The 110,758-nt window shown below is 41.2% G+C and overlaps 1 protein-coding gene across 1 annotated transcript; it reads left to right on the plus strand.

Moving 5' to 3' along the window:
• The first annotated feature begins 17,917 nt into the window (after nt 1–17,917).
• cacng2b (calcium channel, voltage-dependent, gamma subunit 2b) lies at nt 17,918–96,803 on the plus strand. The gene is made up of 4 exons (XM_080464623.1): nt 17,918–20,161; nt 73,019–73,102; nt 89,286–89,426; nt 96,044–96,803. The coding sequence occupies exons 1-4, from the start codon at nt 19,951–19,953 to the stop codon at nt 96,574–96,576; spliced, it is 969 nt and encodes a 322-aa protein (XP_080320749.1). The 5' UTR covers nt 17,918–19,950; the 3' UTR covers nt 96,577–96,803.
• Nucleotides 96,804–110,758: the final 13,955 nt, after the last annotated feature.

Genomic DNA, 110,758 nt, shown 5'->3' on the forward strand with positions numbered 1-110,758 from the left:
GGCGAAGGGAGGGGAGGGGAGGGGAGGGGAGGGTAGAGGAGGACGGGGCGTGGAGGAGGGGGATGCTTGTTCCCATGGAAACTGTGCAGTCAGCACATCTGTACGTGTTATGCGCTGTCCTCTCTCATTGGCATCCCGCGGCCTCTCCGCACCGCAGTTGGACATGACAGGCGCGCACTCAACCCGTAGGACACAATGTGTGTGTGTGTGTGTGTGTGTGTGTGTGTGTGTGTGTGTGTGTGTGTGTGTGTGTGTGTGTGTGTGTGTGTGTGTGTGTGTGTGTGTGTGTGTGTGTGTGTGTGTGTGTGTGTGTGTGTGTGTGTGTGTGTGTGTGTGTGTGTGTGTGTGACAGAGATCAGACAGACACAAGTTGCGACTGGCACCACACAAACTGTGTTTCCCTCTCTGGTCCTTCACCACATTTTACCACATTTTTTAATCTCCACCTCTCTCTCTCTCTCTCTCTCTCTCTCTCTCTCTCTCTCTCTCTCTCTCTCTCTGCTCCTGTCTTCCTCTCCTTCCCTCTCTTGTCTCTCGCCCCCTCTCCCTAGAAGCATGAGGAGAATCAATATGTTTTCAATTTGCAGCAGAGCCGTCCTCCTCTGCATTCTAATCAGGCTCTACTGGCCCTTTAACTTCCTCCAGAGAGAGAGAGAGAGAGAGAGAGAGAGAGAGAGAGAGAGAGAGGGAGAGGGAGAGGGAGAGATGGGGGGTGATAGGGGGAGAGAGAGAGAGCCAAGAAGAAGAAGAAGAAGAAGAAGAAGTGGGTAAAGGTGGACTTCAGCCAAAGGACATTTCAGCATGTGGCTAAGATGTCAGCTTGAGGTGCATGTACTTGGAAACATGTCTTTCCAGATTGACTCCGGGCTGCATGAGGAGGTCTCCTATAGAGAGCAGCAGATCTGATGTCACATCCGGACCATCCACAGCTAAACTGTGACTTCTACAGCAAAGCAAATGTCCCTTCTTCAGGCTTGATAGAATGAAAAAACTACTGCTCAGTCCTCATGTGTCTGTTGCGTCTTTACTAATCTTCACCTGGTGGATAAAAGTGGGTTGGTTTAATATCTCTGATGCACAATGTGTCACCATACTTATCAGATGTTGCTTTAAATGCATCAAGTAATCCTGTCAGTCGTCTATTTCATTTCCTACTATCACTACTGTTCCAAAAACTGCAAAGCCTCGGGTTGGTTCTAAATGCTGCAGTGAGAGTATTGTCAGGAACAAGCAGGAGAGGATCATTTCTCCCAAACTGGTTTAATTCCATTGGTTTCCTACAAAATGAATAACAGAATTGAAAGTTCGGCAAACACAACAATCTTCAACCTTTTCTGTACCATGGACCAGTTCTTCTGCTTCAGTATTTGATTTCCAACGTTGTTTCTATGGATGCAGTGGTCTGCCCTGTTGCCTCATCGTGAAAACGTCACAGGTTCGATCCCAGTCCACCCCTCCAGCTACTCCCACTTTCCCAAAACATGCATTTGGTGACCCTCAATTGTCAGTAATCTTGAGTGTGAGTGTGTGTGTCAGCTTTTCTCTCTCTATTTTCTCTGTAGTGAAAAGACGAACTGTCCAGGGTGGAAACCTGCTTTTTGATCATCCTTAGCTGGGATCAACCCCAATGACCTGGCTTGGGGCAGCATGGTTTGGTTGAGCGGTCATCTCCCAATCGTATGGTTGTAGGTTCGATTCCCATGTCCACTTGTCCATGTGCCTATTAAATATTCAAATTTGTGACAGCAGAGGTAGGGGTAGTAAGCAGTGTTATCTAACATAATGTCCATGGGCCAAAATCAGCCAGCAAGAGGTTCCAATCCGGCCGCCAAACCAATAAGCAAATTGTGAACATTTCGAAGAAAACACTGATTTTGCTAACAAATTTCTTAGCGGACGCAAGACAACAATGAAACCCGAGTGACGTCATTAGTAGTCGGGCGAACAACCTGCAGCTCATGCAGTAAAGCCGTGAGACTCAATTCTCAGTGAAACAGCAGAAAACATTTTCAATCTGAGCAGCAGCGCCTCGCTCCCACTGAATCTCCTCCTCTCCTGTTACTGAGAGGAGCGTCTGCAACTTGTTGGAAGACTGCAGTGCTGTGGAGCGCGTCAACATTTCTAGAAACCCAGCTAACAAAACAACCAGCGTGCGCAAAGGGGCGTATGTACACAACAATGGGAGGGTTTACGGCCGATGAGATATTCAAATATTGCTGCTTGTCCAGAGTGACGATCGTCTCTACCAATCAGCAGATGGCTGTGTTGTCGCTCATCCTTATGAGGCCCTTTCTGTAGTGCTAGGTACCTCAATGGATTGGTGACAAAAAATCATAACCGGTTGTTACGTTTTTTTCAGTGACATCCACAACTTCTGTCAGTGGGGAGACATGGAAACCCGTCCCGTCCGGTTCTATCCCAGCACAAACAGAACGGTGGGACCGCGTAAACTAGACTCAAAGCCATGCTGTCAGGTAAAAACATGAATAATGCAACAGCTAAAGGAGAACTTTCTTTGGACATTTCACTGTATTTTACATCAGAAGGTTTCATTAGAATTGGCTCTATTATGAGATTTTACCAATTTCAGTTGTAATTGTTTGTTTAAGGTGAAAGGTTATTATGCTATTTTACCAGTCCAGCCCATTTGAGTGGTGAGGTCCGCTGAGAAGATCATTGGGGTCTCATTGCCACCAATAGGGGACTTGGCAGAAAACCATGGCCTGTCAAGGGCGCTGAGGGTCACTAAGAACCCCCCTCACCCTGCCCGTGGACTGTTTTCTCTCCTCCCCTCAGGCAGGAGGCTCCGCAGCCTTAGATGTAAAACTGCCCGGTTCAAGAACAGCTTTTTTCCCCATCGCCATCCGTCTTTTAAACAGAGAACTGTAAATACTTACTTATTCTTCTGTTTGAACTTATTTCTACTTATTTATTCTTGCACTGCATTTTAGGCACCTTACTCCATGTCAACGATTTTTAAGTTATTTTATCTTTTGGGTGTTTTATCGTTGACCCTGCATCGAAATTTCATTCTGCAGTGCATCTCTGATGTAATTGTCAAAATGACAATAAAGTCGATCCATCTATCTATCAAGATGAATATGGGCTCTTTGTGGCCCTTTGAACTACAATGTGTAAAGAGAGTGTTAAGAGGCCACAAGAATGTTTATCTGTAGGGTTCTTTAAAACAGAGCCTGAAACATGCAGCTGTGGTCCAGGTGCAGTGCTGAATCACCGAAAGAACATACTGTTAACCCCAAATATGCTGTGCTGAATTTCTTGCAATTGGATCATCACAAAGGTTAATATGATTGAGTGTGTTTCCCTTGTTTCGTCCTCATAAAGCAGCTTCAGGATCTCTTTACAGTAGTTGTGACACTGCCTTTCCTTCCACCAATAGTTTCTCACAGCCCTGACTTCATTAGAAATATTGAAGCTTGTTTCAGATGCACGGGCTTGTTTGCTTGATCATATCCTAAAGTGTGTTCCTGTTATGGTGATGCTACCTTGCAGCTGACAGTTCATTATGTTGGTGGCGTCACAATCACTTGTGAAAGGGTCCCGTTGTGTATCAGTGCTGCATTAAATTGATTCCTCCACAGGGACCACCCGTCCTCTCCCTCTACTGTCCTTGCATGACAAAAGAAACGGCAGTTCATTGAGATATATTGCATCTGAATGACTTCTAATGATGCTGCAATCTGGTTCTTTCTTTTAGCACTCCGGTAGAGGTTCACAGTATTATCATCCATATGTAAAAATCTGATGATTTACATACCAGCAGGTAAAAGTGTCAAGGCGTGACCAAATGACATATTGGCCAATGAGGATAAGAGAACTGGTTTTGACAGACTATACAGAACATTTATTGAGAAATATGTTGCCTTTTAAGACTTAAAAATCCTATTATATTCCTCAGACATTATTGGAGCGAACGATTTCTGAATGAAGGCCATCTATTAGTCTGTCTTCTTTTCTATTATCATCCACTAAATTAAAAACCCAGAGAAACCCCGTGCACTAACAGACGAATCATGAAAACTCAAGAGAGAAATGCTCAGAACTGGTAACATCCCAACACTGAGCTGATCCTGGCAAGCTGACATTAGCTGTGAAGATACATTGTCATGGCCTAAATGATAATGTAGGGCAGGTTTCATTTGGGGAAAGTACAGTGGTGTAAATTGGAGCAGTGCTTTGCACTAACCTAGAGGTCTGTACCCTTTATGAACAAAAGAGCCATTTACGTAACTTTCCACCAAACTGAATTTAACTAGAGCCACAAGTTTCAAAGAACATTTTGATGGATTAACATAAACTGGGTCTGATGTTGCATTTATGAATTTTCAATTACAATATAGGATTGTAAACATGTCATTACAACTTTTTTTAACTGCTTTTTCATCGGATTTTTGGTTTTAGACAATTTACACGTGTAAGCTTTTTTAAACATTTAGTTTTTTTGGAAGTAGCTTTGTGTGTTTTTCTGTTAAATTTTTTAAGCTTTTTGTCTTTTAGAAATCCTAATCATCCTAGGGTTGAGTTTTTTGTTTTTTACAGCTGTTTTAGCAGTTTCTCCCCCCATGGTTTTGCCTACTTTTCCTCATTTTAGCCATTTTAATTGCATCTTTTTTTAAAAGCCCTATTTATCCTTTCTGAGTGGAGTTCTCCCTGTGCATCCATACGTTTCTTCTGGTGTTCTCACCATCCAAAAATGTGCATTTATGAAGTGATGACTCCAGAATGCCCGTAGATGTGAATGTGAGTGTATGGATGAACGGACAGACGGATGGACGGACCGACAGATGGTCAATACTTCATTTCTGTACTCATTTACCTCGAACAGGAGCCCCAATACTTACGTATTTTCACTGGCTAATTTGTTGTTGTCTTGTAAAATCTGTTTAAAATTTCAAATAAAATGACAGAACCGGACAAGAGTGAATACAAATATGAAATCTCAGCAAAGGGTGACAAACATTCACATAGTCTGAGTTCAATTTCAAGGAAGAAAGAAAGAAAATAGAAAAAAGAGAAGGAGGCAGAAGCAAAAACGAATCTTGATTTAGTGCCTGTCTTTCTCTCTTTCGTCCTCCTCTTTGCCCCTATTAACTCTCACTTCTAAGGAGGGAGGGTCGCCCTGGGACCCCCCTCTTCACCCAGGAGATGAGAGGAAAGAGAATTTCACCTCGGTAGCAGCAGGGTCTGCGAGACAATACCTCAGAGGACTGAAAATCCACAGCAATTAGCCCGTCTCTCCATTTTCCCTTCATCGCACTCATTCCTGCACTTATCGTTGTGTTTAAATTGAACCCACAGTTTATGGTTGGGAGCATGCATGTTGTCGGATAATTTGCTTTCTGACCCACGGCCCTGACCTTATTTATGTGGCCGTGTTTGTCAAATGATGAGTCGCTCAAGTGTAGAAATGTTGATTACAGTACACAGCAGCATTAAGCCTGTGGTTCTTTTCTCTTGAGACCCCCGAGATTTCCTCTTGGAAAGTCAGTGGATCGCCTTTCAAGATTCAACTTGCTAAAACGTCACAGTGAAGCCACCCCTGGCAAAACTTCCACTCTCATCAACATACAAATGCTTTAACATGAAACTAAAAGGCTATTTCCAAGGTTTGCTTGTGGCCCCGTTTATACAACATTTCAACTGAAAACACATAGTTTTTGCTTATTTACATCGTTGTTTTTGTTCGTCTACTCACGCATGTACAGAGGAACTATTTCCTACGGCCATGGTGTGCATGTGCAATAGAAGCGTTTCAGAAAAGTTGTGTTTTCCCCCCGTTTCCACTGAGACAGAATCGGACCATTTTCCAAAGTTATGTTTTCTTCCGTTTCAATGGAGACAGTGTTTTCAAAAAAGTTCCACCTTGGGAGTAGTTTTCAAGATGTGTTTTCAGTGGCTCTGAGCACGGTTGTAAACAAGGCCTTAGATTCTGGAAAGTATCCCCATCTCCCTGGAACAGGGGGCCCTGGACTCCAGATTGGGAACCACTGATTTGATTTTCTATCAACATGTAGAATTTGACGCCTCAAATTGAAAAAAAATCGCAACTTTTCAAAAATACTCTGACTCTATCTCGAGGGTAAATGGAACTTTTTTGAATACATTCTGGCTCAGTTACTGCATAAACAAGATAAAGCTAACTTTTTGAAAATGCGAAAACAGGGAGAAAGAACTTTAAAAAACAAACAAAAATAAAACGCAGGCCGTCTCAGTGGAAATGGGGGAAAACGAAACCTTTCGAAACAATCCAACATTGTTTCCATGTAAAAGGGCTAAACCCAACTTTTGGAAAATGCTCCGGCTCAGTCTTTGTGGAAAAGAGGAAAAATTTTAATTTTTGGAAATACTCAGTGTTTCCATGTAAACGGCGTAAAGGCAACTTTTTGAAAACGTTCTGTCTCAGCCTCCGTGGGAGAATATGGGGGAAAACTATTTTTCTGAAATGTTCCTACTGTGCATGTGCACCATGGCCATTGTAAATAGTTCTTCAGCACATATGGAATAGCAATCTAACTTTGTCGTCTGTCCAAATAAATGCCCTTATATTTGCCATTGTGTGTAAGGTTTCATCACAAAAACTACCAACTCGTGCCTTGGCATGCTAACAACATAGTTTTCAGAATCTCTGCAGTTTCTGTGTAAATACACATCAATTTAAAAATATCGCTGTGTAAACATAAAACATTTCTGACATGAAAACACAAAAAGTATTGCATGTTTACTTTAAATGTTGTCATATAAACTGAGCTTCAAAGGCAGATTGGCGAAAACACCTATCTATTTGATTTAGTGATCATAAGAAGCCCTTGAGGAATAAGCTCGAGCACATTAAAAAAAACAGCAGAGAGAAAACATGCAAACTTTTCTCAGCAAGCAGGAACAAACCTTCATTCAGTGCACAGCAAAAGCCTCCAAAAAAAAAACTAAAACAAAATGCAAAATTTACAAGATGTAAGGAAAACGGTGTTGAAATACTAGTTTTGCTTTTGAGGCTTTTCACCATTTCCAGTAACTCTGGGGCTGAGTACAACTCTACTTTTTAAACACAGCTTGATATTCCTTTTAGTTGGGGCAAGAAAACACAAAATAAAATTACATATGGAAGCTTCTACACCAATGGCTGCGAAGACAATCGGATCTTTTGTTGTGTGTATGCATAAACTTTAAAGAGCTGTGTACTTTTTAATGAACAGATTCATTTTTGAATACATGATCAAAGCTGCAGCTGAGCCACTTATGCTACTTAAAAAAACAACAAAAAAAAAAAACAGAGATGGAATAGAGTTTGCTTTGGCTTTTGTGAGTACAGTAGCAGTGAGCGTGCTGCTGTTTACCCCTCTGGTAACAACCTCTGACAACCAAAGAGGAAAATCTGACCGGGTCTCTTGATGTGAGGAAACAATTAGAATATAAAGTAGAATGAGATAAACACTGCGGCTTGTAAAATAAAACAACCGTGCCATTTTTGCCATTTTCTTCTTGCAGATTGCAGGCAAACTCTGACCCATTTTAATTCGGTAACAGACTGAATGTCGTCTCTATGATGGTCTAATTTGATGGGGGTAATTATCGTGACGTCCGAAAAGGAGTACGGAAGTCATTTATTTAAATGATTCCGCTTTAAATGTTTTTTATTGTTACACAATACAACAGAGATTTTTGCTCAAGTCCGGTTTGAAGTGAAAAGCTCAAACAAAAGAGAGCAAATGGACAAACATATATAACAAAAAAAAAAACATTTTATTCACTCTTGAGAGAGAGATTGGGCACAAGAAATAGCGAGATTTCCCCCTGCGGAGCACTGTCACATCGTGAATGTGCTCCTTTAAAACTACTCCACTTTATCCCTGAACGCTGCAGATCCACCAACCCGCTGCCTCTCTTCCTGTCTGACGGTGACTTTGCTGGTGGCGCTGGGGCAGAGCAGAGGCGGAACCTTCAAAGTAGGCCAGGTTGCAGCAGGTAACGCAGAGTCATTCATGCAAACTGGAGGGTGGTGGTGAGAGCAAGAGGAGCAGGACACCCAGGCATGCCCTTGGGCGATGAGCAGCACAGAGAAAGAAAGGAAAGCAGAAAAGGAGAAGTGTTGGCGGATGCAACAGAGAGAAATTTTGGTGGTAAAAGAAGAATGCGACAAAAGCGTGGTGACTGCTTTAGCCTGACTCGCCCGAAAAGGACTCGGGATATGTCCATGCGACTGCAAGTTCTGGTGTGCGAAATACTCATGAATCTACATAAATCACAATGGCGCTTGAAAACTAAATCACAATGGCGCTTGAAAACTAAATCGCAGTGTCGATGTACCGAGTTCCAAACAGCAGCGTTGTAGTCGCCAGTCGATAGCTGATAAATTGTGACCCACTCATCTGCACTAACAAAGGTCAACATCTTGAAGGCGTGGCCTCAAGGTTCAGTTTTAATTGTCCATGAGTGCTGCAGAACATAAGGTTTCTACATTCTAACGTCTATAGTTAGCCTTGTCTATTTAAGTTTACAAATGTTGCTTCTTGTTTGAAATACTGATATCATTATTAGTATTTTATCATACGGTAGGCAGCCACACAGAGTGATACTCGAGGGGTGCTGGTGGGGACCGAGGATCTTGCTCAGGGGCTCAAGGTGCATGTTTTTAGTCTGTGGGAGGAAGCCCACACACATGGGGAGAACATGCAAACTGTGCAGAGACCCCGGCTGGTATTTGAACCCACATCTTCTCACTGTGAGGCGAGGGTGCTCACCACTGCACCACTGTGCGGTACATGCGATTAAAATGTTCTTTATTGTATCAATTATATTGGATATTTAAACTTCAGGAAAGTGAAACAGAAGTCAAATGTCTTGTACGGTCTATGATAAATTTAGCTGACACATTATTTGCCTGCTTTCTATTGTGTTTACATGAGTATGTTCAGCCGGAAAACTGCAATGCTGCTGTGTAACTTTTTTTGTATTTACTGTGGAGTCATTGAAGCCTTACAGCAAATAAATCTGGCGTTGGAATATGGAAGATAATTGATCACAATGTGAGGTGCAACACAGAAACTATTTTAAAACAAAATTTGCCACCCAAAAGTCATGACGAGCCAGCTGAGGAAACACCTGCCACCACAATAACAGCAGCCTGAGTTTCCATATTGTTTCAAGTGAAAATGGATAGTTTTGAAAAAGATTTCCATTTACACGGAAAGAGCAGAAATGCTGAAAATGACTTAGCTGGAATGCCAGCCGACACTGTTGTGTGCAGAGGACAATACGTAATAAACATTATGGCGAGTACCCGGACATTCGTATGGACAGATGATGAAGTTGGATTGTTATTCCAAGTGACTGTCAACTATAAAAGTCCCAGGAGAATATGGACTGGCAGTCATGACACTCCAATGTTGTTATTGTCCATCTACTTGCGCATGTGCAGAAGAACTATTTACACCATGGTACACGTGGGCAGGAGAAGCGTATTTTAAAAGTTGCTCTTTTCCTTTTGACACAGAGACAAAACTGGAGTGTATTCAGAAAGTTCCACGTAAAGGGAGTCAGAGCAGTTTTGAACAGTTCCGCCTCGGGAGCCTTTTTTAAAAATTGCCAGACTGGGAGTCATGCCACTCTGGAGGCCGCCATTGTTGTTATTGCTGATGTACTCGTGCATGTGCTGAAGAACTATTTGCTGTGGCTGTGGTGCTCATGGGCAGTAACAGCATTTCAGAAAAACTGCGTTTTCCACGATTTACACAGAAACAGAGTGTTTTCAAAAACTTCCACCATGGGAGCCATTTTTAAAAAGTTGTATTTTTAGTAGTGTCGAGCACCGTTGTCGTACAGCCACCCAAAACGCAATGAAAGTTTTCCCCTTTTCATTTGAACACGGTGTGTAAACAGAGCCTACCTCAGATTTACACCCGCTTTAAATTTGCAATACAAAGCAACGAAATCATGAACGCCGCAACGGTTTTCAGATGTAGTGAATCACATTATGCATTTTATATTAATGTATTGGCATAAACTCCTCATAGTATTTTGCGCGATCTGGTAGACACGTACAATATTCCATGTTCATCAAGATAAATGCTAAATCAAAAGTGTGTGTTATTTTGTGCATCTGTCACATGCAAACTGTAAATCTATCACATTCATCAATATCTTCAGTCGATCTGGCTCTTATACTTAAATCGCATACACTTATCAAAGCCAGTTAGTTAAATATATATGCCACAAACTTGATTTTTACCTTTGTCTTTAGTAGATGTTTGTTGTAAGAGACTCACAACTTGCTCAATGAACAGTCTTGTGTTAACAAACAAAAGTATTTCATGATGAAAAAGCCAGACCACCAGAGACTAACAGGTGTCAGATATTGCTTTTGCCAAACGACTTCATATGATGCGGCAACAACAATGCGGTAACAAGGCAGTGCCGGTCATGATTAAGGGATTTTCTGTGCCTCTCCTCTCGTCTCTGGCCATCAGTAACCAGAGTGCAGCAGGGACTTGAGGCTGTGGCTGGATGAGAGGAGAGGAGGAGGAGTAGAGTAGAATGTTAAACATGTCCTCTAGACCCCAGAGGAGGAGGGAGGGAGGGCGGCCAACATGGCAGCCTGTTCTCTTTCTGTGCCTCCCTCTTTTCTTTCCATGGCTTTTCTCCATTCCTCTGGATCACTTTCTCTCAGTTTTCTTCCTCCCACACCATAATCTCTTTCTTTGGAGAGGTTTTTTTTTTGTCTCCATTTGGAAACTGTTTGTACATTCTGCATATCTCCTGAATCCTCTTGGATTTTGTTGGTGCTTTTTACTTGTGATTCACTTGCTGTACAAAATGTGATTCGACTTACAGAAACTTTAATAAAATAGAGTGATAACAGCTGTTTTAGAATGATTTGTTTTCTTAATTATCTTAATACTTTTACAAAATAGGAGCACCTCCCTTTGATCCATCCTTCCATCCATCTTCTATACTGCATTATCCAGTTCAGGGTAGCGTGACAATGGGGTCCAGCTATCAATGGATGAATGCAGGGTACACCTTGTGCATGTCACCGGACACTTACGCATGCAGGTAATTTAGAGTTATCACTTAGAATCAAATTCATGTTTTTGGACTGTCGAAAACAAACACACACACACACACACACGGGGGCAATGTACACGCAGCAGGCTCAGCCCAGAATTGTGATAACCACTGCACCACTGTGTAACTTGTACCTCCCCTCAACGTTTTAAAATGTAATTTGTACACTAAAATTCACACAATGACAATTCAAGTAAATCAATTTTGAGTTTTCCTGTTAGAACAGTTTTGTGGTACGCTGCAACATTTCGAAAACAATGACTGTTTACATGGAAACGTCAGAAATACTAAAAATGATGTAGTCAGCATGTAGGGCCACTAGTGGATGTTGCTGTTTGTTTTTGTAAAGACAAACACACACATAAGTGCAGAGACCAATACATAATAAACATTAACAATGGCGAGTACCCAGGGATTCATATGCACAGACAACCAAGTTGAATTATTATTATGGGTGACTCTCAACTAAAAAACTGCCGAGTCCCTGGAGAATATGGACCGGGAGTCATGACACTTGTTGTTATTGTCCATCTTTTCATGCTTGTGCACAAGAAATCTTTACTATTGCCATGAAGGGCATGCACAGTAGCAGCGTTTTCACTGTCTACTCCGAGCATTTTCAAAAAAGTTGCGTTTCAGTGGCCCAGAGGTGTAGACGGACACCCAAAACACAACAAACGTTTTACATCTTCATTTGAAAATGTGGCATAAAGGGGGCCTAAATATTACACTGAAATTGTTATTTTAGTCTGCCTTACTGTAAATGATTCCACTTACCTCCAGTGTGTTATCCAGGCCTGCTCCCAGCGTTGCTTGTTGTACTGGTCAACAACACCACAATTCCTGAGCATAAAGATACAACCAGCAACTGGCAACTTACTATAATGCAAGCGATAATACAAGCATCATGTATATGTTGTGCTTTAACATTTTTGAACTAAGGCCCCCATAAATGGAAGTGAAAATGCAAACTTTCATTGCATTTTGAGTCTCCGTTCACATGACAACGGTGCTCGGAGCCACTGAGAATGCTACTTTCTTAAAATGCTGCTACTGCGCATTCGCACTATGGCTGTCGTAAATAGTTCTCCAGCAAATGCGCGTGTGGATGGACAATAACAACAATAACAGAGTGACCTACTGTAACTCCCATATTGTGATGGGACTTCGGTCTATGAATTAAGCAATATCTGCTACCCACCCAGTTATAAGGTCAGAAACTTGGTGCTGTGTGACATTTTTCCTGTTTTGACCATGTAAAAGCCCAAAGTCTGATAATGCTGTGACTTTCTGAAGGAGATAACAAAGAGAATACCATGGGGAGAACAATACATGCATGAGATAGCATGCACATATCCACAGGCTTGGACACAAGCATGTACGCACATGCATGTGGACAAAAGCGAAAAAAGTACAGCACATGTCATCGCCTACAAATGGTGCAGGTAGCTGTAGGGCAATCACTGACAAGATAGAACTTCTCTCATTACGTCCAGATCTGAGTGGTGCTGCAGCGCGCATGGCCTTTCAGCATTTGACGTTTTGACATTTAATTACAATATCCCCAACAGGCAGCGAAGAATATTTTCAAAATGAAAGAACAATGTCCACATCCACCGTTGTTCAGTAGCTCGTTTCACAGACATGATGCGAAATATTTTGGATGGATGTTGAGATGAATAGACAGACCCATCAAGGTTCTAAAGTTTTTCTCGTATGATGGCCTCCCACCTGCCCAAGATGCAAATTTTCACCTAAGACTGTGTTTTGGCAAGCTACTGTGAACAATCTGAACTTTGGTCCCTAGAATTTATTAACTTTTGTGTGGGAATGGGACCTCCTCTGTAGTGTGGAGCCTGCAGCGATGGTGCGCCTTTATGTGTAGGATGTGAGCTTTTTGCATTGGAAAATGTCAGAACTTTTCTAATCTGCAAGAATTGTCCTTCCTATCAAGCGTGGCTTTATTGAAATTCAGTTTTTGCATAGAATTACCTTAATCTCAATGTTTCTACAAAAGTTAAGTCAAACGCCTGTCATGTTTGGCATACTATATTTGACGGATGAATTGCAACTCAGTTGATGGAAGAACATACGATCATATCTGGTAAAGCAGCGAGTGGATTTATAATATTGTTTTGACACTCTGTTTGTTTCTTTTTGCTTGTGTCACCCTGGACCTGAACCAGGCTACTGCCCAAACCAGGCTCTTACGTGATCCAGGGTTTGAATCCCTCCCCACAATCGGGCTATCCGTCTTATCCTTTTCTTTCATTTTATACCCAAGCTCCAACCCGAACAGCTGAAAGGCTCCTCCTATGAGTCTGGTTCTGGAAAAATGGTTCACCTCTGAACCTGGTTCTGCAGGTTTCGTTCTGTTGAAAGGCAGTTTTTGCTTTTCATAATCTCCTATTCTTGCTCTTGTGGTATTGTTGGTTTTTTTTCTCTGCAAAAGTACCTTGAAATGAGTGTTTTGTTTTAGAAACAATAGAAATAAAACGCAATTGAAATTTGAAAATTCAAATGAAGGGCCATCACATTGAAGTAAAAAATGTAGACAATAGCATCATCAGCATTATGCCTAAGACCTTTTATCATTTTCTCTTTTTGCTGTCAAAATGTATAGATCACGGGCATTAATGTATTCTGCAAGTTTTACCCTGATGCTGCTCGTTTTTATATCGGAACATCAGAACAAAGTCACGTTAGTGACTAAACATGAGGGGATGAGACCCTCCCTTACAGAGCTTGAAACACATTGCACCCATCCAGCCCCCTCAATTTCCGCCCCAAGGTTGCAAAATGTATTTCTTCTCTCCATAGAAACAAAAACAGTTGCAGTTATCTCCAGACCAGGCTGCTGCTCTGGCTGTGTGCTTCTGAGTCGGTATGCCTGGCAGTCCTCATGAAGTGAACATGTGCCTACAGCACAGCCTATCACAAGAGGGAGACAGTTGCCGTGCTTCTGGAGCTTCAGATGGAGCTGTCCAGTTCAGCACCACGGAGCGGCAGCAGCGACCAAAAACTGAGAACTGAGAAAGCATAAATGACGACATGAACAGGAACATTTTTGGGCTTTATGCTTTAAAAAAAAGAAAAGAAAATGAGATCTTCTATTCATATTTAAGGTAATGCACTATGTTCGACAGCCACGTTTACGTGCATTCCCAAATGAAATTTGAATTAATTCAATAGCACGTGCCGTAAAGGTCGAGGAAACATGTGTAACATGAAGTATATCTCAGCGGTCGTGACAGTATTAGAATCATTGTCTTTTCTGCGAGGCGAGGAGCAGTGGAGGAGGTCGGGGGAGTGAAACATATGACAGAGTCAAACATACAAGAGCACGGATCAGTGAGTTTTACAACCTAAGCCATCTATTTCTGTTGAAGCCATCCAAGCCTTTAACCCGCTCGGTCAGGTGTTTTACACCCGCTGCTCGCGCCTTTCATCATTCCATGTCTCGTATCTTCCTTGCGCGAGGAAATTAAGGCACGCAATAGACTGCTGGGAAATAATAATCTGTTGATGATAATAACGTGTCACCTTATTGATCCTTGTCGGACAACTGCCCCCCCCCCCCCCCCCCCCCCCCCCCCACTCCCCCCCACTCCCCTCCACTCCTCTGCGATGAAGAGGTCAGATGTTAAAGGTCAGATGCGGAGCACCACCCCTGGGACTTATGAGGCTGAGTGATGCTTCGCTGCAGGACTCCAGCAGAGTGCACTTGATTTGTGCACCTTTTGAAGCATCCGATGCATCCGCTGCATAATGTAATTGAGTCATCATCGCCCGTCTCGCCATGAGAACGATAAATAAATAAATATGGGCATTAAGTAGCACAATCTCACCTCACATTCCTTTGAGGTGAATGAGGGCCAGGTGGATATTATAATGTTTGATCCCTGGGTGTGCTTGTGTATGTGTCGGACCGCCCATGGGCAAAACACTTAACCCTTAGAAGTAGGTAGACCGAAACCTCAGCACAAACATCATACAACAATTCACTAATGAGATGAAAAAAATAACATGACATTACACATAAAAAACAAGTGAATGACGTTTAGACGATTTAGACATTTTTAAGTGTAAACGGAAAACTTTCATTGCGTTTTGGGTGCCCCTTCACACAACAACAGTGCTCAGGGTAACTGACAATACAGCTTTTTGAAATCAGCTACCAAGGTGAAACATTTTGAAAATGCTCTGACTGACGGGGAAAAATGCAACTTTTCTGAAACGCTGCACATGCGCACCAAAGCTGTAGTAAATATTTCTTCTGAATATGCACGAGTTGATGGACAATAACAACAATGGCGGCCTCCCGAGTGTCATGACTCAAAGTCCACATTCTCCTGGAACTTGGTGGTTTTATAGTTGAGAGTGACCTGGAATACCAATCCAACTTCGTCAGTCCACATGAATGGCTGCGTACTCGCCAATGTTAATGAGGGTATTGTTTTCTGCCTGCATGTGTTATTGGGTTCATTACAAACACAAACAAGAGCGCCAACTTGTGGCCTGCCATGCCAACAACATAATTTTCAGCATTTCTGCCGTTTCGGTGTACACAGATATCTTTTTCAAAACACTGATGTGTAAACCTGAAACCTTTCTAAAACGAAATTGCAAAAGCGATGCGTTCTCACTTGAAATGTTGTCATTTAAACAGGGTCCAAGTTTCTCCAAATATAATTTTTTTTTAAATACAAATTCTGACTCCTAATTTAATTGAATCTGTGATGTATGAAACCAGTGAAATATGAAATGTTGAAAGATATGCCTTTGAATGTAATTATTGGTGGTGATTAACCTGTTTCAGTGCTTTTTGCTTCTTTGAACCACTTCACACATTCATTTAAAAGCTTAGCATTAAGCCTTCTTTATAGGAGTCACCACAGTTCTCATACGAATGAGGCTATAGGAATAGTACAATGACTTGTGCATGCATGTGGAGTTAAGTCAAGTTGTATCAGCAATAAAATTCAAAACTTACAAAAGCATGTGTGTATTGCATGTGAATGTGTCTGTTTTCACCTCCATGTCAGACAGGCCTCTCCATACAAGTGATTTGGCTACTGCCCTGTGAAACATTGAGGGTTTTTTTCTGCCCTTTAAAAAGACTGGCAGGCTCACTGTTGTCATGCCGTGCTCTGGGTCTGCATTGAACCTCTGTAGCTGTACAGCTTTCATATCACTAACTATCACCGTGGTAGTACTCAAACTGAACGCTACAGGTCCAGAGAGCCTGCAGGGGAAAGAAAACACGGAACTGCACACACATCTATCACTTGCAGAAATCAAGATGACTGAGGCGTCTCTCTGAGGTCGAAGTGAAGACAGATACATTTACAGGTCCATGTAGGCATGCATGACCCTCAGTATACACATTCCAAGATACACATAGAACTCCCCACGAGTCATTTCACGACAAGAATAGCCCCACTCAGATATTATAGTTGGCTTTTCTCCCTGGAGAAGCAGCTTTTGGCTTTGCAGCCCAGAGTGGATAACCTGATATCAGCCTCTTTCCTCACACCAGCTGTGGGTGCAGGTGAAGCAGCAAAACTGGTCGGCACAGCAACCTGGGCTTCTAACTCCGCTGGGACTCCACCTTCATGTGGGGAAGATTTCTTCAAGAAACCAATACCAACCACTTACAAAATGTATTTTAGAAAAAAGTGTAACATTTATTGAACATAAATTACACATCAAGGCTTGTGTAATAACCCTACACAAGACTTGATAAGAGTAACTTCAAATTCAGATTAGAAAAGTTCATCTTTCTTATATTTGCATGGTGCATGGTTTTAGGCAGCAAGCTGCCCAGCCATCATTTCGACAGTCAATTTTTAGGAAAGACGGCTAAAATAAATAGCGGACGTGTTGCTCAAAGCCGTCTAAAATATGTGTATAATGGCCATCACTATTTGCCACCATCTAATTTTGTTTGAATTCATCTTTTTTTGCCGAAATATAGCGACTTATCGGCACGTGTACACAACGCCAACTGACTTCTGGTTTTGTAATACGCCCAGTAACAAGGAACGTGGTTGGTCAATTGATACCATGTGGTGTATACCTTTTGAAATTTTGGGAGCAGTTCAGGGTGTAGTGCCTTGCTCAAGGGCACTTCAACATACAGACAGTAGAAAATCAAACCTGCTACCTTCCAATTGAGAGACTACCTGCTCTACCAAGACTGCATGCAACTGAAATGAGCAATTAAACAATTAATTGTATCTATTTAAGATCAAAACATCCATGTTGAAAACACTTTGGGGTGTTTTTTTGTGAAATATGTAACTTGTAACCAACTGTTGAGTTACAAATAAGACGTTTTCTTGTTTCCTGTGACTAAATTGGCTTAAAACAGTGTTGTTGTTGTGTTTTTTTTTATTAATCTAGTTTTAAAAGTGTTGATTGTATATGGATGTTGTGTTTTAATAGTGAGATTTTCCAATTCCAATTCCAAAGATCCAGATTTCCAAGAAATATTTCATGAAGAAGCTTTACAGGAAGTTACTTTCATATCCGAGAGGAATGACTTCAATCAGGTTGATCTGAGTTTTTCCAACATAAATATATATTATTTTTACGTTGACGTGTCGTCTTTTCACGCGCTGACTTGAAAACGACATTTTTTATTTTTTTTTGCAGTGCGCTTGTTTCTGTGTAAAGTGCTGCGGCTGCTGCGCACGGAACTCTCTCCCTCTCTCTCTCTCTCTGCTTGTGTCGGTTTTTTCATCCTCTGCTCCTAACCATCATCCACCCCCTCCTCCTCCTCCTCCTCCTCCTCCTCCTCCTCCTCTTCCTCTCCTCTCTCCACTTCTATCTCAGCTCTGCGAAGAAGAAGAAAAACGGGGAAGCCAAGGATTTGATGTGTTGCTCGACTTGAACATTTTCCTCCTTTTTATTTTTTTGCGCACGCGTTTCGCCTCCCGCCCCTCTCCGCAGACACTAAAATCTTTTTTTTTTTTCCCCCTCTCAATATCATTCTTATTTTTTTTTTATGTTTTTTTTTCCTGGTGTGATGACAGTGAGGGGCTGTGCGTGTTATGTGTTTTCCGCCCGGCCGTGATCGCACCGCCTCGGATCGTGTGGATGCAGGAGGAAGAGGCGCAGACGCTCCGGGAAGCTTCGTCCGTCCTCCCGCGTCCTCCTCACTCCCGCGACCGGCTGCATGACCGGTGATGCTCGGCCTCTCCGCCCGGATGCGCCCCTCTGTCCGCGGTGTTCCGTCGGTACCGCTGCCCGTGTCCCCCTATAGCAGATTTCCACTGTTGCCGGAGAAAGGTCTAGGGACCACATATGGAAACTGGGGATCAGAATTTTAGGAAAAAGGAAAACTAAGCAGGCTGTCGTTTGATTTTCATAACATTTTTTTTTCTTTCCTCCTCTCTTTCCTCCTCTACCTCCTCCTCCTCTTCTTGGCTTGATTTTTTGTGTTTTCATTTTGATTTGGAGAGGGGGGGTGATCGTCCCTGGTTGGTTTCTGTGTTTATATTAATTTTTTTTAGAAATCTTTTCCCCATCACCTCTAAAGGAATGGCTAGTTTTCATGGCAGTCATGGTGCCGGCTCACATTTGGCAGTATTTACCATTCTGTCCTTGATTCTGCGAGTTTGACTCTCTGCTCTTTCATTTTTTTTTTTTTCCTCCCTGCACATCCAGTCCCGGTTTATTTAATTTTTTTTATTGTGATTCCTTCTATATATTTCCGGGCCCTGCCTGTCTCTTCTTGCCTTGTCTTCCATCACCCTCTTCCCCTCAGAGTCCATGTGATCGTCTGATCGTTCAGAGGAACGTCTGACATGAACCTCCATAATTCACTGGACTCCATCAGGATATAGTCGCATCTCTTTGCTGAATTTGTGTCATCATCTGTTGGAGGTCTCCGCTTTTGTTTCTTTGAGAGAGAGAGGAAGAGAGCGAAGGAAAGAGAGAAAAGGGGGGGTTATTTTTGAGAAATCAGGCCGCCAACTGTGTTAGTCTTAACCACACTCCACCCTCACCCCCCATGTTCCTTCATCCCTTTTCAGTATGAATTAATTCACACTGTGTGCATGCGGGTGCTCGTCCACATACAGGTGTGTGCGTGTGGGTGAAAGTTTGAATCTGTGAGCGAGCGAGTGTGTGTCTGTGTGTGTGTATGTGCATTAGGATGACAGTGTAGGCTGTATGTGACGCCCTATGTGGTAAAAAAAAACAAACTCAAGCGCTACATGCACATCGTTCCCTAGATCACCGTCGAAGCTGTGAGGATTGTAATACATGCCACCACTTTAGTCAGCTCCGAAAGCCAAACCCAGGGCCCCAATCAGGCGCAGAGAAGCCGAGCGAGCGAAAAAAAAACCCTCCATCTTCTCATTATCTCGGCCTTTTTCAGAGTTTGACGTTTAGAGGCCTTCCAACTCAACAAAGTAGGCCTCGATCCCAGACCAGGTCTCTTGTGGGATCTGCGAGAAGCCTGTGTTTTTAGGTCAACTTATTTTTTGTTGCCAGAGCGGGGCAACTTGCTGCCATTTGAGGACTAGAGTTTGGTAGCTGAGGGGTTCTGTCGTCAGCGCCGAAGTCTGTTTGACCCGGTCAACTCGGCTCAAACAGGCAAACTAAAGCGCTCCAGAACAGCGCCTCAAACTTCTATCTGATTTTTTCGCCTGGTAGCAGTAACCCCCCCCAAAACCAACCATACGATTTCCCCCGAGCTCCCCTAATTCCCCCGCCCCCCCAGCGGCCCCCCGCTACCGTCGTCCGCCCGACGTCGCCCACCCCCCGTTTTCCGAGCTGGCGTGGCGACGCAAACTCACAAATATTTACTTCCTATACATCAAGAGGAAAGGGGGCCCCCCTTTCGTGGAATGCGGCAACATGGGCGTGTTTGACCGCGGAGTTCAGATGCTGCTGACCACGGTGGGGGCCTTCGCCGCCTTCAGCCTCATGACCATAGCTGTGGGGACAGACTACTGGCTGTACTCGCGCGGCGTCTGCAAGATCAAGAGCACCAACGAGAACGAGACCAGCAAGAAGAACGAGGAGGTGATGACGCACTCGGGCCTCTGGAGGACCTGCTGCCTGGAAGGTGAGCCGCAGATACACCCGGGGAGCCGTATATATACACGCACCGGTACACCAACAGCAGCCCCGCACAGGCACACAAGCAGATCGATGCCTGTGTGCCCACACACACACACACACACACACACACACACACACACACACACACACACACACACACACACACACACACACACACACACACACACACACACACACACACACACACACACACACACACACACACACACACACACACACACACACACACATTTCACACAGCCTTGCATTTGCACTCACATGCCTACACATACGCTCATGTGCCCACACGATTCTGTATGTCTTCTGCATCTATTTCCTCACATCCATCAATCCATCCATCCATCCATCCATCTCCTCTCAAGAGGTCACTTGGATGACACAATCACCAAACGGTCCTTCTCCAGGATCAGGGCCCATTCAGTTCTGTCTGTCTGTCTCTCATAGCCAGCTTGCCGAATGGCCTTTTAATTGCCCCAGCAGAGAGCTGCTAGCCCCCGCTTAGCAGACTGTGGTACACTCCAGACTCTGTGGGTCACACGTGGTCCTGCCAGGTGTAGGAATCGCTCACACCCGGCGCTGGTTCGGCGACGTTGGTGCAGTTAGCTGGTTGAAAGGTTCAAGAAATCCAAAAGTGTTTTTAGTCTTGTTGGCGTTGTGGTTTAATTCTGGACCCCAAAAACAACTTGGACATGTTTTAGGACCGATCTGGGCAACTGGTGACCTGCAAGAAAGGGCAATATTTGAACCCAAAATCAATTGCAGTCATTCTTTAAATACATCAAATGGTTCAGGTTTCATTCTGCTTTGCATTTCTCTTACCTTTCTAAATAGGTTAAATAGGTAACCCTGACTTTCGCATGTGGTTAAACCATCTCTTAAAATTTGACACTCTTGTAGATGAAGGCATTTATCAGGCCGTCACTGTGATCAAAGTTGTCCATCCCTGTTTCGGAATGCATATTACACAACAGCACCACCAAAGAATAACAGTGTGTGTTGGCCTTCAAGCATCTTCATGCAGTGGTTTTTCTCGTAGGTAACAAATAAAGGCATCTGTCGCATAAATCAGCAGGCGAGGTTGCAGATCCGACGCGCGTCCTCTTCTCTTCAGAGATCTTTCGTTCGTGCTACATTGAGTGAAATTGTACTGTAACCAGTCTGATTGAGGGTCTGGCCTGGATTTGGAAGTGTGCACTCGCACCGAAGCAATCGAACCAGACTTCAGACGCGCGGTTGACGGCGAATACGAAGGTTGATAGAGGCATTTCTTCCTCAGCTTCAGTGTGGGAAGTGTTGAGTAGGCAAGGTAATCCTGCCTGCTCTTCATTCTCACCTTGAGTCCTGTGCTGTGAAACCTGTATGAGTGTGAAGGAAGTGAGGACTAAAAAAACCCCAAAAACCTCATGCCTTCTGAAAATGTCTTTCAAAATTAAAGCAGAGTGACTTTCCACCATTTCGTAATAATACAAATAAATAAATCAAAAATAATAATAACGAATTGGGCTTTTATTTAAAAAAAAAAGAAAAAAAGAAAAAAAAGACCAGATTCATCCCTTTGACTCACACCTGGATAGATATATTCTCAAAGAGCCAAAAAACTGCATTTCATGTGTGCTGAGAGGGACTGAAATCTGGTTCAACTGTGGCATTAATGTGTTTTACGATCCATATAATGAAACAAAGAACGATTGCTGATGTGCACAGAAGCACAGGAAGGGAGAGATCAAAGCATATGTGAGTTGTAGTGGGAGTTTTATTTGTGATCATGCAAAAGGGAAAAACTGTGAAATGCCTCTTTACGTGTGAAAGCAGATCTGACACATGCACACAAACGCAGCGCGGAGCTTCATATGCACCATTTGTGCTCGGGTCCGTCCTTGTGCTGATGACAGATTCATCTGGAAGGTTGTTTTTTTTTTTTTTTAGGCCTTCTTTCTTTTTTTCTTCTTCTTTGTTTTACCCTGTTGGTTTCAGAGAAGGAAAGACAAAACGTCTTCTGATCGGCGTCCTCGGACATCATGGAAGTAGTAATTATGACGCGAGACTGACAGGTTGCTGAGTTGGTATATTCACCGTAGTTTGTTGCGTGTCATAATAATAAGCACTTACCTTATTACTCATGCTGTGTGTGTGCGTGTGTCTTCCGATGCGTGGGGCTGGTTGTGTGGCCGCCGTGACGTGACTCTCCCCGCTTGTGACCTCACGTTGCCACATCGGTGGAGCCATGTAGCCTGATCCTGTCACACACACCTTGTTATTCCTCCTCACCAGGCCTCATTAGGACCTATTATAAGACAAACTATAATGAGCTTGTCACCTCGGTTCATCAGGAGTCCTAAAGCTATGCAAGCATGTGGACGGCTGCTATAAGTGCCCTTATCTTGATATATTCTCCCTCAGAAATGCAGAAAAGGGTCATGCATGGGCACTGTGAGTGTGACGAAAGAGCACAACTAAACAAAATGTAGCTCCTGGTGGCGAATTAGCATTTTTAAACTCTGATCTCATTCTGTAAACTCAGGCTTTTCTTTTCAAGGTTTCACACTTTTTTTTTTTTTTGCCAGTCCCTCTCTCAAACTGTTAGCTGTTATCACTTCTGCTTCTTGCTTGTGGATCAGAGCAGGTTAAACTATTCCTGGATCAGAGTCTTCTCAGGTTCACACAGGTGACGGCGGCAAGCATATCGCAGCATGTCATGTGGAAGGGTGAAGATGAAGTATTAACAGAGACAAAATAACAATTTAAAAGATATCACTTTCACTTTAATAACTCTTACACGTCATGTTTATTCTAACTAAAGTTAAAAAAAATAAACTGCCTACCACTAATGAACAAATGGAAACATTTATATACATTCATAATTTAATTTTGATAATAATCTTGCATTCAGTGGAATGATCGCTAATAAATTTAGCGAGTTTATTCACATATATTACATTTGTGCATGGATTTAAAACTGTGTTAAACTTATAATACTAATTTGCCTGCAAAGGTGCATAAATAGTGAAATAATTTCCTTTCTGCCTGCTTGTATTTGTATAATTACTCTCAGGATTTATCTTTACATGTATGAAAAGGAAACATCTTGGTCTAAATTTTTTGGGGAAAAGCAGACTTTTTGTTTTTATAAAAATGATGCCTCCTCCAAAATCCCCATACATGAAGGCGACACCAACATAGGATACCGGCTTTTATGTGGGGTTGATCTAAGCTATTTGGAGTCAGAGGGCTCCATAAATGGATCATGTTCCCCACAGGAATATTCAAAGCAATCCGAAACAGACAAATCAGAAAATGGAAACAAAGCAAAAGACAAAAAACCTAAATGTGACTCGGAATGATCCAAAATGTCCATAAACCTGTGGCTGCAAAACTACAATGTACTATAAAAGTTTCAAAACAGGACAAAATGTATGATTGTTCAAACATGTACAGGATATATAGATAGAGATGCAGACATGCCTGATCAGGTGTTTCAATTCACATATCTGTGTTTTTCTAATGATCCGTCCCACATGGCAAAAAGAGGAGTCATCAAATGGACTGATGTGTCCCCATGTTCGCCCTCACACTTCAATGAGACTCACATTACAAGGTAGTATGTTTTATGAAACAAAGAGACGTGCCATATTTGTGGACTGCAAATCACAACTTTTTTTTTTAGTTGTTTAGCTGCTCATGTGACAACATATACATGAAAATATACCAGTATATACCATCTGAGACCACTAGAAGGTACTATATCACAGACAAGACAAATGTCGCCTAAAGAAAAAGCCGCAGTATTTAAACTAAAAGTTCGGAGTGTGTGAGAAACTTGTGAGGGACTAGAGAAAAGCAGAGAAACTGTTACCATGGTGACGAAAACAAAGCAGGCGAAATGTCGGCCAAAAGCACAACGAAGAAATTCAGAAAGTTCTTTAGCAGCTGCTGCTGGATCAGGATTATCAACACTGCAGTTACAGCCGAAGAAAAGTAAACGCAACTTATACATCAGTAGGACTTCTGAATGTCCTCTTCATGAGGCATTATTCAACGTGTGTAATTCATAGTCTAGGGAATTTGGTACTTACGTTGTGGGTACTTGCTGATACCGAGCGCTAATCAAGTATTTGCAAAGCTTATGTCCTTAACGTGTCGGGGCAGCTGGCAAGACGGTGAAGCGACTGTCAAATTACAGTAGATGTGCAATTTGACATGATTAGTAATAAAAAGAGACATTATCCTATAGAAGGTGACCTGAGAGGCTGAAGCTAGAAACAGTCAAATATGATTTTAGTCACTATGAGCTGTAACATAATTTGTTTTGATTTCCGTGAACATAAATAGAACTCAGCGGTTCCAAGTGTGCAGTAATTATTACATTTATGCAGTAAAGTAGATCTTCTGTACGATGTGTGATCAATGCTCCCCAAAAAGGCAGAATGTGCAATAATGTGACCATTTCATGAATCATGAATGTGTGGCTGTAAGCAGCCCTTCGAAAGACATTTTACTGAAACAAGCGAGGTTTGTCTCACCAAAATGAGCAAGGTCGGTTCATAATTCCAAGTCTGCTGTAAAACGTGTGGAAATCAGTTGGAAACTCAAGGAGTTACGATAAGTTAAATTGGGTGAAGAACACCTTCTTCGATAGAAGTGAATGTATGGGAGGCGAATTGGAGACCCATCCGAGATGACGGTCATAATGACACATCAGATCTGATAGTCAATGAGACGTTGTGGGGTGAAACACTATCAAATACATACAGCCACTATATTTGACTATCAGGAAACAATAAGTATGTTTTTTGGGGTTATTTTCTCCAAAATAGGATCAATATGAATCTTGTGATACCTCAACATTGCCCACCACGAAGTTGCTGTGTGACGCCGCCACATGCATCGGACACAATACTCAATGCTATTGTTGGTATCGGTGCACCTGCAGCTGGTCCTGCTGAACAGCACCGGACTAAATTCCAGCAAATGAGCTCTGAGACGGCTGCCGCGGTTCTAAATCCTGCTGCATGCAGCATGTGCGAAAAGGCAACGACTGCTGGGTGTCACATGCTCACTCACCTCGGTTTTTTGTGCACTTTTTTTTTTTTTTTCGTCTTTGCCCCGCGGCGTGAAGGCTCTGATCACTGATAGCACAGAAACAGAGAACAACTTGTTTCACACGGCTCGTTTTGCACAGGTGCAAGAAAAAAGCGACCCGTGATGGGCATCGCGTCCACGTTATGTAACCGAGGGCAGGTCATCGAAAATGAATGCAAGGTTGTGGAGGTACTCACAAGGAAATTGTGTCAAAAAACAGACACAAAATTCGTCTACTTTGAACGCGGCCACGCCAACAGGCTCTATACTACGCGCTTGTTTCCTGTGCTAAGTGGCTTTACTTTTCACACTCAAAGCTTTGCTGAGTGTCCTTGGCACCGCAGACTCGAAATGGTTAAGAGCAGCGAGGAATCTGAGAGGGATCCAGCCTGCACTGCATGCTTCGCCTTCAGAACTACTGTTGCTTTAGAGCTGCATGGCGCAGAGAGACGAGGAACGAGAGGGAGGAAGAGAGGAGCTGGGAGGTGTTGAGAAAGAGAGAAAAAAAGAAGGGGGGAGAACAAGAGAGCGAGAGAAAGAGCAGGCAGCCCTGGTTTGCTGTCACACCCCCTCAGGCATCCTGTGCTATCTTTAACACGCAGGCCCACGTTCTATCTAACCTATCCTGCCCCGGCTTTTAACATAAAACATCACGCTGTAGGATTTTATTTGAATGCTTGGGAGATGCTGTGATTAAACCGCAGATGCTGGCGAGTGCTTGTCTCCAATTTGTTAGCAACACGTTAGCGTCGCAAAGCAGGTATATGATCAGACGTCACGCTGTCATGTCGGGCCCGGAGTTCGTTCTCGTGGATCTGATTACGCCTCTGTTGTGTACAAATGGAGGAGCGTCTGTGTGTTTGAAGCAGGCTGTCTCAGAACCGGGGTGCATTACGGCGATGGCATTAATTATGCTCATAGCCAACAGCTCCGCCAGCTTCGCCGTGTGCCGATCGTCGACACAGCCTCTTCATCTCAGCCAGTGAAACATATCCAGTGAGAGGGAGTAACTTAGTACATGGAATTAGATTAGAAAAATGATCTGCCGAACGGGAGAGAAAATGCGGACTTCCCCATTAATCTAAAGTTTATCGGTAAATGATTCTGTGTGCGCGCAGGAAAGATGTAATCTGATTACTAAAGTAATCTGATCTGGGAAAGAGGGAAAAAAAAAAGTGACCTTTGGTATCAAGCGTCCGACTGGTTTGACAAGAGGTAAATGGTGGATAATCTCACTGTAAAACACGCACACACACACACACACACACACACACACACACACACACACACACACACACACACACACACACACACACACACACACACACACACACACACACACACACACACACACACACATCCATTCAATACTTGGCTATTCTCGAGATTTCTTCGTCTCCATAGTTACTTCATTTCGTTTCTAAAATCATTATTAAAACCATCAGGGATGTAGAATTCATGCCCCTCTCTTTTGACCACAACGAACAGCTGTGACTATTTGATCAGGACATCGACTTCAGCTAAAGGCTAATTCATGTTAAACGGCACTGTTTTTTTATACTTCCAATGGCCTTGCATTGGAATAATGTCTTCTTCTTCTTCTTCTTCTTCTTCTTTTGGGTTTAATGGCAGTTTGCATCCATAAAGTCGCATTACCGCCATCTGCTGGTTTTGTCAATCAGGTGGGATATATAACATCTTGGAGAGTAATCCACCTGAGTGCACTGCTCTTATTTGACATACTGGCCAGAAGCAGTTATTTTCACAGTAAAGAAGAAAGAAAATGATCCTTGACATGATGAGTAGGTATAGCACTCCTGTTGATATTGAAGAGGAGGCCCAGTCAGAGTTACAGTTAGCAATTGTTCTGTGAGGCTGTTTAACGCGATGACGGCTAATATTCTTCGGAGACTTCCACCACTTCTGTTAATGGCTCCTCATCACAACATCATTGTGCAACATAAATATAAACAGTGAACTAATATTGACATATTATGGGAAATACTCACTTTAAATTAATCAAATCACCATTTGGAACATGGGTGTCAATGGGCCACATACAACCCATTTTCATCTTGAGTGAACCGGACCTGTAAAATAGTGTCATAATAACCTTTTGGATAAAATTGTTAAAGTTTTTCTTTCTTATGATTTAGACAATTTAGATTTTTTGGGGGAGATTGCTTCACAATTGTGTCTATCCAACACAATATTTTCACTGTCGAAGTCGCTCAAAGTCAAATTTCAAAATTTGACTTGTCACACGAGTGCCACCGTAATGATAATGTTCCTCACTGTCACCCTCAGCAGTATTAATGAGATCAGTGTCTGGCTTACTGAAGATATTTCCAGAGGTTTTTATAAAATTTTCTGAATATTTGCAAGATTATCTGCTTTTTTTGAAGACTTAGATATGAGCCTATAATATTGGATTTTAGTTTTTAATTGTTAGACATACAGATTTTACAATATATATATCTTAATAAAAAAAAAAAGCCTTTTCTCAACATTTGCTTTTTGGCCATTATATTGGTCAAGGCGCAGGTAAACATGACAGAAAAAAAAAATTATGTTAGATGCCGCAATGCAAATCTGGCCCTTTTTTACTGAAAGCAATAAGATAAAGTTTAAGGAGTGCAAAGGTCAGTTAGTGAAAATGCTAACCCACATTATGCAGTATTTTTGAAGTGTGACAGAGGAGGGCTGGTTAAGGAAACGGGAGCCATTGTTCTGCCTCTGCATGGAGGCTTTGCAAACAGCCAGCATCCAGCAGCGCTCTGTGGGCGTGCTGCTGTTGATACTGTAATAGAAGTGACTGACAGGTCAAGGCAGCTGTCAAGCCGCAGCCGTCAATGTGCTGCAGACGCTTCTGAACAAAACAACAGAGCCACTCAAACCTGCTCAGAATCTCAATCACTGTATATTCTCATCAACACAACAAAGTCTTTCAACAGTCCGTGGACTCAGAAGTACATATTCTGAAAATAAAGATGTGTTAGTTTTGACATACTATGTTTACAATCCCTGATATTGGAAATATCTTGGATTAAAAATGCTGTTTTATGTTTACACTCAGAATTAATTCTTTGAAACAGTTAGTAATTAGTGTTCTTGGCTGTGTGTAAATAGAAATAACTGAGGGACCTCACAGACTTGGGTGCATAATGTCTATCTATGCACTGCCCTATGCGCACTGTTGATTGTTGGCCGAGGGATCAAGCTTGTTGTTAATAAGTGTATCAGTCATGCTTTAATCATGTTCAACAAGTAGCATCGCTTGTGCGTGAGCCCTGAAATGCTTTGTAGCATGACTCGGTGTGAAATCCTTCTGGATCTACTGAGGAGTTAAACTAAAGAGCAACATCGGGTGAACTGCTCGTCCAAACCAAATGTCTGGTGAAGTTCGTAGTGCTGTCACAAATAATGGGTTAATTTAATTCATTGATTTAAAACATTTAACCCATTACATTTTTTTACTTAAATTAAAACCGTTTTGTTTACTTTCTGTTTTTTTAGCTCATATATATATATATATATATAGGGTTGTATGTGGCCACTGAGCTAAAATGTTTGACACCCCCGAGTTATACACAAGACACAGGTCGAGGTAATAAATTGGTCGATGTAAAAATCTATATATTCTACCCATTAGTATAATGTGGATCAACATCTCCTTCACCTGCCTGAACATGGCAGGATATGTTCCTCCTCTTTGACCCGCTCCTAATCCAACACACATGCACGATGAAACAATGTGTATTTGTGCCAGGGGCACCACCGGTCTCAGACTCCTGACATCTGTGTAGCCATTGGCCGTCCCCTCGGGCCACGCGCTCCTCCATCCAGCAGCTATCCAGTCTGCTCCGGTTGGACTGGCTCAGCGTGCCTGTCATCCTGGACGGATGGCCCCGTGTCGGTGGTCCAGCTGTGGAAGCTGGCTCCGAAGATCCGGCCTGCCGCCGGCCTCCATGATAGATCTTGCCCCGGGACAGTCGCCCGTTCCCAGGCACAGTCCGTCGCTGCCCCGGGAGCCCCATCTTTGACAGGTGGAGCTCAGCAGGCTCTAAATGCTGCTATTAATCTCCATCACGGCGGGCTTGAGAGCCAGCGAGGTGCATGTGACAGGAGATATGTTTCTGGGAATGAGGTGTGAGTGTCTGAGAGTGTATTGTACATGCGTGTTTGTGCCGTCATTCAGTTTTTTGTTTAAGCTTTTATCACACTCAAAATCACATTGTTACCAGGCCCATCTGAACCCTGTGGACCTTTGGAAACCTGCACACAGTTAATGGTTTAGAGTTTCTTCTTTGTTATGATGGGGATGAAACCCCGTTAAGGCTCACGGCAAGGCTTCACCCTCTGATCACTGTTAATTAGGTCTTGGTTCTCACAAGGTTAATTGTTTATTTTCACAGTTCAGACTTTGTATTTTCATCTTGTGCAAATTTAATTGGAAATAATTCGGGCATGCTTTTTTTTTTAAAGGAATGTAAGCTGAAAAAAAAAAGGATGAAGTGGAGTCTGTTTGACGAAGAACGTTAAATATAAGTCATCAGGACAGATTTCCTAAAATAACGTATATTCCTATATACTAACTCAATTTGATTAAATAAAACAAAAACTTTTTGTTTCCCTTTGTTTTAGTATCAAAACGTTGAATTAAGTATCTGTACAAACCTGAACAAAATTAAGAAAAACAAGTGCAATTTCAACATTATGATGATTTTACAGATGCTTTTTTTGTCAGGCATTCAATGAAACTGAGAAAATATCATGTCCCCCATCTGTGGAATACTTGATGAAAGTCTAAATATTTTAGCTAAAACCAAACAATTATTACTGAAATTGACTACGATCTCAACATAAACCAATTTCAATGAAACCTTCTGTTGCAAAATACTGTGAAATGGCCAAAAAACATCGATAACTGTTGCATTATGCATGTTTTTACAAACTCACCCTGACAACATCGCTTTAAGCAACGAAGTAGTTATTTTTCATCGCAGCATCACTGATATCTCAGCTTGGGTCCCAGTGTGGTGTTGTGTCCACTACTCTTTGAAAACGTGTTCACAAAACCAATGTTTTCTTTGACATTTGTACGATTTGCTTGTTGGTTTTGGCCGGATTAAACCCTTTTGCAGGCTGGTTTTAGCCTACGGGCCTTATGTTTGACACCCCTGCTTTAAATGATTAATCTTTACATGAAACAATGTCTTTATATGTGATCTGATTCATTTAAATAGAGTTTTTTTTCTTGCTCTTGTTCAGATCTTTTTTTAAAATGCCAAAAAGAAAAATTTCATTTGGTCGATAATGATGAACGATATCAGCAGTAGCAGAGTAGAAAAACACTTGATCTGTCTCACTTGTAGGATATTTTCACTCTCTTTTACCCCGCATCGCCCCATTAGCCATCTCCTCATTAACTGATTAATGCAGTTGTTCCACCTTCTATTTGCGGCCGCTCTCCTTGTCCTCCTTCGTGGCATTGCCGGGGCGTCTGTGACCACATGACACTGCGTAACTATGGCGATGCGGCGCTCTGTTGGCAGCACAAGGCCGCCTGTCAAACAGGCATCACGAGCTCTCAATCAAAGGGACTGTTTATGAGCGCTCACACACCACCTGGGACTGACACACACTCTGCTCCGCACCATGGGAGGGCCATCAATCACACACACACACACACACACACACACACACACACACACACACACACACACACACACACACACACACACACACACACACACACACACACACACACACACACGAACACATTCACATGCAGAACTTTAGTAGATCTACAAGGACATGTGAACATCGTGTCTTTATTTCCAGTTGTTTTGCTCCTGTTAAAAGCTGCTTACATCATTCACAGCTGAACGATTCTGATTCTTGGAATGGTTTCAATGTAGGGCTCTTTAAAACAAATGCTTTAAAGTGAAAACCCAGTCCTGTCTTGCAACCTCAATTCATCTCTCAATGCATAAACACTGAGTTTCACTTACACGATCAAGTGCCTGTAGTTCGACACCAGCCTCGTAGCATTCCTGCTGTAAGATTTTTGATCATATAAGGAAATCTCATTCAAATGAAGCATTTACATTCATAAATGTTAATATTACAATAGTCTATCTACTGATAAAAGCATTCTACTAGGTCTACTTAAAAAAAGGCAACTTTTTGCTTAATTCATTTATGTTGATTAAGCAACATTGATCTTTGTTTAAACTGCTTGTTTTTTTAAAATGAAAAAAAAATCAAGTAAAGTGAACTTTGTGTTTTTCCTGTCTCAGGATCCTTAGATCATCTGTTTAAATGAGTGAACGTCTGATAGATTGTCCGTAGTCTATCTTCAACTAATGCAGCAATATTCCCCTGCCTCTTTCTATATCTTTATTCATCCGTGGTGCTTGGGAGCGCTGATGGTTTATGGGTATTGTAGTATTTGTTGTTTCGAAATACCGAATTGAAAAACAGTAACAAAAAGATAGCAAGATCGTTTTTTTTCTTGTGTGGATGAATGTAAATAGGATTGGCTCACATTACTTAAACTATTCATGTTCTAGAATAATTTTTTTTTTTTAAAAATCAGTGTCTTGTAATTTGAGCAAATATTTTTGACTTCAGTACTAAATATATTTGTGTAAAGACACTCACTTGAATTTTTTTGTTGATTTTACAGATTTAATTAAGTGTATTTTCTCAGTCAATTTTTGTCAGTGTGCTAGGTTTGCACAACGTTTTCAAGTAAAAATGGGAAACCTTTGTTGCATTTTGGGTGTCTGTTGACACGACAATGGTGGTCAGAGCCACTGACGACGCAACTTTGTGAAATTGTTCTGACTCCATGGAAGCAGGGGAAAACACAATGCAACTTCTGAAATGCTGCGACTGCGCATGCACACCTCGGGGGATGATCTACCACAAAGTTAAAAGAAGATCAACTGATACGAGTAACAATAGATGACAAGGCCTATGATGATTTACAACTTAAAAAAAACCCCACTTGTAATTAAGTCTGCAAATAAAAGTGAAGCAATGCCAGTTGAGAAATACATCTCAGCACAATAACATTTCTGATAAGTGCTGACTCAATTTGAAAACATTTTTAGATGCTGTACATCACTTTCTGCCTCAATGCTGGCATGAAACTTCTCACAATGCTTTGCTCAGTCTGGTACACAGACATGATTTACCATATTCATGAAGATAAATGCCCTGAATGGAAAGTGCGATTAATTTTGCACATCTGCCAAATGCAATCCTGAATGCACCCTGGTAACAGATCACCCCCCACACGTGCGTGCGTGCGTTATTCTGTTTGTATACATGCAAAACCTTTAGTAGATCCATTGTTCTTTAATATGTACGGAACACCATGTGTTTTCTTTTAACAAAGACATATGATCTAACTCAAACTTGAATCACAAGGGTTTTATTAAAACCTGCTAATGGTTCCCTCCAGCTCAACGGCTGCACTAAATCCAGCCATCAGTTGAGATTTGTACATATACAAAGGTTGTTTTCACAATCAACCTTTATGGTGCTCTCTCTTGTTTTGCAAACATCTCCACATTTTTAAACGTGTTTTACAACGTTTCTTCTTGGCATCCTTGTCCTGCTACCGTTAGATCCACCACTCCATGTATCGCATCTGGTTATTGCGAGTATCAGGTTTAAAGTGAGATAACCTGCAATTTGTAATCTCTGATTTATAAAAATTTCCATCGACTGGATACGGTTGATTTCTATTTGTAAAAATAGGGATTTTTTTTTCTTGGGCAGCTGTGGCTCGGTTGGTAGAGTCTCTCAAGGTTGCAAGTTCAATTCTCCATTTCCCCCCCTGTCCAGTGTTGGCCCGATTAACTTTGCACCATATAAACACCTCGATCTGATTGTATTTGGACCATCTGATTGAAATTACAATTGGATTGTAGAGGGAGACGTAGTCCAGTTTTTGATCTGATAATTCTCCATGTAAACGGCACACGTGCTTTGCGAGCATGTCATGACGTTATGGAACATCGTCTCCTCCTGATTATGTTTTGAAACCAAGAGAATGTGTCTTTGACGTTGCAGTTTAAAAGAAAAGAAAAATTGAAAAACCCCAAAAGTATAATCACTCTCGTTACTTCCATTTTGAATACTGGTGAGCTTCCGAATAAAGCCAGATGTCGGATTCCGTTTCCATGTCACAAACAGCAAACGTCTCAACGCAAAGCATTATGGGATTGATCCACTGAAATGGATCGGGTCACATCTTGGTGCATATACACCGGCACAACATTCCGATTACTTTATTCAGCATTCATTTAAACGAATTAGAAAGAGTTCAGTCAGACTGATGAAAAAGTGACAATATTAAACACAGCTAGTAAATCCTAAATTGCTCCCAATAGATGGACGGATTGAGCGCCCTGCATGGCAGTTACCTTGGTGTGTGACAAATGCAATATAAGTGAAATCTATTTACTATTTATAATTTGCATCATTGTGTATAAATCTTTGGTGATTTTGAATCAGATCAGGTCTTTTGTTTCATATAATGTTGCTGTGTCAATATTAAGTTCAGTGTGTGTGTGTGTGTGTGTGTGTGTGTGTGTGTGTGTGTGTGTGTGTGTGTGTGTGTGTGTGTGTGTGTGTATGTGTGTGTGGTTTCAAACGCCCCTGGTGTTAATCTTGAAATTGCCTTTGAAAGCTGCTGCAGCGTGTCCAACAGTGTGTTTGTTCTGCTGCAGATGCTGGAGTGTTTCACTAACAGGGTTATGCAACAGGACAGAGCTGTTAGCAGTCTGTGGTGTGACAGGAGGCGAGTGTCCCAGAGCCGTGGAGTACATATAGCAGTCGCCTTCCGACTGGCCCGCGTCTCCTCGGTATGGTGAACACGTGGAGAGTCGGTGTGGAAACACTGCTGCTGCACTGCATTCCTCACACGGTTTATTTTCCTCTTCACTGTGATTGTGTTGTTGTGGCTGCAGCGCATCATTTAGCTTCTCTCGCTGTGTTTTCGGGAAGCTGTCTAATAGGAAATTAAGAAATGTTTGGGAATCCCACACTGAATTTGCTTCCAGTTTTTGGGAGAGTGCGGAATCTGCGACACAGCGGGGGCAACACACGGGCCAGGTGATTAAACCAGCGGAAAGGTTCCTCCGGAGTTTAGAGGTCAGGACCATGGCGAGTGATCAACTGCGCCACAATTCCAGGAATTGTTTTCCTCACATGCCTCTGTTCTGCTTTTACTGCTTTACTGACTTAGCGTTGCGTTGGGATGCTCACTTTTCAAGTGAAAAGATGCTTGTGTCTTTGGTTTTGGTAAAAGTTTTGGATTTACATGGTGATGTTTTCAATATCATTTCTATTTATAAGGAGCTGCAGAAAGGCTGAAAACGATGCCGATAGCTTGTCAGGCCATGAATTGAAGCTTTTGGCTGTTTTTGGAGTGAAACCACATACACATGTGCTATAAACATTAACAATGACGAGCACAAGGACATTTTTTTGGGCAGACGAAAGGCTGGATTGTTATAACTTATTTCCCAACTACGGCGTGCATGCACAGTAGCAGCGTCTCAGAAAAGTTCAGTTTTCCATCATTTACATAGAGACAGTGAGTGTTTTCAAAAAGTTCCACCTTGAAAGCCGTTTTCAAAAAGTTCTGTTTTCAGTGGCTCCGAGCACGAGTGTCAGTTAATGATGACTCACACTCTAAGCTTTTAAACTTGCCGTCACCCAAAAGGGCCCCAAACCCTGGCTTGGGAAGCACTGCCCTAAACAATCTTTCTGCAACAGTTCAAATAAGTACATTTTTCTCAAAGTGTTGCAATATTTAATCAAAAACTTTGACCATAGTCCAACCGCGTCCAGTCTCTCTCCACACCTTTGGCAGCATAGTAACAACATTTGAATTCATTATTATCACAGTAAACTTGCAAGTTCAAGTGTGTGTCTGGCTGTAATAGTTTAATGCCACGTGCCGCGTTTCACAGTGGAGTCCAGCATCTCGCAGTAGTAACAGTGTGCCACGTTCTTTGGTGTACAGTATAGTAGGGCTAGTGTGGTGTGGCAGAGAGGTGTTGGCACCTCCACACAGCCTGTTTAACGCCTGGTGGGAGAGGTGCTGACAGGCCGGCTGCGCTCGGATCCTACACACATCAGGAGCCAAAGGGAATGACCAGGAAGCACGGCGCACCTTCCACACCAACGCGAGCGCCGTGCAATACGCGATATGTACTGCATAACTCCAAAGTGCTTGTTAGGTAACTGAAGATACAGGAGAAACCAGGCGTCTGAATACGGATCAGATCCTGTGACTCCGCCCACCGTCACGCAGAGTGAAAGATAAGCCGAGTTACACTCAGGTCCCGTTTATGGGACGTTTAAGTGAAAGCTTTCGTTTTGGTGGTTTGTTTGGTGGTGTCAATGAGAAACCAACATTTTCAAAATGTTCCTCATTTAGTTTTTTGTTGTTTTTAATGTCCTTCTAAAGTGTATTGAAAATGTATGTGTAATATAAGAATACTGCATGTAACATACACATATGCTGATTTGAAAAAATAAATCCAAAAAAGAAAATGCGGGTAAAAAAAAGAAAAAAGAAAACGTTCCTAATCAGGGGAGAAACACAACTTTTCCAAAAATGCTGCTACTCCATGCACACTAAGGCTGGAGTAAATAGCTCTACCAAAATGTGGTGTTTTCAATTGAGACATTGTGACATTCACGGGCTCTGAAAGTGAACGCAGGGTAAAGCCTGATTGGAGTCTGTGTTTGGAGCGACATATGGCTGAAGTGATGAAGTAACAATGCTGTCATCTGCAAGCAGTGTGACTCATAAACATAGCACGCGCGTGCGTGCGCGTGTGTTGCCACCCTCAATCTCCTGTATGCAATACATTAGCCCATTGATTAAACGGTAGGCATTAAATGGGGGAGCCAGGAGGGAAAACGCACGCAACATAAGCCACAAACACATTTTAAACACGCACTCAAATTACATACAGTATATATGAGGTAATTATGCTTCTGCTTACCCGCTTTGTCAGACTTGACAACTTCTGGTAAAACAGAAAGAGTCAAAATGAATATAAAAACAGGAGCTGTTAAAAGCATGTATTCATAAATATCTTCTTATTGTGTAGTGGTCTGGAAGAAAAAATATTTTCCCTTCTTTGGACTATATATTTTTTTAAAATTTGGATTAAATCAAGCCATCATTTTCCATATTTAAATAATATGCCATTTCTAAAGCTTTCACAAACTTCAGAGGCCTCTTGAATTCTCGATCTTTAATCTTTTAAGAATTCTTCTCTATTGTAGAACTCAAACATTCTAGAACACAAACATTATTAGAACAAATTTAAAACGTATATAATCTATAAATTCTTCAAAGCTCTCGAAATGAAAAAAAAAAGTAGAACTTCTACACATTTTTGAAGTCTCACAAATTGGACAATACAGAAATGTTGAAACTAACAAATTTTAGAATAAATGTATATTCTAAAATATCTACAAATTGCAGAACCCTTACTTATTTGAGAAATTTGTGAACTCGCTAATTTTGAAACACACAAATTGTGGAGCCTTTACAAATATTGTAACACAATTTCTACAACTTCCACAAATTCTAAAACACATATTTAGAGAACTTCCAGAGACTTTGGAATTCACAAGTTCTGGAATACACAAATTCTGCAACTTTCACAAACTTTTTAGCACGTACATTCTCGGATCTTAACAAATTTAAGAAGTCGTACGAATTGGAGAATATACAAATTCTCACAAATTTAGGAATGCACGGGTTCAAATTCAAACTCACCTTTTAAATTTCTTGAAACACTATTTCGCAAACGTTCACAAATTCCAGAACTCTGACAAATTGTAGAGCTTTCAAGCATTCTAGAATTTTCGCAAATTCTAGAATTCTCAGAAAATAGAGAATACACACATTTGGGAATTAAATAATTTGAGAACTTTTACAAGTTTTCAAAACACATAATTTCACAGCTTCAAAAAGTTCTACAGCATATAATGTGACAACTTTCACAAATTGCAATTTGTTCCAATGTGCGAGAACTTTCAAAAACTGTAGAATTTTCACAAATTGGAGAATATACAAAGTCAGGCATATGCAAACTTTGGAAAGCACAAATTCTGTAATGACCACAAATTGCAGAACACATATACCTCTAGAACATTCACAAATTCTAGAATCCTCACAAAACATTGGACAACACACAAAGTTGGGAACTCGCAAATTCTGGACTGCACAAATTCTGGAACCTTTAAAATTTCTTAACACACAATGTCAAGAACTTTTACAAACTCCACAACGTTCCCAAATTGTAGAGTATTCAAACATTCCACAACTTTTCCAAATTCTGGAATTCTCACGAAATAGAGAAATCACAAATTCAGGAACTTGCAAAATTTGGAATACAAAAATTTCTGAACTTTTACAATTCCTTCAAACGAAAGTTTTCAAACTTTCAAAAATTTCCAAAAGACACAATTAAAAAATTCTACAACATATAATACCAGTATCTTGACAAATTGTAGAATTATCCAATATTCTAAAACTTTCAGAAACTCCAGAATTCTCACAAATTAGACCATGCATACATTTGGAAACTTGGAAATATTGGAACGCGGGAATTCTGGAATGCCAGACCAACATAATTCTAGAACTTCAAAAATGATACGTCACATAATAAATACGAGAACTTGTACAAATCGTCAAGCTTTGAAAGATTCTAAAACTAAAACAAAAATCTGAATCCCTGAAGCACCCATTTCGTTGTTTTGATACACCTGTTCCCTCTTGTATTTCGTGATTGTAATTAATTAAATTGGGAGAGTTTGTACAAAATAAGAAGGAATACGATCCCTTGTCCTGCCGAGAGTTATCACGACTTCATCAGCAGACCAGACAATAAAGTAGACATATTTAAAAATGTTTGAGAAGGGTTATGTGAGGATTCTGCCCTCCTGGATTCATGCAGAGATGACCACACAAGTTTAAAAAGACAAAATAACCTCCTGCAAGCTCGACAGATGAAAGTAAAAAAAAAAAAGAAAAGCCTTATTATGAAGACTTTTCTGTTTGACATTGGCTGTGCCCAGTTTGGAGAACCGGTGGGAAGCAAATAATGAGGCAACGCTACTAAAAAATGCCCAGTTTAAAAAGTGGGACATGATAGACCTTTAACAGTCGGCAGAAGAATCACAAAGAGAGAAGGGACCTACAGTATGTCCTGGACATCTTTTAATGAAAACCTACCAACAGGCAAATCAGGTTACCATGGAAACTAACTCAGTTTCATTTGTCGCTGTTCTTACAACATAGATGTCAGTTTTCCTCGTCACAGGGTTAACCAATAGTTTACAAATCTTCCCTAACAATTTCTTTGTCTTTTTTACACGGAGGCCGATTTCGGTCATCCTCATGTGGCATGGATTCATATCACTGAGATTTGAAACAGGGATTTCTAATCCAGGTTTCTGGGTTATGAAGGGAGTTTGAGAAATCTGCATTGGTATAAATTTTTTTTTTAAAAAAGCAGGTTATCAGCTTCCCGTCATGATGCAGGTCTTTTGCTCCAGGCCTGAAGGGACATGGGGCGACAGTAAGAGTCTCTGAAAAGTCCCATTAGTATCTAAAACATCAATCTGCACCCAAAGCGATTGTTTTTGAGTAAATATGTCATTTTTCTTTGAGCTGATTGGTCAGTAAGTGATCGTTTTAAATTAATTCATCTATCATCTTTACTGTGTGTTAGCATAATAACTTATTATGACAACCTAACCCAGCTGACCTGAGCCCCTCTATACTATATGTCACATAACTTGGTCTTCTGTCCATATGAATGTCCTTGTACTTGTACTTGCCATTGTTGATGTTTAAAGTGTATTGTTCTCAGTGTGCATGTGTGTGTGGTTTCATTACAAAACCAGCTTGTGGCCTGGAATGAAAACTACATTGTTTTCATCGATTTTGCTTGAAACGTGGCCGCGTAAACATGGCTTTGGTGTCTTGCTCAAGAACACTTTGACAGATGGACGTGGAATCAAACCTGCAACCTTGTCATAGAAAGATGACCTGCTTTACTAATTGAGCCTCAGGCATCCTTGAATAAACCTTGGTTTTTTTTTTAAGTATCTTGTCCTCTTTTAAGAAAATCAATGTATAATCACTCAACAGTAAAGGCCGATCGCTCCTATGCAGGTCACATTTGTTGAATCTCTCATGCTGCAGATACTCACATAATCTGTGTATTTTATGCCAGATTTTTAAAAACGTTACCACCGCCTATTGCGAAATAATAAACAACCAAACTGTGACTCTTTTTTTAGCTGCATATGCCAACATTGATTGGTTTTGCCCTGGGGATTGGTAAAATGTTGCCTGATTGTGTGTCTCTGAGTCGCCCGTGACGATGGATTCTGGTTTCTGGTTGCAGACACAGAGCCGGATCACGTTGCGGTGCGATCACTACCTCAACTTCAGGCTATGTAGGACCAACTTTAATGACAATTCTTCCAGCAGTGAGATCATTCGACCGTGATTCGGTACAGCGGTACGAGTGTGTATCCATTTGATTTGCTCAAGCAACAAACTCGCAGAAACTCCCGTCGCTGCATGTGCTCAAGACAAAACAAATCGCTCCCATAATCTGGTCGTTGGCCGCATGAGAGGCCACCCAGATGTCGCGGCACCCGTCTCGGAGCGAAACCAAGTAAGGTGTTGGGTTATGATTCATCAGATCTTTATGGTCAGTGGAATGAGTTTACAGCTACACGGCAGATGTGGCTAACTCACGTTAATGGTAATGGTGCAACATTAAGCGGGTGATGATGAACTCGGGTGTCTGCGTTTTACGAGTCGTGGTCTGCTGTAAATCCTCCTCGTGTTTATAGACCGCATGGTGTGTGTTTGTGTGTGCTTTTTAATGCGTTCACACTCTCACACTTGTATACACATGGCCATTGGGAAATTGTGTGTGCTGGATTTTCTGGGTTATTTGGAAGCAAGAAATATGGTCGAGTATGGAGTCATGTTCTCACAGGGAGTTTTTCGCTCACATCAGATTTATCTTTCGCTGAATCCAGAAAATGTATTGTTATTGTTTTTTAAACCCCAAATGATGTGATTTCCAATGCAATGCAAGCTACTAAAACCTGGATATGGATTATTATGGCAACTATACAGCAAAGTAAAAGTAACTACTGAGTTTTGGAAAGTATCTGCATTTCAATAAACTTCAACAACCAGGCCAGTCTTGATGTTGTGCAGAAAGCTGTATCATTATATTGTGTCGCTGTAGAAGGTTGAGCAGAGCTCATTTATTCAGTTAGTTCGAGAAGAATTATTCACACTTATTGGCGATGGATTAAAATGCCACTATGCAGTAAGCTGCTTGTCTTACTAAAAGTAAGATATAGTAGTTATTTAAGAGTGCCAAAGCATCATGGGTACTGTTAATGACAGACAGATGTGTTTCACAGTGTCGGATTAATTACACCGCCTTCTCCAGTAAACAGGACTTTCATGGAATAGTAACAGAACTACTCTTAAACTGAGACAGTGCTTGATAGTCAGAAAGTAGGGCGGACAGAGAAAGCAGCTCTGCAACTACTCTACTGCATTTATGTGCGACACAATTAGTAATTGTTTGGAATTGCATGATCTTCACAAGTATAGGTAGAGTAGTTACTATGCAATGTGTTCTTTAATTACTCACCTGTAAATAAGAATGTCTTATCTACTTATTTAGACAACATGCAATCAAATGCACAGAATCAATAGAGATTTAGTCGGATTGACCTCACTTGTCAACATGTACATTATATTACAATGTAAAATGAGGATACTGCCTCAATTTGTTTGGAAGTTTTTACAGTTGCTGCTGCAATATGAATAAAGGATAAAGCTGCACACGAAGCTTATTATGAGGTCATGAAATAATTTTCTGGTCTAAAGTGCATCAGTTCATGACCAACACAGAATCTACATGTAAAGTACAGAACATCTATTAATTTGAGTTCCAATTCTTCCATTAAAAAAGGGATCAGTAATTTGGTTTGTCAGATTTGCAGCATTATTATTACAAGTATTGTCATCATTGAGTTCATGGCAGTTGTTGGTGTTGTGCTTGTGTACATTATTTTCTTGATTCTCCAGCATTGATTCATGGCTAAGATTTTATTAATAGCTTGTGCAAGCACTTTTTTTGCTGCTTTACGATAGTGATGTACCTGCTGGCACCTCAATTTAATTCCAATTAAACCAATAATACCAATAAAAGTACATTGAATAAGCATTAAAAAAAACCTTGTCTTCAATGCTCCTCATCATCATCTATTAGAGTTCTTTGAATGTCAATGTGACTTCAGTGGAAATGTTCACAGATCTTGTTAATGAGCGCAAAGGTTGTGTAAAGTTCAGTGGGACCATGTCATCGCTGAGAGGGACACCACCATTTAACACCGCATCAATCTGAGATGATTTATTAAGGTCAGTTCACTTGGAGTATTAATTTGTGGAGATTTCAGTCACTCCCGTGCTGAACAGCTCGTCTGTTTCCTCGGTACTTAAACTACCACGTTAACCCTTGAAGAGCAGAGAGAAGTGTGCTGTGATTACTATAATCAGCAGGTCAGCGTTTTCGTGGACCGATCCTTCATATTTCTCAGCCTTTTCTGATTGCGGGGCTCAGTGTGTGTTGTTGTAATTTCTGTACTGGATGGGGTTCTCAATGTGATTGACCATGACCTCCCTCAATCAAGGGGCTTGAACCAGCAACCCGATTATCACAGAGGACCTGTTTTTTTCCTCACAATAAGTTAGGATTTCCTAAAGCTTTTGTGTTTTGTTTTTTAACTTCAATATATTATTGCCAATGATGTGATCAATGGGCAATAAAAAGCAGGACTCTTCTTGCGCTAATTTCTGTGAATTAGATAGATTTGAAATATGGGTTAAGATTTTAGGTCCGCAACTTTGGGATCTGTTACACTCGCGATTTTGCAGTGAAGATTGTGTGATTTCAAATTGTCTCATTACACTAATAATGTATTCTTTTTTCAACTAATTTGTTCCAGACATGTCAAAACCATGGCATGAAACTAAATACAAACAATCAAAAAAAAGTATTTACACTGATATGAATTTTAATAAATATGAAATTGTTTTGGCTTGCATTAATTAAGCTTTTTGGTGTCATTTTAGGAGACTATCTGCTGCTTTAATAGCAGTATGAATCTCATAAACCAAGAAAAAAAAAAGAGATTATTAATGGATATACTGTATCTCCAAAATAATCTTTGACGGTGCAGTTCTGATACTTTTCTGTCCTTTAAGACCGAACCGGAGAGTCGCAGCGGAGACACACAGTCGGTGGCTGTGGAGTGAATCAGTTTCAGAGACTTTTAATTGCTCATTGATCAGCTCCGGCAGCTGGAGACTGAGCCTGTACCGGGCAGGTGGTGTTGTGTGTTGGTGTGGAAATGTAACAAGGAGACAAAGTGTGTGCTGCTGACGCCGCCGCCTGTATGCTCATCCATCCCCGTTTGTCAGAGCTACTGTAGTTTCTTCACACTGTTTGCTCGGGTCCTGAGGAGCTCACACACTATTGAGCCAAGTGATCGGTTGTTAACACACTTCTGCAGGGCTCGACAAATTACCTGTTTAGTTTAATTAGATACGTGGGGGTGGAAAAGCCACAAAAATGTGACCTCTCTTACATATTTTGGGGTAAAAAAAAAAAAAACATGTATAAATTGACCAACAGATTAAATGTGACAGTCTGTCAGTTTGTTATGCAGGCTGGAAGCTATAAATCACATCTGCAACAACCAGAAGAGGCAGTGGGGATGTACCGACTGATAAATAATTGACTCATATTAGTAAATTAATGTATTTTCCAATCTATCTGATATACTTAATCACACCCAATATGTCAACCTAATGAGGCAGGTCCACTGTCATCTGTTGGTTATCAGTCTGAAGAGGCAAATCAAGCGGGAACACTGGAACCTTATGGGTTTTCTGAAGAAGATTTGTAAAAAACCAAAAAAAAAAAAAAAAGCTCTTTGAGAACCTTGAAAGAGAGAAATTGTGTATAAGCTTGAACAAAATAATGGAGAAAGAAAATTTTCATGAGTTAAGTTTTACACTTGGTCAGTTACATGCATCAAACATACTGCCTGCAATTCAAAATGTAGATTTTCATGTCAAATTGTGCTCTAACAACATCAATCGCATAAAATATAACACTCATACGGTTATAAAAAGCTTAAATGTCTTTAATGTGTTAGTACATTGTTAACCTGTCATAACATTCTGAATATTTTTCTTTCCAAAAGCTCTTTTTTTTATTAATAAATGTGAAGATATGATAATAATGTAAGGATTTTAGAAAAAAAAAATGTTTTGCATCATTATGGTCTGAATCAAGCTTATATCATTTATTATTTCACTCACGCATTCCTACAGTCCTGCTCTTTTAATTCTTTATTGGCAAGTGTCCATATTTGGTAATGTTTTGTCTTTTAACTTAAAAAAATAAAAAAAAAAGTACTTTTAATAAGCACTGGACATTAACTTATGCAGGGTTTACAGTATTTCTGACAATTATGAAAATGGATGAGACATCTGCTTCACATTTCTCAAAATAACTGAGGCTCAATTTACACGACAACGTTTCAAGTGAAAACGCATCATTTTTACATTTTCATTTCAGAAAACCTTCACCTTAACACAACAACGTTTTGAAAACAACGTCTGTTTACACAGAAACGCTGAAAACCATGTAGGTTCCAGAGGAAGTGGCATGGTTTTCTGTTTTTTTCAATGAAACCACACACACATAAAACAATTTGCTTAGAAACCTTAACGAGTGCGAGAACACCGACATGGAGTTCCGTTTTGCCCGGTTTCCACAGAGTCGAAGCATTTTCAAAAAGTTCCATCTTGGGAGCCGTTTTCAAAACATTTCATTTTCAGTGACTATGGGCATCATTGTTGTGTGAATGGACACCCAAAGCACAATGAAAGCTTTCTTTTTTCACTTGGAAACATTGTCATGGAAACAAGGGCTTGAACACCATGTTATCAACCGTAAGTTTGTCTTTTAGCAATCATTCAACCAATACGTCTAAAAATAAGTCATATTTGCAATAAAACAATGGTGAACACAAGCAGTCAGGAGTGTATCAAATGTTAAGAAGTGAAGATACAGGACAATTTTCAGGGTAAATTACTTTAGCATTTAAAATGCATACTGTACGTATAGCAGTCCTAAAACCCACCACGATAAGAAGGTTAAGGAGTGCTTCCCTGCTACATGCTGAAAGCTCACTTCCAGCTGTGATCTTGATTTTGGGGGGACGGTGGCGTTGCAGGCTGGATGTAGTTTGTTGAGGCGGTTGATGACATGGCGGAGGACGCGCTCGTGCTGTTCGGAGGGAGCGGGGAGCTTCTTCCCCGCAGCAGGTACCGGAGCACACGAGTTGAGTCAGAATAAACCGAAAACGATTCAGCGGTTTCCCGGAGCCTCCGCGAGTTCAGGTCAGTGCAGTGACAGCAGCAGCGCGTGGACACAAAATGGCCTCCAGCCACTCCGCCTGTCCGCTGCGCTTGTATCCGTGTTGCTGACCGACAGGTGACACGTGCGGAAGCAGCCCTGCTCTGTTCCCTACGAGTCTGCACAAACCCTGTTTGTGTTTCAGGACGAGTTTGTGGGTTTTTTTTCCCCCATACATTTATTCTGCAGCCTCATTGTAAATTAAGTGACTATTAAAACACATTGAGGCCATCTGCTTACAGCGCACTGAAGTGAAGTGTCATTTCCCTCGCAATCCATCCACATGTTTACAGAAGAATGCTCTCAGGCTCCAGATTGTTCACCACTTTAAAGAGGCTCACTGTTGGGCGATGACCAAAAACATACAGCACATCTTTACATGAGACATAACGAATGAAAGCCAAATGATTTCTCGGGGTGCAGTGAATTGGCCCAACATCTCATTAAAAAGTTTAAAGGTTCAGTACATGTGTGTTGTGGGACTGCAGAAGTTGTTTGTCATAACCCGATGTCATGTTTTAAAGCCACTACACACTGTGTCAGTTTCGGGCCGTCACAGACAATTGAGAGCAATCGTGGGAGAATCGGGACAAAATCTTGACCGCTGCTGCGACGTGACGGCAACTCACTTAATAGCAGGATTACTGTTGCAACAACACATCATCAGTTGGGTAAAGCGAACCTGTCTCACGACATGTCAGTTATTTAGCTAAAATAACTGATCAGATTGCCACTACAGCCTCGTGGAGTTGCAAAGTATTGTACTTGTAATTACAGCATGCATTTGTAAGAGGATATGTTACGTTTAATATTTCTATGTGTGCTCACGAGCAATGTAAGTCAAATATTTAGTCATATTATTTGAGTTAATTCATTTCTACCTGCCTTTGTTTGAGGGGAGCAGTTTGTAGGGACATGAGAGCGAATGACTTGAGGTGAGATAATGGGGATACGTTACTGTACTCTAAAAGTACGAGTTTGCTGTAGTTTTATTGGCAGTGTTGTTACAGTGTTATTGTTTACACAGATCCTCATATTCTCACTGTATCAAACTCTATCAAGCTTTTGCACATTAAACAATGAAGAAGTTACTTTGTCAGTGTTGCAGATTTTCTCTTAGAAAACAGATCTGACGCACCCATGAAAAGCACATTGCCTGATGTAAATTTGGGCAGAAATGACCGTCTAACTTGTGATCACCTAGTGCACTGCTCACTGCAGCCACTCCCTCCAAAGTCTTTGAGAGTCTCAAATGGAACCAGAGTCGATGAATTCCCGTTGCTGCAGCCAGATCCGGTCAGGTCGGAACGTTACATTACGAAACTGATATGAAACTGGGCTGTTGAGTCACTGTGCTCAATCCCGCAGATGTGAAAGAAAGATGAAGAAAAATCATCTTTGTTGTGCTTCTGGTTTCCCTCTCTTTCTCTGGCCTGACTACTCTTACTGCTTCGCTGACCTTCTTTTTCAACCCCAAATCTTCAGTGTTTAAGGTGTAAAATGTAGAGTTTGAATCCCTTTCCAATAGATTTGATGATTCTGTCTCTTCCTCATCCTTTCCAACTTCCTCTAATCATAGTTTTTGTAGTAATTCTGCACCTTTGAGGTAATCCCTTGTGGGTTGATGTACGAAGTCCGTGCATGGTATTTTAGGAATGGATCATGTAATGTCTTACCTTTAAATTAGAAATCAGTCCTGCTGGTGGGATAAACTCAGAGGTGAATTAAATACAAGAAGTCCTGAAAATGTGAAAGAAAACAGCAAACGCAGGAGTGTCAAGCTTCTTTTGAGTTCGGGGGGATACATAGCGACCAATGTCATCCTGTGAAATGTGCAAATACATTGTGAAGACACGAGCCAATTTGAAAACCTTTTATGTTATTGTGTTTTCATTTGAGAAAAGTTTCACTTTTACACAGTGTCTAACCCAGTTTGAAGTGGGCCTCACGATATTACATTAATTCTAATGTTACTTTGCTGCGTTACTGATCCCAAAACTCTATAATGTAGGCAAAAGGGGCATTTCTTACATTTTACATACTCCCATTTAAAGCCATCTGTCTCTGGGAGTCGCTTGATAAACGATTCTTATCTTTCGGGAAGAAATAGGACCGTCATAAAGTAAAGAAAAAGCCACTGAAAATGTTTCCGTTGATGTCGATTACCGTTCTAAATCCCCCATCGTTTTCCAACCTTGACTGTTACCTTTTTTTCACAATATTTTAAAGGTATTTGTCATACCTGCTGTAAAAATAAAGCTTTTATGTTAATAAACAAACCTTGATTGCTCAGTATTAGACACTACATGAAAACGCAACAACGCTTGATTAATGTCTTTAACACACTTTTTCCTCCCATTGTGTTTTTTTAAATTGGTATTCTATTTTAAAAAAAATAAACCAGAGTTCTGAGAGGAGCCGGGCGATGTTTTTGCCTTTGCCGGCGCAGAAAAAGTGCTTTAATATGCTCCTTGTGATATTAAATGAGAATTATTCTGTGAAATTCCAAAATGCTGTTGAACGAGCGTTTTTGAAGTGGCAGCGAAACACAGCTCAGGGCTTGCCTCATGGTTTTCAAGATATTTACGAAGCTAAATAGTTTATGACCTTTAGGAGGAGCAAATATTTTTTGGGGGGTTTTTGTTTTCTAAGCACTTGGCCTCCCTCCTCCTCCTTCTCCTCCTCCTACCGCCCTCGGTCCCTTCCTGCTCATCGCCATTCGCTCCGGGAGGAGGGGAGTAGGGGGGAGAAAGAAGGAGAGGGATGAAGGGAGGAGGAGGAGGAGAGGAATGGATGAAGGTGATTTGGTGGATCTAAGCTCTCTGGGCCCGTTGGCTTTTTTCTTAAATGAAGGACTGGAGGCGAGGGCCGCAGCGATGCGCTACTCAGAATACAGGATGCTCCCTCACTCTCTTTCAATCCCTCCCACATTCTCCAGGAATCAATAGTCGCAAATTAATCATTCTGCTCAGGGAGAAATAGAGAGCGAGAGAGAGAGAGAGAGAGAGAGAGAGAGAGAGAGAGAGAGAGAGAGAGAGAGAGAGAGAGAGAGAGAGAGAGAGAGAGAGAGCGATCTCACCTTCAAAACAGTCTAATTTCATGTTTTTCATCGTTGTATCGCTTGTTTGGGGATGAGCGGTCATTGTTGTCATGGCGATTGTTGTCTTGCCCCCGTCGGACGCTCTTTATATAATTTGAGAGAGGAAGCACTTCTTCTCCCTGCATCATTGTGAAGCCATTCCACACATAATGCCAGAGAACTGTTAAAACGCACTGGGAAAACTTTGGCGCTTGTTGCTGAAGACAAATACATGTTGTTCAGAGGAAATCAGACGAATACACTGCAAAAACAACCTCACTTGAACTAATCCAAATATTCAAAGAAATGTGGTAAATCAGCAAATGGGGTGAGCAAATGTTCCTTCACAAGAATTCTTAAAACTAGTCAACAAATGTAGCCACATTAAGACTGTGATATGGAGGCCAATACAATTTCGAATTTAAGTGCTTCTTGAAGACAAGGATTTCTGTCTGTTGAAAGAATAAAATGTTATTTTAAATTAGATTTTGTTGAAATGAAATGTCCTTACTCTGAGCATAATAAGGAAACATTTCAATGTCATATCACTTTCTTTAACTGGAAAATTGTGAAGTTGGCTTGACTCTTAAGATGAGAAAAAAACAACAACTTTGTTCTGCATTGGAAAATCAAACAACTTTGCGGTTTGTTATTAGAATTTTAGCTCAATATAAGCTGAAATATCTTATTAAGCAAAAGTTAGACACACATTCTTAAAATGAAATACATTTTCTCAAGCAAAAGTTCTTTTAAGGCAGAAATGGGAATCAAAAATCCTAGGATTCGCACTTTTTGTACTTTCTTTTTTTTGCATAGCCCCTATAGGGCTAGGAGTTGAAGGTTTATTACGGTCCACTCACTTCTGCAAAAATGAAGATTTCCCCCATTGTGGTACAAATAAAAGATTGTTATAGTAAAAGATCTCATCTAATCCCATCTCAACCTAAAAAACACTGATTTTGACATATGTGGGTGGATTTTAAAGTTATGATTGTAATGCAGTCAAATTTAAATGAGAAAATAAATTCTAATGTAGGATCATACATATTCTTGGAGCAATGATTGTACATATTTAACAATGCATTTACATTTAAAGGAAAAGCTATTAACTAGCACTTCTTAACATATGTCATTTATTGTTTATAGATTTGTCTTACATACCTATGTACCTGATTTACTAATAGCCTTTATAAAAGATATTTGAGTGCAATAAATCGACTGAGGTTTCATGTTTTCAGGAGTAATACTGCAAGTGACTTCACATGCAAACAGGAAATGAGCGTTTTGCATGCATTAGGTACTTTCTTTACACAGGAATTGGATGGCTTCCGTGTTGGTAATTTGTTTGGAATAGAGTGATCTTTAGACGTAGATTAACCATTTAGCATATACTCCACAGCCTGTCACATGATCTGGGAGATAGTCTATATTCCTGAAGGTAAACACACTATATGTTAGGTGTGTTATTATTCAGGCCCTAATCATTTTGATTTAAAGTCGACCATTGAAACGAAAATCACAATATTTTGTGACGCAAACTATGTATGTCATTAGTTCATTATTTGTTATTTGTGAGAAGACAGCATTGTTCAACTGTGATTTTGTTTTACATTTATTGCATGTGTCTTGCTGAAGAAGCAGTAATAACTAAAGTGAAAGGATATATTTTATTAGCACCTGCATTCAAATCATTTTTGCAGGAGGAGGCTGTTTAGGCCAGAATTGTTTAAAATGGAAAAGTGGTAAATGAAAGTGGGAGTAACTTCAAGTTGTATTAGAAGACAACCTTGGGAACTGAATGTTGCAGGTTCGATTCCCACAGCCAATTGGAGTCATCACTGTGGACCCCTGAGCCCTGCCCCTCCTCTCCTGCGGAGAATATAAGAAATTCCCTCTGGGATGAATAAATTATTTCTGTTCTATTCTAAACCTGAAGTGAAGCACGGCCTTCTCCCTGACGTATAAAAAAGCTCAAGTTTCAGATTGCTGCAGTTTGACCAAGAGCACAAATCAGTGACTCATGACTTTCTTTTTATGCACACAACAAGCTGCCAGTGAAGTAATGAGGCTGATGTCAAATGACAAGCCTAACTGCAACACAAAGGAGTTAATAGTGTCATCAAAACAAGCCTCATATTTTTTTTATGATTTATGATATAAAAATCTAGCTATTGTATCATACCGTATGACCAGTGACCATATTTGTTCATTTAGATCAGTAAGTTAGTACTTGTACAAGTACAAGAACTAACCTTTGGCTACTTGCTGATACAAAGTACCGATATGAGTACTTATGAAATGCCACTGGGCAGTGAAACGAAAGAGCGACATTGGGCTGATATCACTCGTGCTCTCTTGCGTACCGACTGGTAACATTTCTGACAAATGACATCGCATAATATTCACCGAGTTTTTATCAGAGAGCTTTCACGAGTGCGAGTGGGATCCATTTTCACGAAGGCAGACCCGCTTCTTCGACTGTGCGTGTTTCTTTGTACATTGACTCTTGGTGGAACGCCGTTATTAGATCAGCTTCCACATGTGTGCGCACGATATTGACCTTCCTTTTCCACGCAAACCTTTAGCAGATCAAAGCATGTTGGTGTGCAACCGACCCACCAAACCCAAACACAAGTACCTTTGTTTGCCCGTGGAGAATTTTCATTTCCACGCCGTGTTGCCACCGCTGAGACTGATGCTGTAAGCTCAGAACTGCGCCGAGGACGTGGGGAAAGTGGGAAAAGGAGGGGATAGGAAGGAAAGGAGAGCATGAACAGTTGGGCGTCTGCAGAGGGGGAATGAGGAAAAGAGGGACAGGACACAGGGTGGAGAGAGGAAGGAAAATTGGGGAAGAAGAGCAGATGGAGAGACGAACAGAAGTGATGCAGGAAAGAAGGCAAAGTGTGATGGGAAGAAGTTTAGAAAAAAAGCAGAAGAAGACGGGGAAGGGTAGACATGTGCCAAACAACATCTGTGAAGGAGGGAGAGGAGGTAGCTGTGTGTGTGTGTGTGTGTGTGTGTGTGTGTGTGTGTGTGTGTGTGTGTGTGTGTGTGTGTGTGTGTGTGTGTGTGTGTGTGTGTGTGTGTGTGTGTGTGTGTGTGTGTGCGGTAGAAAGCTTTCCAAACAACATCTGTACTGAGATCAACATCTGTAATGAGAGGGGGGGAGTGAGGCGAGAGGAGGAGGAGGAGGAGGAGGAGGAGGAGGAGGAGGAGGAGGAGGAGATCTATGCTGAGGTGAGCGACTGCTTTGAGTGATTCTTCGTCGCCGCTGATGTTGTTGACACAGCAAGCTAGCAGAACAAAGTGAGATGGACGCGCGGAGCTCGATCGTGTTTTATGAGCACAGAAACATTGGCTGATTGTGACTGGCGACACTTCTTTCATCTTGTTTACTCCTTTGCTGATTTGGGGTGAAAAAAAAAGGCCGTAGCTTGAGATTTTTGGGGAAACATCATCCATCACCAGCCACACTTACGACCTTCGCTATTTGTCCCATCTATCACTGTTAACACTGACGGTGCACCAGCGACACCAGCCATCAGATCGATGGTTCATACCTGGATCGCAGGAGGGCGGTTGCCATTAACTTAGTTTCCACAGAAATCACGTTTATGTACAACAACACTGTGTTATTGGGTCCTAGTAGAACTTTAAGAGAACAAAGAAGAAAGATTGAAAATAAGAGCATAATGTGTATCAGGCCTTACTCTCGCCAAGAAGTCATGTTTTGGTTTCTTGTTCACATTTTTGGATAATACTGTTGATGACTATAGTGAGTTTGGCTTGTTCAATGCATACCTGTTCTTTTCTAAATCTTTATGTATGGTTTATAACTGTTGTCACTGTTATATTTATGATTAGGGCTGAAGCTTATTCCATCATTTTAAGTAATATCTAGATCTGTATAATGAAGTTCTGCCAAATTGGATAATAAAATATATACACTGTACCAAAACAAAAAAAAAAAACATCCATAGATGTGCCGGGGAAAAACTTAAATGGTAAACTCTAAAACAGATTCATTCTGTATATATAACAGAGAATCGCTGTAAAGGAGTAACTTGGGGGAAAAATAATAGTTTTAATAGTTTTTCTCCTGAAAAAATACATTTCAATAGTCTTGCACTATTTCCTTAAGGGAAAAATGCTGTAAAATGTTAAACAGTCAACACGGTTATGTTTGCATTTATTTCTCAAAAAGAATACAACTTTCACAGTTAAACGTATGTCCTGTTGTACTGATAACAGAAAGATGCCGTAAAATTGATATCAAGTAACTCAGTGATTTTTGCACTGATGGATTGTAACTTATAGATGGATGAATGAAACTCCATGAAATGTAAAGTAAATTCAGATCTGAAAGGTTTCTTCAATTTCAATTCAATTTTTTCTTCCGATAGCGCCAAATACAGCCTCGTCATTTCAAGGCACTTTTACAAAGAACAGCCAACGCTTCCACATGAGCAACCATTTGGCGGTGGCAGAATGGAACAACTCCCTTTTAACAAGAAGAAAAGTGCAGAACCAGACTGAGAGGTGGAGACTTTCTGCTGTTCTGCTTGGTGTTAGGCGACATAATGAAAAGAATAAAACGTTAGGACAGGGACAGAGCGACAAGCAAGCAGCCATTAATCCAATTGCTGTTGACGTGATGGAGGCAGGAGGCTCAGACCACAAACTTCCAGTTCTAGTTGATTAGGTTTTAGTCAACAAATTATAGTTTTACCCTCCATTTCCTATATAAAGGAAAGAACGATGCCTGGAAAAAATATGTGTAAGTATGAATCTATATGTATTAATTGGTCAATCTTTGAACACAAGAATACCCATATTTTTTTCTTTATTGATAAAGAAGTAATGCCATCCACTTGTTAAAGTTGTTTGACTTAGAGTAATTGTACTTGGGAAGTTTTTTGGACAGGAGTCATCCCGCAGACAATGGTCTCAGACCATCAACTTAGAGGAAGGCAGGTCGATGACAGAATGACAATTAAGTCCATTAGACTACAGTACAGGGTGTGAATCCAAATGGTCCAATAAAACAAGGGTGCCTGACAGTTGAATTGTCAGCATGAAGCAGCAGGAAGGCAGGAGAGCTGGAAGCAGGATCAGTGGGTGCAGCAGTCCCCGCAATTTCAAAAGGTAACTGAGGGAAAGTGTCCGGTATATTTCAGCTCTGCAGAAGTGTGACGGAGCAGCACTCATGTACAAATGTGCATGAAAGAATGGGAGCAAGACCATACAACCACGTCATTGTTATTGTTTATAGTGTATTGTTCTCTGTGCACATATGTGTTATTTAATCACAAAAACAACCACCAGTGCCAACTCCTGGCCCGGCCAACATGGCATACTAACGATATTGTTTTCTGTTGTAGTTTCCGTATAAACTGAAATCATTTTCAAAATGTTGTCAAATGTTGTAATCACCAAACATTCCTGAAAATTAAAATACATTTTCACATGAGACTTTATAGTGTAACTGGTTCTCAGTAAAAGTTATTTCTATTTCAGTAAAGCTAATAGTAACAATCGTGGCTTCCATCAGGATTTTTTTGTTTGGAATCGATTAAAAAGGAGGCAACCTTTGTAACAAGGTAGTATGCTACAATTCCAATCACACATATGATAATTAGATGATTGCTTACAAGAACATACATTAGGTAAAGAAACAGTATAAATAACTCAGTTGTGTAGATTCATTCCACTGAACCTCCATAAATCATAGTGACAGAAAATGCAATGATGAATGGAAAATACTGACAAAACAAAAACCACAAAAGTATCCACAATAAATATTGCCAGATCTTTAAAGTATGTGGGCTTAACACCTGTAGAGCTACCATATCGTGTCTTTTCACATCGTGATATTTGTGTTGATACATTTTGAAGGCAATCACTATGCATTGAAAGATTCAGTCCCACAGAATCTTTCTCCACTGATCCAGACGTCCAACTCTCTTTCACAGTTCTTGGATAGGAACGTACAGTTGAGGAACCATTGCAACAAATGCTGTGAACGTTCATTCGTTGTCAAAAGGGTTCTCATTGCCTACTTTTGCATATTGTGAAATGATTGTAAGTTTACAATATTGTCTCTGTGCATTAAAAATACACCCATGCCCATTTGCTCCCTTACCACGAAGGAAAACTCAGCCCTATTCCTAATTCAAGACATTGGTGGGCTTGTTAGGTCACCTCAGTGCTACACCATATATTGTGTGGTTGCATTCCAATATGTTGAGTTTGAACCGGCACATGTAGATGGTCCGGTAATCAACTAAATGGGTATGGCTTATATTTTGAAGATGGGTGATGACTTCAAATCAACCTTGAACTACAAAATACTGTAGATCAGAGGTGTCAAACACACATTTTAGTTCAGGGGCCACATGCCGTCCAATATCATCTTGAGTTGGCCGGACCTGACAAATAGGGCCATAATAACCTTTAAATGTAAGCTTTAAAGTATTTTCTTTGTTGTGTCACAAATGTGATGTAAATTTCTTTAATTCTTCAAACCCAAACAAATTGTACTGAAAATGACTACAGTCTCAACATAAAACCAAGTTTAATGAAACCTTCTAATGCAAAATACAGTAAAATGTCCTGAAGACGTCTTCTATAGCTGCTGCATTCTAGATGTTTTTACAGACTTCCCTGACAGCATGGCTTTGAGGCATTTATGTAAGGTTACATTGACTTATGTAGCTTCCCTGAAAAATTTGCTAATTTATAAAAAATGTAAAGAGCGTTGCAACGCACCACAATCTTTATATTCAAATATCTGCCATCCACTAATTACTACTCACTGCCTGTCCAATTCCTACCTGTGATTGTTGATAGAGGAAATGGGTGGCGACTGAAATCTATTTTGATAAAACAGCTTTGTTTTATTAAAATCTATAGAAAATATACGATCAACATTTGAATATAATGGTCTCATCGAAGTTGTGTATTCCAAGCAATGACTACAAGTCTGTACCTTTTTTTCTGTGAAAGTGCAATTTATCTCTGTTTTGACCCTATTTTTTTTTAATTATTATGAAATCAACAATATTTTGTCCAATCATATAATGACTAAATGAGAAAGTTACAAATGTACAAACAATATTTAGCTTGCGGATCATTGTAGTCATGATTTCTCGGGTCCTTTGTGACCTGGCAATGGAGTGTTTATAGGCTTGTGCACGATCAGCACTGGTTGCTATGGACCTATATGGGCTTTTGCACAGCCGTTGCTATGCAGGGAAAGACAGCGAGCGACTGAGCGAGTGAGTAAGGGAGAGAGCCAGAGGCCCATGCAGTGGATGAGTCATAGCACCCCCCCCCCTCCCGCCCACCCTCCGACGAGCCCTCCCTCCCTCCCTCCCTCCCCTCACACTCATACCCCCTGCTTTCCTTCCACTGACTCAATGGGACCTCACACACACAAACACACATACACGACTAGGCGTATGTAACCACACAAACACACACATACACACAGCTCCTGGTGGTTTCTTACCAATCCTCTCAGTTGTAGCCAAACCTGTTAACATGTCTTCCCTGTGGATAACAAATAATGGCTCGTATTCAGATTCATTCTCACACTCAGACATCTTGGTTTTGTGTGCAGCATAAATGTGCAACTGCACACACACACACAACACCCACATTTACAGCAGACATGTGGCAACACATGCAGGCACATGCACAAATACATGGAGCTGTGTCCTCGCCTGCCCCAGTGTTTTCTGGTCAAATCTGAGGTGCTCATCTGGTTTGAGTGGCCCTCTGAGCGGCCATGACAAGCAGCCAATAGGAGGGAGGGGGAATTTGGACTTGTTTCTACAACGCGGCATTGATTTCGTTTCGTCCCTTGTAGATTTTGTGAGTTTTCATTTGCACGTGTGTCGATTCAAGACATCTGCAAAAGGAGGCATCTGGTAATTGAATCATGTCGGCACCCAGTTTTGTCATGCAAGCACCTTGGTGCGAGTAAAACACAACAAGCAGAAGAAAACGTTGGGTTGTGGGATCAGTTAAATGTTTTCTGTAGTCTGAGTTTGATGAATTTCGTCTCATAGTCCACTGAAGCATCTTGTTCGATACCTGCTTGACGAGGATAAGGTAGTATGGAGGGGGCAAAAGTTACAACTTTGAAAAGTTGTCACTGCATTGTAGGGCAATATAACACAGAGAAACTCCACATAGCCACGGGGAGAACTTAAAAACTTCCAACAGGAAAACCTTCTCAGGACTAACCACTGTACTATTTTGGCGACGCTTCACCCAGCGGTTCCCATGAGCCTGTTTGACAGCAGCTAAGCCAATGCTACGTGATTGGGTGAAAGGTAAATCACAACACAAATAAAAGATTTTTCACTCTTATTCTGAAGTATAGCACTGCCCATGCGTTCATTATTACAGTGGTGACCCTTTATTTTGGATGTTATCTAATTGAAGAAGTGCAATCTCAACAATTGTTTGCGTCAATGGAAATCCCCTTGTCATGATTGTTTACCCAATTAATATCCATCCGTCTTTCCATTTTCTTTACCGCCTATATCCTGTGCAAGGTGCCAAAGCCAATCCCAGCTAACTATGGGCGAGGGCAGGGTAAACCCTGGGCAAGTTGCCAGTCCATCACAGCCTTGTTTAGCTAAAAGTATTTTCTCTTTCTTCACTTCAGGCAAGTTGGACTTTTAGATAAATATCTTTGACGTGTTTTGACTGGATTCTCCCGTCTTTATCAGAAACATCATCTGGTGATGGTGGTGGACCAACTTGCCTGAAGAGAAGAAAGAGAAACTACTAATAAACAAACTAAAAGGCACAATCAACTTAATTGGACTGCCATTGTCGGGCTGTCCTTCGAAGGTAGTCCTAACTGAACTGATGACGACGCAAACAAAACCACTTGTGGCGCAATTGATGATGTTGACCTTACAATGCCAATCGGCAAGGATGAATTACAACATTCTGAAACGATGATTGGACAGCCTTAAAACACACTCACTTTTTGGTTCTCTACTGTATTTCTAAAAAAAATTTAAATAAAGCTAATCAAGCTCTTCATTCTGTGTTCAGGCAAAGGACCACTTCTTGTTTAAATGTCATCGTCATTTGACAAATTCAGGTTGTAAAATGAACATAAGAACCCACAAATAAAACACTTGAGATCAAATGTTTTAATCTTAATATTCAGCAGGTTTTTAGTATCCTGTGAATTAAACACTGAATAAGCGACTCACACGTGAAACAACCTAATGATCTTAATTCACAAGAAAATCCTAAACAAAAGTCAGGTGACGTTGGTCATTTTGCTGAATGCGAATGAACAAAAATATGGACGCTCAAAAATGTGAGGAATGATAAAGCGAGGGAAACGAGAAAAAGGGAAGACTAGTGTTGCTGCTAGTGTCTTGGTTATTTATAGTTTAAATGTCCTGGCTCTTTTTGCCTGAATTCATTGTCTGCCTCTCTCTCTCACTCTCTCTCTGTCTTTTTCTTCCTCTTTTCTCCCTCCCTCTGGCCTCTCTCCCTCTTTCTCTCTCATTTTATCTCCCTGCCTTCCGTGGTTTCCTCCATGCCGATCATCCACATCTCTTTTCTCTCTCTCTCTCTATCAAGTTGAATTCACCTCTGCCTCTGTCTCTCTCTCTCCCTCCATTTTTTCCTTTTTTTTCTATTTCCCTACCCTTCCTTCCCCTTCATCTCTCTGCTCTTTCATTAGATATTGGGTCAACGCTCTGCTCGACTCCCCCTCCCTCCCTCCCTCCCTCCCTCCCTCCTCCACCCTCACTGATGCTGCTCGCTGGTGTGCAGTTTCTTTAGTAATGTTATGCAACGGCCATCACAGACACACTGGGGGGCATGGGAGGGTGGTGGAGGGAAAGAGTGAGAGAGAGATTTGGTTGGGAAGGAAAGACAGCGGATGGATGGGAGGCATGATGCGAGGAGAAAGCGAGACGGGGGAGAAAGAGAGCGTTGCCACTCATTGGTCACTGACCCACTATTTCGCTGGTCTTGTGGTCCCGACAGTCGACCCTCATGAGCTAATGGCTGATTCTGACCCATTTACAAGTGTGTTTTCCACTGGAGCATGAGTGCATTTTAATGCGGTGTAATTATGATTAGAGAACAGCTTTTCCATTCAAATTTCTCAGCCCAACAGTGAGCATTTTAAAACTCATACCAAGAATAATGCAGAAATATTTGAGTCTATTGAGGTTGTGGTGTGCAACCCACTCATAATACTCGCATTTTTAATTGTGCTCCAGCAGCTGGTACAGAGTCCCTGCAAGCGCTTAAAATAAAGGCCTCTGTTTTCATCATTTATAACGCCAATAGGTCACTGCATTTCATTTGCATCAGCTTTTAAAGAAAGGGAATATTTTGGGAAGAAACCAATGATTATTCTGTCCTGAAAAAAATATTGTGCAAAGATGTGAGGATGACTCAAGACTTTGCTATAAATGTTTTTTCCCTTTTTAAATTATAGCGCTCGAGCACCATCGTTGAGAAGAGGCTACTTTAGCTTTTCTGAAGCATGTACAATCTCTTGGGGTTTATCTATGTTTTTTGATGTTCCATATTGCATTACCACAAACAACTGGTCGAGCAATTTACTTCAAGAGTAACTAAAAGAAAAAACGTTATTAATCCTTTAAGGGAAATTGTTTCTTTGCATACTACCCTATTCATAGTGAACTATAGCTACACATGCTAATAGTAATAATGCATTTTATGCATTTAGCATTAAAAAAAAAAAAAATCCCAAAGTGCTACAAAAAAAAAATGCATGCTCGCCTACTGGAGGTCCAGAGATCTACTCTCAGACTTACAGTAACCTGTTGGACTGTTTCAATAACCTCAAGACCACCACTGCCCAGCTCCACGTAACCAGGAATAGGAGCTTTCAGATTGTAACATGGGGTTATGAGACATCAAATGTAAATGATCTAAAAACAAAATAATAATTTTACAACAGTCACTCACAACACACTAGACCAGGGGTTCTCAATCTTGGTCCCAGAGGGCCGGTGTCCTGCATGTTTTAGGTTTCTCCCAGTTGCAACACAGAATGAGGTCGTCTATCTCAGAAATATGAACATCCGTTGCCTCATTCATCAATCAACTTTGCTGAAATATTGTCAAGCTTCATGAGTTTCTCAAATCTCGTCCATTCCTGACACCCCTCTGTCATCCCTCTGTCCCCACATCTTCTCCCTTCTCTTTCTCTTTGCTACTTTGTTTCACTACTTTTCTGTCCATCGCTTCCATTGGTGGCAGAGGAATTGGTAATGCGGGAGGGGGAGCAAAACACTGGAGAAAGTTTCACTAAACAAAACTAGGATAGAGCAGTAAAGGGACCAGAGGGACCGCTGAGGGATTTCTAAAAAGGGGGACAGTGCGGTTGTTTGCAGGTGGTTGATGTTACTCCCCAATTAAAGCATGAATTGTTTATTAACTTGGTCTCATTGTTTGACCCTTTTCTGAGTGCCGTCGGCAAAAGCACGCCAGTGGTTCATGTGTTTTCATCACAGTAAATGAGGGTTTGGATTTTTTTACACCTTCTTTTTTTCGACAATTTCCTGAACTCTGAATGTCAGGACTTGTTTCAGATTATAGAATCACCCGAAATCTGTACATCTGAAGAAGACACATTGTTCTTACATATGTTTCATCTGCATTGAACCAAACTGTTATTTGATGTTAATCCCACTACTGTTTGCACGAGGTTTGTCTGAGCCCACGTCACTTCCATCTACTAAAGATTTACACGCATAAAACAGGTGCACACTTGAGAGAAGTGGATCTACTAATGCAACGCTCAGTCCTATCAGTATCTCAACGTCTGACAGACCCACAAAATATCACACGATATCCATTCTGGAGGTTTAATTATTGAACATGAAATATCTGTCATGTTCCAGGTCATATAAAACAGAGGGAGGAGTTTAGGCTAATTGATTTATATACAAAATGCCATGTGGGGAACTATACATGGGAATGTTTGCAGTGTTTATGTTTATGTCTGTTTTACCGTGTTTGAAATGTCCCAGCTTGCTGCTGCCGTTTTGGTGAGAGACATTATGACTCCCCATGACTTTTGTTTCTGGAGTTTATTATAAGTTATTTTCTGTACTGCTTATCAAACTTTGACTATGTGACTGATCGTCTCCAGATTTATCTGCAGTAACTTCATCCACCAACATGTCCAACTCAATATTGTTGTGTTTATGAGGTCTCATCGCTTGATTTAATTGCTCCATGATGAATGCAAGGAAACAGTCCTGCTATATAAAGAGGACCTCGTCTCCTCAATATCCTAGTTTGAATATTTCTCTTTGTGCATGGTGTCACTCATGGTATTATTCTCAATTAATCACTTGTAGATCATCAGAAAACTGAAACTAGAATTTGTTTGTATGAGCATGCACTATTTTATTCAGTTCCTAAGTAAATCCGACCCAATGTGTCCTCTTCAGTTCCTATTATCACTGAACATTAGTTTCTGCTGTATTTGTGGGTTTCAACTACTTTTTCCTTCATGGAATCTCTGCATTTATTCAGTACTTACCTGGAAGGTAACACAGTGCCAATCTCTTTAATTTATCACACTTTGTATGTATCACAGGTTCCTCTATATGGTCAATGGCTCCAGTAGCAATTTACAAGACAATGGGGTCGGTGTCCAATTACGAACAAATTGATGATCTATGTAGGTGCACGTTTCGGCTGCTTTATATGCTGCATTCAAGTGTAATCATAATTCTGCTATCACCTCACATCAAAATAGATAAACCTGCAACATGAGCCATTTTTAGCAGTAACTTACATAAACACATTAACACTCTAATCACTGATAACGAAATGGCAGTGCTGAAATGATTCCTAAACATCTGGTCCTAATGAGACTATTTAAAATACAGCTTCTTCCAGCAAAGTGTGAATCATGTAAAGGCTACTCTAAATTATACATTAATAATATTACAATTTATACAAATAAGCATGTGTAGATTTGTTCTGTGGCATTTGATTGATCATTGACAATCAAATCTTTCACCTCAAACCCTTCAAACACGTCGGTATTGCGCTTTGATGAAATAGATGCATTAAATTTCCATGTTTCCAACTTAAAAATACATTAAATTCCAACCTCTTTAGGTGACACTGTAAATGTGTAGCAAAATCATCCCGTTTTTGAAGGTTTATGCCCTTACATTTGATTAAGATAAGACAAAGACCATGGTCAGGCTACCATAGAGTGAATATTGACCGTTTCAATACAATTCTACAACAATTTAGGACCGGTTTACCAGTGAAAATATAAACTTGCTTTGAGTGTTGGGTGTCAGTTTACACAACGGTGCTTGGAATCACTGAAAACACAACTTTTCGAAAATACTCAGATTCTATCTTTGTGGAAATGGAGGAAAACGCTAGACCGTCTTGGGTGAGGTTAGTTTTACCCTACTGATGATGTGTGGTTGCAATAGTAATGCTCCTGCACCTGTCCCACAGGAAAACAACATTGTTTTTACAACGCCGTGTATTCGCTGTGTCGTGTAAATGGGCCCCTACTCATCCTGCACACATTGTTGTCCATCATCATTCTGATGTGACTCTTACTTTTTGTTGAATTTTCACACATTCATTTGAGGAGTCTGGCAACAAGGAGGCACAAAGTAACAACACTGGGGAGTTAAACTAGAAAGAAATATTAATTTTCTTGCAGCTTGATTTATTCCAACTAAATATCGGTGTCAGTTCTCATGTTGGACAAGTTAAAACAGAGATATATTCTCACTCTTTGGTGAGTATGCCCACTGAAGATTTGTAGGATTTCACATACGCCAGCCTCTCCACTCAGTATTGTTAGAAATACATTCCTTCGTATCCGCAGTCCTGTCTTCATGTAAGAGTGCAGTAATGTTGCAGTGTCACATTTTGTCAGGATGTGCTGGTGAGTTTTATCCTGCCACTTCGTATCGGTGGAGGCACGGAGCTCCTAATTGTGGCTCTGTTTTTACCACTCGTTCTTCATTTCACATCCTGAAATCCTCGAATGTCTGCGCCTGTTTTGGCTGGAACAGTGCGGTGGGTTAATGCATTCTGAAAATTCGTGGCCCTTGTTCAAGGCAAGTAGGCACTCACCAAGTTGTAACACTCTTGTTCTGAGAGTGCTACACACCTGTGACACAGTACACAGTACATTGCAGCCACTCTGCAGCTCTGTACCACCAGAAATAAAAAAATAAAAAAGTTGATCTGATTTTTAAGCTCTTGGAAATGGGGAGAATGTGTCCAGTAGAAGAAAAAAAAAGATTCTGGGATGCATAATTAAAGGAGATGTCACATTAAGGGATGTCAGCAGCTGTACTACCTGCTGCCTTAACACTTTAGTTCTCTCTCATGCAGATTTGCTTGGATTTTAGTTATCTCAACCATATTGTGCTTTGGTTTGGGGGGGAAAAAAACCCAGCTGACGATCTTTTTGATGCCTATTCCTTAACATACTCAGATTTATATATGCATTTCCAAAAGTTCTGCTAAAATCAAGATTTAGTTTTGCATAATGAACAAGCTGGATAGGGTTAGGGGTATTCCTAACCCTAAGCTGTGTAAAAGACAGATAGCTTGGTTTAGCCTACAGCTGGTTCACTCTCCAGAGAGCAAAATCCACCCACAGGCAACTGTCATGATGAGTTAGCAATACTTCCATGGTAGGAACATCTTCTACCTTCTCCTTCAAACTAGTGTTGTAGTATTGGAGACTGGTCTTGGTCTCGAGATTGGTCAAATGTCTTGGTCTTGACTGGTCTTAAGATGCACTGGTCTCGGCCACTTAAAGTCTTGATCTTGTGTTGCTCTTGGGATGCTCTAGTCAGAAATACATGTCACTGAACTGTTCGAGTAATAAAGGAGAACGTTTTTGTCCGAACCGCAATGTTGGTTCGGTTTTGACTGCAGGAGCTGACAGCTTTGAGTGATGCGTTCAGGTGCATCACATGAATCTGCCCATCCACATGTTAATGAGCTGCGGGGCTCATACAGGTTACATGTTAAATATGATAAAAATAAGAATAATAGTCATTCGCGAGCTGGAAAGCGCATGCGCAGCACATGGCAGTTCTGACCAAATGTCTTCGTCCAGAAGGAGCCGGACGAAGAAAATGAGGTCATTTTATTCGGCAGGACCCTAGAGTGCTGAATTTTTTTCTTGTTCTTGTGGAGTATGAATCGGCCTTGAGCCTCCACCTACACAAAATGAAAGGTGATACAATGGAGTTACCAAAGAAAATACAAAAACATATTGGAGCCTTTACTGCAAATAGATTACAGTATTAGGCAAAAACAAAAACAAAAACAGTTTGTTGAATGAGGTTCACAGGATAACCCAAGATGCCAGACATCGCCACAGGTGGAAGAGAAGCCTATCTTTATTCCAACCCACAAATGAAATGTCCAAAATAACTTGAGATCACAGGAGATAATTACTAATGCACTTGAAGGCCAAACACAGTAACATTGTTGTTACACTAAAGTACAACTCTCACAGAAATGCACATGAACCAACCACCAGAGTACACAGAAGAGGCCAATATAAACCAAAGCCACCAGGTGCAGACAATCACGCAGTCACACGTGGAACACATCAGGGCAGGGAACAGCAATCAGACAGAAGGAGGGGAAGACGAGCCTTAGTCCGAAACTGAGTCAGAATCCTTCTTCCTACTCCTTTTTGGGCATATAAATGTAGATTAAGTGGATTTTGTTGCTTCTTTGTTTTTGCTTTATTCATTTAAGTGTTTCTTTCTTTTTCTATTTTCTATTTGTATGTTCAAATCCCCAAAAAACTCAAAAAGGGAAACATGAACCATGACACTGTTAAAATATCTCATAATAAAGACTAAAGAAAAGTCGTGGGCAGCCAGCTAGGAAATGTTTCTCTTTGCAATAATCACAGCATCTCTGCCGATCGCTGAGAGGATTTGCACTTTCTTCTCAAACATGTTAAAAACAAACTCAATTCTGTGTAACATTATAGCATAAATTCCTCTGAGCATTTTTCTCCATGATCTTCAGTGCATTCCATTAGTAGATCATCAAATTTGCTCCTGCTTTTATACCTACAAGCGTTTCATCAGGCCTGAAGGTGTAGAAACACTGGGCGAAATCTTCTTCCCTCCTCTGCAGATCAGATCCACTTCTCCTTCACTCGACTGTTTCATCTCTGAGAGAGATTTGAGTGATGAACTCAGTTGGACTGATAATGTGAACAGCTGGTGATTGGTTGGTCTCTGACCACCTGGCCACTTTTGGTGCCCCCCACCACACTTCCCACATTCTGCCAAATTACAATTAAGCGGCCATTTGCTGTTCTGCTGTATTGTGCCACAGGACTACTCACCGCTGTATTTCGACATCTGACACACAAAAAAGACACCAGCAGCTCTCTTTCCCTGTCACAACCGCACATCAAACTCATTTATGTGTTGTGTGTGCACATGTGTGCACGCCTGCTGATAGGGAAAGTAATTGCTTACTCTAAATTAGTTAGAGCAAATAGGGTGAGAATCTAATTCCACATTTATTACAATTATCTTTAATAGGTCTCTCTATTGTGGAACGAGTTCCGAAATTGTGTGGAAATGAATTAGGCTGTCCGGGTTCAAAGATTAAAATGAAATAAAGCTCGCAATGAAATCATTTAATGAAGTGAGAGCTTTTTTTTCCTTTCTCGTTTATCTCTCCATTCTCTGCCTTGTGGAGCAAAACACGTTCTTTGTATGAAAGTTCGAGTCCCAAAATGGGGGGAAAAAGGAAAATCGGAGCTCATTTTTGAACATTGTCTTTACTGCATCCATTATGTTAAGTGTAATTTTCTTTTATAAGCTTTTTAGTGTACAGATGATTGAACAAATACAAACTCACAACTATACAAATACTCAGTTTTTATGACGGAGACAACAATAAAACTCTACATTCTTTGTTATTTGCTCTCTTAATAGCATTTATAATACAATGTTGCTCAAGTACTCTGTCTGAATTATAAAGTTAAGGCTACACAAATTATATATTTAGCAATGTCTGTGTTGAACTAATACCTGGAGATTATTTAAAGCAGAATTACTTAACATGTAGAGGTGCCGAAACTTCACTTTTACTCAGTGGCCCCATCATTTGTATATCTTTGCTTTCTTTGCTTTAACAGCTGCTTTGATGGCTGCACAGAATACCTTTGTTTTGTGATTATGAGGGAGGGATGTTTCCTTTCCAAGATCTTTTGTTCTTTTGTACAAAAAGTTAGGATAAAATAGAAATAGGTTGAGTTTAACAGTGCCATTTGTTTACGAAAAAAACAGGACCAGTTGCAAGGGTATACACAAGGTTTTGTCTATTTCACTCAAGTAAAAAACAACAGCTTTTCAATGCTTAAGAATCAGAACAGCTTTTTTTTGGAATGTGAAATTCATTAGGAAGTCCACCTACGTTGTCTGTTCATATGAATGTACATTAATGTTTATAGTTCACCAGCTTTATTGTAGTGTTTTGGAAAATCAAAGTTGGGACAGCTGAGGGGGCGACTGTCAGGGATTGCAGGTGGTGTGTGGATGGACCTAAGCACAGACTCCCAGAGTTCCATAAAAAACAGGAGACACAAGGGAGAGGGGTTTAAATACACACGGAAGGGGTGGACACAGGTAGAACACAATGATGGGTGTGCACAGATAGGCCATTGGTTAATTGGAAACACGAGGTGAGACACACAGGGGCAGACAGAGACCTGACAGCTACAGAAGAAGGTTTGAGCTCTATTGACTAAAATAAGGCATATGATCTTAAATATTTAGCTGAACTTTCAAAGCTGTCAGTCCAATCTTTTTTTTTTTCAATCCTTCACCTGTTGAACAGCGTTTACAATCAAAGGTTAGGAAGCAGAGATCAGACTTTTTTTTGCATTTAAGTTGCAAACTTTGCTTTGTGATGTAGTAGTTGCATTGAAATGACCATTTCAAACCAACACACTAATGCTCTACATACGACGGAGCATTAAAAAAATATGAATCAGGCTTATTTTGCACCTCAGCTATTCTTAATTGTTTTCGTTGGAGTATCCCGATGTATTTTTGGCCATACATTTATAAAATGGTGTCATTGTGGTTGTGCGAGCGTGGAGTTTGATTAGTCTTGCGTAAAAAGACAAAAGTATATTCAGGTATTATACAGACACATTTCTTGCAAAACACAAAGAAATGTTTACAGAAGCTTGAAAGAGCAGGTTAAAGTGTTCCCTTGTGAATTAGCATTAATACACGAGGAGGATGAGAAATTTCTGTGCATTGCGCTTGTAATCCTGTGAACTGATTCGTGAGCTGCCACTGCAGTGTGGCACCTTCAGGTCTCTGATGTTCCTCCACCTTTACAGCCGAGGGATTACTTTAATGGCACTTCAGCATACAGATAGACTGAGTAATAATTAGCATAAAGGAATAAAGAAACCCTGCCAAACATTTGCATACTGCACTGAGCCGGTTCAGAGGAGGCCAGTTACACTTCACATCAGTACACGCATTTTTCTGCAGGTTACGATGTTAATGCTTCATAAAAGACGACTGTTATTGTTTCGAGGAACTACATTAACATATCCTCATCGGTCACAAGGTCACTTGAATTGCAGGCTCCTGATAGGCCCGGTACAGCGAGGAAGGGGGGGTTGACAGTGTCTCCTCTTATTGGTATAAATCATCCGCCCGGAGACGCAACAACCGCCTCTCGCTGTGAGCGTTAAGTGAGTCGACGGAGCCGGCCTGACCCCTGAAGTGCAGGCCAGGCTCAGAATAATAGTATCTGTTCCATGTTTAAGCACAATGTATAATTTAAAAGGGGCAATTTGAAAGAGCGACACTTCATTATGACGACTGTATCGCCTCGGCGAGGGAGGAGGAGGAGGGCAGAGAAGATATTCAGACAAGGATATTAAAGCAGGAACAAGTGGTGTTTTCTCTTTAAACAATCAAAAGGCTTGTTGCTGATGAAAGTGTTGACGGCTTTAAGTACAAATATTATAAAACTATTTCTGAAAAGAAAATGCAAAAACGATGCGTTTTCTCTTGGAAATGAGGTCTAAATTCCTGCATTAAGCGTGCAAAACTGCATGCAAAAAGACTGAACTATCTGCTTCCATGCATTTTGCAGTTTGCACCAATCATTACATTTTTCCATTTCACTTAAAAAAAAAAATCACTTTTATATATATATATATATATATATATATATATATATATATATATATATATGTCTTAATAAAAGAATAATGGTTTTACTTTCCACTCCTTATGAAAGAAAAAAAACAACCCTCATTTAAAAAAAAAAAACGCTTATCTGAATAATTCTAAAACAAAACAAAAAACCTAATTTCACTGAAACCACAACTCCCAGCTTCCTGTTTCACCTGAAACCACACAGTGTTTTGACAGTGCATCACCACAGTATGTGAAAGGCATACATTATACGTGTAAAAGTGTAAAGCTGAATTTTTTGCTTACACAGTTTTGTCTTGCTGATATAAAAGAACACTTTATTGGGCATATCACAGGCTCACGCAATCCAGTTCAGATGTTGGTCCATAAAAATGTACTTTAACGATGCCTATAAATTTTTCTGCAACACTTTTGGCCCCGACACAAAAAAGGTTAATTAAATTATAACCGTTGTGATTGTGTAGTATTAGACTGCATTGTCGTCAGAGGTGCGGACATATCCAGTAAAACCGGACACTGAGCGGTGCAGAATATAATGCGTTAAAGTTAAAAAATGCACAGGTTTCTCTACCCCTGGGGATTAACAGAAGCGGGATAGAGAGGCTGAGCACGCTCAGTTCAAACGGGAGCGTGGTATTCAAGGTAGAGCCACATGTATGAGAGAGAAAGAGAGGTAGAGATGGAAGGGACGGGAAAATGCAATTCCAGATTACATGTGCTCATGGTGCAGAGTGGGCGGGCATGTGCTGGAGTGGGTGAGGGAGTGTTTGAAAGGAGAGAGAGCGAGAGAGAGAGCGTGAGAGAGGGGGACGATGCGACTGAGTGAGTGCGTGAATTGATGTTTCAAACATATTTCAGGAAGCTAACGTAAAGACAACAGCACTCGCAACATGAATCCAAGACCGTAAACTGAACACAAAGGCAAAAATAAAACTCATTTTATTCAAGTTGCCACTGATGGAACAGTGTCTTTGCCGTACCTTGTTCTTTGTACATCACCTAGCAACAACAGCAGACACCATTTTGAACATTTTATCATACTGTAGGTATGTGTATATATGTATTTCAGGGGGAAAAAAGGCATCATTTATCTGTTCATAGTCTTGCATAAGTGTAAAAACTCCTCTGTAGAAACTTCGCAGCTGTTCATGCTAACATTGGCAGAAATTTTAGAATATAGCCAAATGCTAATGTCTCTTGAGTAAAAGATATCACGGGTAAACTCGGTTTGAAAAGTTGCTTTCAGCAGCCCAGGTAATTGGCTGATGTTGGTTTTTATTCGCCCCATAGATATGGAGTAGCACGGACGGCATACTTACTGCGATGTGCCGAGTCATTGACCCACTTTCAGCTGAAAAAGAGGGCAACAACTGAATGAACCTGCCTCGAATGTGTGTCACTGCACCTGTCTTAGAAAGGGTTATTTTATTAAAAAGGTTTAATTTTGCTCTCATCTGTTGTTTCTGTGGAATCTGAACATTTAGATTCTAATGTACAGAAATGAGGACCTTCCCAGCATTTAGATCCTCTGTCCATTATCCGCCCCTGTTTTTTTTTTCCTGTGGGTGGGCCTGATTTACCAAGATCAAAGAGATCTTTCAAAGATCTTTCATGTGCATTTAGGTGATCAACTCAAGTATTTGTACCAATGTTACTTTCATCCTTTCAGCGAAACTCAATTTTGACTCAAAGTTTCAGATAAGTTGTGTAAATCTCAGGCCCCGTTTACACAATGACGATTTCAAGTGAAAACACATATTTGTGTTCTAATTTCAGAGCATGGCAAAGTTTTGAAAACAATGTTCATTTTGACAGAAAGCTCAGAAACACAAAAAATGATGTTGTTAGTAAGCAATGAAACCATGTCGGTCTGCAAACGGGGCCAAGATCTGTATCGTTCGGACACCCTAACCCTGCACAAGTCGACGCAGCTCAAGTGCACAAAGCACAAACATGTTTGTAGAATATCAGCTATGTTCAATGTTTCGTCAACGAAAGATAATCTGAAATCTGAAACCTTCTTCGAAGCACGACCCAAAAATATTTGTGACACAGCTGCTTTACAGAAGCTCATTTGAACACAATGCTGATAAAGTGTGTGACAGAAGGACTCAATTTATTGTGTCAATTGTTGAAAGAAACACGACCTCTATCTGTGGGTCAGTCTAACCAACAAAAACACTTTCAACTGCTCCTCTTCTACATCTTGGAACGTGTCCTCTCGAATAATTCATTAGTCTGCTCCATCTCCTCTCACCGGTGACCTCCTCCTCACCTTCAACCTGTCCCTCCTACCCCCTCCCAATCTTTTGAGCCTGAGCTCTCACATTACACTGTACCTCCTTCTACCACGTCTAACTCCGAGGGTACGTCCAAAAAGTCCCTCCCATCTCCTTATCTATGGACTTTATCTTAACCCCGTGGATGACGTCACATGGATAAGGAATGGTGTTAGAAGGCTTCCTAAAGTAGTTAGTGAAAGGCGATCACGTTAGTGTGGCAGTTGGATCGCACTTTCACTTAGTGATGTCATAATAATGCGACGGCGGCGTAAGTTAGTGACGTCTGCCGTGGTGGGGAAAGAACTACAAGTTTCCGAAAATGTACTACAAAAAGTGCATTTGGGTTTTAGATGATTTAGAGTTGTTCAAGGCAGATTATTGCTTTGGTAACTTAAATGATCTGCTCCCTTTTTCCGACATCGTGAGTTTCCCTGAACGCTCGGATGAGCGGGTCCCTTTAAATGTTGTAGCCACAAGGAATTGTGAGGTCAGCATGAGCTCGCCTCCTTTGATAAAGGATGCATCAGTGGTTCCTAAGCTAAAGGAGGTTCTAAAGGAAGCGACGAGCCTCCTTTCTTTAGCTTATTAAGAATTCCGACAGTCCTTATCATGGCCGCCACACAAAACACTTCCGGGGTTTAGGAAAAGTCGATAGAGAAGGAGATAGGAGGGGCTTTTCGGACGTACCCCTAATCTCTTCTCTTCAGTCTGGACTTGTTGACTCACTGCTTATTTATGCTCTTTGTATAAACAAATACAACAACAGGTGTCTTTCAGACATTGGAAATGTCACTTCCTTTAAACTTCCAAGCATCCTTGGAAAAAGCATAAGGTAATGAATCCACCAGAGGGCACCGCTCAAAATGTTGGCAAATAGCCAAGATGAAAAATAGAAAAAGAACGAACACGGGAATGACTACGATAGCAATAGCAGGAGAAACCTGTCCACACCATTAAGAGTCTGAACAGATATACTGATGTAATAAGCGCAGAGTGCAGACAGAAGGCTCTGTACTTATCCATAAGTGTTTGTAATTTAGAAAATAAATTTGTCTTCATCCTGCTTTACAGAAACGTTTGGATTCCAGATACAGTCACACGTCGTGCTTCAAGTCGCTGATGACTCTCACCGTTTGAAGCCACACCACAGTTTTCCTGCAGCTTTATCAGAAAGTTTGACTCGTGAAAGTAAAGTATATACTAATGAATGCTGTAGAGATGCTGTAAGTACAAGATTAGATATTTAAGGAAAAAAAATATATCCAAGCATAGTCTCAATTGTCCAGTTCGCCCCTCAGAGCAACCAAGTCATGTCAACTGTCTTAGAAGACTGTTCGCCAGTAATACTACCGCATCTATAGTACGGATAGGACCGTGTAGCGTCTACGCAGTCCCTTCATCTTTGGAAGTTCTGGGTCGAGGTTGTATATGCTGCCATAATGCAAAGGGCGTAGAAGGATCGATCGCTAAACTGCATGAAACTCGGTTCTTTATTTTCTGGTTGTGCATTTGGGGTGAGCAATTAGCCACAAATTTTGGCAGTGACAAATTTTAGCTTTAGATGCAAGGACCGTAGCAAGCTACTGTTCTTCTCCTTGTGTTCTGTGCTGCTCAGAACGTGTAGATAGATGCGTTTGGAGGTGCGTGCAGCATCAACGCAGAGGCTGTGTGGAGGTGGTTCACGGCAAAGCAAAGCCTTCGCTTATCGTTTGCGTATGGAGTATGAATTAGAAGTCAGAACAGCTGCCGACATGCTTCGCAGTCTTTGATTTGAAATATAACAAGACACCCACCCACATACCAAAGTGGGAGCCTTAAAAGCAGTGGACAGTTTCTAAGGCCTTCTGTAGATTCTCGAAACTTCTCAAACACTTCAGACAACTTCAGAACAGAACTAGGGGTTTAGAGTTTGGGGTTTAGAGAGGGGTTTATTGCCAAATTGCACTTTGGGCACCACTATTTTTCAAGATTATACTTATATTATCCTGACATCCACCAGTCCAATCAAGAGTCACAGGGTCTCCAGCCTTTTGACGCTACCTAATCCCGAAACCTGTTAGGACTCACGGTCATACTCACACCTATAGCCACAAGCATGTCATTGGATTGAGGGAGAAAATCTGAAGAACATCTGAACGCTACAAAGACTGCAACTGAATCAAACCACAACTCCATGGTCCCTATCATAACATGTTGATTAATCTTGATAAGAAATGTAATTCATTTGCAGGTATTCTTAGTTCCTAAAGTGTTTCTGCAAAAGTTTATTTTTCCTGTTTACGCGAGGTTAAGGCCCTAAGGCCTCCTTCACGTGTGCTGGAGGGCAAATTACATCACCTGAAAGGTCTTTACACATCAACACTTTATTTCTGTGGTGCCAGCCCTCCCGAGTACACGCTTCATATCTTGAATACCTCTCGCTTTGTAGCACCGCTCGCATTTGCACAACAAACAAGCGCAGTGAGTACATCAGACAAAGAGGATACGGGAACGGGGAGGCTATTCCTCCAGTTACACACAAATCCCATCGCATTGACACACTCCGCTCTTGAATCGAACAGAATTTCCAACACGACGTTCAGCACCCGGTTCACACTGAAATTATGAAATGATGAAAGCCTTTTTATTTCCTTTTTATTTGTGGGCTGCTGAAAGATTTCCGCACCGCTTCCTCGTGAAACACCGTCTTTAAAGTATCTATCAAAGTCTACCTGATGAAAAACACTTTGTTCGTCTGAGTGTTTGCTGAGGTGTATTAAAGATATGTAAATATAAAAAAGACTGTTGTTCGAGGCCTGTCATCACCCCACCCACCCACCCACCCACCCGTTTCTCACTTTTATGTGTTGGGCTTTGGTGTAAAATGCAAAATGTTTAGCATTAAGGGAAGGAAGCAGGGTAAATCAGAGGCTGACTCTGTGTGCGTGCATGCGTGCGTGCGTGCGTGCGTGCGTGCGTGCGTGCGTGCGTGCGTGCGTGCGTGCGTGCGTGTAACCGATGCCCATTTGAAAGCCGGGCACAAGTCTTTCGTCCTTCAATCGCCAATTAACAAGGGCCCGTTTAATTGCAGTGGTTTGGGAGGGCATACAATTACCACTGGAGCTGAACCAAGCGAAAAACACACACACACACACACACACACACACACACACACACACACACACACACACACACACACACACACACACACACACACACACAAAATCCTCCTTAATGAGAGGCACTATCAGCTCTCCTTTCTTCCTATCTATCATTTGCATTTTGCTCACTTTCTTCTCTCGCCTCCTCCTCCTCCTCCTCCTCCTCCTCCTCCTCCCCACCTGCACTTTGGAGGCATTTATATTAAACTCCTCCCATCCACTTCTCTCTCTTGTTTGTCGCCTCCTGCCATTATGCGGTGTGCTCACTTTTACCTCTTCTGAAATATCAACTGCAATCAAAGTGACGGGGCGTACATTTTAGTGGGTACAGACACAAAGTCACTTTAATCACATATGTTGAATGAACTATGCATGTGGTAAACAATCTGTTTTTTGTTTGTCTCTCACGCAGGTTCCTTTAAAGGCATGTGTAAGCAGATAGATCACTTCCCCGAGGATGCTGACTATGAGGCGGATGCTTCCGAGTACTTCCTACGTGAGTCTTCTCCATATATACATGTTCATCCACTTTATTAAATTAGTTTGTTTATTTCATATTTCAGATGTGGCTTCTATTGGCAAAAATTCATTCCTTATAGATATCTTTAACAATCCCCCCTCAAGTGACCTTATCTAAAACCCACATCATCATTTGGGCTTGTGCCATGTACTTGCAACCAATCAATTCAATTTAAATCATTGGACTTGTTCCCAGGTTTGCTTTAGTCACTAGAAAAGCATCTAACTATGGTTTTCTTTGATTTTGGTGAATTTCTGCATCCTCAAAGTCACCAGTTTTGAAATCACTGACCTATTTTTCACAAGGCTGTTAGCTGAGCTGAATACCCTCAAGTGATTTTAGAGGTAATAAATATACTTGCTGAGAGCTCACAATAGTTTCTAAAACACATTTTGAAAAAGCCAAAACAGGAACTTTTTCATTTATCAAAGCAATAATTTGCTGCTAGATGACAGGTATGTGTTCTGTTAACAGCCTGTGGAGAGGTCTCATGTCTGTGCCACGTTCCAGATTTAGTCAGAAAGCAGAACAGACTTTCTAAAATGTGGGTCTTGATCTCCTTGTTTCGTACACCCCCATGGAAGCTCTCGCAAAAAAGATCTGTGATGAAGTAAAAGCCTCTTGTAAGGCCAGTTGCAACAGTTTTCTTAAAAACCTTATAAACAAACTTTCAATGTGTGACGAGACCGAGACCCCATTTACACAAGTGAAAACGGAAAACTTTTGTTGTGGTTTGGGGGTTCAGAACCACTGAAAATGCAACCTTTTGAAAAAGCTGCTAATGTGCACCACGGCCATAGTAAATAGTTCCTCTGCAAGTGTGCAAGTAGACATATTATACCAACAATATTTGCCTCCAGAGTGTCATGACTCCCAGTCTATATTGTCCTGCGACTTGGTGGTATTATAGTTGAGAGTAATTATAATAACAATACAACTTTCTTGTCTGTCCATACGAATGCCATAGAAAATGGACCCGGGTACTACAATATACATTAAATACAAAAGGTACAGAATCTATGTTATAGGAAATGGACATAGATAATTTAATACACATTTTATGTAGTGGTCAAGAACATTTAATTTCATATTAAAACAATAAATTGTTTATAAATGTGTTTACTTTCGACATTTCTGCAATTATCCATTTCCCAGTCAAGAATATTTATCATACATATATTTATTGGGGGGGGGGCATATTCTATAAGGGAGGTCCATATTTCGTAGCGTCAAATAGACCCGGGGATCCATATTCCTCGAAGGAATTGGGACCCCAAGTCCATTTTCCAGGAGGTCCATATTCAAGCACTGTTGTCATGTAAACAGACCCCCAATGCACAACAAAAACGTTGTTTTTGTGTAAACAGGGACTTAATAAAAAGTATGGACAGGAGTGCATATTTGTGCAGATCTGTATGTGCATCTCATGTCAAAACATGAATGAGCCTTTAGCTCTTCATAATAGCTAAGAGAAAAGTTTTGGGAAGTGAGACGAAGCAAGAGTAAAGTCCAGGTGTGGTAAAGGAAATAAAGTGACACTGATGAGGCCTGTGTAGAGAAAAAAAATGGGGTAAAAGGGGGAAGGTCAATACAGCACTGGATAGGAGGAAATTGCAAGCAGAAAGAGAGAGAAACTCTTGTAGGAGGTGAAAGAGGACATGAAGAAGGGGTATGAGGATAAACTAAGGGAAGGTTGGGGAGGTGAAGGACAAGGAGTAGGGTACCAGTGCAGCGCTGTCGCTCTCCCAGCGGCTTGCCAATTAGGACACTTTCTTCTATAAATACTCCAGGCTCTGCTAAGTGGGTCACACCTCTCCCTCTCCTCCTTCCTTCCATCCATCCATCCATCCATCCATCCATCCCTTGCCTCCTCCCTCCTCTTGCTTTCCATCCATCTGTCTGTCCATCTCCGCTGAGGCCATGGCGCCTGTCTGACAGCTGGTGGATGGAGGCTGTGAGGTGGAGCGGGAGACGATGGGGGGGCCGGGGCCAGAGAGGGGGCTGAAGTTGATGTCACGTCTGCTCCCAAGTGTTTGTTTGGAAAGTTTGTGAAAGTTTCCATTGAGTATAGAGCACAGACAGACTATGAACTCTTTGGAGAATGTTATCATGTGGTGACTGCAGGAGTCTCCAGATGTTTGTCAGACTTTCTCACTGTTTTTCTGCCATTTGGGGGGAGAGCGATGACTGAAATACTCCCATTAAACAAAATGAACAAATGCATTGAGGTAGATGTGCTCTGATACGTTTGACTGCCTATTAGGAAGAGACATAAGGTGCTATCACTACCGTTCTGATTGTATAATGATTTCCAATGACAGGTAATGTGAACAAGTTGGCTTACGTTCAACAAAATGTGATGTTTTCTGACACAGTTCTAACTTAATGTGCTTTAACTTTTTCGTGTATGTCTGCAGACATAGAACATGCTCAAGAGGTAATCTGTGCAGAGTTACCAGATTAGAGATGCTCTGACCCAGCAGTCCAGGCATTAAACAGTGGCCCACCAATCCTCTCACAGGTCATGATATTACGGTTCATCGGAAGCCCATTTGTGTACAATGAAGATTCAAATCTGGATCAGGTATCACTACATAGTTTCAGTGTTAACAAATATCTTTTTTTAGAAAACTCAAAAACTAAAAATGCATTTTCTATAAATTCCTCATCTTTCTTTTTTTTGTCATGATCACCCTAGTATTCATTACATATATACGTACCTCTATACTTTGTATTAGGATACAAAGGCAGTCTGTGGCTTAGTTGGTCGAGTGGTCATTTCTCAAACACAAGGTTGCAAGTGCGATTCTCTCTCTGTCCCTGCACACATGTTGAAATGTCCTTGATCTAGACACTGAACCCCAAAATGCTCCCATTGGATGGACTGAGCACCTTTCACGGCAGTTGTTTTAAAGTCATAAAGGAATACTTTATTAATATCATTGACTCTGTTGTATTTGGTGCTATATGAATTCAATTGAAATTGAATACACTGAAAACATGCATTGCAACTTCATCAGCTCTATTTTGTTGTATTTACACTCCCAGGTTTGAGTTAGTCACTTACCATAAAGAGTACCCGGTCTTATATAAATGGCTTCATGTAGCAATTTGTTGCTAATCGTTCTCAGCAATACATTAATTCATATCCGTTTGGATAGTGATGATTTAAAACACTTTGTTGAATTGATTAAAAAATAAACCTCCAGTACCAATGTTAATGCAATTAAGAAACCACGGTGGGTTTATATCACACCAAACGTTTGATATGATAGAAAGTAGAAATAGTGAAAGGTTTAGGTTGTCTGGGATATACATCAGTTATTTTGCTCCTCGTGTGTACTGCTACTGGACCAGATTTTTAATGAGGTATTCAGACAACAAAGGACGTTTTTGAACAAGATTGGGAAACAGTGATCTACAGCAATGTCTCAAAACAATGCTTCTATATCAGCGCTGTAATTGCATGTGACTCTGACCACCATGTTCAGATTGTCCTTCTGCTCCTTGTGCGTTGATTTTCTGAGCAAACCTTTAAAAAAAGACAGGATTTCATTATTAAAACGCAGTGACTCCTTCACCCCTCTCTTTTGGTTTCCTGTAATCTCCAATGATATGGTAATCAAAGCCTATTCTACCGCTGTACTCTCCGCGAGTCACTCTGAGTAACGGTGTCAGCTGAATTACCGCAATAACAATGTAAAGTGTGGATGATGACACATTCTGACAGATGGAAGTGATGCAACGTTTGCTTATCAAAGCAGGGTTTTCTTTCTTAATTACACCGCTGTGCACTCATGTCCCCACCTGGAAGCTTCCCAGCATCGAGCCTCAGTGCTGCACCAGTGGTCGCTGGGACAGCTTAAGTGGGAAGAAGCCTTGTTAAACAGTTTCTATTAAACGGGAGAGCAATTAGTCTACAAAAACTAGAGGAATTGTTGTGACTTCAATGGTTTCCAGTCTCTGTATATCACCTTGGATTTCAGTTACTCTCTTTATAGTGTCAGATGTGGGAGTTTATGGGATGGAAAGAGATTGCCAGTTGCATTCATTGGAAAGTTCTTGATATCCCCAGCAGCGGCACACACCGAACAGTCTTGACAGGCTTTCGTCTACTTTAAATATAGATTCTTGTGAATGAAATACGACGTTTTGTGGAGTTACGAGTTTAAAATATTTTCGAGGTCACTCTGAAAAGACTCCCAGTCAGGTTGAGCAAATTAAACCCCCATTAACATGACAAAGATCGACTGAAGACACGGTCGTTTTTGTGTTTTCATTTCAGAAAAGTTTTGCGTTTGGACGCCCAATGTTTTGAGAACAATGTCTGTTTACACAGAAACAGCAGAAATGCAGAAAACAATGTAGTTTGCATGCCAGGCCACAAATTGGCGCTGTTTGGTTGAGTAATGAAACCACACACACACACGTTTGCAGACAACAATACGCAATTAGCATTCACAATGGAGAGTAGAGAGGCGTTCGTGTGGATGGACGACAAAGTTAAATCACTATTCCAGGTGATTCTCAATTATAAAATGACCAAGTCCCAGGAGAATATAGACTGGGAGTCATGACACTCTAGAAGTTGCCATTGTTTTGCATGCACAGTAGCAGCATGTCAAAAATATTCAAAGTTGCATTTTACCCCATTTCCACGGAGACGGGGTCAGAGCCTCTTCAAGAAGTTGCGTTTCCAGTGACTCCGAGCACCGTTGTCATGTTAACAGACCCCCAAAATGGAATGCAGCGTAGCAGTTACATCTGTTTTGCATTATTAGCCCGAGAGTAAAGAAGCACACCAAGCTTTTTAGTTTAGGAAAGAAATTCCATTTCCTCAAATTAATATAACTCCATGACTCATTTCTAGAGGACATTGACAGAAATGTCACAATTCATAGACTCTGCTACAATTTGGACCACTTGCACTGAGTCAAACAGTAGTAGACCTATATTAAATAGAGCATGGAAGTCATCATTCATTTTGGACGCTTTACACACTCTTCTCTCTTCTATTCTCTCTCTGTTTCTCTGCCTCTCTCTCTCTCCCCGAGGGCCTTTTCGATCTCTCTCCCTCAGCCGCTTGCTCTCTGAGCTGTCTCCCCCGCCTCCCCCATTCCCCTAACCCGCCTCTCGCTGGGTGAATTTGTACATGTGGTTATGTAAGAGCGAGCAGTCAGCCTTCGTCCTGCAGCAGTTGTAGTCAGAAAAAGGGGGGCGGGGGGGGGTGGCACCTCCCAAATCTACTACAGCATAATATAGAGAAGAGATTGTATACCATTTACCTCACTGGTGCGACAAGAACCGAACTCTCATTGTAATAGTTTCTCATTATGAGTATTGTTTTGCATTATTTTGGCAGATAATTAATCCACAACTAATGATTGTTTGTTTTAAATCTATTCTAGATTGGGTGCAGCATTCCTAGTTCCCAGCAGCTCTTCAGAATACTGAGAATATCCAAGGTTGTGACAATGACCTTTGCCTGACAGTGTCTGATGTATAGTTGGATGTTCAATCATATTTATCACATTGCCTGTTAATCTTACACAAGAGCTACATCTGGCCTCAAAATGCTTGTTGTGGAATAGATTGAGGTGTCATCGGGATTTATTCAAGTGTATCTCACAGAGGGTGTAAAATCATGACGTACAACAGTTTTTAAGGAGTTAACTTGAATTCTGGGACTTATAATAATGTGAGGAAAAATTTCAAGCAGAAGTATTTTTGCCTCTGTGTTTGTAGAGTCGGAAGATGAAGGGGTAAACGTGTGAAGTGTGTGACACACAGTGTGTGTACGTGTGAGTGTGTGAAGTGTCTATGTGCTTTGTGTCATGCATGGAGCCAATGAATGGGATTAGATATGGCCAACAGCTCAGCACTGGCCCTAACTGGCTTGAGCAAGACACGCACACACACACGCACACACACACACACACGCACGCACGCACGCACGCACGCACACACACACACACACACGCCTGTAGCTCAAGAAGCCCAGCCATTGTGAGCAAGAAGCTATTACTAATCATTAATTAAATAAAATTCTAATTACATAATTTGGTTTTTGACCATTAACTATTGTATGGAGTTACATTTTATACATTATTGATCATATGCACTAAGGTACTATTCTACCGTTTGTAACCGTTTGTGCACATAAAGGTGTAAACTTTGATAGACATTGTGTGCAAAGCCACGATCAATGATTGAGAATGATTGAGAAAATAAGGCAATCACTATATCAATCAAGAGCTAATATAAAAACTAGACAAAAAATTTAATTAACAAAGGGTGCTTGTGAAGTTCTTCTATCCACGTTTTTATTGGTCTGATTAGATAAAGGAGAGCTTTTAATCACAAAGTTAAAGTAGTTCACTCGTTTTGGCACAACACGCTTCACAATTGTCCTCACTAATAAATTCTGAAAGCCAGCTCCTACACAGATGGAAATACAGCACACACAGAGAGTCCTATTTGAGGTGGATGCTGTGCACAATCCTGCTGTTGCTATAATTAGAAAGCTGGATGCCCGTACATAATGCTAATACTGTGGATCGGGATGCTAGGAGACACGTGACGTCACGCAGTGAGGACATCGCTGCGCTCGCTGATGTCACCGCTGCTATTTACAGCCGGCGAGTTGTGACAGGGAGGCATATCACGATTTACATGAGTAATATGGCATGATAATGACTGGCAGGCTGCGCAGGCTCCCCCAGTGTGTGTGTGTGTGTTTGTGTGTGTGTGCGTGCATGCGTGCGTGCGCGCGTGCGTGCGTGCGTGTGTACTATATTAATATGAACATACACCCACACTCAGGCAGGCACGTGCAAACACATCTGCTGGTGCGTTCGCTCTCCTCTTTTCTTCCTTTTGAAAGAAAACAAGTTTGTTTTCTAAAAGCGATTCCACTGGTGAGCCTCACACACACACACACACACACACACACACACACACACACACACACACACACACACACACACACACACACACACACACACACACACACACACACACACACACACACACACACACACACACACACACACACACACACACCTAGTTATTCCCCTGTAGCAGTTTTGCTGAGTTCCCACTACCACATGTTCTTTGCTGCTGGGCTCTCCCATGTGGGCGAAGTGTGTGTGTATGTGTGTGTTAGAAGTTAGATCAGCGTGTGTGTGTGTGTGTGTGTGTGTGTGTGTGTGTGTGTGTGTGTGTGTGTGTGTGTGTGTGTGTGTGTGTGTGTGTGTGTGTGTGTGTGTGTGTGTGTGTGTGTGTGTGTGTGTGTGTGTGTGTGTGTGTGTGTGTGTGTGTGTGTGTGGGAGACTGAGCGAGCGAGCAGATTGTTCCTATGCAGTGTGTATGGGAAACACCCCACTTTGGAGAGTGAGCGAGTGAGTAGGTGGTAGGCTGATCGATGAGTGTGTTCACTTTGTAGCTTGTTGAGCTGGTGTGTGTGTGTGTGTGTGTGTGTGTGTGTGTGTGTGTGTGTGTGTGTGTGTGTGTGTGTGTGTGTGTGTGTGTGTGTGTGTGTGTGTGTGTGTGTGTGAACCCAGGGAGCTCCCATGGTGGTGTCCACCCCCGCCTCTCTATAATTCAGCCACAATTACAAGGCTCTCCTCTGCCGCAGCTAATGAAACCATAAGTCAGCCGGAGACACACACGTATAAACACACACCACTGCAGCAGAACCCACCGAGCAACAAACCGAGGCAAGACCACAGCGTGATACTGAGAAAGAATATGAAAAGAAATGGCGGCAAGGTGGTGAGGATTGTGTGTGTGGGTACATGTTGACTCACAATGTATGAATCTAACACATTTTCTCATGTATGATCTGATCTACTATAAGTCTGCATGTTTACAAGCGTACACACGTGTAAGCTGATCAGGTTCATCTCGTGCAGATGCACAAATAATAATTAGAATAGCACTTGTTCCTTCGTGAATGTTGTAAAGAAAGTGCAAACCAGCTCAGCCTTCGGCAGAGATGCTGTTGTTATTGTGCTGTGAGGAATTTCATTAGCTGGCCCTATATGTCTTTCCATCTTTTCTCAGTCTGTTCTGTTTTGACAACAGCTTTGACTTGGAAAAAAATAATCTTCAATACTGCAATAAAGCTCTGATATATTTGATAACGTCCACATCTTTTAATCGAAGACTTTCTGTGCAATATTGTGTAGGTCTTACAATCCTTTCAGAATTTCTTCTGTTTCATGCAGATCATGTTGTACATCGTCCGCCTCCATTGGATCACATTTCAGTCCATGCTTGTGGTCGCTCACCTTCAATCACTTCAATCATCGTTACCCAAACAATAGTTTACTGTAGATTGTTTTCTCATGTAAATAATACACACAAAAAAGTCAATTTAAATATTTCTGCATGATGTTACTTATGGTGTTATTCATTGTTGAAACCACATGCAAACTGAAAACATATACCTGCACGAGAATGTGATTTAGCATTCTTAGACCTTATAGTAAATCAGGCCTTATGCTGCTCAACTGCCTTCATTTGCAATTTCTATAAGAAAAATAATCATAGAGAAGCAAGCGGCTGATAATTAGCCTTATCGATCATTAACTGCGGATGTATATTGTAGGAGCATCATTAGCAACACTGTCATCATGAGTCTCTCTACGCCTCCTTTGAACAATCATTTCTCAACGTACAATCATAACACAAAGCCTTCAGGATCAGTGGGTATGGATAATGGATAGATTGATGGATGCAGATAATCAAATGTTGATCCCCTCGCTGGTCGCTTTCACAAATTGCTTTCAAATCTCAGAGCAATATCTAGCTCACAATGTGTTTGGAAGTAAATGTGCTCCCCACCAAAGCACTGATAACTGTGCTTCTGGTTATTGCTTTGAAAGACCAGTTTTGTGCTGCCACTTGTCATTTAAAATCTTAAAGTCGACAGCAAAACTGCTGAAAGCCTGTGTAATAACAAACCTCATCATCAGAACGCCTTTCAGCTAAATACTTTATTCACGTCTGATGACTGTTTTTTCGTGAATCTATCTTGTATAGCATGAATTCGTAATCTTAGTCATAGGTTAAATGAAGGCTTCTCCTGTAATTAATAAATTGTGGAGAGGCCAGCTGCACTTTTTCTAATGTCCATTAGCATCAGGCTAACTGAAACTGTCGTTGCTTTGACCGATGGTCGCTCCATCGAATCCCCACGGTGTTTCCATTACCACGGTAACACAAGGAGCAAGTAGGAAGTGCTGATGCAAACACAGCTTCAGAGTTGCTCTATAAAAGTTTGCTTATTTTTACGGCCTGGCGATTATGTTTAGTGCATTACCACCAAAGAAAAGTTCTTAAATCTTTGAATATCCATCATTTACATTCCAAGTGTTTTTTTTCTTGCGATACATTATTGGAACATGTAAAACCAATAAAATAGATCTGTGGATTCCTCAGAGCAAATATGCAAAGTCAAGGTTTCTTCTATCATAGCTACTCTTAAAAACAATGTACAAACACCTTTGTGTCACTTCTTCCATCCTGTAGGTTCTTTTGCCAGGATCTTTCTGAACTCTTGAAAACGCATCGTTTTTGCTTTTTTGTTTCAGAAAAGTTTTGCATTTACACAGCAACAATTTGAAAATGATGTCCATTTACATGGAAATGGCAGAAACACTGAAAACGATGTCGTCAGCATGAGAGACCACAAGTTGTTGCTGTTGGTTGTTTTGGAATGTCACCATACACACATGCAGAGAACAATACAATATAAACATTAACTATGGCGAGTACACCGACATTTGTATGTACAGATGATGAAGTTGGAGTGCCACTACGGGAGACTCTCAATTCTAAAACTACCAAGTCCCAGGACAATATGCACTGGGAGTCATGACTCTGGAGGCCACCGCAGTTTTTATTGTCCATCTCCTCATGCATGTGCAGAAGAACTATTTATACGGCATGTGCAGTAGCAGCAGTTCAGAAAAATTGCATTTTTCTCTGTTTCCATGGAGACACAGCATTTTCAAGAACTTCCACCGTGGGAGCTGTTTTAAAAAAGTGACATTTTTGTAGCTCTGAGCACAAACATCCTGTAAGCCGACCCCCAAAACACATCAAAAGTTTAGCATTTTCACTTGACATGGTTGTCATGTAAATCGGGCCTTATTCATCTGAATTTGGGTTTTATGTGTCATGTGTTGGATTCAGTCAAACGTATCTATTTTTTTCTTTGTTGCACAGTTGCACAGTTGCATGATTTGATCTTCTTTTTTTTTTCATAAAAAGGTATTTCTTGTGTTCTGTTCATTCATAGTTCAAGAAATTGGGAATTTGTTGGGCAGGCGAAATCAAAATGAGCTCGTGGATTTTTTTTTTCCGAAACCCTGCCCTGTGGATATAGCAGATGCATGTGAATAATCCGACTTGGTGAGCAGGTTCTAGGTATGACTGACGGTATGCCTGGTTCATTGTGATGAGGCAGGGTGGCCTCAAGTCAATCAGCAGCTGGTGAGACTTTGATTTCAGTCCCTACAGTCGCCTCCAGCATGCCGAGCAAAGGAACTGCAAAGACGCGGTACTCTAGATGTCTCCCCAACATTGCTTCCACAGAAACTCTTTCAGTCTCAGCTGGTATCTCTCTCTCTCTCTCTCTCTCTCTCTCTCTCTCTCTCTCTCTCTCTCTCTCTCTCTCTCTCTCTCTGCATCATGATGTGCTTGGTGGCAGGGTGCGCTTGGAGGCCAGCGCATTTAAAAATTCTTCTTTTTAAACTCCCTGCCTTCTGCTTAAAGCACAAGTGCAGAGAGAGAGAGAGAGAGAGAGAGAGAGAGAGAGAGAGAGAGAGAGAGAGAGAGTGAGAGAGAGAGAGAGAGAGGAATCGCTGGAGGCAAAGCAGCTTCACAGAGAAATGAAGGCCTGCAGCATTCACGCTTCTCGTCTTGTCTACTCCTCGTTTTTTCTCCTCTGCTCCCGTTTCTTTTCTTCCCGCATCTGTTTTTCTATTGATTTCCCTACTTATCCCTCTATTCTGGCTTTTTGTGAAAATCAGCTTTCCACCACGGTTGCTTTTTATGTTTCGCCCCGAATCTGTGCCTCTCTTTGTTGAGATCGCGCAGCTTTGCTTTGACTTGTCCCGTTTCCACTCACATCTGTATCTTGGATCGCTCACAGTGCATCTCTGACTTTGGTGTTATTTCCATATTTTCTCTCTATCTAGATGAACACTTTTGCCAAACAGTTGTTGGAAGAAGTCTTGTACAGAAGCTCTTGCGCCGCTGGGTTATACGCGCGGAATATAGACCACTCAGCAATAACATTGTGCTATAACACCTATCTACTGTTTTAAATGATATCAAGTACATATAAAGATCACAAAGTTCAGTAAAGAACCAGTTTTAAACCAGTGAAGCTATCTAGCTCCGCCTCTTAAATGTATCGGCAATGACAGCTGTCAGTCCATCAGGCACATTTTAGGTACTGGGTCGCAATTCCAACCTTGAGCAGGTCTTCCTTCCTCTCTGACGTCAAGAAAGTGCTGTTTTAAAAATGACTATGGTCATCGCTGCCACTGGAAACTTTACGTGTCAAATGTCGCTGTGCGAAGCCTGACAGGTGTAAGAGCAGCAGCCGCGCTGGACGTGGTCGATAAAAATAAGCAGTCAATAAAAATTTGATTGCAAATACAACCTCGCTGTCAAATAATATAAACGGCCCATGGTAGTTTGTGCTCTGTGCAGGATATCAGCCAGCAGTGTGTTCACTCTAAGTGACTGATAAATCAAGTGTAGTGCAGGTGTGCGTGCTCATGACTGAAGGCCTTTTTTTGCTTACTCTGAAAAGCATGTGTGCCTCTGTGTGCATACAGTATGCGCTTCATGCGGCCGGTGCAATCCACCTTGAAGACAATTTGCCCTGACGGCACCTGTCAATGAAGGCGAGGAGATGGGGTTAAAAGAAATAGGAGGAAGGAGGAGAGGAGCAGGAGGGGGAGGGTGGGTGGGGGGGGGGGGATCTTGGTGCAGAGCCAACTCTGAGGTCACCTTAATATTTGATCCGCTTCAGTGAATGAAACCAACAGAGTCCGGCTATATTGGAAAGATGGAAAAAGAAAGAGATACACAAAGCAAAGAAGAGGGATAGAAGGGAAACAAAGATAGAGAGCAGGTGACATTTTAAACCACATTAAGGACGACAGTTGATTTTTATCCATTTCGCCACAGTTTTTCCCTGTGGGATTAATAAACTATTTCTATTCTATTCTATTTACACAACAATGTTTCAAGCAACTATTCATCATTATTTGCGTTTTCGTTTCAGAAAAACATTGCATTTACACATTTACACAGGAGCGTTTTGAAAAAAAAAGAGTCCGTTTACACAGAAATGGGAGAAACACTGAAAACCATGCCACGCCACGAGTCGGCGCTGTTGGTTGTCTTTATAATGAAACGACACACGCGAGTGCAGAAAACAATAAGCTTTCCATTTTTGTTTGAAAATGTAAACGGGGCTTTATTCATCTTTAAAAAAAATTCAAGCATGGGAATGAATCTGGATTAAACAGCTTCTGTGTCGTAAATAAAATGTTATTGAAATCGTTATGCTATGATAGCTAAGTTTGGACTGAATTTGAAAGATGTGGCCTGATTGAATGGGCTGTTGATTCTGATCAGCCACTGGTTAGCACTATAACGACCTCCAATATTGTGTGGGTTCTTTTTTCCATTACAACAGCCTGGACTTCACTGCAGTATCATGCACCAAAGACATTCATAGCTACATTAGTAGTCGTATCCAAGGTGGGCACTCGCTTGATCGGTCGTGTTTGTTCAACATAACATATTTCACAAATCTTTAATTGGGGGAATGATACATTCCATTTGATTAATTCTTGAAATTTCTGGCATTTTTTTTGTTAACAATTAAAAGGAGACTTTGACCAGTTGGGTTGGAAAACTCAGTGAAGCTTTGACGGATCCCAACTTTAAAATCCATCAGAACTGTGCCTACCCTTACATGTCGGAGTAAATACTTTTTACAGCACAGAAGTATTTCTTGACCATAGTGTTGCCTGTGGGTATGATGATATGATGTTTCTACATGATGAATGCACGGGAACCACTTTCATGGACTCCTCTGTTTTCCGATTTGCAACGCTATTATGAACTGGAATGCCACAACTCTGTTTTTCCAAGAAAGGGACATCAATACAAATTAGAAATTCTCAAGTCCAGACAGTACGAATGCACTATAAGATTTGAAGAAACTCTTCCATAGCTCCATGGTCTAGGTCTTAGGCTCTCATGATCATGGTGCAAACTCAAAAGGGTGGACGGGGTTTGAAATAGACAGACCTGCAGGTAGGCAACCCTTTCTGCATCAAAATAAAGCGAGTTGGATATCATTCCATCACACATCATTTTATGACATTCAGCATTACTTTTTTTAACAGTTGGAGATACAGTGGCTCCTATATGGGTTGACTCACAGAGGGCTGCCCAGTCCTACCCACATACATCACTGAGCCACGGTTGGTCATGACCCTGTCACCACATTACAAATTTCAACCTTCAGCTACCTTTGGTGGGAGCTGACCTTTATAAACCCAGAACAGCCTAATTCTAAAGATAACCCGCATACAGTCATGGAGCTCGTCAATTCAGGTGGCTTCGGATTTTGATGCTTCTGGAATGTCTTTCTTGTTAAAAGAGAGTTTTTTTCTCACACGTGTGGATTCTGCTAATTATCATCTAGATTCGTCCTTGTGAAAGTCACACACAGCTTCTGACATCAGGAACTGTCTGTTCTTATTGTCAGAGATTATCTCAGATGAGCACCGCCTTTCTCTCCGTTGACTTTTTCCCCAGATATCTCAGCGGCGGGAAGCCGCGATGTTTGATTTGTAGTTGAAGAAAACAATCTGTGACTTATGTGGAAGAACTTCACATGGATACAGGTGCACAAATATGCTTTTCACCAGATTTACTGCAACAATTGGAGGAAAAATATCAGCATGACATTTTTCTTAATCTGTGACTTGTAAAACAGGATTTGTGTACCTGTAATTAAGAAGTTGTGACTTTGTAAGTGTGGTGTTGTATTTGTGGGGAGAAAACAATTCTACAGGTACACAAAGCTATTCTACAGGTACACAACTCACGGTACACAACTACAAATTCACTTTTACAAGTACACAAACCTTTTTCACCAATAATACCTCCATAACTCTCACTCCATAGTGACAAAATTGCCTGTTCGAGTCTGTACCTGGTCTATCTTTGTGTAATTTGTGCCTTCTCCTTGCACATGTGTGGGTTTTCTCTGAGTACTCCAGTGTCCTCCCACAGTCCAGAAACGTGTTTGAGGTTTATTGATAACTGTAAATCTCCTGTAGGTGTGGCTGTCTGCCTCTGTATTTTCCCCGTGATGGACTGGCTACCTCTCCAGGCTGGACCCTGCCTTCACCCAGTTAACTTGGATCTGCATCAGCGCCTCGCGACCTTGAATTAGCTACAGTGGTGTATAAGATGAATGGATGGTATATAAGATGGGTTGATTGAAGATTGAAAACATTTGTTACTTCATGCTACGCTGCTAACGTTTGCAAACATACTTTTATGGTTTTTCGCAGCCATTACGTTTCCTTGCGAAGTTGTAGTTTTGGATGTGGAGCTCTATGTGGATGTTGAGTCCTTGCCAGAGCAAATGTAGTTACTCCCGAAATCTGGTTGGAAGGCCTGGTTGGAAGACAATGTCACTTTTGTATTGGCTTGGTAACTTTTAAATCCTTATGTTCATCGATGGAAATTGCACCTTTACATGGAGGAAGAGGCAAGTTGACAAGAAGCCTTGAAAACAAACAGAAAAGTTTAAAATGTCAGATAATTTCTTTATTTTCCTTGGATTCTGTTTTACTCATTCATGTTGATCTGACTTAATATGTGATTAACATTACTAAGTGTAGTCATTTGGAAATCCATCTTTGTATAAGCTACTATTATGTACAAGGAAAACCAAATTATGCAACAAAGAAAAAGCCCATCTGCTGAAAAAACGGCTCAGGAATGTGACATTGGTCGCCTCCGAAGCTTGATGACCACGGTGGCGCCGTGACAACCCCGAGGCCAATCAGCAAATCTGCCAGGCAGAGGGCAAACAGACAGATAGCTGATGGACAGACTGATATAAGGAGAGGAGGAGGATGGACAGAGAGAGAGATGGAGTGATAGGGCGATGGAGAGGGGTCAGATGGACGGACACAGATGCTGCCCATTGGTTGAGATCATCTGCAGACGGAAGAGGAAGGAAAGCAGCATGAAGAAAAAGTATTTCTACTGAGAGTGGGGTTTCAAAGTGTGTCAGGATGAGAACAAGTATTTAAGCTTGAATCAAATAGTATCCCCCTCCAGATAAGGTCATTTTTAAATTGTTCGGATCAATTGGTTATACAAAGCACCACTTTTGTGCTAGTAACATGCTCTGAATTACACATTTCTGGTATTCTTTTTTTTACATGTGCTCTGAAACTGTTTTGTGAGATTTGAGAATTTTGCACTAAATAATTTTCAGTCTTTCCTATTTGAAGTAACTTATTGTGTATTGCAGCAATATATTACACACCTAGATGGACTTCAGTTAAAAAAATGTGTTCTAATGAATTCATTAGTAGGTTTACATGCCACATATTTCTTTTATGAATCAATTCTAAGTCTAAATCTCAGAGATTTTCCCATGCTGGTGAGCCCTGAAGCGCTCCAGCACCACCTAAGGAAGGCCAGCTCAAAAATCCGCTTCACACACGCTGTTTTCGAAAAAGAGGCAAAATGCAGTTGGTGTATTCAAAACACAAACCTGCTGAAATCATAGAAACATGCATTTCTGATCAGACGTTGAACATGGAGTAGGTTTCATTAGTAATGCAGTTTCAAAACAAATGCAGCTGCCTGAGAAATGACATTGCTGTACTATGTTTAATAACAATATTACCACTAGCTAATGGTACATTTTGGGTGTCATATGTTCTGGAAAATCTATGTTTTCGACGTGTTTCCAATTGAGTTTAATACAAAGAGTCCTCCATGCCGGCTATTACTTGTTCAATCACCTCTTTCTACAAATTATAGTTCTAATTTAATTCAGTTTTTTTTCCCCTTTTGCCTTTGTGTCCAGGCGCTGTACGAGCGTCCAGTATCTTCCCCATCCTGAGTGTGATCCTGCTCTTCATGGGGGGGCTGTGCATCGCCGCCAGCGAGTTCTACAAGTCACGCCACAACATCATCCTCAGCGCCGGCATCCTCTTCGTCTCCGCTGGTATGAACAGAACATTTTGACCGAGACCGTCAGAGAGGTTTTAATCTTACTATGTTAGTTGTTGTGATTGTAGAGATTCTTGGTGACGTCAGGAAAATATTGGGTCCTTGTTGTGGTATTGGGTCATTTTAGGTTGCAAAGGATGAATCATGTTTGAGTAAAAAAAGTGCCCCATATTTTTCATGATGAATGACGAAAATCCTCCATTATTTGTTTTTTTTATCTAATTTAATTGTTTTTGCGTTTTTGTCCCGTTGACACGGTAATGTTTTGAAAACCTTTACATGAGTTGGTGTTGTTGGGTTTTTTTTGTAACAAAACCACACACACATGCACGCAGAGAACAACATGTAATCAACATTAACCAAGGTGAGTACACAGACATTCTTATTGACAGACCACCAAGTTTGATTGCTATTAAAGTGACTTTCAACTATGGAACTACCAAGTCCCAGCAGAATATGTAGTGGGAGTCATGACACTCTGGAGGCGAGCGACGTTATAAGCGACTCTGTCGTGTGAACGGACACCTAAAATGCATCAAACGTCCATTTTCAATTTTCACTTGAAAGCACTGTCAAAGAACGAGGCCTTAATAACACAGAATAATGATAACATTAATAACTATCGTATCGTTCCCAGTAGAAGAGCACTCCTACTTTTTCAAAGATGTGGCGCGCACAAAGAACAAGCCTCACTACTTGATAAAATAAGCAGAAACAACAGCCAATAAACTTTTTCTAGTTTTTTTTATTGTTAACACTGCCCCGCCTGGGGCTGGGCTTGCACTGCGGCTGAGGGCACAGTCGCCTCGTCGCCCCCCCTTTTCCCGCTGCGGGAAACTTGACATGCTTCCCTCGTCCTATTGATGTCCGCGGCGTAGGGGGGGGGGGTTTCTCGCGGGACGGATTCCTTCTTTGGGTGAAAAGCGGGTCGGCGGAGGGGGTCCGGTCGGTGACTCTGGACAAGCGCCGAGCCCTTCTCGCGACTGCCAAAACAAATCTGAGCTACTTCCGTGTCAACAAAGACACATGTAATTATCATATGTGGCAGAATGTTTTGCCCTGCGCTCACATGTTCCCAATAGACGCCCCAAGGCTTGCACACAATTATACGGTAGTTGTTTTTTTTGTTTATGTAACTTTTAAAGTAACTCCGCCAGTTGTTTCAAAAAATGCAATTGACTGAATTCTCGTACGACAATAATATAACATATATTTGTCAAACACGGGTTCTTTATTACTAAAATAGGCCATGTTTATATTTTTTAAAAAGCATGAGGCTACAATTTATTAACCTTCTAAACTACAAATTTCAACCTAAAAAATATGGAATCACTGCATGAAATGAGAGAAACAAACCAAAATGTGCTTTTGAACTGAAATGAAATGCAAATGAGTAAATGCAACCATTATTAATTGTTTGAACATTGTCATTGTTAATTGGTCTTTAACAATGGCGGTTAATGACCACCAGTTGTGTTTCGCCTGAGGATCAAGTCAGGTTAACAAAAACATTGCACGTTGCCTTTTTTATTTAACCCAAGCAAGTTTGTGTATTTATGTGCGTGAATGTGTGTACTGTGGTTCTAGGCCATGACCTACTGTGCTGCGCTACATAACTAGTTCCCCTCCAACTACTAAGAAGTGAGAGCTGCGTTCTCTGTTTCCTCGCTCGCTCTCTTTATCGCTGTCTGCCTCTCTCGCCCTGTTGCTAGGCTAAGGGGCGGCCACTGGGATTACACTCTAAAAATAAGTTGTCCCTGATACTCTTTTGCTCTGATCCATCTCAATCAGGCCTTCACAGTCCCAACACCTTGGTCTGCCTTTTTAATCCCCCTCTGTCTTCGTACACTGTTTCTTTATATTTCATATTTGTCCGGCTGTCTATCCATGTCAGTGTCTCACATACGAGTGTTATGGTATGCTAAGAATAATAAATCAAAATCTTAAGGGGTCATATTAGATAGCATTTAAACACTTTCACATGGGTCTCATTAGTCCAAAACCGTATTCAAATTGTATTGCCCCAAATCCAGCTTGTTCTTGATTTTCAGCCATTTGAATACGGGATCATTTGAGCTGCATTCAAAATCTGCTGTGTCTGTGTGAGCTGGACTGTCTCCACCCACACATGCCCATCTTGGGAAGAGGAGGAAGTACTTCCTCTGGTGGAGCAGAGCAGAGCAGAGCTGCCTAATAGTGCGGGGGTCAAAGGGAGGGCCTACCTTGATTGGGATTGGCTAAACCCCCGATGACACTATATAGGGTTTGAGTTCTGATTCGCTCGTTAGAGCACAAAGTTTTAAAAACTTCAACAAGCCAGGGAGAAAGATGACAGATTTGTTTCACTTCTGGGGCATCATTCCCAGATATGGGGATGTGTCTTACTGTTGGAAAACCATTAGAAAGTGGATTTTACATAATATGACCCCTTTAAACAAAACTGGGGGAAAAGACGGGTAAATGAAGAGGAAAAATGTGAGGTGGTGAAGATGCGAGTTTGACTGGCTAAAGAGCTCAGACAGGATGTAAGTCAGAAGTGAGTCTGCCCCAGTTTAGAGGGAAAAATAGAAAGAGCGAGATAAATAGTCGGCTGTCAATAACTAATGCCTGTAGAAACATACATCTCATAAGTTACCCATTTATTCTGAGTGTATTTTGTTTCCTTGTCACCCTCATTGATCAGCTGCCCTCCTCTTATCTGTGAAGGATCACTTTCAGACTTTTTTGCCTTCGAATTACACAAAGCTTCCCTTACAGCCATTGTGTCATCGCTCGGGATACAGTTGCTGTAACTTAGGACTGATTAATGAAGCACTTATGATGTCAGTGAGGCCTGAGTCTGCTACAGGCCTGATCAAAACGCTTGCACTGGGAAAACAAATATGATATGGTGCACACACTAACAGACAAGATGGACAAACTAGACAGGAACTGAAGAGAAGCTTTGGGAAAAGGCTTTGCGAGACAGAGATGGAAACAAGGTTACAGCAAAGCAAACACCACATCATGAGAAACACCAGTTGAGGAAATCTGACTTGAAGAAACACACAAAAGGACAAAGTACAAGACAGAACAACACTGTGACGCACAACTCAGTCCTTACTTTTTTAGCATTTAGGCATTCAGAGTTCTGACAAAAAATGAACAGAGGTTAAGGATTTGTTGTCTACAAGATAATACTGCCCCCAGTGGACTATGGGTACCGATCTCACTGATAATTGAGTTGTGATGAAAAATGATATTCTTTTTTAACATCGAAGTGGATAACCCTTCAACTTACCTTTAAACTCCTTCAGATTTGAAGCACTGCAGGTTCGCTATACTTTCAGCTAGATACTTCATTTAACATTTAAAATGTTGTCACATCTGTCCACTATTCAGGTGACATTCTCAGTTAGAGTCCCGCAAATAGCAAGGACCCTTTCAACACTTGTTGCAGCTTTAACTCCAACTTGAAATCGGGTGAAATTATGTAGTGTTTAAATTTTTTAAGTTGTTCTATTTCAAAGTGACACATCAACATTTTGTGTGGTATCCTGGGATGGTCTACTATCACTGTGATGTGGAATGACTTCCTAACAACTAGGAATTTTGGAGTTATTCTAACTTGAAATCTTCTGAAATCATCTAACGTTTGGTCATATTCCAATTTTCAAATGCATTTTATTTTGAAATGACTCATCAGAGTTCCTTTATATTGACTGAGTGTCCTGGGGTTGTCTATTATCACTGTGACCTCATAACAACTAGGAATATTCATAAAACAAGGATAGAGAATCACAAAAGACACAAAGCTTTACATTTGATTATAAATGGGTTCTGCTGTTACTAACAGCAACAAGGGACATCAAAAGAAGAACTGATCTTGGAAGTGCACCATCAGCAGGACTCTTTCAGATTTCAGGAGACACCCCCAGGCCCCCTGAAGAGATAAGGAGACTGAATCATCTCCTGGAGGCTGAAAAGGCTAATGTCCAGCAACCGTCTGCAGACCTGCAGGAAACTAAGCAGCAGATGGAGTGGCAGAAGATCGTCAAAGAGGCGTTCATTAAGCATGAGACAGAGACGACCAGAGAGCTGGAGAGGCTGCTGCAATGCTGTAATGTGGAGACTCTCAGCACCACCAAGCTGGCTTCTCAGGTCCACAACACAACCAAGCAGAAGGAAAAAGAAAGAGCTGCACAGAGAAGCACTGCAGCTGGCTCATACGGTCAGCCAAGAGGAGTTTTCATCTGAGCTGCAGGCCGAGAAACAGGAGAACTGGACCTTCCAAGAAGAACTGAACAAGATCAGGGCTTCACATGAGCAGTTCATTGAAAAGTATAAGAGCTAATATCTTGTTTTTATATTTCTTATTATTGTTCATATTCTATGCAACTCCTATTATTGTCCATTCACTGCTGCAACAATGCAAAAGATCTTATCTTAGTTATGTGGTGGGATCGAAGCACACGTTCCAGAAGATGAGGGAATCGGAGATAGCCTTCTTGGTTAAAGCTGCAGCCAAGAGGGAAAAACATCTTTGAGGAGAGCTGAAGGAGCTGAAAGCTCATCTCAGTGAGCAGGTCTCCTTCTGCCACAAGTTTCATGCCCAGCTGGAGGAGAAAGACGGGGAGGAACCATGCCAGCAGGAGGAGCTCTATATTATAGTCCTCCTGCCCTCAGAGTCATGAGGTGATGGAGGAAACTCCTTCAAGAAAGACCAACAAGAAGCCTTTGGTGCATTAAAGACTGCATTGCTCTGTGGGGTTGGCTCATGAACTGACTTTTATTGATTCCTCGGTCCGTTGCTTAATGATTTCTTAATGTTTTAATAAATTCCCCAATTCAGTGTGTTTGATTTCTTGATCATTTTTTTCCTATTGTGTTTATTTTGATTCATGGATTCAACTGATTCTTTGACATTTTCATACATAACTTTCTTCATAACGTTCATGAAAAGATATGTTTGATTTTTCTGACGTTAGCCCACAGCTGATGTGGGACCATTTCATTTTATTGATTTCTTCATGACATTGATTGACTTTGTCTTTGGCTTTAAGGAATTTTTTTAGTTTTCATTGATTGTTGAATTGTTCCGTGCTTTGTTTCTTGATTTCTCAATTCATTGGTTTCTTTGTATATTGCATGAAATTAAACTAAATTAAAAAAGGATATGAAAAAGTCTGCTTCTGGTTTGTGTTACACACACACACACACACACACACACACACACACACACACACACACACACACACACACACACACACACACACACACACACACACACCCACACACACACACACACACACACACACGCACACACACGTTGACCCGCCCATGTGACCAATGGACGTATTAAAATCTTTGGCATATATTTATGTCTGTCTGTATGTCTGTTAGCAAGATTACGTCAAAACTACTGAACCGATTTTGTCGAAAATTAGATAGATATTAGTCCATGGAAGATTCCATTACATTTTGGAGGTCATTTTTTTCTGAGTCCAGGTCAACCTTTGGCGGACGTCAGAAATCTCTGATTACTCTTGTTATTTTGGGGTTTTTTCTTCGTGCAATACAGCCTGAATACTTTTTTAACCTCTGGGGAGCGCTGTAAATAGTACCGCTGGAAAATGGACTTGAACTAAGCTGTAATTGCTTACTGTGTCACATTTCTGAAATATTATTGAGTAAAGTCCTTTATCGTCGACATCAGCACCGACTGTTGCACCTTTTTTGTCTTCACATACACTCCCCAATACCAATGGACGTGTTGGCAAAAGATTTCTGTGTGACTAAAACTAGGATATTTATAGAACATGTCAGACATTGAAAGAAAGACCAAAAGAGTCAAATTGCTTGAGTTTCACTGGAAAGTTACAAACTCATTTCGATCTTTGCTTCATTCAGCTGTTGAAATCCATCCAGATTTCAGCTGGTATTTGGTAATCAAGGCATTTCAAGCCGTTACTATCATACGCCAAATAAGTAAAAAAGTAGCCATGCTATTGGGTGTCTTTCTGAACACGGATTCCACTACCTCGTAACCTTATGGTGTAGTATTGTAGTCAAGAACAAGACCAGAGCATCCCTAGACCAAGACAAAAACAAGACCGTAAGAGGCCAAGACTGATTTAAGATGTGAAAATGTTGTCTCAAGACCAAGAAGGACAATACTCGTGGAGGATAAAATAGGCATATGAAATGTACAAATTGATTTGAAGATTAAGCACATTTGGCATGGATTGTTCATTGATGGACATCTTGTTTGCAGAGCTTTGGCTTGAATGTCTGACAATAGTAAGAAAAAATTGATTTGAAATGAGAAGTGCATTGTTCAAAACCTCTGGTGTGAAGGCCTCACCATGTTTCAGAGATACAGGCATTAAACAACTTGAACAAAAGTGTTCCAGAAGGGAGTTTGTGATATTATCTGCCGTTCTGACAGGCCATAAATCATTTGAAGAGTACAATCTGCTATTATTGTGATTAATGACACCTGACACTATTATCTGCTGCTATAAGAATCCAAACAAGAGACAAAGTTTGTCAAATAAGCACTATGAACTTGCGAAGCTCTGGGTTTTTAGTTATTTGAATGTTGAGCTAACTTCTTTTATTTCTTCTTCGCAGGCCTAAGCAACATCATAGGAATCATTGTGTACATATCAGCCAACGCTGGGGACCCTTCCAAGAGTGACTCCAAGAAGAACAGCTACTCCTACGGCTGGTCCTTCTACTTTGGTGCCCTTTCCTTCATCATGGCTGAAATGGTGGGAGTGCTGGCCGTGCACATGTTCATCGACCGCCATCGAGAGCTACGCGTGGGGGCGCGAGCTGCCGACTACCTCCAAGGTGCGGCCATCACTCGCATCCCGAGCTACCGTTACCGCTATCGACGCCGCTCACGCTCTTCGTCCCGCTCCACGGACCCCTCGCACTCTCGCGAGGCATCGCCGGTGGGCCTGAAGGGCTTCGGGACGCTGCCCTCCACTGAGCTCTCCATGTATACGCTGCCCAAGGGCCAAACGGGTACTCCCACAGCCACCTATAACTCCACCGAGAGGGACCACAACTTCCTCCAGGTCCACAACTGCATCCAGAAGGACCTGAAAGACTCAGGCGGCCACAGCAACACCGCCAACCGGCGCACCACACCTGTATGAAACTGACAGACGGACCACAGACACTAATAAAAATCTGAGGAATTTTGGTGGGGGGGGAGGCAGCAAAAGGACTGATCATGACGATAGAAGGAAGTAAGAGGAAGAAGAGAGGGCTTAATGGGGACGGGGGACTTGAAAAGTAAGGGTACGCAACGGGGAGGGGAGTTTCTGAGGGTGCCACAGCAGTTTCTGTTTTAGAAAAAAAAAAGGAAACAGCGTAAAAATGCATTAAAAAAAAAAAAAGAAACATGCATGATTTTCCCATGAACCATTGTTTAACAAGTTTTGAACATGTTTGTAAAGAGTCATGGGGGAGGATGGGGAAAGAGGAGTCAGGAGAGTGGGGGGGGGTGGTCCTTCAGAATGAAGGGTGGGGCAGTGGTGGTGTTACTGTAGGGGCTGTGGATCCGTGGAGTCGGGGTTTTGGGCCAGACTGCCCGTTTCAAGGCGAACCTTATATTTTTTACTCTTCCTCAGTCTGATCAAAACGAGGCATAGTCAGCCCCACTCTTCCCTGCCTACGAACCTGCCCTCGCACCACCACACCACAAGCCCCCTCCAATAAACACACGCACGCACACACACACACACACACACACACACACAGGCACACACACGCACACACACTCTAATAACTCCCTCAAACCCCACCCCTTTCTTTAGTTGCTGTATCTTCTTGATTTCATTCTTTATTCGCATTAATACTGTGAACCATTGCGGTGTGGAATTTTTAGCAGGGAGCAATTCAGGCCGCAAAAAATAAAAAAAAATAAAAAAAAATTACGAAAAAAAATCCCCATAAGTTAATATATGTATTGATTATATATAAATATATGAATATATATGTTAATAAATCATGACTAGACTACCCTGGCGCAAAAAATATCAACAAGAAAAAAAAAATCCTTACAGGTGAAACTTGTAAACGAAGACGGAGGATTCATCGTGACTGGCTCTTTTGACGGGCGAAAGGCTTCAGCCTACTTGATAAACTGATATTGGTTAGTATTAGACAGATTATCATGTTCTTTTACAAGACAAAAAAAAAATATTGGGCCTTCCGCCGAAACTTTGGCAGCCATCTTTGTTCAGGGTTGACGACAAGTGAAAAGTTGACCTTGCTTTTTTTTGTTTTTGTTTTGGGGGGTTTTGGTTTTCTTTTTGCCCCACAAAGGGGGGGCAAAGTGAAGAGAGAGAACTCTTGGTAATGGATGATCTCTCTGCAAACTTGAAGATGACTGTGGACAATGAAACGTCACTACTGCCAAAGACACAAAGTAGTGCGTGAGAGAACACGGCTACCAGCGCGCTGAAGCTAAGTGACTCCAAAAAATTAAGAATTTACATGCATGCTAATCAAAATCATCCGATCTGCTTTTAAGGAACCTATGTTTTGAATTACTGAACACTGATACCATGTAAGGGCAGTGGGAGTGACAAAGTAGAAGTTAATGTTACAGTACTGTGTCTATTACATTTCTTTTCTATTTTTCTTTTCTTTTTTGTTGGAGGGATATTTGGGGGCGGGGCTTCATTACGCTTGAAACAAAAAACAAACTTTGAAGAACGTATCAAAGCTTTTTCTATCAGAAGAAAAATCTTATCATGTCTTCTCATTTTGAATTTATTATTTTATCGGTTCTTTTGAACTCTCACACAGCCTTAGTCTCTTTATTTAAATTGTTTCTTTCTCTTGTTCTTCAGTTTTGCGTTGTGTTGTAAATGAGAATTTAAAAAAACAAAAGCGTAATGTCTTTCAAGGTGCCAAAACTGAATGATTCTGAACATGGATGCATCAAGTCCTGATGACGAATAAAAATTGAACTCCCCCCGTAGGGAAATGAACGAGTCTTTGTTGTATTGTATTTGGTCTGAAATACAACGTAACAAGCTTAAGTAAGACCACAAATACCCCTTTTCCACCAGAAAAGTACCAGGTGTTAGTTCGATACTAGTGCCAGTGTTAAGTTGGTTTCAATCTGGCACCTGGCGCCTTTCCATTGACAAGGAGCCAAGTGATCTATCATCATGTCACCGTAAAATGTCAGTACGTCCCTGCATCTCTTGTATATAATACTAAAATCCTTCTAACAATCTACATCACATATGAAGCTTCTGTTGCTCATTGGTAACGTAGGAAACCAATGACCGAGAACCAGTCGGGTCAAAATAAGTTTAGTACGTTAAAAAAACACACTTTAGTCTTCTTTTTGTTTTTTTTTAACTTCTTAATTTTGTTGAGGAGCTGGTCAGAGGCTCTGCTGGTATCCTGCTGCAGCCATCTCTCACTGTATTTCCTCAAACATATGCTTGGTCCGAGTTGCTCCCTCCAAATTTATTTTCACCTCGGTTGCAAACCACAGTGCCAGGAAGCTCTGGGTCTCAGTGTCAGTCCACTGCTGCTTTAAATGACGTCCATTTTGAATCAAAAAAATGAATGAAGCTTGGCTATAGTTTCAAAAATAGCGGTTATGTGTCTCGATAACCCCGCCCCCCGCCGCTGACGTATTGGTGCTTCACTCTGGAGCCAGTGAAGAGTTGATGCTCGCCAACCACCAGTTTTGAGAGCATAGAGCTTAGGTGGTGGAAACATGGAACTGATCCTGAATCAGGATGAACACTGGAATCAGTTTGGTGGAAAAGGGTCAAAAAAGTAACACAGTTGTCCGGAAGGGTCACGGACACAGATGCTGCGATAAGTATGCAAAAGTCATCGAGAGTAATAAAGTCAAGGTCATGGGTGCTGCAAATGTCTTGGTTCTGCAAAAATGCATTGAGGAAAAGTTCATTTAGAAAGTTGCATAATGTATTGGGGTGTTCAAGTTCCTCCAGAGCTCGGGATTATGAATTGATTTCTCATCCACCTTCTTCAGGTTCATATTCTGAAGGTCAACTTTGGGCAGCTTCAGGGACGCCAAGGTCAGTTCAATGTGGCTCCAACCAGCATGAAATGCTCGCATGAACTGTGTTTGGTTGTTTGTTTATAGCGCTTGGAAGATTATTTTGTACACATAACCTTGATGGTATGAAGCTACGCTCTTCTTCTGGAACTAAAGTCGGGTTATATTCCTACTCAAAAAAACTTTTATGATGTCCTGTTCCCAGGAAGACACTTAATTCATGTAGGTTTACTATGAGGCTGAAAAGAGACCAGCTCGCCCAAGGTAACACTACATCTATTCATTGTGTTGTTGATGACTGAAATGTATACCAACCATAACCAATAGCTTTCCAATAAAACCCTGGTAACCATCATACAGTCAAACATGCTAAATATTGGATCACGTCAAGGGCATTTTAATCTTTTATAGGGTAATCATCAAATTACTTGGAAAGTGTGAAATGTTTATATGTTCAAGACTTGAATGGCTTTTAAACATGAGGAAGAAATAAACACAATGTGGCATTTTTATTTGATGAAGGTTGACGAAAATCAATTTCTTCATGTCTATTATCCTGTAAATATCCGTGCGTGGAAAATAGTTCTGCCTGAAGATCTGTGAAAGGTTTTAGATTCCTCTTTTCGACAATTGACACATGACTAAGTGCTGGTGTTCTACAATACAATGTCCCACATGTGACCATCTGGATGCATTGGCTATGGACAAACTGTAACTTAGCTTCTATTTACATAACAACATTTCAAGGGAAAACACATTGTTTTTTGTTCCAGAAAAGTTTAGCGTTTGCAAAGCAACATTTTGAAAATGATGTCTGTTTGCAGGGAAACAGCAGAAACACTGAAGAGCATGTTGGGCCACGAGTTGGTGCTATTGTTTTTTTTTTGTTTGTTTTTTGTATTGAAACCACACACACATACGCACAGAAAACAAAATGCTATATACATTAACAATTGCAAATACACAGACATTTGTATGGACAGACGACCAAGTTAGATATGGTGACTCAACTATAAAACGACCAAGTCCCAGGAGAATATGGACTGGGAGTCATGACACTTGATGAACATGTACCAGAGCAGCACTTCAGAAAAGTTGCCTTTTCTCAGTTTCCACAGAAACAGAGTTTCATCATTTTCGAAAAGTTCCACTTTGGGAGTGATTTTCCAAAATGAGCGTTTTCAGTGGCCCCAGGCACCATTGCCGTGTAGACAGAACACAACCAAAAAAAAATTCTGTTTTCACTTGAAAACATTAATGTGTAAATGAAGTTTTAGGTGAATATTATCAAATGTGGTTTTTAAACATTTTGTTGTGAATTTTCAGAATTCTTGAAATACTTGAAGTCCTTCACAACTTGTCACTTGACATTTTTAGTTTTGTAGTCAAGGGTAACAAATGTAGAGGTTACCAAAGCTGGTCACTTTCCTTCCAAAAGATGAAAACTACAGGTGTAACCTCATGCCTCAGCACTCCAGCATTTCTGTGGCTTTTGTGTGTATTCAAGCCTCTCTGTTTATGTTGCAGCAATTCTGTTTGTGTTGTGACTTTTGGTTTTGCTTTGTGGTGACCCTTCTGTGCCACTGTAGATGACCGCTGCCCCAGGGAGCATTAATATTTGATGCATTTTGACATTAAAAAAGAGACAGCAATTTTCCAAAAATAGTTAACATCTCTTGACAGGCTAAAGGCCCCATTTAGTCCCACTCAGCTTGATGCAACAAAAGAAAATTTGGAGCTTCCTTCTCTCTGATTGAGTCATGAATTATTCAACGAATCAAGAGTGCGTAACATTGAAATAATAGTTGTGACACACTGTATGCAAATAAGAGTTTATTCCATCGCAGGTCTTGATAAGTTGACAGTACGATCAAAGGGAAAAATGACTGCAGTTGTGGGACCCGACATCAAGGCCAGTTTGTGGTTGAAGAGAAAGCAAAACACCTCATCTAAGCTAATCTATGATCCTGATGCGCAACAGCTGCTTTATTCCAAACTAAGCTAGCGCTATAAGTGTTAAATACAGAAAATGATCAGCATACAAAATCAAGCAATATGAATGGACATGAAACAAAAGGTGAAAATAGATGACAAAATAATGAAATGGTGCCACATTTGTTTGGTAGACATTGGGTGATTGTTCAAATGGAACATAATGACACGCAAAGAGAATTCTTTTGTTGATTCATGTTTGAAAACAATATCATACCTAGAATGTTTGCCACCCCCAATGTAAAACCCTCATTATATATGCTTAACGGTCATTTTTCTCTTACATTCGGTGGCAGTAAGTAGTTATACCCCTTCTTTAAAGGGCGAGAAAAAGAACAAGTACTAACCTTTAACTACTTGCTGCTACCGAGTACAAATACAAGCACTTATCAAATACAATAAAGCGTAATTCACAATCCATACACAATGTGCGAAGGCTATGCATCGCCACAAACCACCTCTGTACAGCCTCTGCATGGACGCTATACGCACCTCCAACAGCCTTATAGTCTACAGTAAGCACAGGTCAGTGCGCAGCGTCTATCCACATGATTACTGTCGACTGTATACCAAGGGATTGAGCTTGTTAATGTGTATAAGTGTATAAGTCCTACTTTAAAGGGGTCATATTACACAGCCATTAAACACTTTCACATGGGTCTTGTTGGTCCAAAAACATATTCAACGTCTATTGCCCCAAATCCAGCTTTTCCTTGATTTTCAGCCATTTGAATACGGGATCATATGAGCTGCATCAGAATCTGCTGTGTCTGTGTGAGCTGGACTATCTCCACCCACACATGCCCATCTTGGGAAGAGGAGGAAGTACTTCCTCTCGTGGTGCCATGTGCCAGAGCAGAGCTGCCTAATTGTAGGATGGTTAAAGTGAGGGCCTACCTCGATTGGGATTTGATAAACCCTGATGACACTATATAGGGTTCGAGTTCTGATTTGGTCGTTGGAGCGCACACTTTTTAAAAATGGAAACAAGCTAGGGAGCGAGATGACAGATTGTCTTCACTTCTGGGGCGTCATTCCAGGTATGGGATATTACTGTTGGAAAACCATTAGAAAGTGAATTTTGCATAATATGACCCCTTAAATCATGTGTAACATGTAGCATCACTGGTGTTTGAGCCATGACACTTGTTAGCATGTAGCATGAAGCACAGCTCGGTGCAAAATCCTCCTGGATCCACTGAACAGTGTTAAACTAATGAGCGTCATCGGGCTCACTCTGCTGGTCCAAATGTCTAGTGATTAAGTTGATGGTGTTATACCAAGTATAGCTTTCGCCTCCTTTTGATATTTTGGCAGCACATAATTTACAGTCTGTCTTACGTTGGTCATTCTCATCAATAATGAAGATTCCAAATCACGGACATCATTCGTGCTCTCTTACCTGCAGGCAACGTTGCTGATGCAAGTTGTCACGCAGTACTCGCCGGGTGGTATTGAGGATCTTTTTCTGAGTACAAGTACTCCTTGCAGGATCCAATCCGATACCTGATACTGGTATCGTGCATCGCTAATATTTTCACAAAACCAAACAATTACCACCAAAGATGACTCCAATCTCAAGATAAAGCCAATCTGAATGAAACCTTCTGGTGCAAAATACAATGAAATGCCGAAAAAACTTCTCCTATAGCTGTTGCATTATGCATGTTTTTACAAACTCACCCTCACAGCACAACTCTGAGGCGAGTTTGATAGCAATGAGGTAGCAAGCTTTCATGGTTTAGCTTTCGATGTTTTCTTTGGAATTTTTACAATTTGTTTGCTGGTTTGGCAGTCGGACTGGAGCCTCTTGTGCACCAACTTTGGTCCACTGATCTTATGTTGGTTTGGAGGATACGTGTTTCCTCTGTGCCTGCATATGGTCCCTCCAAAGTATTCCCACTTCTGAGAGCTGGAGCTGTTTTCTGGATGGGTTCAAGCTCCTCATGGGGGAAGACATGTACAAAAGGTGATTGGTTGGTTGTGCGTCTGCCTGGATTGGACACTGCAGTTACCAGCACAGGTTTGTTTATGTTTTGTCTCCGTGCACCAGCTGGGTCAGCTGTCAGTCAACCACCGGCCCACCCACTCCACAGCCTGGATGTATTTCTGCGTCTTTCTGGTTAATATTGATCAACATTATTATTCATTCCACATCTCGGCTCAGGCAAGACTTGGACAGGTCTCTTTTTTCTTTTTTTTTTCCAGCAGCATGTTTATCAGCACTTGGTCCTTTTGTCTTCTTGTACTTCATCCCAATGACTCAGTCATCCACTTATTCACTCTGTCTTGTTCAATCCATCACTTTCATGGACTCACTGCCATCTTTTCATTTTCTCGTCTTCACTCATTCACTCACTCCCAGCACCAGCGCTACATCATCTCTCTCCCTCTCTCTTTCTCCCTCTCACTTTCTCTCTCTCTCGCTCTGTCTGTCATGCGCTCCCTCCTTTCCTCTCTAGCTTTCTATTGGCTGTCTGACCTGCTGCAGAATAAATGTCAAAATCTTCAACATCAGCCTCAATGTCCTGCATGCTACATGATGCTCTGTCCTTCTCATTCTGCCTCTCTCTCTCTCTCCCTCCCTCCGTCGCTCTCTCCTCCCCCGATGCGATGATCAAAGTGGCTGGCATGTCTCTCTGCAGCACTGCTGTGATCACTGAAGAGAGGCGAGCGAGGGAGGGAAGAGGAGGGAAGGCGAGAGAAGGAGAGAAGGGAGTGGAGCGGTCGGTTTAGGTGTCTCCACGCTGCCCCCCTCTGGTGTGGAGGTACAGGATTATTAGGCAACATCGGCGCTTGAACTCGCTGACCTTGCCAAAGTGCAGGAAGTAGAAATCTTCGACAGAGCCGTGCGTTTGCACCATGAATTTTAGGGGGAGGAGATTCAGTTCACTTTCACATTTGGAGGACGAGATCTAACTTCCTCTGAGGATTAAAAGTATGAAGGAGAAGAGTATGTAGAATTCTCGAGCCATAAAACGATGACTATTTATATTAAAGTACAACATGGAAGTAACTTTTTGGTCATGAGCATCCTTTATGGTCACTTTGTGTACATTGTACATTATGTTCTATCTTTTGAAGGTCATTTAATAATTATTTTTGGCTTTCTTAGGGTTTTTTGTATCATTTTCTTGTAATATTTCATGTTCTGTAAAGGATTTGTGTCTTATCTGGTCAAAACAAATCTATCTATCTATCTATCTATCTATCTATCTATCTATCTATCTATCTATCTATCTATCTATCTATCTATCTATCTATCTATCATGTCACCGTATAACGCCAGTACTTCACTGCATCTGTTGCTCATTGGTAACGTAGGAAACCAATAACCGAGACCCAGTCGGGTCAACAAATCTATCACAATTTGTTTAGTAATTTAAAAAAAACACACTTTAGTCTCTTTTTTTAACTTCTTAATTTTGTTGAGGAGCTGGTAAAAGGCTCTGCTGGTATCCCGCTGCAGCCATCTCTCACTGTATTTCCTCAAACATATGCTTGGTCCGAGTTGCTCCCTCCAAATTTATTTTCACCTCGGTTGCAAACCACAGTGCCAGGAAGCTCTGGGTCTCAGTGTCAGTCCACTGCTGCTTTAAATGACGTCCATTTTGAATCAAAAAAATGAATGAAGCTTGGCTATAGTTTCAAAAATAGCGGTTATGTGTCTCGATAACCCCGCCCCCAGTCGCTGACGTGTTGGCGCTTCACTCTGGACCCATTGAAGACTTTATGCTCGCTAACCACCAGTTTTGAGAGCATAGAGCTTAGGTGGTGGAAACACGGAACTGATCCTGAATCAGGATGAACACTGGAATCAGTTTGGTGGAAAAGGGTCAAAAAAGTAACACAGTTGTCCAGAAGGGTCACGGACACAGATGCTGCGATAAGTATGCAAAAGTCATCGAGAGTAATAAAGTCAAGGTCATGGGTGCTGCAAACGTCTTGGTTCTGTCTGGTGCGTTCATTGAAATTCCTGCTTCACAGGTGACTTTGTGGGTGTTAGCGATTCTTCTCAACTCTTTGGTAATATCAGCAACATAAACTAACACAACTGGCAACCTCTGCTGTCTATTTTATTTTCTGTTAAATCCACTGATTTGAAGCTTATTTCAAAAAGAGTGCCACAATTCTTATTACATTACCTGCATGTTGCTTTGTTTGTTCTAAAAAAAAAAAGAAATCATATTATCGATGATTTTCCATATTTTTACTCCATGAAAAGACATGCAAATGAACTGGCAAAAAAAAACCAACAACAAAGCAGAAACATTTTTGCTGTTGTGCAGGTGAGCTCCGAGGCGTGGTGGCTGATTATTGTTCAAACAGGAGGCTGCAGATCTAACGGAACAGCTGCTGTGTCCTCCCTCACCTGCAATTAGCAAGATTTGTAGGCCATGTACAGTTTGGGGCTATAGAACAAGCCATGCTTAGACACACAGCCACACAACACCAACACAGAGCAAGACAGAGAGGGAAACGTCAAGGTTGAGGCCAGTTCTGCTTCAATACGCTCAATTTATCAAGATGGGAGCACAGGGGCCAGCTGCAGGTCAACAATGGTCAATATACTAAACGATTGGCCTTTTTTTCCAACCATGTAAGTCTGTGTGTTTAGTTTTTTTTGATGGGATTTAGTGACTGAAATAGGAATGCATAAAGAACCCAAATGATATTTTATCAAAATATATTAAATAAGTCAATGAAATGCGGAATCAATGCATTTTGACTTGAAAAGTTGTGTAAACGGGGCTTAAATTTCACTCGCTTCATTCCCAGTAGGATAAACGAAGCAGAAAGAGATGGCACCGACAGTTATTATTAGGAATGATTTCACAAGTGCAAGAGATTTTAATGTGATGTAATTACGTGCAAAAGAAAAACTCCTGTGTCGTAAAAAATAGTGGATGCGATGAAGGACTGGTATTAGAGAAAATAAGAAAAGGAAGCCACCAGACAGACAGCGAGCTGATCTGCGGCAGTGTGACAGGAGGGGAAAAAACAACAACAACAAAAACACCGCGTAGGTGTAAGATATGAGCTGAAACTCTTCGCCCTGCGCTCAGGCTGTGTCATGAATACAAAACTGTGTGTTAGTGTTTGTTTGGGTGAGGAGCACTGCGGTGAAATATTGCTGAAATAAAGTCCTGCGGTCCCAAAGCGGAGTCAGGGCCTCGCACAGATATGATGTGCAGCAATGAGCGGGCCGGGCCGACGCCAGTTATATCAGCTTTGCCCGGCTGTCACCGAACTTGCTTCAGCAGGCATAATATGTAAGGTATGAACATATTTCAAACGGCCGTTACCAGTCCATTCCTGTGTAAATCAATTAAATTTCCATCCAAATGTTGCAATTAGTGCCTGAAGTGTTTACACAGCCTTTGCCGTTTGAAGCACATGTGAAGATTTCCAATGCAGATGCGCCAGCTTCCAGCTGGGAGTGCAATATATCAAACCGGATGATAATAGGCTGTTAAACACTGTCAGAAATGACCTGTCAGTACCACTTAAACAGTAACTAATGGGACAGGGCTTTGCAGTAAGCGTCTTCAGACAATAGTCTCGCTCGGAGATGCTCCAGTGCACCACTCAGCTACACGAAAAGAAAAACACAAAGCTCCTTTTACACATGTTTTCATGTAGTTTCGGAATAATCCTGTAAAGTTGAAATAAAGCATTAAATGACATTTCAACAATCTCTAAGAACATTCAAAATGTGGCTTTCGGATGCTGACTTGCCTATTTTCATGAAGCTTTATATTTTATTTACGTATGCTGACCTTGCAATAAGTTGAGTATCTCATGGCATTGACTAGAAGCATGAGGAGGCAAAATTCCCCTGTTGAAACACAGCACAAAAAACACAAAGGATACAGCAAGTGTAGGATGATCGAACCTCTTTGGTGCCCAAATGGCTGTGTACACCGGTGCAGATAATGTGGACTTTGACATCACACTTAGTTTGAGATTCTGTTCACTGGATGTAGTCACACGTGTTAATAAAGTGTTCATCCAAGCCATAATCTGGACGTCCGATGTCTGAACAGAACTGGCCAAGTTCCCTAATTAAGAAACAACATTCATATATGATATGGATGCCAATTGAAGAGAAAAAATTGCTGATGACAAAACAACCTGCTTCAACATCATCGGTGGATGTAGAATATCCAGAAATAGGTGGATAACTACGTCAAGCCAGGCCAAGATGATTAAGTGAGAGAAAACATGCCATGCAACCAGACGCGTAGCTGATGAATGACCTTGGATCTCCACATAGACAACAAGCTTAGAGATAAAGTTAGAGATAAATTTTGTTCAGAGAAAACATTCAGCCAAGCCATAATATGGACATCCTGTCATGGTTCACGTTTGGGCTCTTGAGTTTTTCTCTTGTGAGTCTGCAGCCCCTGTTACACAACGTTTCAAGTGAAATGCACCTTTTTCGCATTTTTGTTTCCGAAACGTTTCGCATTTACGTGTTGACATTCTGAAAATGATGTCCATTTAAAGTTGGACACCAAAAAGGAAACAGAAGGTTTGACTCTGTCTTTCATTTGAGACTTTTTGACTTTCGCTCCTTGTGTCTGATTACTGTTCCCCACCCTGATGGGTTCCACCTGTGCCTGAGTGTGTGATTGTCTTCACCTGGCGGCTTTGGGTTATATTAGGTGTCTCCTGTGTGTTCTGGTTGCCGGTCCGTCAATGTTTCTGTGTCTCTAGTGGTGAACACTCTTGTGATCTTCTGGACTTTTAGGGATTTGGGGACTTTTTGGTTTTACCTTTTGGAAATGAAATCATCTACATCCTTATCCATTCTTATTTTGCCTGGTGTTTTGAATCCACTCTCAATCCAACCTTAAGACATCCATTGACAATCAAAAGACAAATGATCCTTTATCCCCTCAAATAGCTAAATGCCCTTGACAGAGGTGGTCGGCCGGGTCAACTGGCAGTTATGACCAAAAGTAGTCAAGATGACCATTGACAACAATGTGGACATCGTTGAACAACCGGAACCATTGGATAAATTACCTTAACAAAAATGTGGAGTCGTGCTACCTTGGGTACATATAGACCAGTGATTAGAATTAGCTAGAAAATGACATACAGAAAGGCCATATTTTGTATTTCTGCTGACCAGCATAATGAACTTTATATCTGAGTCCCCTGACATTGTATTCTGGATGTTAGTCATTTTAGTCTTTTTGTGTAACTGAGGTGACATTTTGCTCTTTGGGGTTCACTGTCAGAAAGAATCCTAACGAGTGCAGTGCAGCAATACTTGCTTGAATCCTGAAAGATACGTAGAAGATTAGGACTTCTCTTATCTATTTCCATCATTATGTTGAGTTAGACGATTTCTGTAATTATGATGAATACATGCCACATTTTCGATAAATTTTCCAAATACAAAAATTATGCTTCATGCTACTCTAACCTGAGCATATTTCGAATAATGTGAGCAGTATAAAACCTTTTTTTTTTTTTTTTTTGTGGTTCACTCTGCAAATGGCTCAAAAGAACATGAGATTGGCAAAGTAGCTTCAACCCCACTGAGGCCATGCATGATATAATGCAAGCACTTATGGAATGCTTTAAATAAGTCACCCACCCAATGGCACATGTAAGCATTAATATGTGAGCCTTGAAGTGCTTTAAAATATTCTTTACCAGTCTGCTGAATAGTGCAAAAAATGCATTAATGAATGAGGGACTCCAACATGAATATATATATAAAGTCAGACTCAACAGAAATCTGTTTTAAAGTTGGTTTCAGCAAAATTTTAAAAATGATAATTTTTTGGGTGGTTTGCACCTTTGGTAATAAATACCACAAATGGCAAAAATAAAAAAATAAAAAAATCCCAAGAACTGGAGCTGACACACACTTTCATCCAGACAAGGTAACCCTCTGTTCCCTGACGTAAACCTCACACTTCTTACAAGACCAGCAGTGACCACGTCTGCCCTCTCTTGTGGTTAGAAGGTGAACAGCATTTGTCCCTGCCGCTCTACAGGTCCGTGCCAAAGGACCCGACGTGTTGCGAATGCTAATTATTGCGTGAGTGATTGTATTTGGTGGGGACCGATGACTGAGGATACCAGAGAGGGATGAAGACGGACCACACGCTCAACATTTCTTCAGCTCTCCAGCCAGCCCTTTCAATATCAGTCGAAATGAGGAAGTCGCTCCCAGAGCAATAAGCGACAGCCCACGCTGCGTCTTATGATATTATTAAGTGACATTCCCAAGGCATCATGTTCCATTTAAATTGAACAGAGGGCCGGTGAAGTAATGATTTTCCACAATGGTCTACAGGTTGTGTGAAACCTGCTCATGTGTGTAGGAATCTTTCTTGTACACACTGTTTGGATAGAGCAGTTCTTTTCGTTTTCCTGAAATATTCAAAGTTTGAGGGTTATGACTTCCCTTAAACCTCTGACGAGTTCACTATTATGGTATTAGTATAATGATACAATAAGACCCGGCATTCTCTCTGCCAGGGGATGACTTTCCTTTACAGTGCACAGAAACTGAATCATAGCACAAAGGTAGAATCTGTCCTGGTTTGATGAATCACATGTTGTGGATGGAATGTTATGAATAGAATGTGCATGCCTGTAATGTTGTGAACAATGTTCTGCAGGTAAACCTTGGGCTTTGTCACATATGTAGTTTTGACTGCTCTCCACTATAGATACTCATTCAGAGAAATGTCATTCAGTGAGGACTTGCACAGGCCTCTTCCAGCAGAATATGTCTTCCTGTCAGATAGCACAAATGGTCCCGGAATAGTTTGAAGATCATAAGACAGGGTTGCCGGTGTAGACTTGCTCTAAAATCCCCTAGATCTCAGTAAGTTTCAGATTCACTTCGTACACACCAGCGGAGCTGTATAAGATTATGTTATTCACAGCCAGTCGGTCTTCATTTCATTATGAAGAGGAGGGAAACTCCTCAGGGAGTTCAGAATACTGAATGCTTGAGGGAACAAACTGTCAGTGTCTAGCAGGCCTTGTATGAATGCATTAGATGCTCCTTCTATATAGCAGAGAAATATCAAGGTGGCTGGAGTGACAATAGGGGTCAATCAGTATTTTGAAGAGCTTTCCAACACATCAATCATAGGATATATCAGGTGCGGGATGAAGAGAGGAATCAACCATCTGTCCTGCAAGGAGCACTATTGTTAATTGACTGCCGAAACGAATAAAGAAAGCCAGCACTGGCTCAGGAGGAAGGAAAGGAAGACGAGGTCTCCATATATCTCCTGGAGGCTCAAGCAGGA

The sequence above is a fragment of the Lipophrys pholis genome (genome assembly GCF_963383615.2).
Source record: "Lipophrys pholis genome assembly, chromosome: 5".
NCBI lineage: Eukaryota > Metazoa > Chordata > Actinopteri > Blenniiformes > Blenniidae > Lipophrys > Lipophrys pholis.

Excerpts from the sequence above, each read along its gene's own strand:
- cacng2b (XM_080464623.1), top strand. The coding sequence starts at position 19,951 with ATGGGCGTGTTTGACCGCGGAGTTCAGATGCTGCTGACCACGGTGGGG. Across the intron at positions 20,162-73,018 it reads GAGGACCTGCTGCCTGGAAG|GTTCCTTTAAAGGCATGTGT; the intron begins GTGAGCCGCAGA and ends TCTCTCACGCAG. Across the intron at positions 89,427-96,043 it reads CATCCTCTTCGTCTCCGCTG|GCCTAAGCAACATCATAGGA; the intron begins GTATGAACAGAA and ends TCTTCTTCGCAG.